The 111,841-nt window shown below is 38.2% G+C and overlaps 2 protein-coding genes across 2 annotated transcripts; one reads left to right on the top strand and one right to left on the bottom strand.

Moving 5' to 3' along the window:
- The first annotated feature begins 12,578 nt into the window (after window positions 1–12,578).
- On the top strand, window positions 12,579–41,736 carry ABCD3 (ATP binding cassette subfamily D member 3). Its single transcript, XM_014250887.2, has 23 exons — window positions 12,579–12,768; window positions 22,618–22,654; window positions 24,677–24,778; window positions 26,250–26,338; window positions 27,200–27,269; window positions 27,998–28,095; window positions 28,630–28,753; window positions 29,696–29,752; window positions 30,913–31,055; window positions 31,365–31,434; window positions 31,863–31,932; window positions 32,815–32,912; window positions 32,989–33,080; window positions 33,536–33,624; window positions 33,701–33,773; window positions 34,778–34,841; window positions 35,202–35,279; window positions 35,372–35,437; window positions 35,537–35,626; window positions 35,841–35,960; window positions 36,382–36,486; window positions 37,845–37,901; window positions 38,664–41,736. The coding sequence occupies exons 1-23, from the start codon at window positions 12,656–12,658 to the stop codon at window positions 38,739–38,741; spliced, it is 1,983 nt and encodes a 660-aa protein (XP_014106362.1). The 5' UTR covers window positions 12,579–12,655; the 3' UTR covers window positions 38,742–41,736.
- An 8,017-nt stretch (window positions 41,737–49,753) lies between these two features.
- Window positions 49,754–56,991, bottom strand: F3 (coagulation factor III, tissue factor). The gene is made up of 6 exons (XM_014250944.2): window positions 56,912–56,991; window positions 55,874–55,997; window positions 53,624–53,808; window positions 53,061–53,242; window positions 52,795–52,954; window positions 49,754–51,718 (listed from the first exon to the last, which is right to left on the bottom strand). The coding sequence occupies exons 1-6, from the start codon at window positions 56,976–56,978 to the stop codon at window positions 51,570–51,572; spliced, it is 867 nt and encodes a 288-aa protein (XP_014106419.2). The 5' UTR covers window positions 56,979–56,991; the 3' UTR covers window positions 49,754–51,569.
- Between the last annotated feature and the right edge of the window lie 54,850 nt (window positions 56,992–111,841).

Below are 111,841 nucleotides of genomic sequence, written 5' to 3'. Positions count from 1 at the left end.
CAAGACCAGAAGGGCTCTAAGACTTGAAAATCATGGTAAACAAATCAAATAAAAATGTGCGATACCACAACCAGGATGATAAGCAACAGTTATTAACAATCCTATTTTCACCTGAGTGACACAGGTATCTTAATCATATACAGAGCTCCTACTAGAGTGAAGTTAATCACATAATTTTATTCTTAAGCTCAAAAGATAAATTTCTGTGATAAACAATAAAAAGCCCCTGACAATGTTGATTCACTTCGATTTTATCTCACGCTTCACTCTCCAGATACATCAACTACTTAGCAATATAGGCATTCTTAGGAACTTCCTTTTTCTTCATTTAAAAAACCTTATCATATCACAGGAAAGGAATGGAATATATGTTTCTCAGGTGTCTTGTATAAATATGCTTTTGCACTCTCCCGTAACTACTGAAACATTACCCAAAGTAGACCAACAGTGACTTAGACTGGTTTAACCACTATGACCTACCTAACAGAAAGAATATTCTCATTTAATACACCTTTGGTAAGTCAAATGAAAAGAGATCTGTAAATTAATAGCTCAATAGCTGGGCTACTAAAATTATTTCTGCACAATGTGTTTTACAGATAATCCATGAAATTGAAGTTAGGAAGGCAAAGAGAGCTCTGCTGTTTCACCAGCAAAACGCCTGTACTTTGTGCACAGTCTCAAATACAAACATGAGATTTGGGGTTGAAGATCAGATGTATACAAATAAAGAAAATACCCCACCTGCAGAATTTAAATTATCTGTCCAGAGCACAGCAATGCAGGCATTGCTGTCCATAAAGTGCGTATCACAATTTCCTTTAGCATTTGGGTTCTCACAGCGCTGTGAGCGGCAGCTGAGTCCCGGACAAAGTTAACGCTGTGGCACCATCCTGTGGCACCCCTGGCACTTGCAGGGCTCCAGCTGCTCCTCCTGCGGCTGTCACCTGCCTGTGACTGCTCCAGTAGAACGCTTTGGGGCTTTGGTTCCATCTCCTTCTGTGCCTAAGTATCACATTGGCTACTCCAGCAAAGTTCCACCTTGTTCCTGGGAAAATAGTTTGAAGGGAAGGAAGTTTTTCCTACTATTGCAAAATTGATCCAAATATACTCCTCAGCCTATGGCTGGTATGATATAAACAAATAAAATGTAGATTCGGGAGACAGGTATTTGAAGAAGAAATAATGAGATATTCTGAAAATCTTAATTCCAAAATTCTGAAATGAACTAGAATAAGACTGTGGGAACAGTTTGGTGGGAAATATTTCCAAAAAAGTCAGGGTGGTAAATAACTTGAGAACAGGCAATACAGTATCTCACTGTAAAAAGGAGGCAAAGGACAGAATTTACTCATGTCTGAAAAGCCCCTGAATTTTAATTGAGTTCTCTGCAATAATTTAAAGCAAATAGTGAAGTGTTGAATAATCAGAATAGGCAAGATTATATTTGATTAGCTGGGCTTTCCTCAAAAATAACTTGATTTTCTAGGCAAACACAATGCTGTCACACAATGTGACTGAAGTGAACATTAATAAAATACAATATATGGTCTACTCGGAAATTTATTAATTAATTTGTCAAAGTTAATCTTTTTTTTATAAGGATTATAATACAGGGAAAGAACTGGATAAAAGTGGTCAGGTACTGAATGATTTTTAGTGGTGAATCCAATGTAGTCATTAATGACCTGACACAGATGTTACCAGTGCTCTATTGACAAAAAAAATTTGAAGATATCCTTTATAAAATGCAGAAAAAATGGTTGATTCCAAGAAATTGAGGCATGAAATGGAATGAAATTCAACAAGACACACTATAACACTATACTTCTGAAGAATAAAAATTATGTAGCTTTAAAGCAAACCTTAGAGCAATTTAATCCTTATTCTCATATTTGCTCCACTTTTTGAATAGCTTACTTGGGACTTTTTATTTTACTGAAATGCAGCAAATTCAAAGAGCACAAGTGAAAATATACTCAAAGTATTGGCTCAATATGATTGGTTCACTGTGAAATTGCATTTTGTGGTCAAAAGGCAGATGATGAATCTAGAATTTTTGGAGAATCTTAAAGGTAGTTTGGATTATTGTGCAACAAGTTTGGAAGATGAGTTGAATTATTTTGAACCAATGAGGTACTGTTTATGTGACTACAACTGAATCAAACTTGCAGTCTAAGACCTGCTACTGTGAATGGGAGGTTCCAATATCCACCTCTAGAACTTCCAAGGAAAAACTATTATGACTTTAAATTACATTTGTAGACCTCTCTCCTTTTCTCTTTCATCCTTTTCCAGACTTTTGTTGCTCATTTTAACCTTCTTGTCTGAGATTTCAATTACTACTTTGCTTCCCTCCTTCACACAGTGCAGGAGTCAGCGATTTGCTTTCTCTAAAGCCCTGCATAATTCAGGTATGAGATTTTTTTCTTACAGATATCCTCTTCTCAGAGCAGAGACAGCACCAGCTATGGTTGTGCTAGACAAGTCTTATTCCCATTATGAACAAAAGCTTCATTTTTTCTTACTGAGAAGACCCTGAAAAAAACAGAGACATATGTTTCTGAAAATGTGAAGGTCTCCCTGCAGCTGGAACAATTTCTTTAAGCTGTGAGATGGCACAGAAGATGAGCTGTTGAGCACCCACCTGAGAAACAACAATTTCAGTAGTACATGAAGTAAACTCTGCAAAAGCCTGTAAGAGCTACTTGGTGCTTGCATGCCTTGATCTCTTGCCTGCTTTTAGCAGTTTTATTCACCCTCCTTTCCTGCTAGACTGCAGGCTGCCTTGGGCTGGAAGGTATTTCAACAATACAGTCCAGACAACACAATTGCTCTGCTTCTCCTTTACCCAGGTAGTCATGTGAGTCAAGCACTATGATTTACAATTCCAGATTACAAAAGGAAATACATAGCAATCTTAAAAATCAGGATACAGGTGTTTCTGAATGTCAAATATTTGGCCCAACTAAGTTTAGGAAAATAATTAGGAGGATTAAGTTTATATATCTTTTTGCTTAGTTAGACACAACTATTAGAGGTTTGGTCCATAGAGTATTTGGTTATTTCTGCAGCCTGTTTATGCTACTCCCTCCAAGTCAGTGTGAAATAAACTAGCATGCGAACATTCAGTATGTTAAGTAAGCTGTGATAATAACAAGGAAACATGTCTTTACTAGTGGTAAAAAGTCACTCTCATTTCAGATAACAGGGCAATTGGCAGCTGAGTTTTGACTTGTAATGATGTAATTTGGACAATGGTTTACTTAATATTTAAACTGTGTATCTTCTATTTATATGTTCAGCATTAAGATGGATGGTCTGGGTTCAGTCTTGTTGAGCTGGAGCAAAGAATCCTGCTCTACCCTGTAAACTGTGCCTTAGCTGGCAGGCAGAGAGGATGAGCTTTCAGCTGTGGCTTAGGGTGTAGCTCTCTGTAGGAAGGAACAGAGAATTTTCTCACGTTGTTTAGAGACATTCAACTTTATCCCTTAAGGCTGAAGAGTAATATTTTTCTTCCTTCTGCTAGAATGAAATAAAACTTCACCATTTGTTTTCCTATGAGAGTAAAAAACAAATTATTTTCTGTACCATAAAAGGAAAAAGTGTGCCTGTGAATCTCTGTATTTTATATGTACACAAATAGATATACACATGCACATATATATACATATATATATACATATACCTACAGAAACTTCCACCATTTTTTTCTAAAACTTGTATAACTCTGGCCTGTATAGCATTAAAACAACTATCCTGATGGGTATCACATTTATATAGTTATATCCATCAGATCCCCCAATAAATTCAGTTTAAAATTTTAAATTCCAGAGGACATGGGTTAGACTAAAAAGTCCTGTTAGCAGTAAGATGTAATATTAATACATCAGTAACAAAAATTATTATTAGCGTATCTGAGTAGCAATATGTAATATTAGTAATAATATGTAGTAAAAACATCCTTTAAGAAAAAAATAACTTTCTTTCTTTAAAAAAAAAAAAGTAGAACACTGTGTAGTGGTTTAGGTTTGTTGATTTGATTTTTTGGCTAATGTATTAAATAATGTGATGGGTTTAGTGCTGGCTAGAATTACTACTGTACTTATTTTTTGTTGGAGATATGGATTAGGAGGAGGGCAAAATAGGCTTAAAACTTAAAAGGTATGAAGAAAACTTTATTAATAGAACTAAAAGAAAAAAAAAATAATTAGAATAAAACTTTTAGAACACCTTTCCTCCCCCCATCTAACTTTTTTTTTTTTAACTGACAACATAGAGATGAAACTTGGGATTTTAAATCAGTTACTAACTTTATAATAGGCTTTTATCAGTTCTTGTAGGGAGAGGTGTTTTTCCTTGCCATGCCATGAAGGCTCACATGTAGGCCAACTTTGAATGTGTTAGATAACTTACACTGGGGCAGCATCCTACAATGATTCTGTGACATAAAGTAGTAGTTCAGATCATATTATTAGTGTTTATCTGCCTCAGCTGTAGAACTGTCATTCTTTCCATCATCTCCTGCCTCATACGTAGTAAGTGATGGAGCTGCCTATCCCAGCAGAACCCAGCACAGGTTCATGCAAGAAGGCAACTGGGGTTGTTCAGTCTGGAGAAAAGAAGGCTGAGAAGAGACCTTATTACTCTCTGAAGCTGCCTGGAAGAAGGTTGTAGCAAGGTGCCTGTTGATCTCTTCTCCCAAACAACAAGTGATAGGATGAGAGCAAATGGTCTCACATTTCACCAGGTGAGGTTTAGATTGGATATTATAAAAACTTCTTAACTGAAAAAGCTGTCAAGCTGTAGAGCAGGCTGCCCAGGGAAGTGGTTAAGTTATCATTTTGGCAGGTATATAAAAGATTACAAAATAAATATAGATATATATCCTCTATGTATAAAAGATTATAAAATATAGATGTGGCACTTAGGGACATGGTTTAGTGGTGGACTTAGCTGGGTTAATGCTGGACTTGATCTTAAAGGTCTTTTCCAATCTAAATGGTTCTATGATTCTAAGATTTGAACTTGAACTCCCTGTAAAATAATTCTCCTACCATGTTTCACCCATCTCCTCTACCAAAAATTGGTAGCTTAAGTACCACAGGCTTCTGGTCCAGCTCATTCCACACCTCATTAAGTTGCCTTCTTTCAGCCTTTTTCTTCTCCAGGCAATTAGCTCTAAATCCCTCCTTTGCTCAGTAGTTCTAAATGTCACCCTCCTGTTTTGCAACACATATCTAACTCTGCTTTCCTTGTCTAATAATTTAATTCCGTCCCAAGGCCAGAATCACTGTCCAACCCATGTAATCTCCTTGTCCAGCTGGTCTCTAGGTCCTCCTTTCACTGCCTTCCTAACCCAACATGGCTCAGATTCCTTTCCTAAATACCATCTTGTTAAGCCACTCCAGTTTCTTATACCCCTTCTTCACTGATTTTTTGTCAAGCCATTTCTTTCTCTTCCACTCAGTCTTGTCTCATCCTAATGCATTCCTTTCATTCCTAATGTGGTTTTATCTGCTTGCAATCAGATCAGGATTGATTGCAAGATAATTCTGAAAGTTAAAAACTGTTACCTATACTCAGTCACTGTTTAAAGCTGCATTTTGGCCCCAAACACCCACTGCAGGAAAAGCCTTGGAGCCTGCACACTGCTTGATCAACAACAGACTGCTCAGTCTGTATGGAGAAATGTTGCAGAGCCTTGGATAATAGGACCTATAAGGTTGGCCAGTATGACCTGGGAGGAAACAGATGCTGTGTGGTTGCTTTAGAGAGTGGTGTAGGTTGCTTAGCTGTGGGAGCTGTGAGGGACATGAACGCAATGAATGCTGGAATCTCCAGCACTGCTGGTATCCTAAAACCAAGAACTGTTACAGAAGGCATACAAATCTATTTCTGAAAAGCCAGAAATTTGTCAGTATGAAGGAGCAAATGAAAAACAAACTCAATAATGCTACATGAATATCATGTGTGACCTGTTATTAGTGTATACAAACAGACCATTAGGGTCCTAGAATGTTCAGTGTCTCTGACATGGTTAATCAGAAGGGCTGCTATAATAATTGCCTACTTGTGAAATAATAGGTTCAGTTTTAGAAATTCATTTCAAGTTACAACACTGCTCCTTCTTCATCTACCTTTCTTCAGCTGGTGTGTAGCAAAAAGGTAATTGACTCTGAGTGTTATTACATGCAAGTATTGCATACAGAGGAGGAATTCTAATTTTACTTCAATTCTGAAGAAAAGATCTGAACTATACTGACACAAAACAACGATTACTGTGTTTACCAAGGACAGAACTTTACTGGGGACCATGCACTTAATACTAAATATTTGAAAGTTCCTGTAATGAGAGGAAGTAGGAAACGAGTTTCCAGGAATACACTAATAGGGAGAAGAGTTCTGTGGAGTGTAAAACTGTATCCCACTACTGATACTAAGCAAATAGGTCTGCACATAGAATGTATTAAAATCCTCGTTCTATTCGCATTCTTTCTACGTTACCAATGTTAAAATAACAAATTATACTTGTTCAAAGAACATGTCATCATGATATATACTTGTGGTCATAGCTCCTGGAAAATAGGAAGATGGGTCTGCTGAACCTATTATGGTTTAAACCTAATGTCTGATACCTTATGACCAAATACAAGAGAGAGATATGATTCCTTTTTTGAACAATTTTACCAATTTAAGCTCCATCACCTGAAATAAGAAGGAACCATGGCATAAATAGTGATGATGACATAGCTTTCCAAAAGTCATGTCTTTCATATAAATTAGTCTCTGCCAAATTCAATTCTGTTGCAAACTATGGTGATAAAATACAATGATCTAAAAGCTTGTTACATTCTCTTAATATACTAAAAAAAAATATTTTCCCATTGCTTCATTCTGGGAAATAATTGGACCACATTAGCATGACATCTTGTATTAAATAAATTGATATCTAAGCTGAGACAGCAAATTTATGCAAACTTTCAGTTTGAATTATTATAAATCAGTAAATACATTAATGAACAAAGATATAATCAGCTGAGAAGCACTATTTATAAGGGAATTATGAGGCAATCTCAATAAAAGAATTAGAGCTCTACCTGTGAAACAGATACTAGTTGTAAACATATTTTAAATGCTTTTCTTTAAATTACTGAATTCAGATATCAAACTTGACAGCTTGACTTTGCAAAGATCTATTATACTGTTCATGAACGCCTTTTCCATAAAATGTTCCTTAAGAATTTCTTTCGATTTTCTCACTTTTGGGTGAAAAGTGGAACACTTCATCAAGCATTATTCGAGGTATGATAAGGAAGTTAACAACAATGACTTTTGGTCTTCTATTTTTATGTATCTAATAAAACATAAAACAATACAATATTTGAGATAAGCTAGAAATAAATATTGAGCAGTGAAATACCTTGGCTTCCAGATCACCAAAAGATATCAAGATTAAACTGAACTATGATCCACTTCAGAACAAGCTAAACAGGAACATCTAGTTTCAGTTACCATTTTTCTACCCACTCATCTAGTCCTAACAAGGTAGGCAAGTGAAGCTCAAAATCATACCTGAAACAGAATGTTCATAAATGCAGAATACAGTATTTTGGAGGAAAATCTAATTCTCTACTTTACACAGATTGTCCAATTAAACTGACTTTCAAAAGGAGTATCAGCATTCTAAGCATCAATGTGAACAACTCAGTTGAGACATCTTTCTGTAAATGTCGAAGTCAGAAGCCAATTAACAACAAAAGCAAAGAAAAACAGTAAAGAAAGTAAAACCAAGTTCTTAGTACAATTCAGGTGTTTTCTCCCTCTGCAATACCATTGTGTTTCCTGGACCAGCAGAATATGAGTGATTATACTTACTGACATGAAAAATTAGAATGGGTGTCAAATACCATACTTTGGAACAAAATAATTGTGTAAGTATTTGAAATCAGAGCAAAATCCACTAAAAAAGCAGATATGTGGAGTCTATATGGTCTCTAAGAGTATCTGGTACTACCACATACAGAAGGAAGACCAGATAATTTCTGAGTCTGGTATAATAGTAATGTCTGTATATTTTCACATTTTCACCCAGACTTATAAATGATGAGCTCTGCTTATAAAAGGCAACCTGCTGTCCTGTATATTGGAAAGGCATAAGGTATTAAGTAGAGGCAGGAGTTGCTTGTACAGAGGCTAGATCACAGTCACATCATAAAACCCAAGTATATAAAGCAAAATTACAGACAGAAATCAAGGAATTGCACAAAGTAGACTTGTGTGTAGCAATTAAGCACTTGTGGGTTACGATGTCAGTTAATAAAGATTAGGAAAAGTACCCTATCAGTGGGAAGGTGAAGCAGTAATGGAACAGAAGGTCTGAGAGCATCAATTTAAAAGCCAATGCTCTGTACATGTAAGCATTTTTTTTCTATACACCCCTTATCTTCTGCCCATGCTATTCCCAGATTTTACTCACTGCTCAGAAAAACCACCTTCTCCCATCTAAAGTTCCTGTAACACCCCAATAATCATCTAAGGGGCATGCAGGGGGTGGATAAGAAAAGGGCAAGAACAAGAAGAGAAAATAGGAGGTACAAGGAAATGGAAGCTTGTCTTCTCTCTGTGTTCTGTAGATCAAAGAAAGCTTATGTCCATTTCAATTTCACCCTGTAGCCCCTGAAGATCAAACCTGTGTTGTAATCAGCGTATGGAGGTGGAGGCTTATGGGTGGTTGATACCAGATCTACACTACTTCACCTGCACTGGAGTTTGAAGTTCTGTGAAGTGACTAAACATGTAATGATACCAGTAGGCAGACATAAGTTGTATTAATAAGACTTAATAAGATTATTGAGCATAATCTGTATCATTATTCATATACACACATTTGTACATCTATGAATTGATACATGACAATGTAGCTCAACTTCAGATGTAGAACCTCCTTCTGTGAAACATCAAGCAGCAAACTTAATACCCTGTTGTAGCACTTCAGCAGAACTACAAAACCTTATCACTTAATGCTGATGACTGCATTAACAGAACAGTTTATTAATTTCCCTGCAAACCATGCCAGATTCTACTACTAAGAGCTATATCTAGGAGATAGCACAGATTTCACAAAAGAGACCACATCAATCCATGAAACTTTCCTTCTTGCTCCATTAGTTATTAAATTTTCAATACCGCAGGCCTTAACTTAAAATTTAAAAAGTGAACAATCCTAAAGTGAATTTATACAGACTTAAAAATTAAGCAAAAATTAAGCAAATGTAATTCTGCAGAATGGAGTCCAGCACTACACAAATCACCTTCAAACTTAATGAACATACACGATACAGTTTGCATCTTACAGCTTACCTCAGCTTACATAAATTAATCTCATTTTTCTGCCACCTTTCACAACATTTGTAAAGTGCATTCCATGGTATTTATATGTTACATTGGACCTACAATAAACAACATGATTTTTCATTTAATTATTAGATGACATGCTGTTCTCAGAATATAGCTGGGTGTTGTATGCCAAGTGCCAACAGCAAATAATACAGGTTCTTCCTGTTCTGGGAGAAACCAAATAGGAGTATCTTCTTATATGTTAACCTAGACTCCATTAAATACAATGCATTAACATAACTATTAGTGGAACAAATATTCACTCCGTCATAATTTCTTATATTTCTGACTTTGACTCCTTAAAACTCAAGCATCTAAAATCAAGAGTAGTTGAGGAGATGAATTAAAAATCTGAACAGTTTAGAAATGTTATTACTGCTTATTACTATTAGACTTTGCTTTTTAAATTGGGAAAGGGAAGAACTGCTTAGGCAGATACCATTGCTTAACACTTCAGATACAGGAGCCCAGCCTAACACTTCTTGTTATGAGGTTTCCTGATGTCCATTATAGAGATTTAAGACTTTAAGAGTAAACGAACATTTTTCTTCCTACAGGCTGCAGTCTTCCAGAGTGCACTTTCTCATATAAATAGCTTGCTTGCTATGGATGTTCCTACTCTCCTAGTAAGAAGTTTAAACCATACCATGGACAGTAATAAAAAGATGGATGTTAATTTGACCTTCCTTTATCAAAGGAACTACACACAGTACTATTAATACAGGTAGCAGAACTGCTACTCTTTGTTTCTTCCAAGATACATTTCCACGTCTAGCTTTTACATTTGTGATACATTTGAATTAACGTTGCTCTTCTTTGTTACCTTGGAAAATCCTCACAGTTGACTTGTACCAAGAATAGCAAGAAAGCAATACAGCTGCAAAGTTTAAAGTATTGAAATGCAGCAGATCTCAAATTGAAGGGGAAAAAAAGGAGCTTTTGTCACAAAAACATTTGATCAGTTTGGTGATTTTATCAAGGATATGCTTAGCCATGAGTGCTGTTGGAAACTGATGAAATAATGGATCAATAAAAATCTCATGTTTTGAACCAAGTGCCCATTTGTCAATCATGCTCACAAAGTTATTCTGAAAAAAAATGCAACTTTCAAGAGTCGAGGCAGCAGAAGACAAAGTGGAGGTCTGGATGCATGAGAGAAGTTTATCAGAAAATGATAGGAATGTGAGAAACTATTCAAGGAAAAGTTAGAAGAGAAATAAAATATGTACTAGCTCATGCTATTGGCTAGTGTCAGAAAGTGGGATAAGGACACTGAGCAGACAAACAGCAGAACACAAGTCACACGGACATGCAAACAACAAAGGTCAGCATGGCCCAAACTGATGGACAGTTCATGGAAACAAAGTTAGGCTGTACTGTATAGCAACTTCTGTGGAAGGCTACAACCAACCTAAGCTTAAAGAGAGAAGAAGACTTGTAAAGAAAAGCAGACAGTATCATAATATTCTTGATCTCTGTGCTGATATTGAGATTAAAAGTATCAGCAAAACTGTACTACAAAGGTTTGTAAACATGAAAATTTGCAGAAATTTTCCTTTTTACAATGATTTTAATATAAGAAGTTTATTTTGATACCTCTTTTTTAGGTTCTCATACTCATCTATTCTCAAAGTATCTAAGATTTTAAAAACCAAGGTATTTCACAAACATTCATCTTATAAAACACAAATTAATTGATGCTGTGTGATTCTGCTATATATTTTCCTGAGGATCTGAAACACTTCAAATAGTTTACAATTCCTCCCACCCACATCAAAAACCACCAATGTACAGTACATATTTTAAAGCAGGGAGATAGATCGTTGATGGGTCTAAGGTCTCGGAACAAGTGGCAGAGAACTAGGTTCAAGAGTTGTGACTCTAATGCTGTAAAAAATGCTAACAATTTGAGAGTTTGAGACCCCAGTTTTTACACCAAAACATAAACTTGCTTTAAAATGCCTAATGATACCAAGGATGGGAAAAGGGAGCAAGAAAGAAGAGTATATGTGGTGATTCAGAATGAAGAATCAGCAATTACCTCTCTACCTTACCTTACCTGCAGCTTCAGACATGCTATTCCAGGCAGAAATACTTGGAAGAAATAGGAATACCCGATAAATGGACTGACCTACGTGCACACTCTTGTACTACAGTAAAAAAAACCCACAACATTCACAGGTATTCAAATGTTTTTAAAAGCCTGTATGAGAACATTTTCAAAACCATAAATAGATACATTGATTCCACCTGCATTTTGATCTGCGTTTAAGTTTAATCAGAGAAATCATTTTGTCAATTTCAGTGTTTACCACAGCACCAATATAGGCTTTCAATATATGACCGACCAGTTCCCACAGAACGTAGGGACAGTTCATATACATTATCAGACATCTTTCTGAGGGACATGACCACAGGGGAAGATCCAGTGTAAATACAGTTATGCTGGCATAGGTGTTTTTGCTGGTATAGCTCGACATGCCAATCTGTTATTAACTCTGCTGGAAAAAGCACCTGTGCGCGTAGAACTGGTTTTTTGGGACAAGGCTAGATGGTATCTCCTGCTGTACCTGGCGTAGCTCTACCCTTTTTAGGGATTATTTTCCTGTACTTACAGGGGTGACAACTCATTCCACCCTCTGCCTGACAGCCAATCTTGGCAGCTCGTCTCATGGCACTAACAAAAAACCCCAAAAATCAACAAGAAAACAAAACAAAAAGAAACAATGTGGGGCAAAACCTACACCAAAGTTTCTCTGAAATATCAAAAAGTTTTTAAACCTATTAATTTTTTAAAATTTTATCTTTATTCCGTCTGGTTACCACATTTACAAGCTATTCCTAGCACACACTCGGCAATCACACTGTACCCCTATACAAAGGGCCGCGGAGGGTGGATGGCCGCAGCCCGAGCGGCAGGAGGAGGTGCCTGGGAAAATCAACCCGCGGGCCGCGGGGGAGGCCCGGCCTCAGCCGCTCGGCCCGACCTCCGGGCGAGGGCGGCCGGGACAGGCCCGGCCCCGCCGGCGCGGGAGGAAACGTCCCCTCCTCTCCTCCCCTCCGGCGCGGCGGGTCCGCCCGCTGGCAGGGACTGCCAGGGAGCGGTAATTACCGACCGGGCGTTGCACAACCCCGCTACCGGCGCGGCCCGTCCTGCCCGCGGCGCGGGGCCGGACGGCGCCGCCCCCTCCCGGCATCCCTCGCTCGGCTGCTCGGCTCGGCTGCGCGCGGTCGGCGGCTCCGCGCTGCTCTCGCCATGGCCGCCTACAGCAAGTTCCTCACCGCGCGGCACTCCGCCATCGCCGGGGCCGCCGCCGCCTGCGCGCTGCTCTGCCTGCTCAGCAAGTGGCGGGCGGCCGCGCAGCACGGGTGAGCGCGGGGCCCGGCCGGGCTGCGGGGCGGGAGGGGCCGGGCTAGCCGCGGGGCCGGCGCCGGGAGGCCGAAGCAGCGGGAGCTGTGCTCGCCCTCACGGCCCTGGGGCCGGCGGAGGGGCAGCCGCGTCCCTGTGCCATGCACGGGGCAGCCGCGTCCTTGTGCCACGCACAGGGCGCTGCCACCGCCGCCCTCTGCCTGGGAGGCGGCTCCTGGGCGCGGGGGTCAGCCTGCTTTCCCTCATGCCTTCCCCGGCCTGGGGTCGGTGCCACTCTTGCGAGCATCCAACCACCGCCGCCTTGTTACCCAAATTATACCGGCTTCTTCTGTTTTCCGGACTAGGAACGAGTATTAACACTTGACTTCTAGGAATGACCGTGTCTGCATAGGCAGTTTATGGACTCAGATGTTGTTGGAAGCTGCTGTGTGACAGTAAGATTCTTGGGCAACGATTTCGAAGGGGCCAGATCTGGTGATGTTCCCTTGCAGGTATAGGGTGTGTATTCATTAATGCCTTACAAAGAACTGCTGCTGCAAAGCGTGGCAGATGAAGACTATATCACAGACTCAGTCCTTTCAAGGTTTTACTGTGTTTGTGATTGTAGGTTGTTGACCGTATGCTTAAGACCTGGTATGTTGCGATATTACTGTTGAGTATCTTGTAGGTACTACAAAATTATACTGAAATGGACTTACTCAACAGACTTAAGTAATAACATACCTGAGATTAAGCAACGATCCAGTTTTATTTTACCTAATTCCGTACATGCACAATATCTGTAAGAGTTTCATGAAGTTAGGTAATTGTCACACAACATGGCAGACATTGATACGCTGCTGACAGGTCATGCATTTGCTACCTTACATTGTTTTTTGCATGAGAGTTAAAACAAGATCCTGAGCTATGGCTGCAAGTTACTCTTCTATCGAACTCATAGGGAGGGGTGATTTTTTTCAAATATCTTTGCCTAAGGTAGTGAAATACCACTTTAAAAAAACCAGAAAACCTGTGTGGAAGGGCACAAAAATAGTGAGCTCAGATTTTCACACCTAATATAGTGGTATCTGTAAGAAATATTGGGCCATGCAGATGTTCTAGGAGTAGTTATGTGTTAAGTCAGACCAAGAATATTCTTTTAAAGTGAATCTCAATTGTCCACACTTAGCTTGCTCTGCCTTCATTGAGGAATGGTCTTGGAGCACACAAACCAGGCTGCATTCAGATTGGAGTGCATCTTCAAACATAGATGCAGGTCCAGTGTAGTTTTGAAGTGCATTTAATATATTCCCATTGTTACTAGCATTCATTTGATTGAAGCAGGCTAGAACTTGTCTAGAGTAATCTCCCTGTACCTGAAATAGATATTATGTGGGTTCTGGGTTGTCCCCATTAGGCTGTTTTGCTTTCATGTTTTCTGATGTAGATATGCAGGACTTGACAATGGCAGTGCATACATTAGCTTGAGGGTCAGTGTAAGGAAAGTAAGTGTTAGCCTAAATGCTGAAGACTATTTGGAATGTGTCTTTCCTGCGTGGATCTTCAATTTTGCTAGGCATAGTGTTAAAAATCTGAGGTGTTCATATATATCAGGTGGACCAAACATTATTACAGGATTAGTGGGAATTGAGAAGGGGAGATAACTTATGAATTACATTCTAGCTAATTCAGCAGATGCATGGGCTTGTGAGAGCCTGACCTGATCTGTCCCTTTTCCTCTCTCTGCATGCACTGCAGTCTTTCTGACACCTTGTCCTTTTCTTCTTTAATCTCTTTAGTCATTTTGCATTCTTGAATTTATTAGAAATGCAGTTGCAAAAGTAAGTACCATGCTTGCAAACTTGATTTTTTGCTTGTGTGTATGTGTTGTTTTACACTTTTGAGTCCCTCCACAGCTCAGGTCTTATTTACTGCTGGTACTGTATTGTGGCCATGGATTCCAAACTCTAACATCCAACGTTCGGTTGTTTCAATAATAGCTGTGCTGCTGCTTGAATGCTATATTGAGGATGGTTTTTGCCCACTGGTCTTCGTTCTTTTCTCCATGTTTCCCTGTGAGGCAAACCTTGCCAGGAGCCTTACAGAATGCTACCTATCAAGACTAGGCAGTAGGTAAGCTACATTGCCTATATCACCAGCCTAGACAAAAGCATCTGGTTATTACCATTGCCTCATCCTCCTTTTGTCTCATTAGTTCATGTATCATTCATTTCTTCATGCTTTGTTGCTAATGTAAATTATGGCATACTTTTGAAAAGGATTGTCATCGTGCCAAATCTTTACATTTTCAGCATTCTTGTGCTGGTATATGATGCTGACATATAGTAACAAGTACATCTTTGAAATCTGCAGGGCCCAGTGTATCCTTTAACATCTGTGTTGTATATCTCTGACTCTTTGGGAAGAGGAAGAAGATGGGAGGGCATGGCTGTCCTAAATTTTTGTACTTATTCCTAGGGAGAAGAATTTCACTTGGCAATCTAGATAGTCTGGAAGAGGACTGGTAGCATATCTGCTGCTTGAGGTTAACTGACTGAGATACGTGAGGTGATTTAGTTTTGTGTGTGTGAATTCCTTTGTTAACCTTGGTGTATAATGCCTGAAAATGTTGTGTCATGTTAGTGTGAGGTGAATTTCAACTTCTTGAATTATAGAAGGTGAAATTCTAGTTTTGAGCTTTGTAAGGGCAAAGGTAAATGTTGCAGACCTGAATATAGCCAGTGAAACGCTGGGCTTAACATTCAGGTGAATCATTGAAGCGTTCTAGTGCAACTATCAACTTTACCTGCAAAACTTCTTCCTTCCTCACATAGTTTCAGAATACATGCTTAAACATACTTTGTGTTCAAAATAACATTTCATGTCTTCCTGTTATTTCATGTGTTTCTGAAGTAACTGCCATTTTTCTGATTGATTTTGTGTGCTTTTTTATGTTTTGCTGGAATGTCAACAATAGGTCTGCTGCTGGTTGAATTTGGAAAGTAAAATAGCATACAAATTGAGAAAAAGAAAATCTTTTAGCAAATCAGATGTGTTTGAATGTGTAACAAGAAAGCTAGCTATGTGACAGACTCTTCATGTTGTATGTGTTCATTTTTATATAGAATAACCCATTATAGGCATGATAGCAGGAAGGAGAGGTAGCAACTTTTACCTGCTTTTCTGCTGTCAAGCAATAGGGGCAAGGTTCAGTACAACTCCTATGAAGTAGTAATGTATGAATAATTAAGCTGTATGTGTTATGCCAACCTGCCTTACTAGGTCAAAGATCACTTAATTAATACTGCCTGGATTAGTCACAGATGTTGTTCTGTAAGAGGTATTACACTGCTCATTGATTTTACAGAACTGAGAAGTGGTGTCAATTGCAATTTACAATGCATTTTTACCACAATTTTCTGAAATCTTCCAAAGTAGAGTGATGTAGAACTGTATGCTTATAGTAACTTGTTAGATTTCCATCTTACTTCCTTGGAGTAAAGCACAGAGAAAAATACATTGGCTCTTTTTCCGAGTTGCTCTCAAGAAGTCTGTTTCCTTATAAAAGCTTTGTGTCCTCTTGGGAGGGGGGAGATGTTATATCTAAATGCAATTATGACTTCAGTTGTAGTATTTGGGGTTTTTAGACTCATGAGAAGTTCTTTCAGAAACGACATTATCCTGGGTTTATAGTGCAGAAAAAAAGTCTGTTTATTCTCTTTCCCTAGTCCTGCCTCAAACAAGAAGCAACAGAGTATTTGCTTAAGATTTGATTGCTTCAGAATTAAAACCTTAAGGGGTGTTACATAAAGGAGCTGGATATTTTTCATTATCACTCTAATAAGAATTTTTCCCAAGGATCCATGTAATTTAAAATAAAATACTTAACACAAGTAGACGATGAGTTTGGCTTACTTTCAGAAAGAAGGTATTTAACTCCTACAACTTTCTGCTAGAAGGAAAGTCTGAAAGAAGTTATAGCAGGTAGTTAGGCTAAAAAGCTTGAAACTGCAAGATTAGGGAAAGTGAATAAATAGTTTAGGGTAACAGGAAGGCATTTGTAATGTGTGGAAAGGTGACAAAATATTTCAGAATCTGCTTGTAGACACACTGGCCTTTCCTATCACCTAGCTGCATTCATTAGAATCCAAGATGCTAGGATGTGGACACGATTTAATATAAACTGAACTTCTGAAACCCATGTGATGGCATCCCACCTGTGAGGAGAAAAATGAATAAAGCAAGAATAGTGTGTGCTTGGGACCTTAGAGGTTAGGCAAGCCTAAAGTGAGGGGGAAAGCTCATTGAGTAGAGGGAGGCTGAGTTGCAGACAGTGTATATCAAACAGGGTTTTGCACAGTTCATCCTGGGTGACACATAACTTACGCTCCTGCCTGTCACTGTGCTCCCCAGCCATTGTCTGCTGAGAGTGGCAGCATGTGTCACTCACTCAGTAGATGTCACTGCTTATGTCCTTGGCTGCACAGCCTGTGAACATGCAGTTTGACAGTGATAGAAGTGCAATCAGTGACAGACACCTGTCCAAATGTTTGGAGGTGCTTTCAGACATAAAATGGGAGTTTAAACATAGCACGTGGTAGTTGTAGCTTGAAACAGATGGTGAATTTTTATTTTGTTTATGAATATCTAGAATGTTTTTCTCTCTTACTAGGTTGAGTCATTTCTCTAGACTCTGAATATGTTTGGGTGGGCTTTCCCAGTGGGATTCAAATGGAGGGACCTGTTCTAGTTGAGTCACAGCTGTTTGACAGGAAGAGTGAAATTATATTGCTGCAGATTAATAGACTGCTTTTGCGTATGTAAAAGCCTTAAATGGAACCTGTGTTACCTGGAGGAAAGGTGGCAGGTACCAAAAACAACTTTATACTAACTACATTGGAGTAAATTTATTCAGGATGTGAATGTGACTGTCCAGTCTACTGCTTGCGGTAAAGGCACCTGCCTTGAGAAAAAAAACAAACAACAAAACTAAATATACAGATACAATTACTAGAAAATACATTGAAAATGCAGTCTTGTAGAAAAACCTGCCTGGGGCTCAGGAAACCTGTCTTCAGCTGGAGGGTATGGAGACAGGAGAAACCAGATGACTCAGCCCTAATCCTAGCATTTAGCATCCCAGCATCCTGCCTTTGTTTGGGGCCTGGCTAACTAATTAGTGGTTTCTCTCTCAATTAAGTTGCATAAAATGCTTGCTGTCTAAGGCAAGATCTAGTGTAAGTGTGTGTAACAGTGTAAAACTTCTTTTAATTTTATAGGAAACTAGCTAGAAATCTGTTACCACTATTATTTCTGAGGCAGATCTGCAGCTACAGCTCTGGCCCAAGCACAGCTTAAGACAAAATTAATAGTGGTGAAGTTTTTTCTTATATATAAGATATGTTATTGAGATGCATTCTTTTACTGAAACTTTGAATTTCCTCTCCAGCAGTTCTGCTTTGTTACCTTCTTCTCAAAGGTTTGTAGAAACTTTTTGAGCTTTAGCAATGCAGAGCTCCTGCTTGCGGTAACATAGCTCTCTGTGACCTTCTGAGTCCCCTTCTTGCTTGCCTGAATACATTCCCCTCGCATTATTTTTGGTTATCCTGCAACTAGCCACCACTCTAGAGCAACGAAAGTTGTGTTCCTGGTTTCTGTATGTGCTCAGAGTGTACTGTGTAAATGGGCATGCTTTTGGACTGTGCCCAGGCTTCTGAGTAAGGTTGCTGTCCTTGACCCAAAATAAATGTACTGTTGCTCGCTACTGTTCTGTGTGAGATGTGCACTATGAGACTCTGCCTGCCAGTGAGCTACATCAGACCTCTCTCACTGTAGCTGTTATTTCTTCACACTGTTGCATTGCATCTTTAGTAATTTGAATTTTATTCTGTCTTTACAATGTCTCAGTAGTATCTTGACTACAAGACTAACGTGAAAACTGCACAAATAATAATGAACTATTGCAAGATTGTTTATTTTGTGTGATTTTTGGAAGCTGTGAAAACTGCACAGTGCCATTCCAACGTGTAAGGTCTGCAGGTTGCCTAGAGGTAACAACTATTTGAAATGCTGCACTTAATTCTAAATCAGATATTCTTTCTTTGCAGTGTGTGGAGCAGGAGTAAGTCATCTTAACTCTACGGAAGGAAGGTAGCATGATCTGAAATTTGTAGGGCTTTTTTCAGTTAAGGGCAATGTAACATTTTAAAGCCCTTACTTCCTCGTCCCATGTAATTAAACAGCAAGTCTTGCTTATCACTCTCTTCATCTGCAATTCCCTGTTATGCTTAGCTTAGTGTAGATGGCTTCCTCTGAACTTTGTTCTGGATGGAGGCAGGTATTTCTAAAGACAGTAATCCTTTAACTTTTTCCTGTTTGCTATTAAATACCACAGAATTGGTATGCCTAAGACCTTTCAGTAAGAAGACTGAGGCCTCTTGAAGGCTTTTCACAGTTTCTCAAATCACTTTCTTCTTCAGTAGTGTGGAGAATTATTCTGTTCGAGTAACCAGTATTGTTTCAAGTTTCTTCAGAGAGAATAGCCTCACTGGTATGTAAACAGAGTCAAAAGAGTGAGTGCTCTGACCGGTACTTACTTGGAGACTGGAATCACATGATTTCCCCCTTCCCCCTGTGCTACGATACTGCCCTTGAAGTTGGATCAGCTGTCAAATGCCTGTACAGAGTCCTGAAACTCTATTGGTTTCTTTAAAATGTCTTGCTGGTTTGGGCTGATCGTGTTTCTCAGTGTAGGAGAAAGATGTTTTGTTGTATTGCCTCCTGTCTACTGGGTAATTACTTGCCTATTTACTTCTCTTTAAGAGAGTTGTCATTCATACCTGCATGGTAACTGAATACCAAGTTTGGTGTAGTTGTGTTATCCAAGGCACTGCTGATACCTTTCTCTGCTTTTTATATCTATGTTTGCTGTAAAAGCCCTGTGCATTTAAATAATGGGTAGCAGGCTACATCTGAAATGCTGCTTTTCCTGAAACTTCCTCAGGTGTTGGTTGTGTGTTCTGTCGACTCTTTATGTTCTTAAAAAAAATTTGCACATTGAATTCAGACTGCTTTTTTGAGGGCTTTGTGCAGTTAGATCTTGAAAATATATGGTGACAAGTTCCACTGTTTTAGATTCACTATTACAGATGTTTTACTACTGTATTGTTTCTTATTTTTTTTCCTATATGTTGTCTGGATAACCCTTTTCAAAAACCTTTTCATTGCCATCCCCCTTTGTCTGTGAGGGCACAAAGCAACAATGGCTCTGTACCAGGGGAGTTATTTGCAGTGGAGAACTTGGCCAGTATGTAGCACCTACCTGCCTCCACCACTGAGACTCGTGATGCTCCAGCATTAAGTAAATGAGAGGTCTGGAATAATGGAGAGCTTGAATCTGTTCCAAGTATTAGAGCTCTTTGCTGTAACCAGATAGTCTTGCTGTATTCTTGCTGACTAATTGAGGATGTTATTTAGTCTTTAAATTCATTGAGAATACAACCACCATTCTCACAAATAAGTTCTACAGTAGTACAATGGAGTCTGGAGTAGTGCCAATAGATACTGGACTGCAAAGGTTTTATTGCAGGCAGAACTATGGCACAGTGTTTGGAAATGAAATGAGAGCTATGTAGGCACATTTAATTTTTTTTTCTTCTAGACTTCATATTTTAAGATTGTTTCCATTCTTTCTGAAGTATTAATCTTGTTTTGAGCTTTTACAAATTTTTTTAGAAAAAAGAGAACAAAACACTGTTGAGGCTCTTTTTTTCATTAGATTTTCAATTTACAAATCTTAATTTTTATCTTAAACCTTATAAATATAAATGCTAATTAAGTGTGAGTTCATAATTATATGTAAGATCGTGATTTCTGTACAATCCTTCTTTCTCTTTAAGGGATAATCAGTTTCAGCTCAGTAATTTCAGCTGCTCAATTTCTCTCAACAGCTAGCTAGGAAAAATGTATCAATAAATACATCAAAGATATTCAACTAACTACAGAATAATTCTGGGCCTTATCTTCCTAATAGATTATTAATATATTCACTTCTGGTCCTTTTCAAGCTGAAATTGTTGTGTATTATGAGTGTTGTGACTTCAAACATTGGAAGAACTTGAAGCAGTAAAGCTTACAGGAATTATTACAGCATGCCTGGAAGAGCAGCATGCTTTCATCTTACATTTTGACAAGTCATGAATCATCTAGAGAAATAACCACATAATTTGATAACTACTTATTTATGCTTAAGAATACTACTTTCCTCCTACTGCCAAACCAAACATGATTGGACTGATCCATATTCAAGTTTTAAAAATATAGGCCAGCTTTTTCTATTCTGAAAAATTACAAGATGTATTGAGAAGTTTCTTGTACCAGAAATATATTGCTCTTGCATCACCAGGATGTAGTCTTCAGCTAGATTATCTCTTAGACTTTACATCTGTTACCATTTCCACAGAGATGTATTTCCATCACAGCCTGATTAAATGTTATATACCTTCTGAACTTTTATTATTTCTCCCCCAACCTGGCCCCAGCTGCCCTTTGTATTCTTTGTTTTGTCTTTTGCACAAGTAGTTTTACAAGATTATTATCTTGTCTCAGACTTCCGTCTCTTCTACCTTTAATTAAGTTCTTGCTAAACTGGCAGATCTCCCTTCTTGCTTTCATGGTCTCCTTCTTCCCTTCTTTTCTCATATTCCTCTGCTACCTTGCCTCTTCCTTTCATAGTAATTAAGTTATTTCTTTTCATTGGTCAGTGACAGTCATAGATCTTTCTAGTCAGCATAAATTAAAATAGGTACAGTTCCATTCTAGATATTTTCTTGTCAGCTTTAAAACACAAGTGGAAGATGGTGCTGTTGATGAAGTTATGGGATAGCTGATTGTGTGGCAGTCTGCAGCTGTTTTGGTGTTGTAGATCAAAGGAGCAGTGCCTTTCACAGTTTCTGCTTTCTTGTAGTGCCCTAGGTTCTGCCTTGAAAGTGTATGAATGTTGTAGTTTTAATCCCAGGGTTTTAATATCATGGTTAAGAAAGTTGCAATTTAATATGTTTGGTGGCTACTTTTAAACTTCATAAATTCTTCAAGCAGCTTCATGTGCTTGTCTGATGCTTGAGTGCTCCAAAAGGAAGACAAACTGTGTCTTGTCAGCTTTTGTTTCTTAAAAGTAGAGGCAAAAGAATAGCATTGTGCTTTTGAATGTTTGTTTAGCACCAGTTGATAGATGTTTTTCTGCTAACTGTTCTGTTAAATGCAGGGGAAAGAAAATAGACTGAAAACTAACTCCCCTTTTGATGGACATCTTTGTGGGAACTTGTTTTCACAGGAGCTGGCTTTTTTCCCCTGCAGCATATGTTTATGAACAAACAATCTCTCTGTGTAGTAAATGTGTTATTTTGAAGTCAAATACAATGCAAAACAAATCTGGTTGGTTTACTTAGATAGTGTGAAACATCAAAGTTGGGTTGCTTGGATTGCTGAATCTGCATTTGTATAGTTTTCATTTGTGGTCAGTGGAACCATGTAGCCATACTTGTAAAGTACATGTGAGAAATAGAAAATCCCTTGGAGTTCATGATACAGAGCCAAGGTAAAGCAGAACTAGGAGATGAAAGGGTGAAACTTGGTTTTCCTACATGAAACTGGCTGCTGGAATGAGTAGAGTTCACTGGAATTACATGTGCTGTATAAAAGCAGCACATAGGTTTGACATAGAAGGTAGCCCTGCTGAAGACACTGTATTGCTTTGAAAGAAGTAGATAGGAATATAACCACAAGATTTTCTCTCTGTCTTTTGTGTGTAGAGATCAAGACAAAGAAGTACATTAATAACAAATAAATACCTTTTTTTCTTTTCTTTGCAGTAAAAGAAGTGGAAAACAAGCATTGCAGAATAATGAGGTAATTCTTCATGTCAAATATTCTTTAATAATTTTACATAAATGTGATTTTTAAAAACTTTTAAGTCCCATTGCTGTAGTTTAATCTTGGCTATGGTGCAAATATGATTTGAATGATGCTTTCAGACTTGCATTGGTGAAAGTAGAAGAATCAGGTTAATCACAAGAGGCTGAAGTTTGACTCCATAATGATGGATGCTTGATGTGCACAGTGTTGTTTTTTATCTGTTATTGCCCTATGAATTTGAAAGGACTAGTGTTGTAAGTTTTTCTGTATGGATAGAAACAAACAGCTGTGTGTAGATTTGGTAAAACTTGTATTTATTTTTTATGTAAAAGAAATGGGTATGGAACAAGATGTTGTCTGACAGTTGCTAAATTAGAAACTACTTCAAACATCTGGTAGGAGGTTTGGCATTTCCCTGATCTTTTGTTGTTAATTCATTTATTTGAAAGGGATATACTAAATCCCTTTACGCTAAGATTTTTGTTTCATGTTCAAATAAAATATGACAGACCAAAAGGCAGAGTTTGTGATTCTGGTATTACAATGGTATGAACAGATTCCATGTACTTTCATCTTTGCTGGAAACTTAAAAAAAAAGGCTTGCATTGGATAAATAGAAAGGTGTATGCAAGCATCATGTTAGCTTCTAACACATCTTGACTGTGTTACCTACCATAAGCACTTACCTTTTGGATAGCTATACCTATTTGTAAAAACCTTAAATATCTTTCCCTTATTCCTATCCATCTTGGATGCGGTTTTGCTGAATGGTATTAACTTTCTAAGGGAAAAAAAAACTTCTAGGCAAGAAGATACTGGAATGAATATAAGTGCAACACAGAAGTATATAGAAATGGGGAAGGGCTGAATAAAGGGGAAGAACAGGTTAAACTCACATATGTTCAGTCATTTGGAAATGTAGGCATCAGACATTGTGTTAGTAATTTCTATTACAGGAAAACAATAATGTGTGTAGGATCATGCTTTATTAGGACTGGACAGTAGTATTAGTTGTTTGCATTGCTTGGATATTTGTGTAAATAACTTAATTAAAGTGTTGGAATCATCTACTACATAGCATTCTATTTGGCTAGAATTTTATTCATAGCTTGTGTTTACATAGGTTTTTGGAAAGGATGCGACTATTGCTGACTTCATGCTATGAAAAACAGGTGTAGTCTTCTTCACAGAGCATTCAGAGTGGATCTTTTTCAGGTTTCCTGTCTATCTGGTAATATTGATTTAGGCATTTTAGCATGGTTCACATGAGCCTTGGGTAGCAAAGGTAGCAGGATTATGTTGATTAGACAGGACTTGTTCAAAATACACATGTGCCCTTTTTGTCTGTTTTCAGGAGTGAATTCTTCTGTCCTTATGTGAAAGAAAAGAAACCTGCACCATTGGCTTTTAAAGAGTGTTCAGGTTAATCAGGACAGAAGATAGGGTTATATGGAGTGAACAAATGAAACTGACTGAAATAAAAGTTGTTTGGGTACAGAAGGGTTTTTAAGTCTGGTAGATATATCTAAGTAGGAGTGTGTTGCACCATTTTGTAGAAGTAAAGCAATAAAAAATTCTGGTTTCACTTGAAGCAACTTTGGGTTGTATAGTCAAAAGACTTTAAACCATTGATTGTCTAGACAAATAATGGAAGGCATCTTTAAAAATACTGGCTGATGGTGTCTTTTAGAAACAAGCAATGTTAAGAGATGTTTGCATTACAGCTTGCACTTGGATGTACTTGAGTGTTGTGGACTGCATCGTTTGTATATCATCTTTAACACAAAATTGAAAAAAAAAAGTATTTTATATTACAGCAGCTACTTCCTATTGTAGTTTGTTTTGATAGCTCTCAATTCTTTATATAACTTGCCTGAACAGGTCTTAGGTTGTCAGGAAATACTGTAAATTCTGCAGAAGGAAGGTAGCTGTATATTTCTTGGGTAGGGAAAATATCACATCAACAATTCAATAATACAAAAAATTCTCACTTTTCTTGTTTTGTTCTGTGTGCAGCAGAAAGAGGGAAAGAAGGAACGGGCAATGGTGGACAGAGTGTTTATTGCACGAATATGTCGAATCCTGAAAATAATGGTCCCTAGAACACTTTGCAAAGAGGTAAGCATTGCCTGCAGTAATACAGAAGTAAAGCTGGAGTCAAGTCTCTTTCAAAATTACATCAGAATTTAAACAACTGCATATACATTACTTAAATAGGACTAAATTGTGCTATGTATTTTAAAATAGCTATATAATAATATGAAAGTCTACATTATGCTTGGTTGTTATATCACTAAAGGTTCTGGTTTCAATTACAAGATAAGCCATTTACTGTTAACTGGTAACTACTGTTGTAGCATAACTTATAAAAGGGCATCTGGGTTTGTCTTGTACGACGCAGTACACTTCTGTGTGCAAATGCTTCCTATCTTTAAATAGGATGCAGTTAATTCATTATTTTGATTTAGTAACTTATATCTAGGCCAGCCTGTATTAGAAAATGAATTTGTCAAAAAGTCTCTCAGCATCATTTCAGGAAAGCTATGCAGTGTAGAAATCAGAGCTTCCATCTATCTTTCCAGGACACTTATAAAAAAAAAAAAATCCAAAGCATTAGTTGAGCTTGGAACTTAAGCAATGAACTCTAAGAATTTATGCATCAGGCACAAGAGCAGTGAATTGCAATATCTAGAGCAAGCATGACAGCCAGCTTAGCCTGCATGAACAGTGAACTTCAGCAGCCTAACTACAAAAAGGAGGTGCATGAATGAAAATGCCTGTGAGAGTGCTCACAGAGCTGGCCTTCATCAGCTTCAAAAGGTCACAGCCATTAGAAGAGGTTACAGATAATCCCAAAAAGCCCCAAACTTTGCTCCCATATTTGAAAACAACTTTACTGGAAGCTACAGGCTGGTCAGCCTCACCATATTCGTGGCAAGACTGTGAGCAAAACTTCCTGTAAGCTAACTCTGGCCACACAAGGGGAAAAAAAAAGTGATTGCAAGCAGCCTGGATTTACCAATTACAGATCATGCCATACTAACCTGATTGCTTTCAGCGATGAGAGAACTGGCCGTGCAGATAAAGGAAGAACAGAGGATGTAGAGTACTTTGATTGTCAGGTTGCCCTTAACACCCTGATAGCCAAACTGAATTGGCTGGATGAGTGGACAGTGAAGTGGATGGAAAACTCTGCACTGTTGGTCTGACTGGTGACTGGTTACTAGTGGCCCTGTTTTGAGTAGGGAGTTGAAGCAGATGATGTTCAGAGGTCTCTTGCAACCTTATGGCAGAAAGGTGTTTTAGAATAGCAGTAACTTCTTTATTCCTGCAGTCCTCGATCTTATAATGTGTGTCCAGTATATGTATCAACCCAATACAGCTTTTAAAAAGGCGAACTTTCACCATAAAAATGTAGTCACTACTTTATTAAAAGTATTATATGCTAATGCGTTTCAGGCAAAGTAAGCAAATATTACATTAGCTAGGGCAGCAGGGTAATACTTTTCTGTTAGATACAGTTGGATGACTGACTGGAAAAAATGGTTTTAGCCTTTATTTAACTGTTGCATTTCTGTGGTTGTACTAGACAGGTTATTTGCTGCTTATTGCTGTGATGCTGGTAGTCCGCACTTACTGTGATATTTGGATGATTCAAAATGGAACAGTCATTGAAAGGTACCTATACATTTGTTTTTAAACATTCTCTCATGTGTTTCACAGGGAAAGCTATCTATCAGAATACATATTCAGACATTTCATAGCTTGCTTGTTTAAACTGTTGAAAACTGATGTAGTTGCAATCTGGGGAGGGACCACTATATTTTTTGTAAATAAAAATAAAATTTCATTTATTAAATTATTTTTGCTCATCAATAAAATGATTTTATTAAATTAGTACTTTTAAACTATTGATCAAATAATCATTTGGTAACATTTTGTACACTGAAGACTCTAAATATTGTTGATCTGAATGTCCAAAAAGGTACATCAGAATAATGGTTTTATGTCTTAGACATGTTGTGTGGATATTAGGACTTCTGTTTCTTTCCACTGAGCTGTTTTGCTCTTTAGATTGATAAAAACAATGCTTTCAGTCTTAATATGTTAGAAAGTGGTTTTTAGACCTCCTATTGTTCTTGCTGGTCTTGTTGCTAATTGAAGCAAGTCAGAGTGTGTCTTGAACTGTGAATTCAAAATGATACTGTGTTTGAGGAGTGACATTTGGTGCTTTGTAGAATGGAAAGACAACTTTGTTTCTCTTGTGAGAATCTGTGGAAGCAGAGAAGGGAAAGAACTTGTATTCTGTGACCATGAATTTCTGAGTCTGTAATGAGGGCTGTTACAGAGGAGCAGACAAGGAGGTAACTGCTCAGTCTGCCACTTGGCATACTCAAGGGTGTCAGACTGGATCCTACAGCTGATGCTACAGGTTTCCATGATGATTTTTCTTCTCTGTGAGTTTATCTTCTTAAGATGTGCAAGTTTATGCTTTGTTGTTTCTCTTGTAACTGACTCTTAGCTGGTGGTCATTTACAGTGCTATCATTGGCCGCAGCAGAAAAGATTTCAAGAAATACCTGTTCAACTTCATTGCTGCAATGCCTGCTGTAAGTGCTCTTCTTGTGCTGACCTATTAGTAGAACATATTTTAAATGTAAATTAAGATTTTGAGGAAAAGATTTCAAAGGAGTGTCTTAAAACCTATGAAAATTAGTTGTTTTACATACAGGTCTGTATGAAAACACATTTCATTTTCTGGCTCCAGTGTGTGGGAGACTTTACCAGCATATTTCCTTATTGGTAGCAACTGTTTTTTAGACATGTTCAAGTTAGTTTTGGTAATGTCAGTTTTGACTATAGATTTGGGATTCTTTTGGCGCCATTGAAGATGAGGATTTTTTTTTAGACTTTAATTTTTATTTTTCTTACATTTTTCATGGATTTATTATGATTTCTTCCACACTTTAACTTCCCTTCAGCTTGTTGACATCTCTGATCTGCACCAGATAGAAATAAGTCTTGCTGCCTGGTTTGCAATAAATTTTTAAACTAGTTGACAGATGTAAAGCAGTCAAATGGTGGCCCTTTTCTAGACTTTATCAGAAGAGCTGAAAATATGTAACGTAATGTATTTTATCTTAAGTGGTGTCCCCTTCCTGGGACCTGGGGAGAGAAACCTAAGCAATGGTCCTGTAGACACTGTCTGACTGGTCTTAGGTGTGTTTATGACATTATTGACTTTAAGGGGAGAATTGATTTGTTTCATAGTGTTTACACAATTTATGCTGCAAATTGATCTATGATTTGGTTAGTTAAATATTGTCTTTTTTTTTAGATCTCTTTAGTGAATAACTTCCTGAAATATGGTCTAAATGAACTGAAACTCTGCTTCCGAGTAAGACTTACCAGATACCTCTATGAAGAATATCTTAAGTAAGTAATACCTTGTCTGCTGTTTTTAAAAGTTGATTCAAGTCATTTTAAGTACATAGTAAGAAGAACTTGCAGTTGAGAGTGAGTGGCTTATCCAGGTTGTATATGCCATAGATACAAGGACAGTAAAGTTGGCTTAACTGGGGGGACAAATGCACTGTACTGCTTCTATGATTGGGTCAGATTCCAGAGTTCTTCAGGTGCCTTCATATTGTGAAGGCTGAATTGGATGCATAAGCTTGAGTAGCTCCTGTCCTTCTGCGCTAACTTTTGGTTGTTGTGCTGTGTGTGTAAGAGTTTTCTAAGTGCAGTAGCAGCATGAGCCTAAGCTTCAGCTCAGACGTCCTAGAAGATGTCTAAATGCCTAAACAATCAGGTAGAAGCACAGGCTATGTGGATTCCATACAGTAATTTAATGTTTGCACTACTTAGCGTGTCAGTTGTATAAAGCAAGGGCGTTCAGTTATTTCAGGTCCCAAGTAATAATTTCTTTTTCTTAGTACAATTGTACTTAGCAATTTTTTTTTGTTTCAGAGCTTATACATACTACAAAATGGGAAATCTGGACAACAGAATAGCTAATCCAGATCAACTCCTTACACAGGATGTAGAAAAATTCTGTAATAGTGTAGTGGACCTGTACTCAAACCTTAGCAAGGTAAGTCTTTAAAGAGGGAACTTTGAGTAGTTGCTGTAAACATTTAGAATGGGGGTGTCAGCTCACAACAATTATGTGTGTTTGTATGTGGATTGATTGGAGTATGGTACTAAAAAAAATTGTTTATGATGCTATATTGTTTCACAGTCTTTCTGGTTTTCATGATCAAAGCACTATTTTGCATGTAGTTATAATCTGTATTACATTTTCTTTAAAAGAATATATGGCATTCGTTTGCAGGTGAACAGTGATGACTTTGCTCTCTCAGGTGGATAGTTTTCAGAAGAAAAGCAATGGCTAGCTCTCAGTTACACACAAATATTATTTTGTCTAGGGAAGTGTGGTTGAATAAGCTTTTCCCTGTTTCTGGTGTGAATTTTAAGGTGATTGAGAATAGTGTTGACATTCTTAGACTAAATTTTTTTAATGCTATGTGTTTCATACAAGCTGAGTATAAGTAAATTACAAGTTACTTTGTTCAAAAATTTCTGACTACAAAACCTGTTGTTCAGCTGAGTAGCTTAGCGAGGAGGTTATAGAAGTTCAGAATGTTCCTCCTATCAGGTACATGCCCAAGTATATGGCATTATCTTTTCATTCAGTATTATAATTGCTTCAGTTAAACTATTATGGGTTCTAGTCCACCTTTAATAAGTGAGCAGAATGTCATTACAGACCTAAAGTAGCAAAGTACTCTTTTTAGATGGTATGTATTTATTTGAAGATAATGATGTTTCTTTGTTCAATTCTTGAGCCAGTGTTTTCAGGAAAAGGTCATGTGCCTGAGATTCCTTTTGTCTTTGCTTTTAGATGGTATAATAGTGTAGCCAGTATTTTAGTACATAGCTGTAACTGTTCTTGGGGTGGTACATGGCTTCTGGACTGTTTTATATTAGTTTTGTGTTTGTGTTCTAAGGCTTTTTTTGTATGCTTCTCTTACAGCCCTTCTTGGATATAGTTTTGTACATCTTCAAGCTAACAAGTGCAATAGGAGCGCAGGTAAATTGAGTGGGTTTTTTAAAACTATAAACACATTTTCACATCTTTGGTTATAGCCTTGTACCTGTTTGGAATCTGAAGAAAACTCTAGGTGGTAGTTGTGGATTCCTACATTTTAAGTATAATGTAGGAATATATAATATATATATATATAGAATACATACATACATACACATATATATGTATAACACATAATAGATATTCATTTGCACATAATGTTTTACATGCTTTAGCGCCCTCTATTTTGATCCAGGCAAAATAAAAACCAGTATTTGCAGGCATTTAATCAAGAATTTGAATGACCAAGAAAGTTTTTTATTTTCTTCTAGTACTTATTTGGAAATCCTATTTACTACAACACCCTTTTGACTGCTTATGTCTTGCATGAATTCCACTTAAGGGTGAAAATAAGTTTTCTGTTTCTGTGCAGCCTCTGTGAAGGGGAACCATTTCTTGCATTGAGCTGTAAGACTCAATAAGCTGAATAATTGCAGAATTAATTCTTCAAATTAGTGAAATGATGCATTATCAAAAATGTGCAGGAGTTGAGAAGGAGTAGCTGTGGGTCACATCGTGTAAATTTTGTTAGACAGACTTGCAGTAAGGCTTAACTAAACCTTGGTACTTTCATCTCAGATGTTTTTGTTCTGCTCTCTGTAGTAATTATGTGCAGTTTATGCCATTCCACACTTCATGGTATTTTATCATCTGTCCTTCATCTATGGAAACTTAGGATTCAGGACTGCTTGAGAGACCCAGGAAATAGGTATAGATAAAAGTGGACAATGGGATTGAGACATTGACTGCTGTGTGACAGTTTAGCAAATGTAAAGAAAATGAAGTAGGCAGAAAGGAGGGAGAAGAAATGAGAGGATACAAGTAAATCATTAATGAAATAAGCTAGGACAGTAGGGGACAGGTCACACTGGGTGTTGATAAACACCTGAATAGAAAGCTGGGGTGGGAAGGGCATCTGGGGACAGAGAATTAGTAAAATTAGTAAAGCAGTATCTACAACACCAAACAAGGTGATGTGATGGGAATTGCCAAGATAATTGAGTTGGCAACATAGGCACATAGGAGGCGAGAACTAAGGGATTTTGGATACAGATACTGTCATTTGAGACCACCTAAGCTTTATTCTTTTTTGATATTCACAGGGTCCAGCTAGCATGATGGCATACTTGATTATTTCAGGGTTTTTCCTTACACGTTTAAGGAGACCAATTGGCAAGATGACTATTATAGAGCAAAAGTATGAAGGGGAGTACAGATATGTCAACTCACGGCTCATTACAAACAGGTATACACTTGCTTGGATGCTAAGATATAAGTGACAATACTGTGGGATAAATGGACATTGTGTGTTAAACTTGGGAAGTGTGATGCTATCAGGTCTGAGCCAAGAGTTTGCATCTTTTATATGCTGTAATTTGTATGTGCATTATATTCCACAGTCAAGGCTAAATGGGGTCTATGTTCTACTGTTGCGAAAAAGGACAAACCCTTACTTCATATAGTAACTGTAAATGCTGTATTCCAATATTTTATGGCTGCTTTTTTTCAAAGACTCTTTAACAAAATCAAGTTGGGGTTTCTTTTTTCTTTTTAGTGAGGAAATTGCTTTTTATAATGGAAACTTGAGAGAAAAACAGACTATTCACAAGACTTTCCGTAAGCTGGTAAGCCTCTTTTATCTTTTAAAACATTTTAAGTGAAAATTAATTCTATTGTGATGATTCTTGATGTGTTCATATAAACTGACTCATAGTGGCTTGGTGTTTTTGCTGCTACGTTCATTAAATTAAAATATTAGTTGGTAGGCTATAAGAAGAGCAGAAATTTCTGTTAGAATGGCCTTTCTCTTGCCTCTCTTCCTCCTTGTCACCCACCCCAATTATTGTTCTCACTGTTTAGCTTCATGCGTAGTTGTTTTAATCACAAGTGCAAATCTTTGCCACCAGAAACTCTTGTGCCGTGCTTACCACACTTAGAGGCATTTAATGTATCTGAGGTACTGAAAAATAACTGTTTGGAAACAAATGTCTAATAAAAGATAGTAAAACAGTTACTGGTGGAGTTTGAACTTTTTTCTTCTGTAACTTACCAGGTGGAACACTTGCATAATTTCATCCTGTTCCGGTTCTCTATGGGTTTCATTGATACTATCATTGCCAAATGTAAGTGTATGTCAAGTGCTTATGGATTTCTATAAATAACTGTCTTGGTTCTAGAAGACAGGTGTCTGTTAGGGAGAGCAGGAGCCTCCCTTGGGATGAAAGAATGTAGACCCCCTCCCTCCGAATTATTATAAATTTGAAATCAAGGGGCTTTCAGGCAGAGATCTGGGGATAGGAATAACAGTTCTTTACTAGTATAACCAGGCAAACAAACAAACAATAACTACAGAAATAACAAGAAAACAGAACCAGGGACCCCGGGACAGCCTTCTCGGCTGAGACGGGATGGAGGAGAGGCTTTGTTTTCACAAACCCCCTCGGGCAGTCAGTCCCGGTGCTCCTGCAGGGCTCCGAGGTACAGTCGGCTGGAACAGCAGGAATGAGCTGAGATCCTGGGCTGGTGGATGAAGTGTATCAGCAGCTCCGCGGCGGTGCCTGGCACTGCCACACGTCCCGGCAGGACAGGGGGTGCGAGGCCGCCAACAAAGAGGGGAGAAGGAGAAGAAGCAGCAGCTCCGTCTGGGTGATGGCGAAATTCCCTTCTCTCCACCGCAGCAGCTCCGCGACCCAGCACACGAACGTCCTTCCCCGAAGCCGAAGAAAAGCCAGCTAAAAAACTGTTCCCACCCTCCTTTTCTGCCCCCTTCTCCCCACCCTGGGCCCGGCTACTCTTTGTCCGTTGTGAGCACCCCTAAGTACCGGTAGTTAGGTTGTCCCAGCACATAATGGGTAAAAATTCCCCGGGCAGACCAGAAGGACAAAACAAAAAAAAAAAGGACACTTAACCCTCAACAATAACAAAACAAACTTTTTACATAAGAAATGTCTTTTTTCTTACTGTTTCAATTAATGTGTAGCTTAATATTTATTCTTAAACTTCAGACCTTGCCACTGTGGTTGGCTACCTGGTTGTTAGTCGTCCATTTTTGAACCTGTCTGATCCTCGTCATCAGAATAGCACTCACGCAGAACTTTTGGAGGTAAATAGACCAGAATTAAAACAACCTCTAGATTTAAAATTTTGTTAGTCCGCATCAAGAAACTCTTCTATTTTAGGATTACTACCAAAGTGGAAGAATGCTACTGAGAATGTCTCAAGCTTTGGGCAGAATAGTCCTAGCAGGCCGTGAAATGACAAGATTGGCTGGGTAAGCTTAATAGTAAGAATCTTTCTTATCTCAATTTCAGAAACTGATTGTAAAATTAAAATAAGCTTCTGTGCTTTGTTCCCTGGAGTGTGCTAAAAATGCAGAAATTAGAAACACTTTATGCTGAAAACACATCTGAAGATGTGCTAATTGTGTCCACTAGGAATTTCACATCTAGATAGTACTTGCATGCAGTTTGAATGTTTAGTTGAAACCTTGTTAAATGCTCTTAAATCAATTATGTATTGATTATTTGCCAAACTTATTTTTATATTGTAAGAAGTAATATTTGTCTATTACAGAAAAAGGAAAAGAAGCTTGTAAATATGGTGCACATTAGACAACCTGGTGCAACTCTAAATATGCTTCTGTGCCAGGTTGAATAACTTTGTCATGTTAACAGTTTGACAGAGTGCTCATTAGACCTTCTATGGATTTTTTTTTCTTTTTTTAAGTTTCACAGCTCGAATTACGGAGCTAATGCAGGTTCTGAAGGACTTGAACAGTGGCAAATATCAACGTACTATGATATCACAAGAAAAAGGTAGATGTGATATAATATGCAATATGTTCATCTCTGCATAGCATTCCTGTCACTAATACCTTTTTCTTTATTTAAGATGGAGATAAAAAGCAACCTTTGTCTTTGATTCCTGGATCTGGAGAAATTATCAACAGTGATAACCTTATCAAGTATGTTCGCAAGGTTTCCACAAGTTCAGTACTTAAAAATATTTTCAATGTAGACTTTTTTAAGTCTTTCTCTCTATGACCATTAATAGAGGTCTGAATACCCGTTACTACAATTTGCAATTCCTGTTGTACTTTATTTACTGATAACTCCACCTCACACCCACTCAGCATTTCATCTGTAAGTCAGTCCTTATCCTCTCATGTTAGCAGAAGACATAATCTGCTCTCTGGACTTGGGCTTTTTGGTAACATTCCTACTGTCCTTTAGAATATGACTTCTCAGACTATCTTGTTTCCTCTTAGAAATATGTTAGTTAAGGATTGTTTTCCATAATATAATACAGCTGTAAAATCAGGGGCAAATCCATATTAATTTTCAAAGTACTTGCTTGTAATTCTGCATGCTTAGAGATTTTGTTGATGTACTTGTGATCAATTCCTTCATTCTTTGCAGTCTGAGGAATGTAGCACTGACATAATATTACTACTTAAAGGCATAAAATACAGCCAGTTAAAAGATCAGATAATCTAAATTTGGACAGTGTGGAAAGCAGATAGGGAAGTGGAGGGGAAAGCAAGGAAGGAAGGGGGAAAAGAGATGATATAGCTATTTTTTTCATTTAAAAAAAAGGCAAGGGGGAGGTGAGCAGAGAAGTCATTCATTGCGTGTTGTGGAGTTAGTGAGATACTCTTCACTACTAGGTTTAAAATGCCATGCATCCTTAAATGTAGGTTTATATTCACAAGATGTTTTGGAGACCAAAGGCTTAGAAGTATTCAAAAAACAAATACAGGGGATAAAACCAAACCTGTAGGTGTAGATGTTTAAAATTTAGGGTACCTTTTTGGTTCAAGAACTTCCTTAGCTGTTCATAGTTGGAAACTGGAAGTATTTCTACTGCTGAAGTATTTCCCAGTGCCTTAAATTTCTCAAGTAAACATGCTGTATTAGCTTCTTTTAGGCAACTGTTGTTTTTTCTTTTTTAACTTTGCAACGCATGTAGGTTTGATCATGTTCCATTGGTGACACCTAATGGAGATGTTTTGATTCAAGACCTTAACTTTGAGGTAAGTTTTTTAGTATCATAGGAAACAATATTAATATAAAATTTTCAAGGGAAGATGGTAGCTTCAAAGGTCATCCTGTTTGTAAGAAAAGGGAAAACAAATCATCATGTTAGTTTAAAAAAAAGGGCAATAAGCTGTTTTACTCAAAAAAGTTTTTATTGGTATAAGTGCATTTTCTTCCAGCTGCACTTGGTGCTAAACCAGTTGGGGAAAAAAACCTAAATTTTGCTGGAAATTGCTCATTGTGATGTTAGAAAATTGTGTACAAGCACGTGATGATACCAGATTGTCTTTTTGGTTGTAGAAGCTTTCAGCAATGCATCCTCACTACCAATTTTTGTGTTGGCTTTGCGATTTTAGGTTCGATCTGGTGCAAATGTGCTGATTTGTGGACCAAATGGGTGTGGGAAGAGCTCCCTGTTCCGTGTTCTTGGTGAGGTAAGGGAACTTTATAAAACAAACAGGGGAGAATGCAAAGCATGGTTGTAATTGGACATTTTAGTCAAGTTTTAATCTTTTTCCTTTTGCAGTTGTGGCCTTTGTTTGGTGGGCGTTTAACAAAACCTGTAAGAGGAAAGTTGTTCTATGTTCCTCAGGTGAGACCAAGTACTTTACTCAACAGTAAAGTTCTCTTTCTTTGTTTCTTATGTTTAGAAATATCTGACATATATTTTTTTGCTCTAATTGTATCTCAGAGACCGTACATGACTCTTGGAACGCTCAGAGATCAAGTTATATATCCAGATACTTTGGAAGATCAGAAGAAGAAAGGGATTTCTGACCAGGTAATGATAATTAGTTCATTAACCCTTTGTCTTGCTCAGGATGAGTAATGCTGCCAGTTCAGAAATACTGCAATTGCTAAGAAAAGCACTGCATTTAATAGGATTTTAATACTTATCAGGGTTGATAGTGTTATAGTATAATCCTTTATAGCTTTTTTTCAGCCACTTGTCTTCTAAGTTCATGTAAGCTTTGTCATTCCTGTTTCCATAACAGGTCCTGAAGGAGTACTTGGATAATGTCCAACTGGGTCAAATCTTGGAACGTGAAGGAGGCTGGGATAGTGTTCAGGACTGGATGGATGTACTCAGCGGGGGAGAAAAGCAGAGAATGGCAGTATGTCTCAAAAACATAAATGCTTAACAAATGCAGAACATAAATAAAAAATAAAATCTTAACTGTAAGCTATTTCTATTTATTAAATTAAATATTTGTATTTGACATGGAAGAAACCCCCAAATGTGAAATACCTGAATACTGAGAAAACAACTGAAAATAGTGGGGTTTGTGCTCAAAATTTAAAAGGAAATACTGGCTTTTAAACATTCTTTCACCATGTAAACAGAACTTCTAAAATTGTCTTGAATAAAAGGTATAATGTGCAACTTTTGGATTTTCAGGTTTCAGTGGGTGCCAACTTAATTCCCTTTCCATAGTAGATTTTTGGACACTAATTCTTAATTTTTCTAACACTGCACCATTTCTGGTAGTTCTGTATCCACAGTATGTTTTGTTTTTTTTTTGGCTTGCATTCCAGATGGCAAGGCTGTTCTATCATAAGCCCCAGTTTGCAATTCTGGATGAGTGCACCAGTGCTGTTAGTGTGGATGTAGAAGGCTACATTTACAGCCACTGCCGAAAGGTGAGCTCTTTGTTTCTGTAATTATCTCTCTGTACATTAACAAGAAACCTAAAATGGTATAAGGTTCATTCTTCCTTATCCTTACTGCAGAAAAATTTTAAAAAAATTGAAAAAAAGCTTAGGGAAGCATACAACTTTATGCACACTAGAATTCAGTAATCATTTTGTAGTCCTAGGATAATTTAGATGTACATGTAGTCTCTGTGATATACAGAGACCTCTTAACTAACTGCTAAGTAACCTTACTTTTCCAGCTAGAGTTAGAATGTCAGGTTAGGACCAAATAATCTATAATTATAGAATGTTTTCTTATTTAAAAGGCTTCTTTTGGCCAGGCTGGAAGTTAAGATTTCCATCTGTTTTGAGATACAAAAAGCCAAGCACTCTAGGAAAATAAGATGATGCTAAATACAGCTTTGTGTTTCCTAGTCCTCTTAAACTCACCATTTCAGAATCTCTGTAGTGCCATGTGAAAGCAATTTTGAATTTAGGATGTGAATTTACTTTCACACCCTAGTCTGGGAGAGGAAGGGCTTGAAATGACGTTAGTTATTGAGTAGCAGTATTCCAGAATGATAATGGAGTAGAGCTGTGCATCCACTGAAATATGTGTTTGAAATTAGAGGAGCCCTCTGTAGTAGTGAATGGACATTAGGTGAGGACTCTGCAGGAGAAGGATCATTATTTCATGAACTGATTTTACCACAGTGGTATCAATACCTAGGTTTTAAAGTCTATTTTCCATGTACTTCTTATTCTATTAATTTGAATATTCATTTGTGCTTGCCAAATGACTGATGCATGTTACTGAAAAATAGAATTCCTGGCTAGGCTGTCCTTGCAGAAAGAAAAAATGTTACCTCGCTTTATCATCAGTCATTTTGTCCTTGCTGCTACTGTTGGGATGAATAGTTGACCAAGTTGAAAGGAAACAAAGGAATTCACTAATTCACTTCAAATTGTCACTCTAAGTTTGTCATTCATTCCATCCTTTGTGGGTTTGGGTTTTTTTTTTGTTGTTAAAATTCCTTTATTCACCAGCTTTATTGTTTCACCAGCCTCCTGCCTTGCCTTTTTTACTCAGTTAATTCTATGTTTGACAAATCTTTAGGAGCAAAAGAATGGTGAAATCAGTTAAAAACGATAAATCCCTCCTGATTGTTTTCCCCCACCCCTGCAAAATCTTGTAATAAAAGCTATATATATATGTATATATATGTGTATATATATAGTGTTAACAGTAGTCTGGAAGTTTGTGGTTATGAATTTAAGATCTTCATCTGATACAATATTGAAAAATAAATAATACCTAACCCATGAGAAGAATTAACTGTTTTGTGGGTATTTGTGTCATATAGGTTGGCATCACTCTCTTCACTGTTTCCCACAGGAAGTCACTCTGGAAACATCATGATGTATGTAATCTTTGCTTTATTAAGAATATTTGTGGGTTTTGTTGACTGACTCTATGAAATTGACTTGGTGATTCAACGTGTTATCATTTTATATCCTAATAGGTCATGTTCTGTTTGGGTTTCTATAAGGTTTTACTCTTCATTAGTCCATTTTACTCTTTGAAATATTCCTATGCTTTTAGTTATGAAAGAGTGCTATCCAAAAATTTTATATGTATCTATAAAATATGAGAGGCTTGTTAGATGCTCAAGTCTTCCTTCTTAGACTCAAAAAAATCCTTGAACTAGAATTCAGTAAACGGTATGGATTTTTTTGATTTCATTATATTGAATACATTTATGCTTTAAAAGAAAAGGTCTCTAAGATTACTTTTTATTGCAAACTAAGATTTTACTTTTACTACTTTTAATTTTTATGCAGACAGACTGTACATGTGCATAAAAATACTGAGTTAATACACAAGGATGAATCTGTGCCCTAAGTATATTGTCACAAAACCCAAGAGAACAGTGTTAAGTCTAGATATGGCTGTTAGCAGACTAATGTATGATGTGCAAAAACATAGTTTAGCATTTTTACAGAGGCAGGTGAATTTAATGACGTGTGAGGTGGGAGCAGCTTACCCTCTGAGTTTAAGATTTTGCTAAAACTTTTAAAATGTTTTTTAAAGATTTTTAAAAGTACTTCAAAATATAATTTATTTAGGTCTTTATAGAGCTGGTTATTTTTAGGGGTTAATAACATATGCTGTTTTTTTTCAGTTCTACTTGCATATGGATGGCCGAGGAAACTATGAGTTCAAGAAAATAACCGAAGACACAGTTGAATTTGGATCTTAAAGTCATGAACTGAACTACTAGAGACTGATGATTACAGGAAGTGTGTAGAATGTCTGACAATGTACCATAAAATTACTCAGCTTGTTAAGCATTTACTATTATGTAGGATATTGCTAATTGTGTATATGTTGGTTTAATTATTGATATGTACTAAGAATGTCCTTATTCTTGTGGTTTAAAAACCTGCCTAAATTAAATTGGGCTTAAATTAGTGTAACCTGATTCATCCTGGGATGCAAACCATTTGAAATCGGCTGATTTGACTTTTGTAGACCTTCTTTCCCTTCAGTGAAAAGCCCTGTTAAAATTAGGGTTGCTACCTCTCTTGTTCCTGCAAAGCAGTCTTGGATTTTTGCTCTGTTCTATGCATGTTTCAGAGAGATCTCGCATGATGCAGGACATTGTCCCGTCTTCAGATCTGTGCCCTGTTAAATGAAAGAGCCTTTTCCTTGTCCAAGCCTTGTCATGTAGCCAATGTGCCCTTGCTGAAAAAGGATGAACTGAAACTAAAAGACAAAACTAATTCCTTCTGGTGTTTAAAAAAAAACCAAGATTGTTCTTTGCTGGGATTTGGATTAGTCTTTAACATCTGTATGTCCATGCAGTCCTTTCTGCAGTTCAGCTCCCATTCTCTCCCAATTTAGCAAAAGCTTTGTGCATCCTCCAGCCCAACCGTCCTTTTGCTATCAGAGAAATATTGTGGTAATGAGTTGAGAGGAGGTTGAGGGAGGAAAGGACTGGCCCACTAGAAAAAGCAGGAGGGAAAGTGATGATCCTTGTATCAAGCAAGCTTGTGAATATTTTTAGCTCTGAAGAAATGAATGACTCCCACAAGGAGAAACAGAGAAAAGAATGTGGGTCCAGTCATTCCTCAAATCAGTAGAGGTTATAATGGGCCCAGAAATGTTAATCTGTGAAATAGCAGACAGTTGTCCTGTGTTCAGTCCTGTAATACAGCAGTTACTTTTTCCAAGTTCCTCCTTTTCTCCGTCTTCAAAAAAAATCTGATGATTTTATGGTTTTAGCTATCCTTCAGCTCTGAACTTGAAAGCAAGTAATAATGGTACTCTCAGTTTGGCCTTCTAGGCTGTGAAGTCTGGAACAATGCTTTCATTCTTCATGTTTATTCTCTTATTGTCATAATGTTTCTTTATTTCTGATACAAATTATTTACCAGTGATTCTCTGTGTTTTGTAAGGATCTCCAGTCCTTGCTGGTGTTTTTGTTCCAGCTTCCAAATCCCCTCAAAGGAACCAAACTCTTACAATAGTTTACTGTAATTGTTTTATCCATATAAGTGATTACTGTAGTTGTTGTTTGACTTTGACAAACATAAATCCAGCAAGGTATTTTTTGTGATCAGGGAATAGGAAGGTATAATTCAAACTGAATTGCTGTTTAGGCTTTAAAACAAAAAAATTACACTACCTGTTGTACAGTGAAGGTCTAGTAGCTTTTTATTGTTCCATATAAGATATAATAGAGGAATGCACTACATGAAGGCATGCATAAAATATGCAATACATCTGTACTTTGTGCATCTTTTATCGAGGGTTTAGATTTTAAAAAGCCCCTACTTTTTATAAAATGAATATGTACTTGGATGCACTGCTGTTTGTTAATTTTTACCCAGTTTAATTAGTAATTTTCTTTCATGTTGAAATTGCTACCTGTTAATATTTTTCCTTTTATCATCATTCTTGCCCCTATCTGTCAGTATTCTTTCAAAATACTCGAATGCAAACAGCTTTTGTGGTACAAGAATCTAGTGATCACAGTAGAATCAGAGTATATTGCATCAATGAAGATCATAAAAGCTTCTCTCTGAAGTACAACACATTCAAGAGAATAAGGTACCAGAATAATTTTTGTACTTGTTTTACAGGAAGGCAGATAGGTGTCTGATTTCACTAATCTCTTGTTTCTGTCCATTCAGATTCTCACATCAGCCATAGCATAGCAGGTAGCAGCATGCTGTGTGTGAGGTTGTAGTCTTTTTCAAAGTGTAACCATGGAAATAGGGATGCCAGATAGGTTGTTGTGTGGGAAGGTTTTTGGTTTGGGGTTTTATTTTTGTGGAAGTTCTCAGCACAAATGCAACTTCTTCTCTTGGAAGGTTTATTTTAGGAGCCTTTTAGAGAAACGAAGATAAAATGAATCTCTAAACTGAGAAAGTTGCTGTGATCTTTGTGATTAGGGCAGTCTTTTGCAGTGGAGTAGTGAACTTGAGATACTTTAATGTATTTTTAATGCTAACAAGCAAAACCATACACAGCACACTTCCTTTGCCCCCAGCAGCCAATCCCAATTGTACTTTACAATTTTACTGGTTGTAACAGAATTTTGTGTAATCCTGTATTTATTTTTAAAACTAACAACAAGCAAACAAAAAAATCCATCTCCAAAACCAAGGAGGAATCGGTTTGACTTTAGGTGCCATGAAGTTTGTTGAAACTGAGGATGCTGGTATCTCCTTAGGGCCAGGACTTGTTTCTAAATATACTGGAAGGAAAGAAAAATATTCTTCTGGGCTTGATTGTAAGGGAAGCTTATAAAGAAAATATAAAAAAGAATGATATTTTAGAATTATATTATTAAAAGGCCTTACATCAAAGTGTTTGAGATAGACTCGATCTAATGATGAGAGATTGTAAAAAAATCTAATGAAAATGATCGAAGTCTCAGTTCTGTTGCAGAATTGCTCTGTGATACTGTATTTAAGTTGTGTTTCTTTAATAGCAGAAGTTGGAAATTCATGAAATGGAATTCTGAACTATCATAGTAGACAACATACTGATTAATACTTTCAGTCTCAAATTGTTGGTGCTTTGAAGATGGTACTGGAAATAGTCAGATGGCTGCATTTCAACGGTGGGAAACATTCCTGTGTGTAAATACTGTAAAGTGTTTTGGAGGGGGGAAATGGCGCTATGTAAATGTAAGACATTAAGTGCCTCTGAAATAATAATAATAAAAAATCTAAAGATAAAATATATCTAGGCTTTTCATGTTTCTTAATGATGTGATCAGAAATTCTGTAATATAGTGAACACATATCTACAAATATCAAGTTATTCAATGAGGCGAATGTCTTCTGTTCAGCTTTGAAATCTGTGGTGCAGTCTGAAATTTGCCCTGGAATCAGCCAGGTGATGCCATCTGGTTTAGGCTTAACCAAGTATATGAGCTCAGTTCTTGAAGACATGTACTAAGAGCAATGGGATTATCGATGCATTAATCTGCTTTAAATCTATGCTGAGATAGGCTCAATTGGCTGTATTAGCCTGGTGCTAATAACACACGAGCCATTGACCTAAGAACTGGACTCGATGATCTTTGTGGGTCCCTTCCGACTCAGAATATTCTGTGATCCTGGCCTCTCTCTTCTTTGACTCCTGGCCGCTTCTTTTCCCTTTGTTGATTTTAGAAGTGCCTGAATAAGATTAACATAATAGCAGTATGTAATTATTTTGAGTGCTCCTTCATCTTTGTACTTTGAGGATAATAAGTTAATCTTTTTTCACCTTTTTTTTATTTTTAATTGTTTTCCTTTGTTGTGGTAGACATACCAGCTATTATGATACTTGAAACACTGTAGTGTAAAAGTGCAGCCAAGATATGCTTGAATGAACTGATTTTTAAGTGATCAGCGTTTTCTATTGCTAACTAGTACAGATTTTTCCTTTTCTTAACTGAAATTAGCTGTGCAAAAAACGTATTGTAAAGCACTCTTAAAGGGTAGAGCTCCCTTTGAAGGAAAATGTCTCAACCAAGAATGCAGTCTTCCAAATCAAAGTATTGTTTAATTAGAGACGAGGAAAGAAAGGAATTTCTGTGTTGTGGAAGGGATGTTTAATATATTAATTTATTTTTTAGATACATTAAATCAAGGTCGAAGTTAAAAATCCATTATTAAAATTTGAATTTAACTGTTGTTGGTACTGTGAGATGTCCATAGAAACATCCATGGTAATGATCATCTGAAATCCCACTGCAAAAAATAGTGGGGTGAAAAGGCTGCCTAGGTTTTATAGAGAAAATAAACCACAACTTTTATCTGTCAAGAAAATCAACAGTGCGCAAATTCAAATTTTTGTGTATAAAGCTGCTTTTCAAAGCAGTTATTTCTATGTACAATCTATTTACTTCTTTATTAGTGGACATAAGCAGATGGTTTGTGCCAGTCCCTTTCCTGAGCATGGAAAGAGGTTTCTTAGTTTTACGAATCGGGGATATACAGATGTGTCAGGGAGAGGTGGGTTGGTTGGTTTTCACTTCACATGTTGTGGTTCAAGGCTCTTGCCAGGGCTCTGGACACAGTCAGGTATTTTTTATGATGCCTGAAATTTCACTGGGAAGTTTAGAGGCTGTGCACACTACAGATTGATTGCTATGTTTGTTTACATGTTCTGATGAAACCCATCCTGTCACATGTACTCAAAGAGAGGATGAAACTAGTTTTACTCAACCCAAACCATTCTATTCATCTTGAAATGGAAATATAGCCAAATTAGATTATTATGAAAGCAGCTTGTCTTTCATGTTAAAAACCTTAGAAAAATGTTATCTTCAAAGCCTTGGTTGAACTTCTGCATCATTTTCTTTCCTTGTATTAAAAAGCAGAGTCAGGTGACAAGCAGCCTGGAACTTCACAGACAGAAGCTGTTGTAAGGGAGTAATTTGGAAAATACAGTAAATTCAGGGATTAAATCAGAATAATATGCCTAAGCAAATTCCATGGGGATTGACTTGGGAAACTGAAGACATTTTGCCAGTAATCCTGCAATGAATTGCTACAATGCAAGAATAATCATCCAGTTAGCATTTTAAATGGGAGAGAAGGGAAACTTGGACTCTCCACATATGTGGATTATATCTTTCACAAACCAGGCTTAATCACAATCTCTTACACTGCTTAGAAACCTCTCTCTTAGTGACCTTTGGCAAGTCTGAACCATAAAGATTGAACACAATTGCTTTTTACTGGTGAAAGGAACACATTTGTTGTAATGTCCAGCCCTGTTCCCTGCTCTGCTTGTCCACAAACCAACCTTTATTTCCCTCTATTTCCCTTTATTTCCATCCCTCATTTTGGGAAACAAGTGGCATCCACACATGATGCTGAACCAAAATAGAACAGAACTGGAAAAATGAGGTCAATTCTGTCTAGACAAAAAAAAATAAACGCTGAGGCTGGTTTACTTGGGTAGAAATAGGGAACTCCACCTACATGACTAAGCAAATTTTCTCCATTAAAATGACTTAAGAGTTTGGCACGAATCAAAGTTGATTTTTTAAGCTTGATATTGAAAGTTTGGGGGATGCTGCTCTGATCCCTCAGCTCTAATCGTGCTGTCAGGGACACACTCCATGTGTGCAATTGAAGAGGTTTTGTATGTAACCAAATATACTCTTAATCTCTTTATCCTGAGTAGTGTAGTGCAAGTAGGTTCTGAAAAACAATTGGCTTCTTTTAATCAGTGTGAATCACGACAAGTGTAAAAGTGCTCCCCAAAATAAGCTAACCTTAATTTTTTTACTTAATTGTAGTATTTTACTGCAGGAATGTGTTGACACAAAAGCAACAGAAGCAACTGATGGGACAGATGTGGTAACACACTGAAAGATGAAGTATCTATAGAGAGGTTAATGTGTTGGGAAAAATAATGGTTAAAAAGCAAAGCATGTGTGCCGGAGGCTTCTTAAAACTTGGATGCAATATTATGCAACAAGACTTCCCTGAAAAGCCAGGGACCATTTGCAAATACTTTCTGGAGCATAGTAGGGAATTAAGGGCCAAGGTCAAATCTACTCAGCCCACCTAATGCTAACTAGATTAAGAAAAAAACCTTTCCATTTTTTTCTATTATGAAGATAGTTGTATTTACAATAGTTCTATGCAGAGAGTTTTAGAAAGTCTACTTGAGGTTAGATGTGCATGTTCTCTTCGTGCTTCATGCGTTAACCTCTAAACTGTCCCTTGGGCCCTGGGGCATCATGCTGCTGGTACAGAAGATACTGGAGCAGGAGTGTGTGTGACAGACAGTAGTGATTCCTGCATGCACTATGCATTTTATTGTCTCTGAGTTTGTTGTGTAAGGACCTGCTTGAGAGACAGGTACAGAGCAACCTCTCAGCTGTTTTGACTTCTTGTGCCTGTCACTTGCTGTGGAGTAGAAAGTCTTTTTTCAAAAGATGTTTTTGGGGTTGCTTTTTCAAGACAGACTCAGTAGAACTCAAAGCACATATGGCCCAAAATAACCCCAATTTTAAACACAGCTGCCTTCCAGCTATTCCTACCCGTGCCTTTCTTTTCCTTGCCACTGGATAGCATGTTATCAGAATTCCAAACATAGCTTGTACTTCAACATAATTCACAGGGCTAGGACTTCTACAGCTCTATTTATGATGTGTGTAGCAGTAGCAAAACATTTTCCAGTACTTCTAGAAGACTTCAGTTCTTTCTGTGAGGTACTTAGTCCATTCCTCTGAGAGCTAAAAGGGCAGGCAATAAGAGGATTCTGTTTTCTGTTTGAAGGATACTGAGGCACAGAAGTCTGGTGAGAAGCTTAACAGTCAGCCTGAAAATGTAAATCTGAGCTATTCCTGAGTTTCTGAGACTAAAGAAGTTTGTCAGAAGGGAATATGGTTTTGTGCAGGCTTCAACACCAACATGCAAACAATAGGTAAGTACTGATTGATTGTAAACTGGGGCCTTGTTTCAGCAGTGTTTGAATATTGGACAGCACAGGGTATGTTATAGCCCAAGATTCCTGGAGAAGCTGTCAGAGGGAAGCACTGAATAGGACATGGGAGGTGTTTGGGAGAAGAGAGCTGTTCCTACCCTTAGTATCGGATCTTTCTGAGCTGTTCAGACTATGTTCCTTTTCATTCTTAGAAAAGAGAGGATCTAATAAATTTCTTGTGCCCTTTTCCTCCAAATTTTGGTGAAATCTGGATCTGACTTGATCTCAGTGTGTTAGTCGTTAAGAAACATTTGGATTGTTAATGTGCTGATTATGCCCTTTTTTACCACTTGGTGTCACCTTTTCTAGGCACATGAGGCGCAGAAAGCAGACCCAGAATTCCTGTTGAGGAGATGGCTTACGGTAGAAGCTGTACGTGCAGGGCCCTGCTCCGATAGATCGCTGTGAGGGGAGGGAGGAACGGGTCCAGGGTCCCACCGGAGTGACTCCTGCAGCACTGACACACAGGGTGTGGTGCACCCTTGGTGCTTTCTGGAAGCAAGTGATCATGTTAAGAGTCAAGTGGAAAGCTGGGAAATCAGACTGAGTATCATCTCTGTGGAGATGTACATGTTTAGGGTGAATGGATGGTAAAGTATGAAGGCAACAGAGAGAAACTTTTTGTGTTAATCAAGGATGCACTCTTTAAAGTAAAAAAACCCTCAACTAACAAACCCACATTCTCCCCTGGAATAATGAGTGCTTCCTATTGGAGTAAGTTTTAAAATCTCACTTGTCACACTAGCTCTTCTAGTACACTAGCTGTTTAATTGAGTTGTGTAATTACTGAATAAGTAATTAAAAAATTGCCATGTGATCTCATTGGGAATATATTTCTCTGTTGAAAGGAAGGTGAGTTTTAATTAAACCTCTTTTAATGAAACCTTTTTTTTAATTTAACAATGTCAGTACTTTGCTGCTTAAATACTTCTTGAAGTAATAAGGTAGAAAACTTGAAAATAAAAGTAGAAGAAAATGCATCAGGGAGTATAAATGAGATCTGGAACTGTGAGGATTCTTTAAATTCATGATAATGACTTCATTACTATTTTAAACAAGGCACTAAAAAATTACACTTAAATGTAATTCGGTGCAGTAAGTTACTTGGAGCAGTGCTAGTGAATGTTCTGGAAGTTACTATCTCAATAATAATGACCAAGGGGAGCTGTACAAGGTAAAAATAATGCTTCCATGTTATTAATATGTTTTCAATTGTGATTAATGGATGTGGATTAATTCAGGTTCCATATTTTGATTAAAATAAGATTCTGCCTAGCTGTCTGAGGAAATAAGGCAGTGGGTTCGTCTCTCATGAAGAATAAGTAATGGGAATGAGTAGGGAATGGAGGAGAGGAGGGAAACATCAACAAAAGAGCCAGAGGAAGTCAGGGGCAGAAGCATTTTAGGCTTCTTACAGGACCCAGTCACTAAAATATGTCACTAATAGGGTGCAGATTTTGACAAGATGAGAAACAGGCATAACCTCTGCAATCAGACATCTGAGACAGGACCTGTCTGTGAAACCCTGGAGACAGTCAATGTGGCTGCATGTTTATAACCAGGCACCGGCAGGTTTTATGGAACAAACCACCCCTGAGGGGAATCTTGCTATGAACGTAGCTAATTCAGCTAGAGGCTGAGGAGTTACAGGGAAAGATGTTCTTTCTGGGTCCTTTGGGGGGATGCTGCAAGAGGCTCCATGGGTTGAGTGAAAGCCTGTGCCAAAAGCAGAAGGATCTCAGTGGTGGTAAGATTTCTCATTATATGTTGTAAGGAAGACCTCTGCAGCACATCTTTATGCTCTGAGCTTTGCTAAAAGTTCTGCTGTAGAGCACTGGAGGACACACACCATCAAATAAGGGAGAGGCAGCTCTCTGTGGCAGTTTGTCTGTGTAAGGGACTGACTGGGCGTAGTCTGTGAGGGAACATATGCCATGGTGAGTAGCACCACACCTAAGGGTTGTGGAAAGATTTTCAGCTGACCAGTTCCTGCTTCTGTCCTGTCCAGCAGGTTGCTCTTTTCCTGTCATTCTTGAACATGATCACCAGGACAAACACAGACTATAGAAAGCATGGTTAGTTATATGTGGGTAAATTCTGTGTAATTAGAAGATTATTCAATTGACACTTGGGTCTGATAATGTGTATTACAAAGTTCTGAAACTGTGGCAGTCACTACTAACATGAAAAATAATCAGCATTACAAAACTGAACTGAGAGGGTAATCTATCACAGCTACTTATTCTTACTTCATGCAGAAACTCTTTGTCCTGAGTTGCCACATAACTAGTGATCCAAGTTAAGCTCATAATCACATTCTTATCATTACATGCCTCTCAGCAGCAGCCTTCTCACACTGGAAAGCTGAGTCTGCTAGAAATAGCTAAACTGTTTGCTGCCATATCCATCATACACTTATGAAGTCCTCTACAGTTGTTAATTTTAAGTAATGGCAATAATTTATTATCTGCTTTGCTGTTAGGGCTGACAGAAAAGTAGCAGAACAGTATCAGCCTTTATTTTCTTATGTGAAGAAGAATGTGGTTTTATTGCAGGCTTGTTACAGTGTGCAGTGTTACACATGCACTTGTACAGGGAGAGGACACAAACACTGCGTGAAGGAACTATGCAAATGTATTTATCCACTTGAAATAGTTAGATACCTTTTTCAAATGACAGGGAGTGAAGTGAAACAGGGGAATAGGGAGCATCAGTAGGAACATGCCTGCTTACAGAAACCTGCTTAGAAGAGGAGCCAGGGAACTTAGGTGCATAGGAAAAGCCTTCCCTTTCTCATTTCCATTCCCTGTGTGTCTGGCTCCACCTTAAAATCCATACAGTGCTGAAGTGGCCATATATGTGGGCCTAGTCTTTCTTCCTAGTGACAACACCTTTGTAGGTATGGTAACTTCTGCCCAGCCCAATACTCTGAGAAAGTCTCTGCATAAAACATTTTGTGTAGGTTCAGCCCAAGGGATAGAACTTACAGAAGTTTTCAATTAAAAAGCCCCTTTCTCAACTGTCTCCACAAACAAAAAAAAAACCTCTTCGAAATAGGATCTGTGAGCCGCGTGACTTGGGTTACTCAGCATTGTTGGATGATAACAAACTGCAGCTAGGAAACAGAAGTGCTTCAGGCTTCCAGAACTTGTGTAGTCAGGGGTCTCTTGCCATTTAAGGCACTTGTTTGCGTTTCTGTGGGTGTCTCTTCTCCCCTTCTTCCCTTCCCCCATATTCAGAACAAACCAAGAATCTCTTGAAATAATGAAATATAATTTATAGCTTCACTCTGTGTAGTTTATGACAAGCAACTGCATGGTCTAATTTAATAAATGATATGCTGTAATTACAGGCTTTCCTTTTCCTATTAGCTCTTCCCTTTTGTGAGTCTGGCACTGAATGAAGCTGAGGAAGCAGAGCGCCTCGGGGAAGGGAAGTAATGATGACAACTTTGGAATGTTTTTAAATTGACTCCCACCAGCTCTCATGGTTTTGATTGCTGTTGTAAGATTCCTTCTCCATACAAGGCTTATGCATCAGCAGAAAATGCATTAAGGATTTATTGCTCAACATGAAGTAAACAGGGTTTGAAGGGTTGAATTCTGGTGTTTTTCTTCCCTCTGTAAAAAGAGGAATTAAAGACCCAAGAAAACACCCCATAAACCACACTCACACATTCCCAGGAGTCTTAACCCATACACAGATGGTAGCTATAGCACAGCAGGGAGGAAAAATATAAAATACAATTCTGTACAAATTGTTAGATTGGGATATTAACTTTGTAAGGTATTCCTTCTCATGAATACAATGGGTATCTTCTTTTGAGGCATGTATAAAATGTTGAGATCCACAGCCAATTAGTTCCAACTACACAATGATTTTTTTTCTGTTCTCTTGAGGTTTTTTTGTGTTTTGTGTATGCTGACCACTATCATTAGCAGTTCTCATCTCTGGGGCAGGCCCCATAATGCCTTGAATGAGCATCAGTACCACAAGTACAGGCCGCACTGTGGGAATGGAAGGAGATGCTGTGAATGCAAACCCTAATTGTTCATGTAAGTGGACAGCAGAAATGTTACTCAGGACTCTTCAAAAACTCCACTTTGTGAACTGTGGCTTCTCCTAGTTTTGACCTGCCCTGGTAGTCTGCTTTACACATTTTTTAGATTGTGGCAGCTTGCCTACACTGCTGTCCCAAAATAAGCTTCCTGAGTGTATATTTAATTTAGTTCTGGAATGAATATGTCACTTTGGAAAGGAAAAGACTTATGTTTCCAGTCACCTTTATTTCACTAGAAAAGTATAAATTACCATCATAAATACAGATAACACCAGTATAAAAATTAGATTCTCATCTATAAAATAAATACTAAAAGTCAAAGCAACAGGTATCTCCAAATCCCATCACCAAGATGATTTGAACCTATACCACAGAAACCATTCATCAACTGCTTAATTAAAAATTATGTTCAAAGTGCAGTAAACACTGCTACCTATTCAGTGCTTGCTGAAGTGAGTTACTACTGACTCAAAGCCTGCAAAGTATTTGTTCTGGCACTTACTTGGAAATATCAGACTCCCCTGTCTGTATAACTCTAGGTGTAGTGTAATTGGATATACTTTCCAGATAATAGCAAGTACTGCTTCAATAGTGTTTCTTACAAGTTGCCAGTGCAGTAGTTTCAGTTTGTTTACCTTTGTCTACATCCAAAGATAAACAGACCAAGTTAATTTTATCCAAGAAGTGCAGAAATAATAGTAGCAATTTTGTCACATCTGAACTAACAGATCATTTCACCAGTTAATATTGTTAAAACGCAGATAAATACAGAGTTTGTTTCATAGAAACAGAAAAATGTTCCTTTTAGTTAGGTAAAGGACACCTATTTTTCAAAAGTAGTGTTTTTTCCCCTCACAAGTACCGTAAATCTTCTGGCTCAATAAGGCCATATTGATCAAGTTAAAAATACCTCTAGTTCAGAATCCTGTTTGACAGGATAATAGAAGGGGCTTGGGAACAGTCTAGGAGAAATCTCCCTGCAAAGGGACCTTGACAATTTAGAGACGGGCAATCACCAACCGTAGGAAGTTCCACAAGGGAAAGTGCAGGGTTCGGCACCTGGGATGGGCCAACCCTGGATGTACAGACAGATTGGGGAATGAGAGGCTGGAGAGCAGTGCCACAGAAAGGGACCTGGGGTCCTGGTCAGGGGAAAGTTGAAGGTGAGACAGCCCTGGCAGCCAGGAGGAACATCCCTGTCCTGGGGGCACCAGGCCCAGCATCGCCAGCCGGGCAAGGGAGGGGATGGTCCCGCTCTGCTCTGCACCGGGGCAGCCTCACCTCCAGGGCTGGGGCAGTTTTTGGGTGCCACAATGTAAAACTGACACTGAGCTGTTGGGGAGGGTCCAAAGGAGGGGAAAAAGGATGGTGAAGGGTCTGGAAGGGAAGCTGTGTGAGGAGTGCCTGAGGTCACTTGGTCTGTTCAGCCTGGAGAAAAGGAGACTGAGGGGAGACATTTTGGTCTTCAATATCACCAAAGGGAGCAGAGGGGCAGGTGCCAACCTCTTCACTTGTGACCAGTGACAGGACTCAAAAAACAACACAAAGCTGAATCAGGGAAGGTTTCGGTTGGTATCAGGGAAAAGGTTCTTCCCCCAGAGGGTGTTAGGGCACTGGAACAGGCTCCCCAGGGCAGTGGTCACTTCACCAGCCTGGCAGAGGTCAAGAAGCTGTTAGATAACACTCTCAGGCACATGGTGTCACTCTTGGGGATGGTGCTGTGCTGGGCCAGGAGTTGGACTCAATCTTGTGCATCCCTTCCAACTCAGCAGGTTCTATAATTCTATGATTGTAACAGATCGCCAGGATGCTCTTGCAGCCTCTGGCCACTAATGACACAGGGCTTCCTGATACCTGGTTTCATCTGTACTGTCTAGTGGATTTTTTAATCCACATAAAGTTTGGGCTTCAGAATTCCTGTTTCAGAGAGCCTGAAAGGCTCTACCCAATTACCCATTTTAGGTTTTTTGTTGAGTTTTTTTCTGCTTTGGTACTGCCACTAGTGTCTGTAGTACTTTTTCCTTAGGCACCATTAAGCAGCTCCTTTTCTCTCATAGCTCTTGCTTTCTTTGCTTTCTTGCGTTTACACAGAACCACTGGAAGGACAATGGCAAGAGTGATGACTGCAACTGCTATCACTGCTAGGATGATAAAGACTTCTGTTCCATATTCTGTAGGGGAAAAAAAATCCAAGACTCAGTTATCAGAACCCACAGTGCTACAAACTCTTAGCACTCATTTCACTGAATGAAAAAATGCTTTCTATGTTTTACAGTCTGACAGAAGTGGAGTCATCACTTCAGTGTGAACTAAATACATTTTTACATGAATTTGTTGAACTGAAGTAAAGCTTTATTTTACCTGGTTCACATTAGGATTTAATCTAGTTTAGTTAGTTCACAAGTACCATGCTAACACCATAAGAATAAGTCTAACCATTCCCTCTGCCTGTACATTGTTTCTCTCCAACTGAAAATCTATTCTAGGTTATAATTAGAAAATACCAAGAGAAGATGTTTCTATTAAATTGTAATGAAGTTGCAATTTATCACTTTTGTGGTAAATTTTCTGGATTTGAGTTCATTTGCCATTTTAGAAGAGCTTTTCTAGAGTGCAAATATTCTTACCCAGGGAGAAGAAAGATACAGTACAGCAATGTGATATTATTTAAGTCATACTGATGCCTTTTTATTGAAAAAAGTGATATCCAAATGTCTAGTCTAAAATGGCTGGTTGATTCACCTACACTTGCTAACTTATCTTCCAGTAAAGAAGTCAATCTGCCAACCTCTGATCTTGGAACATAAAAGAAAGTCTTATTCTCATCATCTGCTTTTGGCATAACTAAAGGTCAGCTCATACTACAAGTAAATGGATATGTGGTTTTCCAGCATTTCTATATTTTAGAGCTAATCCTTCAAGCACTTACTATGGCATCTGCTATTGGAAGGATCTGAGGAAAACAGAGAGAAAAATGAAGCTGAAGGCTAGTGATGAGATCTGGAACCTCAGACACCAGTCATCAACTTGGACAATTTAACCATAACAGTTGGGCAAAACCCTAAAACCAGCTCCAACCAGCTAAAGATGGTGGACTCTTACTTAAAGTGAGTTCTTCTCATGAGTTTTCATGTTCCGACTGTGTATTCTAATTTACACAGTAAATAGTTTATAGCAGGCATCACAATTTAAAGAAGTTTTTATTAGAATATTAAAGACTGAGTGACAAACATCACACAATACTCACCATCTAAGATATTCTTTCCTCCACTGGTACAGAGCACCATGCTTTCTTGGCCATTATGGTTTTCTCTGCGGGAGGGAACGATTCCCTGGACATAGAAGCAATAGTTCTTTCCACTGTCAATGTTTACTTCAAAATTATGGCTTTTTGTTGTTACATCTTTCTGTAAAGGAAAAAAATATTTCAAGTGTCAGCTCTTAAGGTAGCACAGAAATTGTGTAACAGAATATAACAATTATTACAGAACAAAAACTAGAGTTAGACCTTACCTTTCCAGAACTTCCATCTTTCCAGTAATAGAGTTTGTATTCCAGGTCATGCTGGAAAATATCTTGAATACTTTGAAAGCTTCCATTAGGAAATATGTATGGTGTAAGTGGATCTTTGAACACAACATTCAGTTTGGAACCTTTTTGTGAATAATCCTTTATCTCTGGTTTTCCAATCACAGCTAAACAAAGATTTTTAGAATTAAAAAACTTACATCATCTTTTATATAGGACATGTTATTTTTCCTTCCTCCCTCCATTATCTTCCTTCCTTAAATCTATTACAAGTTTACAAAGCCAGTGAATTTACCTGCCTATATTTACCTGGTGCATAATATTAACTATATGGTCTACTCAGTGCAGTGAGAAACAAATGGTAACTAAATCTTACACCCTCCCCTACAACAGGAAAAGCACTATGACTGAATATCTTCTCCAATATCAGCAGGGCTACTGTAAGAATCTATAGAAAAAACACTTAAGCTCAATCTAAACCTTGTTTAAATAATCAAAGTTTCTTGAAAATAAATTTATAGTAAGATTTAATTGGTAATCCTACTTACTCTGACTATAAGGTGTAAATTTTTCAGAGACTGCAAAAGGTGGTTCTTCAAAGTTGTCTATCACTGCAGGATTTACAGACAGTATGTGTGCTGTATAGGTCTCCTTTACATTCCCGAGCATATCAGTAACATCACACTCTGTTTCTGATGTCAGCATGCATTTTCTCTTTACGTCAGATGTCCGTCTGAAAAAAGCAAGAAAGAAGTGTCAATACTTTCAAACCATACACACACACACATATATATAATATATTTAGATATGTTGAGAAACATTTTTCCCCTCAAACTGTATAGATGTCTCTCATCTAGTAGAACAGTTTTGCAGGTATTAGGCTAAAAGGAGAACAGAAAACCTCAAAAGCCAGTATCCTGTACAGCTGTATTTCACAATTCAAAGCAGAATCAAGTAAATCAAATATGATTGATGTTAATTACAGAAATATGCTATAAGACTCATATATTAATTAATTCAATCTTTTACCTTAATTGAATAGCAACCATAACTAGTGCTGATTTTGCATTTTTCTGCACTTGCAGAATGTATTTTAAAAAATATAAGATGCATAAATCAGGTGTTATCCTTGATGCATTTGAAAACTATTACCTTAAGAAACATCAGTTGTTATAGGAAGCTTTATTGACACTGATTGTTTAATGTGACAACAATGTCTCCGTGTAGGTGTAATTCGGTTTTTTATCTATGCAAATGCCACTAAGAACCACACAGTAGTAGCAAATTTTAGTGCAGAATTGCAATTTAAAAACATTGACAAAAAGCATGACCCATGATGCACTTCTCTGGATTTTAAAATTATAGAAGGCAAGTCCATTTACTTGTGAAATAGCAACGAGACTATGAAAAAAGTGTTACTTTCTCATTTTACTTCCTCACAAGGAACGAAGAAACAGATTAGATATTACTCCTTCAAGTCTTTTCCCTCTTTTTGCTGGTGAATTAAGAAGAACAAAAATTGTGTGATCTCAGCCGGAAGAGTGAGTGCTGACTGTTTGAATATTAACAAATAGGTCTTCCTCAAAGTAGATCAAGTTTCATTTTTTAGAGTCACCCAAACTCCCTTCTCACTTCATCAGATTTCTTTTGTCACATATCAGTTAGAGACAGTGCCACAAGAGGTGCACTGAAAAGGGACAGAGGTTTGATCTTTGTGATGAAACAAATGTACTCTGTAAATACACATAAACAAGAAAGCAAACATTTAATCCCATTTCCTCCAGAGGAGCAGCTTCAGTCAAAAGAGGTGCCTCGGCTGCAGAACTACACCTGATTCTATACTGAATCTTGGGCAAATTTATCTCAATTTTTTGCAAGCAAAATGTCTGGAAAGAAACACCAGATTAAAAAATTCAATAAAACTTGTTCTTCTAAGCATGTGCTTTTAAGTACTTTAATCTAATCACTCTCTTAAAGAATGGAAAAGCACATTAAGCCATTACACTGGTATTTTACCTGTTAGTCATGAGAGAACACTCATTTTTATGCCACTTTTAGAGACAGTAGAGACTACAGTACCAGTTTTTCATTAATACATAGGAATTTGATGATGTGTTTTCCCTTCAGGGCATGTTTAATAATGCTCTATGTATTAAAATGGGAGCTAAAACCAGCACAGATTTATTACTGGACTTCATTGAAGGTTTTGTGCAATTCTGAAAGAGGCATTGGGCACTTCACATAAGCTGGCTACGTTTTATATTCACAGTATCTTACAGTTTATATAAAACATATCAGAGCAAGTCTTGACAGAGGTAGACGAACAAAGGTAATTTTTAGTACTACCCAGCAAGACAAAATTATTAATTACTGTGATTCACCAATTAGAAATAAAATGCAGACTCATTTATTAGACGCCTCCCAAGACTGAAGACACAAGTCCAGACACCTTGAAAGACATAAAAAGGTGAAGTTCTGTCTAATACATGGTATGCCAGATTGAGTATCGGCTCCTTCAAAGTATCCTGTCTGGGTCTCTTGAGCAGCACTGAAATCCAGAACTGAAATACTGATCTAAAGCTCATCTCTTCATTTCTGAAGTGGGCAAAAACAAGACTAAGCCTGATATTTTTATAGTTGGACACTGAGAAGGATTAACAACTGGGTTGGTAATTTTCCTAATTCCTAACATTTGGGCACTTTTCCTGTTACATTCACTTTCAGAAATATACAAACACGCTCTCTTTTCGTTTTCTTCAGTTGCCATTAATGAACATATCATGGTGTTATCTACTTACCCGTGTATTTCTACAGTATAGGAGTAGCCTGATGGTTTTGGTTGCCACTGTAGTATAGTTTTAAAATTGATTGAAGACCAAGTTATATTGACTGCTGTTGGTGGTGGTGGTGGTTTTTCATAGTCTTTAAATACAAAACAGAAAAGAGTGCCATCAGTCATATTTTATATAATTCCTGTTTCCCTGCAGTGATTATTCAGTTAAATGAAGCAGTTGCCGTTAATTGCAACTTGGAAACGTTTTCTTGGGGGAAAAAGGCTCAGTCCTGCCCTTACAAAAGGACTGCTCATCTTACTAAAGGAATGTGTCCTGGCAGAAGTGAAAAATGAGAAGAAAATTCTTTTCTGTCTTGTAACTCCAAAATAGATAAATTAATTTGGAACTCTGTTTAATGCTTCCTTTTTGATTTACCTTTGCAGAAGGTACAAAAGCTTGAACATGCACTAGAATGTTCGAGCACTGAACAAACGAGGCACAGTCCAAAATCATCCTTAGTTTTACCTGCTGCAGAAAGCGTTAGCTCCTGGATTCCCATTTACATATTTTAGAAAGATAAAGTCTTTTTAAAAATCAGTGGTTACCCTACACACCTACAATATCTGAGAGGGACCACTCCGGGACGAGCTCGTGTCCCCCTCAAGCAGATGGGAGGCCAGCCACAGCTGCTTCGGGGAAATGCCTGGGAAGAAGCCGGGCGGGAAAATCCCTCTCACCCCTGTAACCTCTGGAAACCCTTCACTGTTTACTTCTCCACCTCTTCCACAAGCTCGGAGCTGGGAACGAGGGGAGGAAATCTTGCGACTTCACTGCAACTGCCGACCCCCGAGGCCGTCCCCGCTCCCCAGCACGGCCGCGGCCGGTGAGGAGCCCGCAGTAGCGATCAGCCTCGGTGGCCCGAGCCAATGTCGCTGTCCCCTTCCCGCCAGCGCGGGGCGGCTCTCCTCGGGCTCCCTGAGGGACACGCCGTCCTGCGGCTCCGAGGGACCGATCCCGGCCCCGATCCCTCCCGTCCCGCCCGTCCCGCGGGCCGTCACTCACCGGCGGCGGCCAGGCGCCAGAGCAGCGCGCTGAGCAGCAGCGCCTGGCGCGGGGCGCTGAGCAGCATCCTGGCGCGGAGAGCGAGCTGCGGAGGGCGGCCGCCGCCGGTATATATGGAGCAGGGCAGGGCAGAGGCGGGACTGCGGCCTCGCCCCGGGGCCGCCCAGCGGGGGCGAGGGGACCGGAGCGCGGCGGAAGCGCTCGGGCACCGCCGGGTTGAGCAAGCACAGCGGGGCATCTTCGAGGAAAGGGAGGGGAGGGGCGCTGAGGGACGGAACTGTCCCGCGGGCTCCGGCCCCGCCACCGCCGCCCCCGGCGCAGGCCGAGCGGGACGTGAGGGCACACCTGGACATGCCTGCGGTCCGTGTCCCCCTGCCTGTTTGGTGTCACAGGGCACTTGTACCACCCCCCCCTTCTCCTCTTGGAATACCGGTGAAACGACACCGCTGGCTAGCCAGCTACATCCGCTGCAAACCTTTAGCTGGCTGCCGAAGGACGCCTCAGCTCGGAAGTGGCTGCTCTGTGGGGCAGCTGGTCATGCAGAATTGATGTTGGGTTAATTAACTTTGATCCCGTACATTCTGGAGGGCCAAATATGTCAGCCCTTGCTTCAGCACGCGGGACACTGGACACAAGTGCTCAGCTAGATCACGTCCTCTGTCCCCTCACACCGCGCCTAGGGAACCCTGTCAAGGCTCATCGGTCACGCTAGACAGAAAGTAAGTTTCTGGTTTTCAGGGCTTAGTACCTCACCTCTCCTTTAAACCAGGGGCTGTTAGCCCTTTTCCTAGGTCACACTGGGAAGATATGCCATATTCAGAGGAACAGGGTATTTGTTTCTGACAGAAGGCTTTCCGAATCTCAGCCTTTGCGCCAGGCTCCTGGGCTGTGCGTGGCGACCCCGGTGTCCCCTAAAGCCTTTACCCGGGCGGGGGCCGTGGCCCTGTGCAATGCTCAAGCTCTAGAGGGAGCTGTGCTCGCAGGAGCTCAGGACTCTGCCGCTGGAAGGTGGGAAGCAGATCGTGCAGTAGAACCTGTGTCATAATTCAGGGGGACATACTCATGTACAGTCTTAGACTGACTCTTCTGTTAATTTTGATGCTGACTTGGTACAATGTACATGGAACATGTAGGTAAAGAGAAGAAGGGTAATGGGGAAGTTTATATTAATTTACCTTTAATTTTCATGATTGACACATACTTGTCTGCAAGCAATCAGTTCTCTCTCATAATGCAAAATAAATGCATGTGGAACAAACTACATTATCCGTTCAACCAGATCTGTATCAGGATTCTTATAGTATATTCTAAGGCGCACCTAAACCCTTGATTTTTAAGTTGTTGACATACCTTCATTAAATTCCAGCCATACACGTTCTCATTTTCCTGCTTTGTTTTTGATCAAGTTTCAGCACTGTCTGTATGTAGCTGTATGCCAACATTACATCAGCCAAAAATACTGCATGCTTTTAACTTGGTGTAGAATACAGATCTTGTGTGTCTAGCTTTTCAAGATGGTGACTTTACAAAATCACAGTTGATTTTCAAAGGACTTTGAGAAACAGTATTCATACATTTAAAGAAGGAGATGCTTATATAAAACATTAAAATAACCTTTAGGCTTTAATTCCACTTAATTTCATGTAGCTCTCAGTCACAAAAGATGGAAAGTTAGTCAGTGGTTGTTTCCAGTTTTTATGCAGGTAATCTCAAGATCCCCTTCCCCTGCCCATTCCTTCTTACTCACACCTTTTCTGTCAAGAGCTCAAACACTTGAGACAGGTGAGGAACCATCCAAACCTTGTCCAGACTCACCAGTGTGACCACTGCAACCTTATTCCAGTTTCCAGAAAGGTATTTTAATGTGCACTGACACTAGGCTCTTAGATGTCCTTCTCCTTGCTGCAGCACAAGAGAAGAAGGATGTCAGTTTGCCAGAGTACATTGTTTAAACCAGCTTAACTACCAGCTGAGGGGAACTGTGTGGTTAGAAGAAACAGGATCATTTTACCGAGGTAGATATTCTGAGGGAAGGAGGTTGAGGGGAAAATTTGAAAGATGGAGGGAAAAGAGAGAATGCAAAGGGGCAAGTGTAGCCAGATCAGGTTGGCAGGGCAAGGATTTGATGGGAAAGGGAGAAGCACTAAGGCGAGGAGCTGCTGCTGCCACCTCTGCTCTTCTTTCTTTGGCCAAGAGCAGATTTGACCACAGAATGAGAACTGCTCAGCACTGCCTGGCTCCAGGCACCAACCGTCGTGGGAGAGGAGGGGAACCTCACACAGCCTGACACAGGCTGATGCCTCTGAAGTCTGCTCAGCAGCCAGTGACTTAACTGTGACATTCTGGTCACATTTCCTGACCACTTTATGGCATTTCAACAGTTCATTTGACACAGAAAAATTGTGCCTTATTTCTAACATATGTTGCTACATGCAGGCGAGCCTTCTGCTGACGAAAAACTCTGGCAATTTGTCTAGAAACTTAGTATTTGGCTCCCAGAGTGGAATGCCAAAGTGTAGGCATCGTCTCTGTACGTGTCTCTAAGCCATTTAGTCATCCTGTGCTCATTTTACAATCAACAGAAAAAAATTCATTCCTAAGGTGAAGTACAAATTTTCCTAGTATAGGCATTTAAAGCAAGTCAAATAATTTTTTTTCAGTGTTGAAATAGATGGAACATTTCTATTGATGGATATTAGGATCTTGCTGTGACCTCTTAGAATACGTGGGAGACATGCAAGAGCACAAGCCTGGCTGCACAATTTAGTTTAGATGACCTCTTCCACTCTTTGACATCTTCAGTCTGGTGACCTGGGTGGAATCATGGTTGCTCCCCTCTCAGAAGGTTTGCCAGAATGCAAGCGGATTCTACAGATTTTCTTTCCTTGACATGTATGCTATGGAGCCAATTGATTATGGGAAAAGTGAGGAGAAATGCAAAACTAAATCTGTGAAACCCCATTTTTTAAAAAGAGATGCATGTATTTATTTTTACCGTATGACCTGCCAAGTCTCTAAACTGGTTTGCTTAGAGAGAGCTACAAATAATTCTTTGCTTAGCAAAGCAATTGCCACATCATATTTTCTGTACTGTCATATATAGTTATTGAAGTGGAATGCCTCAGGTGACATGAGTGACAGATTGGTTTCTTTACGTTGATGATTTTGCAAGACTGTAGGTGAAGTTTTGTAATAGTTATTAATGTTTTGAAATTTTATAGTGTTAAAAAATGTTAATCACTCCATGCTAACATACAAGTCAGCAATATCATCATACCCAATAACGTAAAATTTACTTGTGTGAGCAGGATTTGAAATCACTGGGAACTTTTTTCACAATGAAATTGCTCCTGATATTTATCTGGGATGTAAGTCTTTGTTTAATTTGTCTTAGTGATCCATATGATTGGGTAAATAATGTAATTATACAACTAATGATATTTCATTAGAAACCCCAAAAGTTTAGGTAAAAACCTGTGACCTTGTACCTGCTTCCATAAATATCTTAGCATTTCTCTTGCAGAGCTGCTTTATCAAATACTGTGTTATAAATGCATACACAAACTCACAAATAAATACCACTGAGAAACAGTATTTGTAATTAAGAAGACTTGTATAATATTGTAAAATTAATTACTAAGGTCTCTCTTTGATGCACAGAAATTTAATTAGTATAGTCTCCCTTTGTTGAGAAAAGTCATTAAACCAGTTTCATGGAGTGAAGAATCAATATTATACCTAAAAGTTGCTGTGTTTATTCCTGAATTCCCCATACCAATGAAAGTTCCAGTATGGTAAATTCCTTGTGAATCCCTGATTTTCTTACTATCTAAACTATCATAAATTTTTCTGTAATTCTAAAGCTACCTTGTGATTTTATGAAGTCATGTGTAGCTTAACAGAAAATAATAAAGTTTCACTGGGATGGAACTAGTTAAAAATTTAAATAAAATTTTGACATTAATGGATCTTACTTTCACTTGTTGAAAAAAAGAAATGAATAAGCAAAATTTGATAGAAAAATTGAAATTAGCAAAATTACAGGGTAATCACAAATACAATATGTTTGATTTCTACTATCAACAATATTATTGTTGATAGAAATCCTGATGCAAATATTTGTATGTTTTTCTGATATTCTGCTTTCAGAATTTGTGTTGTTACCACATCGGTCATGTACATTTCTCCTCATTTATCATATGCATATGTTAAAAAGAAACACTAGCAGAGGAGCAAATCTTGTGGGAGTCTTTGGGTCTGGATGGGCTCTGGGATCCTGTGTGGAAATGATGTCTGCTTGGGAGGCAGGACAGGCATCCCAGGGAGGGAGGCTTTGAGCCTTTTCCACTCTGAAAATCCTTGTCAACATTGCTTTGGTGTTACTTCCAAGTTCCTGTTTCTCACTCACAGAATGATGTGTGATGCATTTGTTACCCTTTTCAAAATCTTTTTTCGCAGCACTATTACATGAAAAAGAATTTGGCCAACAAATTTGGTGCATTATATTTCTGTGATCTTCAGTGATGCTTTGGGGTAAATAAGATTGTGTAAATGAAAATTTAAACCATGCTTTGGTTGATCTGGTGCATAGAAGACTTCTGAAAGCGAGTGGCTACAGCAATAGCACAGCTGTGCTGTGAGGAGTGCCAGGGTGCTACTGCAGTGCTGTGAACAGCTGGGTTTGTTTACTAGTGATGTTCTCCTGCTAGAGGACAAGCAGTTACAAAAGCAGTAATAAATGTCACTGCAGCACAACAGAAACTATGGAGATAGAGACATTATATTGTGTCAGTTCCTTCTGTGCCCAGAGCCTTTAGTTTAGCCAAGCCAAAGTGTTACAAGATTGAATCTGTTGTTTGACACCGTGATGCAGTCTATCTTCCCTTTATTCCAGGTGTTCTGTCCTAAATGTGAAGTATTCTCTTGGGGTATTTAGCTTACCCTGCTATATCTTAATGACATAAATTAATCTTGTGGTTCCTATGCATCTCTCTCTTAAGGTTTATTTTCCCCAAGTGTTGTTAGACACAACTGCAACTACCAGATCTTATTTATTTAGGTTTTCTTCTCATGCCTGAGTTTGTGAGGAAGAGACCAAACTGAAAAACCCCAAGAAGTAACATAAATATTAAATAAAAATAAATAAGACTTATTTAATAAGAGGCAAGTACATTAAGAGTAGCCTCTTTTTTATTCATATTGAATCCAGTCTCAGCTTATGACTCTTTAAATTTCAGGACCGAAATAAATCCATTTTACTAGACAGTTATTTGTAACTGCTAGTAAAATTTATTCCCCTTTCTCACAGATTGTCAAAATATATGGACTTATTAATATTAGATGTGGCATATATAACTTCCCAGTGAAGGTAGTGCTAGTCAAATTCAGTGTTCTTTAAAAATAATTGGTATGAGCATGCCTTGAAGGTTAGGCAATTACATGAGAAAAGTAAACAAAGCTTCAGTTTGAACAAATGTGGTCCCTGGACTGCCATTAAACCTATTCTTAGGAACTGTGAGAGAGGAAAAGTCAAACAGTACTCCATTTGACTTTGCTATTGTAATGTTTAATCTTCATAAAAAATGGCTTTCTCTTCTGGAGAAATTTGATATAACAAAAACCCTGTTCTGTACTAACCAGAGAAATTAAGTAGAGTTTCTTTAATATCCTGCATCTCTATTCTTTGACATTACATTACTTTGTTGATGCTGCCTTTTTTGTTGAGGTGGGAGTCAGTAGATTAAAGATAATTGAAAAATGGGTCAGATTAGCTGTTGGAGAATAATTCTGGATTTGAATTCACAGACTTGAAATTTTATTTTCAAGGAACAAAGCAAATATTAAAAGGCTAATGCAGCACGATTTTAGCTGAGTTCATCATCACGACAAGAAAGAGTGAATTTTACTTCACTGTAAAATGTGAGATTAAGAGGGATTTGATTCTTACTGTCCTTTGGTGCGAGTTAGTGTTAACAAAATACTGGCAGAGATCGTATCACTTACTAGATATTTTCTGCTGATTTGGGCTGCTTGTCAACTCAAATTGTAGAAGTCAGTGTAAACGACTTAAAATTTTAGCCCTGACAAAAAAATATGCGTGGAAAGGGAGGGGTATTACTGCTGCTTCCTATCAGTTTCCTATCTGTTCAGTATAAAGGGAAAGAAACATCTTAGATCTGATTTAAGGACAAGTTCTGAAGCAGTTTTCTTGGGTATCTCTACACTGTTTTTTACAGATGTTCTCTGTCTTTGAATGCAAGAACAACTTTAACTCAGCCAGTTTAAGGGCAAGATGAATACAGCACAAACTGGTGCTAACTAAGGCACTACATTCCGGTGTGTGGAGCAATCCTCCCGTAGCAGCCAGCACCCAAATACACTCTTTCACCAAAGCAGGGTCACAGAGTCCACTTCTAGTGGCTTCGTGAATTGATCGAGGAGTTAGGAAAGAAGGGCTGAGGAGAAACATCCAGTAACCAGCACATAGCAAGGAAAGCTGTGTGGTTTGTAGCAAAGGGCTGAATGTTGAACCCTGAAAATCTCAAGGATTTTAAAACAACTGTGTCATTGTATTTTGTATTTTGATGTGTTAGGAGTCAAGTTAGGGTCTCTTGTAAAGCTTGAATGCTGGCATTCCAAACTGTTGCCTTTGAACTTGTAGCTGTTTGATCAGCGGCGCTTAGAGCTTTGTGAGCGTAACTGAAAAGAATGCAAAGTACATAGAGGAAAAATGTTCTTACGCTGAGTGTTTTCCTTAGAACAAAGAAAAACTACAAATTCATAACACTGATAAGTTATTATCAGAATGTGTACTTTCAGCTTATTTTATTAGCAGCTATATAGTGTAGGATTTTAAGTTTGAAAAACTGATTTTATTTTAGTCCAGTTATCTTGTTCTTTCCGAGTGATATTTAACTTCAAAATAGCATCAGACCCGTTTTTGTTTCCTGGTATCTGTCTCCATTATCTAAACCACACTTACTCCTGCTGATACCACAGGAACATCTTGGACTATGTATCTCTTCCCCCCACCTCCTAATTTGGTTGCTTCAGATTTGGTTCCAAACAGTGTGGTTGGAAAGGAAAAGTGCCTTTCAAATGAGGAGTAAATACTCCTTGGCAATCTAGATATCTAGAAAGTCAAAGCCATCCTCCTGTAAGATTCCAGTTACAAACGTGAGCTCCTTGTTGCTTTGATGAGGCAGTAGTAAGGAGAATGTCTGCTGGTGGCAGGTGCCCAGGTTAGTGAAAACAGTGAAGTACTATTGATTTTCCAAATGCTGCATATTTTAGAACTTTAAGGGGTTTATAATCTCAAAGATAACTTGCATTTAGGCAAAAATCAGAACTATACACTTTTAAAATAAGATAATGTAGCTTAAGACATAAGAAAAACAAAAATTCTTATTAGATTAAAGTTCTCTACTCATTCTTTCCTACAAGACACAGTCCTGTTCTCTAGGTTCACACTTTTCACCATGATCTTTCATGGATTGCAGTAAACTTGAAGGGTTCATTTAGGCCCTTAGAAAAAAAAATCTTTTTAAAATCAATTGGAGAATTAGCTTTGTATTAGTTTCCTGATCTTCTCAGCAGTCTTCTATTCTCTGATTTTACTGCAGGCTCCTCCTTGCCTCTCATTCATTCTTTTTCCTCTTTTATATTTAGCAGAAAATTATGTACAAGACACAAATAGGACTGCTAGACTTGTTTGTCTCCTTTCCTAACTTCTCAAGAAAGCAGTAATGATAATGTTCAAAAAGTGTGCAAAGCAGGGATTGTCTTCCCCTGTTAATCGGTGCAATTGTTTTCACTTTGTCTTTTGGCAGAGGGAAACAAGAAGGGAAAAGTAAATGGAACAAGGTTGAGTCTGATAATGCAGAAACATTGACATTCACTCAGGTAGATACAGCGCAGTGTAACTCCTGTTGAATCCCATACCTGCATGTGCAGAAGTTAATCTTGTTGGAGGTAGTTCCCATTTTCTAGTGCAAGTCCTAGATGCAGGGGAAAAAACTGACTGTACAACTTGCATAGTTTCTGCATAGAAGGTGCCTTTGTGCTGATAAGGATTAGGGTGTGCACTGGGTCTCAACTCAATCACAAGTCCCTGTGCTAGCAGCACATTAGTTTTTGAAAGACAGAGAAAGATTCAGAAAGATTTATCTAGATATAGGTAGCTTTGCCCTTGTTTGTAAATAATCTGTAGCATCTGTGCTGATCTTTTCCTTTATCAAATGCAATATTGTGCAATATTGCAAAACACTGAAGGCAGATAACAGTATTAATTAGATTAACAGATTAATTAGTGGTCCCAAGAATAGTAAAAAATCTTTGGACCTGCTGGTGCAGTACTTGATAGTGTTTCTATTTTCCTGCTTTTTTGTTTCATCTGAGAAATTTTTCTGAAATGCTGTAGAAAGAAGAAGCCTTCATTATCATCTAGATTACCCAATTTCAATCTTAAATATTAATATTAATAGTAAATATTTTATTTTGCTAATAACTTAGTTGGAGCTTTAAGATCTTCAAAGTTTTTCAATTAAATGTGAAATCTGGCTAGGCAAACAAAATCTTGAACTGCATTTTTCAGATGTTTCACAGGATGCTTTCCTCCCTCTCTCCTCTTATTCTGAGAAGCAGGCTTGACTTAGGCACCTCTTGACAAAGAGCAGAGGCTTGAGCTGAGATTGTATCACCTTGGAATTTTAAAATCTCAGGAGGAATTTGAACTCGAGGTGTTACCTTTTCAAACATGTAGCATGGCCAGGCAGAGACAGACATTCAGTGGGGGAGGTGGAATTCTAGTGCGAGAGGCCAGAATTGGCTGAATTTCAGCTTCCAAACTCTTTTAATATAATATTTAAACCCTTACTGCACAATTCTGCTTTAAATCCAGACTTTCCTATCTCGTCTTGAGTCCAAAGCTACGTCCCCAGAATCTGAAAGATTGTATCCAATTCTTCTGTTCTTCTGGCTTCAATATTTCTGAATACTTTATAGATTCTCGTCCAAATCCCAAACTTGTTCAAAGTTCAGTGTTCATTCTTTGTTACTTGTTTGAAAAGACCGAATAAATTAATTGGGAAGTCATGTGTAGTGGTGTGCAAAATACATAACTAACAGTTTTGATTCTTAGCAAGATTTCTGAATTCAGCATGCACTGAGAATTTTCTTTCATTGATTGCGCTAATTCCTAAACCTTTTTATGATAAAGGTTATGCTACTTCCATTTTCTGGGAAAGAAAGGAGGGAGCACTAAGAACTGGAACTCAGGCACTTTCAGAATATAAATATGGCCTGCTTTGCCAATGAGTTGACTAATGCATTGCTTGGTGATTCACTTGAACCAGGAATCTGAGAAACAAAAAACCCTAGACTCACAAAGGCCTTTATATACTACAAGAAAGGAAGAATGGGGTCAGACACTTTTTTTGACTAAGCCTTGGTGACACAGGAGAAATTTAAAGTCAAAAGAAACTAACAGAAGTATGCAGGGGAACAGGAATATTTTCTTGCTGCCAGGAAAGAAACAAGCAAGTTTTGTTCTGCCTCTTTGGATATTTTGCCAGCAATCAGACGGGTAGACTCCCATTTGAGAGAGGCGGGCAGGGGAACAGCCTTCAATAATCTCTTTTGCAATCTCCCCCTTCACTGTGTCCTGTAACTTCCATTCATAGCTTGATGTTATTTAATTCTGAAGGAAAACTCTGTTTTTAAGAAGGAAAATTGCAGCTAAAAATGCTCTTAAGTTAAACTGTCACTCCAGTTAGTGTTCATAACAGCTCTATATTTTGCCTTGATCACTTGGCAAATACAGCATGTTTTCCACATGTTTTCGTAGCTGTTGCCCAGCTACTAATTCCCCAATTAGTTGTGGGGTTTAATTGCCTTCACACAGCTAGGTTCTCCATCTCCTTTTAGGTTTGTTCCACCAACCCTACCAATTCTCTCTCTGTCAGTAGCAAAGGGGCAAGTAACAGAGACTGTTAAGTGCAATGGAGATATTGTTAACATTAGGTTGTTTTTGTATCTTTAACTTCATTTATCCTTCAGAAGAGTAGTCCCAGGTGAAATGTTTTATAAGCACTTGCTTTCAGAGACAGTGATAATTATTACAGGAAAAAATATGCCAAATATCTATTTATTACATATGTTTTTAAGCTGGTTTTTTCCTTTATAGCTTACTTGTGCCAGATAAATGAACTGACCTATAACAGCAATATGGCTGAAGTATGCAGAGAACTATACAGAAATCCTTTGACCAAGAAAATTACACAGGTTTAATTGAATTACAAAAATTTTCATCATAAATCCAGCTTTATAGTCAAAATATTTGTTTGTTCAGAGGCTTCATTTTCCCTTAATGACATACTGTAATTGAAAAAATATATTTGATCTGGATATACCCAGAGACCCAACTCCAACTTTTTAAGTATTTTTGTCTTTAGTCTTGGAAGTATTCTGCAATGTATAATGGTCCTTTTTTTGTTTTCTTTCAAGTGTCTTTGATTTGAAGATGAGTGACCCAACCCTTTATTAATTTTGCTTCAACCATGCTTCCAGAAGAAAAACAGCAAATAAAAGTCAGTTGCTTGTGTCTACCTTCAGGTTCAGAGGTTTTCCTTTACACAGCTGGCTGAATGCTGAAGTGTTTACTACTGAAGAAGATCAAAAACTGCCTTCTGTTACTAAAGAAGCATTAATTCTCTCTAGATCTGAAAGAAATTGTCAGAAGATTTTTCAATTGCAACCTAGATTTATAATTTGATGGTATGTAGTTCATAACAAGTCTGAACCTGTAGAGCCTGGAATATTTAGATCATTTAGTTCTCATTAATTTGCACTTATTTGTAATCTTCATGTAGTTGTGCAACTCTATTAAAAGGACACATTCTAATCTTGTTTACACTGTCTGTATAGTAGTTTAAGCTTTATGGATTTAATTTGATGATAGAAAGGAGAGGAAAATCAGGTTCAAAGTGTATGAGATTTAGACGTGTAAGACCTGCATGTGTGAGCATGCCTTGTTAGCAGGCTTAAAGCAGACATACAGAGGTTTTGTTTCCTTCTCAAGACAAATACCTCTGTGTCAAGGGATCATCAGTTAATGTTACCTTCTGAGCCAGCTCAGTGGATGTCGCATCAATCCTGCTTTAAATTTGCCAACAAAACTTCTCTGCTTATATCCACAGTTAAAATATTAGAGTGTGATCATTTCCAGGCAGGAAATAGCTGCACTCCCAACTGCTAACCCTTGTGGGGTGGCAGGGTATGACCACACAGCACAGCATGTGTCTTGCAGGCTTTCCAAGCCTCATGCTGTCATGTGTGTCTCTGTGACAGCATAAAAATACACAAACCTGCCTGTACGTTTTCATGTTTGCTACTACCAGTAAGGATGCACTGCTACAAGTGAAATGGGAGGAAACTGTCATTCTCAGTTAATATGGGCTTTATTATGAGACTGAATTTACTTTGGGATAGACCCAAGGACCAGCTCTTTTTTGTTTCCCAAGTGGGTACCTATACTAACATAGATTGCACTGAGATATTGCTAAGTATCACTTTCAGCTCGACAGAGGAGCTTTGTGCAGAATATCCATTTCAAATATTTTGATATTGATACTCTGAAATTCTACAGCACATATTTTTATATATTTGAAGAACAAAATGAACTTGCTTTACTCTTCTCAGACTGTAGCCAACACCAGTAATCAGTACCAGAACTGTGTAAGAGGGTTTTGTTTCAAAATTCAGATTTTTTCTGCTTTTCATTTGGTCTCTATTTGAGGCCAAGTGAACTTTTCCTTTTTGTGCCTTTTTTGGAGCTGCTTGATATACTTCCTCAAGTGCAGCAGAAGGTGAAAAGTCCATGAGAGACAGAAAGGATTTCTGAAGAAGAGGATGTGACATCAGAAAAAGGGAAGTTTGGAAATTGTAGCTTTTCTGCACATTAAGACACTCTTTGTTGTACCTTAATGCAATACTGGATCCTAATTTAATCTGATTTATACTATGCTTGCTACCATTCCCTCTTGTAATCAGCACACTCTTAGAAACAGTTAGTGCATATGCAAACTGCCTATTACTAAGTTTTGATTATGAAATTTACAATTTTGATTCTGTGGCGTCATCACCTGCTTTTTAATGTATAAATGGCTCTACAAGCAGTGAGACATAAAAGAAATGGGCCTCGTTTTAGTAATGCCTGTGAAAATTAGTCAAAAAATGTATCTAGCTGATTCAGCTTGAACTATTTTATTTTTTGCTTTTCTATGAAGAGGAATAGAAGCAAGACATGAAGTCGTAGGAATTTTTTCATATGTGTTGTATTGGTGACAGTAATTTTTTTTTGCAGCATGATTTTATTCCTTCCTTAGTTTTACTTCTATTTACTATTAGTAGTCCTTGTTTTCTTTTCTTAAAAAGGCAGTTTTTAAAGGACAAAAGAGTACCTTCCCATTAATAACATCTTGATTTATATGGTTATTTCCAAATATAAAAATAAACTGATAAAATTCAAAGGCATGAATTCCCAGAAATACATCCAAAAGTGACATTGTACACACGTGTGATCAATATTATTTAGCTGAAGACTGCCAAGACCAAACTAGTCATTCTAATTTCAGTAGCACTGTGAATACACAGCTAAGAACTTCCCTCACCTTGCTTGAATTCTGATTTGATAAAAAGAAAATGCTTTTAGTGATACGGTTCATGTCATTGTATTTATCCCACTGCTTTTGGTCTTGCACTCTTCTCCAGACTTTCAGACTTATGCTCAATTAACAGTGTTATTAGCACAGGGCCTCCAAAACCTGGAAGCTGAGCTTATGACTCAGGGGTACTGAGCTTAGGTCAGGGGTACAAGGACAGGTCAGTACAAGCAATACAGAGAAACCAGAAGTTCTTATTCAGAAGTTCTTTTGCTAAGAATTCTTGATCTTGAGACAAATTTTGTTTTTAAATCACTGAACTAAGTCTATTAATGTATAAGAGCTTGAAAATCTTTATGTAATATGACTTGTAAAACTCAACCCTAAAATAATAATGCTATTATTTTAGCATACAGTTTTGAATAACAAACTTCAAAAAAGAGACCAAAAAAACCCCAAAGAAGATCAGCTAATAACATCACTGGGAACTTTAACTAAGGAATGTGACCCCCTTATTTAAAAAAATAAACTGAGAAATGTTCAATTTCAGAATACAATCTGCTCAAATAATTAATTCTGACATGTTTTTAATATTATATGAAAATGGCAGGGACACTTTTTGCAATTATAACAAGCCTTTAGAGGAAGTAAGACTTGTGTTAAAATGTGCATCATGCTATCCCTTGTTGAGCACTTGATCTCGTAGATTTTCTAGGAATCTTAAGGCATGACATACAAACTGCAGAAGCTGTGAAGGGAGCATCGTGTGCAAATGGAATGATGGATCTGACCTAGCTGTTGCTGACTGCTCTTTCTCAGGATTCCTATTGCTGTTGCGTTCTGTAGGACTGCATATCACTGGTAAATTTTCTTAGCTCCAATTCTGCACTGCACTTAATGGTCTGTTTGCTTTTTTTTGTTTGTTTGGTTGGTTGGGTTTTTATTTTTATAAAGAATGCCTATCCTATAATATCCACTAGCAGTCTCCTCACCCTCAATATACAGTTAAAAAGTTAGGGCTCAGTCATGTCAGCACAAGTTTTCTTTCTTCACTGAGTAAAATGACACAAACTTAAATCCAATGGTGACTTCAAAAATTTCACAATATTAGGAAATAGCTTCAGCTAATACTGCAGTTATAAGGCTTTTGATTACTTCTGATAAATCTAAATGTTATCTAGGGTAATTTGCTTCCTGAGTGACATTTGTAGTTCCAGTCTTGGCATGCTGATAAAATTGAAAACAAAAATTTTCATCACTCTAACAGAAATTGTTTATCTGTAGTAAGACACAGACAATTGACCCATGAGACCAAAGCAGGCTGAAGCCCAAGGAATTCCTGATCACCTGGGATAAAATACTAAAGCAGTATGACAAAACAGTGAGATTGTGTCTCACTAGTGCAGCAAGACAAATAGACCAATAGGAAATGTTTCATCTTAGTAAAACAGAGAAATTGTATTTACTTAATGTAATACTGATTTGGATTCATAACTCCAGTGAGACACTTCTGGGTGTGTACTGCTGTAATAAAACACACATTCCCCTGAAGAGATTAAAGCTCTTGGCACTAATAAAGAAAGTGATCAAGGTAGCATTTATTGCTTAATGACATGTGTCTGCTGCATCTTCTCAGAGGTACTACCTTGCCCTTCAGTAAAACTTGCAACAGACACTCCAGAGATAAGTATGGGTGGGTACACAGAGCCAGTCTCTCTCTGCTTTGGCTTCATGACTGCACAAGGATGTGTCACAAAGCGAAGCACGGAACTGAAGAACATTTTTTTTCCAGTGAACAAACAATAAAGTACTCCAGGACAGACTAAGGCTTGTCAAACCCAAGTACCCCAGCTTCCCTCACCTTGGGGGACAGGATGAGAAGTAAGGGCTTCAGAGTTTAGTTTCAGTCAGTTTCAGAGCCTCAAAAAGACTATGCAGCTGATGGTGTGGTAACAGGTACTTGATAAAGTGCACCTAAGTCACACCCTCAACACAGGCCTCTATGTAAATTGTACAGTCTAGCCTAAAATGCCTGGCTGCAGTTTGTTAACTTAGGTTCCTTCTAGATTTTATTTCCTGGTGGTTTGTTTGTCATGCAGCTCTCAGCATGTCTTTGCATCTCTTTCTTCAGAATTATGTGTTTTGTTGCTTGCTTTGGCACTGATCTCCATCAGTGGTATGATTTTCTCTGTATTGTTATTTATTTTTTTCTTGTACATATTGCTATTGCTGTAGTTGGTTATGTGTGTGCCCTTCCTCAGAAGGATTTTTCCACTGGGATGAGGGTGGGAGCAGGAGATACAGCCATATTGTGACTTAAAAAGTCTATCTTTTAATTGGTTTTCTTATACATTGTCTATAACTATTACTGTCTGGTAACTCAGATTAACAACAGTAGATACTATCAATTAGCTTCATCCTGGTATGTAAACATAAGCAGTCACACCTGCTTACGTACCAAATAATCAAGTAGCAAGTAAAAAAATGGAATATCTAAGTATCTCACCTCTCTTTGGAGTACCTGAGAGAGCCTGATAAAGATAGATTAAGAGAAAACCAGTGAATCCAATGACTGCTGAAACACTGGAATTACAACTAAGGCTGGTAAAAATGAATTAAGTGAAACTTGTCCTGAAACAGGCTTTCTGGCAGCAATTCAGAACTTGACTAATTTTAACAATAAGGTACTTCATGTAATTCTGCTGTTGCTTTCATTCCTAATGTTGCCTTTGTGTGCAGTACTTCATGAGTTACCTTCCAGCTTCAAGTATCTTCCCTATTCTTCAGCACAGCCTAATTGTGATCACAGCCACTTAAGTTTACTAATGGTAACACTTTAAAGGCACATATTGGAAGTCTAACAAATGGGATTTTTTCATAACACCACTTTCCCCTTGATTTGTAATATCATTTTAATCCTATGTATACTTTCCCTAAAAGCTCTGACAAAAGGTAGCAGTAAGTATGCTTGCTATGACTATAAGCTCATGATGAATATGCAGTTATACAATGTTAGTATGCTGGGATGTATAGCAAAGAAAAGTTGGAATACAAAGCTGTGGGAATTTGAGACTATTGCAGATACCAAATCATATAAACTTTCATAAAATGCTTAATTACTTGAGGAACATTTTGTTTGGATTTGGGTGGGTTTTTTGTTTGTTTGGGCTCTTCTATAGGACCCTTCTAAAGTGTGACTAATAGTTACTTAATTCCTTTGAGAATCAGCCTAAGAGTACTGGTACTCACCTTGTACTCATAGGTTCTTGTACTCGAACTTGGTTTAAACCTGAATTACTTTTTTTAAGCTTGTCTTTGTTTTGTCTCTGTGCACGTGGCACAGAGACCATAGTTGGGGAGTTTCCATGTGTTACTTTTAAACAAGGTAAGCTCTCTTAGGTTTTTCTGTCAGCTGGGATCTCTGATCCCCTGGTCAAATTATGAGCCCCTTTTAGCACTTGTGGAACCTTCAGCTCTCCTGTCATTAATGTGGATGATGACTTCCAGAAAGCCACTAATAATTCTCAGTAGGAAATAACTCTTCTCATACATCACACCGTCCCATATATCTCATCCAGACTGGAACAGTCTGAGGGCTTTAGAGTCTGCTTGTCATTCTGGGATTAGTGAGCATCCCAAGGCTTTTTCATCCTACAGCTTGTTTCCAATAAGGCCCTCTTTTATGCCAAAAGACTGGGCATTTTGTGGGGCAGGATTAATTAAATGTCTGTTGGTGATTTTGTTTGTTTATTTTTACAGGTGGGGTTTTTTACATTTTTTCCACCTACTGTAAGACCTTACAAAAGATTAAAGAAGGACTTAATTACCAGTACTTGTCACTTTACTATTTTATGTTGACATAGTGAAGCCCAATAGGTTTGCTAAAACTGTTAAAAAGAAGTGAGGTATATTAGATTGCTTTGTCATAACATTTTTTTTACCTTGTTTGCTATACATTAACTGAATCTAGAACAACATTTCTGGAGTTAAAAGCCAGTGTTTCTGACAAAGTAACTACAAGATACTGAACATATAAAACTCTGTGACCCTTTTCAATCTGATTTGGGTATCTTAATTGCTGTTGAAATACAGTGGCTACTGTGAATGAAAAATGGAGAATGAATTTGTGTTTAAAATGAAGTAGATCAGGACGGAGATGAGTAACAATACTGAATGTACCACAGCCATGAGGATAAGAAAATATTCATGTGGTTTGTCTTTATACTTTTAACTTTATGTATTGAGATTAGGACTTCCTGTTTTCAGTCAGTGGAGATAGAACACACCTGTGCTTTGGATGGCCCCTCTAGAGTAACACAGCTTAATTTTAATGGTTTTACAGGAAGATGAAAGAGAGAATCCCCATAATTTAGGCTAAAATTGAATGCTAATTAATCTAAATACACACATCTGTTTAATTCACTGGCTGGTACTGTAATATTGACTTTGTAATGTAAGGCAGGGCAGACCAGGAGTGAGTTATGATTGCTATTCTTTGTGTGCAAATCCACAAACTTGGCTAGACGTGTAAGGCATGTAGAAAAGAGTGTAATAAGAATTCAGAAGTTTGGTCTGAAGTTTTCAGTGTCAGAATTCAAATACATGTATCTCTATGAAATAGCTGAATTGTGTCTACAGCCAAGAAGGGACTTATTCAGGTAAAATACAAAAAGATACTATATTTCTAGAGTTGCATTTGTCTTAGAGAAGTATTTATTGTTACTCTCTTGGCTGTTCTGGGGAGTGTCCATAGAAAATACCTGGAGAGTAGACAGAACATGACATGAAAGCATTTGAAACTAAAACGGACTAACTCTTCAGTCTTAGAATATGCAGTTTGCAATCTGCCATCATTGTAAATATTACATCACTCCAGAAATGAGGGAAAGAGAGCAACTGCAAGAAGTTTCAGGAAGTTTGCACGGAAAACAGTTCTTGCTTTGCTTGTGATGACGTGACACTGTGAATGTGGTCCTTTTGCAGGGAAATTGGTTTAACTCTGAAGTTCTTCATTTCAGGCAGTGAGGTACCCAGGCTAGAATATTTCTTTACTAATGCTGTCAAATGATTCTAGTTAGTGCTATGAAAAGCACTGTGGAAATACTTACTGAAATTGTTTTTCAAGCATCTTATGCATACTTGCTGCAAGATGCAGTCTGCTATAAGGGCACTTGTTATAGACAGAATACTGTAAGTGGTGAATACCGTACTGTAACTGGTATGTTTCATTGTCTAATGATAAGGAGAGACATAGAAGACAAACTTTCATTGACTCCTCAGTCTTGGAAAATACTAAGAAAGAGGGATAGTACTAAAAAGAGAAGTGAAATAGAAATGGGGCTGTGGATATGACTACAAATGCTAAGTGGACTGGGGTTCAGCATGGCAGGTCACATGCAGCTACTGTCTAATGAGCACAGTGGGCTCAGAGCAGAGGAAACAAAACCAGGGGATTTAGCAACTGCACAAAAAACTCCTCAGCTACTGAACCTGTGACCCTGCAGCTTACACTGGACAACGTTATTTCAGTGAATTAATGTGGCAAAGAGACAAAGCTCTTCAAATATTTAAATTAAAAATGTCAAGATATCTTTTTTGAAATTTTACTGGGATATTGGGAGGAGGAGGCTTGTTGAGAGAGGTTAGTATCCCTGTAATACTGATCAATTTTTCCTCTAATTAAAAATTCTGAGCCCTTAAAATAGATATACCAACTTTATGATTTTTCCATTTGAAAATAGTAATATTGCTGAAGGAATATGCTGATCCTCATATTCTTTTGTTTAGAATTAGAAAACAGAGTCTTACATGAAGTTTAAAGGGTGTGACTGCATGCATTATACAAAGGCAATGATGATACTGCCTGTGAGCTCTGAGTGCTTCCTCTGGGGTTAGCTTTCCAAGACCAAACTGAAGAGAATAATTTGCTTTCCTGTAGTGGTCACTCCTGAAAATGATGTCATAGGGATGGTCAGATCAGTGAAGTTACATCTCCAAACAGAAGAACTGTCAGTTTGACATATGGCCTTCTAAATGGTGAAGATTGCACAATTTCTTCAGAAATACGCAAACACGTCTTCATTTAAATAAGGACCTTTTAGTTTCTTGCAGTATTCTGTAACATACAAGCAGAGTATGCAAAGATATTTCAAGATTTTGAAATTTCAAATTAAAAAAAAAACTTCCCCAATTTCAAAACATCACCAGAATAAAAGAGTTACATAAAATCTAAATTCATAGATGGTTATTTCCCCATATCATTATCATCTTGATCCTTAGATGAAATAAATTCATTGTAGTTCCATTGTATTCTGCAGTTATAAAACTTCACATGAGCTGAAAATTAAATTCAATATTTTAAATTTAAAATGTCTCCAGGTTTTTAAAATGGGTCTGTAGTTGTGTAGTCCTTTGAAGTTCTTGTTAATAAAACATAGGCCATTATTTCTCTTCCATTACTTCTCTTCCAACTGTCTCAAACACTTGTAATTACTGCTGCTAATACATAAGGTATTACGCATAATGCATAATATAAACATATAAGGAAATATGCTAAAAAATGTTTGAATCAAAACACTGAGAATTTTAGTAAAAGAGATAGGTCTATTTACCTATGAGTGAACAGATGGATATTAAGTGGGGCAGTTAAAAACTAATTGCTTTAAGCACTTGTAGTGCTCCACTACTTTGATCTGTTCTATAAATGTCCTAGATTAAGGGATGTGGGATGTCCAAACGCTGTGTAGCAAGTATTTTGTTTAGTTTGGGTCAAAGCCCAGTCTGACATGACATAAAAATCCTGTGCAGAAAGATTTTATGATATTTTCTTTACTGGATATTTTGGGCAGAAATCAAACTGGGTCAGTAAAAAGCCAATGCCAGTCAAGCTTGTTTTTGGGTTTCCCTATTTTTCTGTTATTTGTGTTGGGGCTATCCTCTCTCTGTGAAGCTTAGAAAGGCTCTTTTGGGCTGCAAGAATTCCTCTGGCTCGGGCATTCAGAGCTTTTAGAAACTAGAACAGAATGCTGTAAACAAAAGGGCACTAAACCCAACTGCCCCGGTTCTGTTTTCTGTCCCTGGGTCTTTCACCGGGCTGAGCAGCTGTTGACATGTGGTGCATGGGGACAGGAGGCTCTGACAGGGAGCAGGAGAGCCCAGTGAGGGCTTTTGAGGAGGTGCAAGAGGGACCCAGGGCCTGCACTGTGCCTCCTGCTCTCCTGCTGGAGTTGTATGACCCTTCCCTGAGCTGGTTGCACTGTAGGCTGCATGCAGAGCCATTTTTAATAGAATCCCAAGCTTTAATGCTGCTGGAAGAGTTCCTTGCTTCTCTTGGTGTCTCACACGCTGTTAGTGGTGGAAGGAGCCAGAGTAGGAAAGACAGCAGAGCTGAGCTAGGCGTGGGGCACCAAGGAGTGAAGTTCTAGAGGGGCCAGATGGTGGGGGAGAATAAGACACCAGGCTGGGCAGGGGGATGGTCCTGTAATGAGGTCTGGAGAGGAGGAAGAGGATGAGGAAAATGCTGGAAGTCAGCAAGGTAGCGGGGGAAATTCCTATTCAGTCACAAGACCACAGCCACCTCCAGTTACACAGCTCATTGTGAGTCTAAGGCAACATCTGAACCTCCTGCTCCTGGAGAAACTCTGTCAACTGTTGTCACCCCGGTGACAACCCCTAGCATGCCCCAAAAACCCCATTTACTGAACCAAGACTTTTCAGGCTTTGCTAGCCCCTCACCAATTCATTCTTGGAATCTTCTGTTCATTCTTGGAATCTTCTGTTCTGCCACTGCAAAGCTGAATGTTGCTTTTCACCCCTGAGGCCATCAGAGTAATTTTGACCTAGCTTTACTCTAAAGTTTTGAATTTTCCCAATATGCTGTGTTTCTTTAGTTTCTATATCACTGCCACAAGTACACCAAGAAGCAAAGTTAGAGTTAACTCACACATCTCTAGCTGTTTTCTGGCTCTGTCTTGCTTGGAAAGGACCTAGACCATAAATCATTGTTATCTGCAATGGCATTCTTGTTGCACAGAGTAAATAGATTCATAAGAGATGCTTTCATTTGCAGATGTTAGAATCAGATCACTCCTACAGTGAAACTCCAGACTGTATGAAACTCCAGAATGACTTCAGCCAAGTTAATTTACTTTTGCCACAGCCCTATTTACTTAAGTGTTTTGACATAAACATTTGGTGTAACAATTCCGACAGATAAACTGCCAGAAGACTGATAATATAAAATAGTAATTTTCTACTAGCTTAGCTCCTAGAGTTGACTCACCATAGATCAGAGGATGGTATCACCATATATTTAAAACATTTCACTACTGCACTAGATGTACAATTAATGCTAGTTATTACAAGAGAAATAATTGTAGTCCTTCCTTCCAGCCAAAAAGTAAAAGGAAAAAGAACAAAGCATTATGTTTTGTAATACCTTCAGTCTCTTTCCTGGCTAGACAGATGAACTGATCTGAGTCACAGAATCAGAAAAAATATGATCTCTTCCAATTGTTTTACTTTCTTTAAGTACTCAATTATCCCAATTGTTTTTAGTCACTATCCGGTGTCACTTTTAGAAACAATGAGCAATAAATGGAGAGTTTAGCTGTTTCTTTTTAGTGTAATAACAAAAATAATTAGTATAATAACAGAAAGATTTTTGAATAGAAAGCTATACCTTCCTTTGATAATAACTTTAACTGATAATAACTTAGTTCTACCTGTTTACTTGTTGATGCAAAGAACAAGAAACAGCTGCTGCTAACCTAAAAGAAACCTCCTGCAGAAGAGGTGGCTCTTTTTAGTCACAGATACACTTATGATGCCAGATAATGCTTGAAAATTAAAACTAGACAATCTAGAGATCAGTAATAAGATGCAATTTTTAGCAGCCACTGCAAAGCAGAACATTAAATATTACTATGGGATTTGTAATGCTTGAGATTATTCACAATGGCAAAATATCTATGAGCAGATGCTATTACTCAGACACTTCCTTAGGCTGCAAGTTTAAAACCTCTAGGACTGGTCCAGGCTGCTTCCTTCACAGAAACGACTTTAGCAACACCTCTCATGTAAGTTAATCTCAGATAAATGAAAAAAAGAATTCTGATCGTGCATTTTTGCATGTTCTCTGTGCACATAATGAAACCTGTGTCATTTGGGCAAAGCTGCCATATACAAATAACAAGGCTTCAAAGTTTATTGGCATATCAGTCAAAATCTCAATCTTTACAAGATTGTAAAAATAACTTGTGTGGTTGAAAGCTTCATGACAAATATTGAGATCTTGGAAATGTGATTTAGTAGTTAGTCTATTTTAATCAGGAAGACTAAGTGTGAAAGGCTTAGTCCTGAGCTAATATGGCTCAACAACTTAGTGGATTAGAGTTGTAATGCCCTAGAGCATCCCAGCTGTCTCCTGTGGTAAAGCCCATAAAGCATAGGCTTTATTAGTACCTCTTTTTCCTCACAGTTTCACTCTTCTCTAAATGGGGGTCATTTGTTCAGTCTTGGGCAGCCTGAATCGCACCAACCAAGAGGAAGGACAAGTCATTGGAAATCTTTTCTTTGCACCATCCTTAGGAGAGAGCTTAAGGCCTGATTATGCTTTGCTGCCTTCTTTCTGCTCATTTTCCCCCTACACTTTGGGAAATGTCCCAGTGCGTGTTTCTGTGCCTGCTCATAAGGTGGGTACAGTTTGTTCCTTTTGCATAACTGCTTCTGTGGAATGCTCCTTGACCTTTGATGGTTTTGGTTTACCCATACAGATGAGCTGTTCATTTTTCAAGGAATTATACAGTCCAGCTGCATTTGTTTGCTGTATCAGGTTCTTGTACTGATGACTGATGTATGTATTGACATAGTAAATGCTGTTCCTCTTGGCATGATCAAGTTTCTTGTCCTTGGCCACATTAAATCTTTGTGTAGCTCCACTGTTGAAAATCTCTGGAGTGAATGTATCACAACATGTTCTGTTCACAAGGAACTCTTCCAATGACTTAATTTCTGCTGAAATTACTTACTGTGGTTATTTGTGCTAGTATATCTCTCCTAAGGTCAAGTGTGCTTTATTAGAGTAAGCAGAAATAGATGGAATTATTTTTTTCTTCCTATAGTCTGTTCAATGACAAGGTGGAAAAAAAGAGAAAAGAACCAACTATAACAAAACCCCCAGACTATCAATTTTTGTATTCCTGTGATCAAGTTGGCTGTGCAAGGGCAATAAGGCTTAGAGCTGACACAGTGTTAGAAGACCAAATCTGGGTGTTAGATTGAAGCCTTCTATTGAAGTCTTCTATTACTGCTGAAGTCTTCTACTACTGATGACAAAGGCTTTTAAACTGAAATACAGTTTGCTTCTCTTTTCTTCAACAGTGATCAAGATCTAAAAGATGGCCATAGTAAAGGAGCCAGAGTTGCTTCACTGTAAAAATGAAATCAGATAAACACATGATGATTTAAAAATTTTTACAAAATGTTTTTGCAGTTTTGTGATTAAATAAATTGGTTCACATCTTGTGCTATTATAAAAAATATAAGCGGAAAACTCCTTTATCCTCAGATATGAATTCATGGAGTAGATTTTTGACACTGCTTTCCTATAATACGCCCCTTCAATGATCAGTGTATAGAGATGCTTCCTTTTCATTCTGCTGTGAACTTGTCTTTCAGTGCCAGAATTTCCATTTCTCATTTCCTTCTTTTATCATTGCATTACAGAATGAATGGTGAGAGGCTGACTGCACAAAAAAAGGTCTGGAATTTATTATTAATTCTAAGAACAATTTCTTCATGTTTGTGAGTTTAGTAATGCAATGGAATTATCTTGAGTATTGTTACATACGCAGCAGCTCAGAATTCCTGGGGTACTGGTTCATTAAGGGAAGGACAAGATGGGTCTTCTTCTGGTGATTGACAAATCCACTTTGACTCTTACAGTCTTATCTTTTCAGTAAGCCACAGAACATCTTCATGGATATAGAAAATAAGAAAACACAATATTGAACTGTGCCAGTCAGAAATGGGAGGAGGACCTGAGGTCCTTCCATGCCACATCTGCCTTTTATTTTAAGATAGGTTGTACATCATTAGAACTGTATATTGTTAGCTATATAAATAACAAACCAGAAAAATGTAAATCTGCAATAATAGAAAACAGTGCTCTGCTGTGTTTTGCTCCTGGACACTCTGTATCTGCCCAACTATAGTTGGGTTTTCTAGTCACAGGATTACTCTAGAACTTGTCTGTAAGACCACTGTAGTTACCTGGTTTGCAGGACCCACTGAACATGTCCTCTCCTACCTCGCATTTTTAAAGCTGCCCTCTACCCATCACAGGTCATTCTGGCACTGGAGCTGCTCCCTGCAGCAGGTGAATCCCCTTCTCACAGGAATCTTCTGGTCTACACGGTTTCTCACTGACTGTCTCCCCCTTGCTGCCCCAGGCCATGCCCCAGCAGCTTTTCCACTTTGAGTGTGCCCAGTTGCTGTCAGGATGAAGTGCTCTCCTTTCCCAGGCAAACAGGCAGCTGTTCTTCACCTGGCCACAGGACTTGTTTAACAGGATGCTCGATATGCCTCTCCTGAAGCAAACCCAGAATTCAGATGTTACTGCCCTGGAAGCATTGGTGGCTCTTTGGCATTGAATGTAGTCCACAAGCATGGCCAGCAGATACCCCAGTGTAAAGAAATCAGAAAAATCTGATTTTGCATGCACCTGTTTCTAGGCATGGCTGGAATGGGAATAATGGAGTCTTCTTTACAAAAATATTATGGGATGAAGAGAGGTTTGGGACCTTTACAACTGTCTTCCAAAATATGGCATTGCTATAAACTAGCTCGGCAACACCCCTGAACAGAACAGTGGGGAGCAATAACAAACACCCCTGCCTATAAAGAAAGGGACTGGAAATTAGTCAGCTTGGAAGGTTAGAAGCTGCTGGCTTTTCTTGTACAAGCTTCCATAAAATAACATTATATCAGAGGACTTATTGGGCAACTTGGACATTTCATTATATCTGGGGAAATGAGTGAGCAGCTGAGAAGAAAAGCACATCTGCACAAACAGAGGATTGCACAGTTGGATCCTTTAACACAAGGATCCAAACTGTAGCTTCAAGTTACATGCCTCTTCTGTGAAGTTCAGCTTTGATGCTGGTGGGAAGTGACTGATCAAAAATAGAACTGGTTTAGGGGATATAATTTGGATCAACAGCAAGGAAATAAATAAAGTCAGGAGATGTTGAGACTGACCCCACTGGGTCATTTAGGCCCACTGGTATCCTCATCCTCAGTGACTTTCTGTCTCAGATGCTATAACATTCCCATTATCTTGTTTACTGAAACAAATTGAATTGTTGATGAAGATACAGTTTACCTTTCTAATTTAGTGTTTAAAATTTCAGGATTAAAATGCTTTAAAGCCAACAGTAGAGGACAAGAAGTGTCCTGGCAACATAAAAAACATGCTGTCAATGGGAAAGTGCTGAATTTTTAAAACTGTCACAGATATGTTTGGGTTTTTTTTCACATTAAGGTGCTGTCACTTGAAGGGCAATTTCCTGCTTTTTAAAATCCTAGTCAAGACTGTCTCATTTACCAGAGAATATGTCTGCTAGCTCTTTTCTGGAAATGATAGTTGTGTGCAACTGCTTTGAAAACTGATCCTGAAAACAGCGTGGTCCACAGACATTTAACGTTCCCCAGTGTCTGGCTGCCAGTACCTCTGAAGAACTTCAGTGAACATTATAAGAAGTGTATCAGCTTTTGATGACTGTGGAACCAGCGTAGAAAAATATATTGGTGCTCCTTTTTTTCATAAAAGTTTGCTCTGCTTGTTCTTAACAGAAGTATTGAAGGTATCTGGAAAACAGGTATGAGGTCTTTGGACTGCAGCACTAAATCTGAAAGTATTTGAAGTACAAGTTTTCCTGGTAGTTACATTCAGGCCATTCTGGAAGCAGCTTTGTATAGGTTCCTATTAAGAAAGAAAAGAAGCAGGTTAAAAAAGAGTGGAAGAAATCAAGGACTATTGGGGGAAGAGAAAGGTGGCTCATGAATGCTTAGGAGTAGGGATAAAAATCTATTAAGAGGGGAAATACTCAAAAGGAGAGACAGTAAAGGAGAAAAAGCACCACTGAATGGAACAGACAAAAGAGACTGGATGGCAGAGGGAATGATCCTAGAACCCAGAGACTAGAGAGGAGAATATGAACAGGGGTCCAGATGAACAATCCTAATCAGCAAAAGGACAAGACTATTCAGAGTGTAAATGTGAAAAAATGTTAAACATTGAAGGGGATTTGTGAACTCTGGCATATTTCTGTGTTCCACATAAGCTATACCCAAGTCCAAAAAACAAGGCCACCATTGTCCTGCATCTCATGTTTCTATATATTGCTGTGGAGATCATGCCTTCTTCCAACACACTGTCTCATCTATACAGCTTTTTACAGCTGAGGCATCTTTTTACAGCTGGTATGAAGGCACCATGCTGAGGTCTTGGTGTTCACTAGGATAATCAGATGTTTTAAAAAAATATGTAGAAATTATATAGGGAGGGATAGTGTACGATCAGATGAACCCAGGTATGTATATGGTATAGATAAAGATATTTTTAGCTATCCACCAGTTATTTACAATGGGATATTACCATGATCTTTCAATATGTCACACCATAAACTGGATGAAGCAGCTGTTCAGAAGAACTGAAAAATATACTTATATAGGAGTATAATTAAAGTATCCTTAAGAAACACAACTGGTATAGAACACATTAGGAGGTACAGGCTTCGTGAAAGTAGTTCTTTTTACCTTCTGCATTTTATCCATAGTTACTATTATATACAGCTAAAATCTATAAGCCATGTATTTGTGCTTCTTCAAATGGGGCCATTCCACAGCTTGAAGGGTATTTTCACTTGGATTATGCAGACTCTGACTATAATATGAAGCAGAAAGGTTCCATAGAATCCCAGAATATGCTGAGTTGGAAAGGACCTATTACAACCATTGAGTCCAACTCCTGGCCCCATGCAGGACTCCCCAAGAGTCACGCCATTATGCCTGAAAGCTTTTTCCAAGTGCTTCTTGACCTCTGTCAGGCTGGAGCTGTGATCACTGCCCTGGGGAGCCTGTTCCAGTGCCCAAACACCCTCTGGATGAAGAACGTTTTCCTGATACCAACCGAAACCTCCCCTGACACCATTTCAGGCCATTGCCTTGGATTCTGTCACAGGTCAAGAGAGTGAAGAGATCAGTGCCTGCCCCTCTGCTTCCCTTCACAAGGATGGATGCAATGCTGTCTCCCATCAGCCTCCTCTTCTCTGGGCTGAAACCATAATTCTGTTTATTCTCTAAAATCTTTATTATTCTCATTAAGTGAAAAGATAAAGACTCAAGAATGTCTGAGAATAAACCAAATTAAGCCATGTCACTGGAGACTACTGATAGCCGGTTTTTTAGTTCATATGTTTAAAACTCTGCAACATTTAATCCCTGCGAGCCTTTTTCTCATTGTACATCTGCAGATTTTGGATTACTTAACTTTTTTATTGCATACAAATCCTGCAAAATCATCTCAGAAAAATATGTCACAGACCAAGCCAGGGCAATGCCTTATAAGGCATTTCACAGCAGTTCCAACATGTGTCACAGAACACAGCTGTGAGCAAAGTGCTTTCCACTCATCATCATACTGTATGAGTCAAATCTGCAATGCCTTGGGAGAGGACCTACTTCTCAACATGTGTATGGAATTAAAAGGGATTTGGGAGAAGTTGTCCTCTAAAAATGGAGTTATTTGTCACTATGAAGATCATTTAACTCATTTCATTTGTAACAAAACCAAAAACCATATAGAAAATTCAAACTGTTATTTAAACATTAGCAAAATATATTCATGCATTTTGTTATTCTACCTGTCTAGGAAAATCTTTCTTCTTACTTAAAAAGAGATTAAAAAAAATATTTAAAAAGGAATAAAGAAATGTCTGAATTTGTCTAAATCTGAGGGTTTCGTTTAAACAAATTGAAACCAAATAATGTATAGTTCCATAACAACAAATTTTGGGTTAGTCAACTAAAATTGAAATGTTACTGACTTCCATTTACTGCTTTTAATTGCAGGCAAGCCATTGATTAAACATTTTAGTTTACAGGTGACCTTTCCCCTCCCCCCTGCCTCCAGTGCATTATATGTATGGCAATCAAATAGGTTAAGTTTTTAAAAGGCACTAATAACCTATGCCCTTAAGGTGCCTGTAACTGCAGTGCTTGATTCAGCCATTAGTGTGGGGTCAGCTGCACAGTTCAGACCTCAGTTAGTACATCCCCAAAATATGTGAAGAATTTGGGACTGGAATTTTAGTTTCAGTCCCTTTCAAATTCACCATTTTTCAGAAGAGTGAGGAAGGAATCATGCACTACAGGGTAAAAAGAATCATTTGGAAATGGAAACCTCTGAAGTTAATGTTAGTCTTTTTCCAATTATTTCTTCAATGAGCTTTAGACCTGACCATTTCATAGTCTTGACTTTCTTTGTGGTTTTCTGGTAAAAGTGCAATGTAACAGAAATGTGATATCATTGGTGACATGCTGAGGACAATGCAGTAAACACTGGGTTAGGAGAGGCTCCTTTCTGCTGTTTTTAGAGCCATTCCCAGCAGAAACCATGGGAATCTGATACGGAAACCAGGGTGCTTTCTGCAGAACAATAATTATTCACAGATTTTTGCAACAAAAAATACATGTGGTGAGTTATAAAAGAAGACAGACTAGGAAAAGGGCTGAAAACTTTGACTAGAAATTGTTACCATCTCCTTCCTACCATTGCCTCCCACACCAACCACTAAAAGCTTTGTGGGAGCTCAGACCAGAAAATCTAAGGCTTTTTTTTTTCTGGAAAGTACTTGATATACTTTTATTAAGTTTTAACAAGTGCTATTTGAACCAGCCAGGTGTTCAAATTATTGCTAATTCTTTGAGGAAGATCTCCCTCTGAAAGTGGCTGATAAATTTTGCTAGTTAAAAAAAAAAAAAAAGAAAAAAAAGAATATGAATTAGACTATTTATAGCTCTAATGACTAAGCATATAGACTGCAGTACTCATATGTGAGAGGAATCTCGTGATGTGAGACCATCTGGTGCTCTATGAGGGAGGCCAAAGGCAGTTTTCAGTACACATCTGTAAGCCATCAGGTCATGCATATCCCTTCCAAAAAGAAGAGCTGCTTTCCTAAAAATTGCATGAGACTTCATTTCAGAGATGAACATTATGTTACTAGGTTGCTGTTCACATAGAATTTTTTGTCTATCTGGCAGCACAGAGTTTAAGGAGAAGGCTAACTTCTTTTTTAAAAGGTTTAGAATCGAATTAATTTGTATATGCTCTTAAAATAGAGCACAAATTAATATTAGAGGTATATTCCGTGCATTTCTACCATAAAGTCAATAGATGTTACAGCTCTTGATGTGTGTCTGTTAGAGATAGTCTATTAGAGATTAACAGAATCTAAAAAATTGATGATTTTGGTTTCATAACACTGGAGGAAGACATAGAATGTGAGATTTCCATTCCTTTCCATTCATCTAAGTTTGCATTGCTTTAGCTTTTTAGTTTCAGTTAGATCTGCTACAACTTATTTTGAAAGGCCAGCTGGAACAAATTGCATGAGAAATGATGTTTCCGCCAACTGTGAATGGAGGCTTCATAAAAAAGCAATAGTAGGAATGGTCATCAATTTTCTATCAGATAAGTTTTCACCAGTAAACTGTGATTCATTTAAATGTGTAATTGGAAAAGAATATATATATATATATATATATTTATATATATATATATAAGAATATATTTTAAAGGGCTTGTGATACCATGCAGTACCTTGTTAAAGAGCCTTGTCTGCTTCCTTTCTAACTCATTCATCTTGCTGCTAGGGAGCCTTGGCTTTCAGAACTTCACATCTGGGGAATATCTGCAATCTGTTTCAGGACTGGGGATTGCAAAACTGCCAGGAATGTCTTATTGGTTTTGATTCCCAAGCATGAACTTCCTTCTTCAGGTGTGGTTCTAAGGATGTCCTGGTCCCTGGGACCCAACTTCTCAGCTGATCATGCTTCCATAAGGGTGAAAAACCATAGCTAACCCTGCACTCTAGTTTGCTTCATCATAAAAGCAGCATGCACTCACCATTATTTCTTCTGGGTATTCTGTTTTTCTTTGGTTCTTTTAGGTGTGCAAGAGAAATGGCAGGAACATTCATCAAGTCACAATGCTTAGCCCTCGAAATTAGGAGGGAAAGAAAGTTATCGTTAAAATTAATTTCTTTTTCTTGCTTTTGAATTCTAGATGGTGTAGATGGAGTTCAAATTCTACTTAGACAAAACAGTAAAGCTTGTGGGCAAAAGATGCACTTTTATTTTACTTCTTTTAAACAGCTCAGTTTAAATGGCTAGACAGGTTTTATGGCAAAAGTCCTGTATTTTTGTATTGTGAAACCAATTAGAACAATAAGCTGGAGTTTGTGTTTTAGCATGGGTAGAATTCTGTGTCTCAAAGAGGAAGAAAAAAGGGGCAGAAATTAATTTGCATTCAGGTTCTTTCTTTGAAGGGTTGAAATGTATTACTTTATGGAATAGGTTTTGCAATGAAAATGTTACGATCTTGTGCCCTAAGCCCTCTGGAAACTCTATGCAGCTCTATTAGATGGGCAGCCATCTTAGATGTAGTTAACATCTCCTGTATGTGCATTTCTTTTGCACAGATATTTTATACAAACCTGTATTTCTTTCCTTCTTATCCCATAAAATGGTGAAAATTTTATTACTCTAATCATCATCATCTGCAAGCAATACACTGAAGGAAAAGGTTGCCAGGGTTGCATTCCATTGCTGTTTCTGTCCCGTGAGCTCTATTCCAACCAAAATACTGTCAGAGAACCCAGTTCTATTATGTATGTATTTGTTGGAATAAGAAATAGGTTCACATTGTGCCACTGAACTCCACAGTCTATTCAAAACTGTTTAGTAATGAATTAAAAGCAATAGAATGCTAAGAAATACCAAAAATTAAGTAAATTTTACCTGTGGCAAAGAAAGTACAAGCATCTCTTGAAAGCATTATGTACAAGTTTTTCTCAGTGAGCTTATACTAACTGCATTACACACATACAGTAAAGGAGGAATTCATTATGTCAGCCTCCAAGCAGCAACCAAAATCACACAGAATAAGAACACCATTTAGAAGCACCCACTTACAGTGTAAACTCCAGAAAGCTCCATATTTGGCTTTGTATCTTGCAAGTGCATCTATACAGGTCTTCTTTACACTGCAGTGTTACTGTCTGCTTTCACATTGTGGGCAAATCATGTAATGGTTTCATGTTCATTGAAACCATCCCAAAAATTTCCTTTGTTGCTTAATAGAACAGGAGATTCCAGTGAAAATCTTACCCAACCTAAAGAAGGCTTAGCTTAATTCTTGATGAAATGCAGTTTAATTCTTCAGGCTTTACTTCATGTGTTTTCTCTAATCATGCCTGACTCCACATTTAGCCAAGTTGACGTGGAGACCCCTGGGCAGTTTGCACATTCTGCAGAAGCTCTGCTCTGCCCATGAAATTGTTGTTAGAGACTGTCAAGGTGTATCACCTACCTGGAAATCAGTTGCTAAAATATTAGTGGGACTCTCTCTAAAGAGGAAAAGAGCTTGTCAGGGTCTAGAAACTCTGAATTCTGGCATCCATGCTGTTTGCCTTTGTCACTGTGGTTATATAATACCATGCCTTCCTGAACCCCTCTAGTGTTTCATCCATCCAGGATGTTGAGTAAACATTAGATCTGGATGCTGCATTTACTACCAAAGACAAAAGAACAAACAGACCCTCTGATCATATTCCCAGAAGGACTCCAGTGTTTTGCTGGGCTGCCTTCCACACAGTCATTCAAATGGTGAAAAGCCCAAAGAACATATTGTTTCTTTTTGGCTACTTCCAATTCCCTGTCCACTGTGTAGGGGATTTTCATCCCCAGGGAACCTCAGAATGAAGGAAGCCAATCAACCATCTGTTGAACAACATGTGCAAACACAAGATTTTCTGACCTTGGACAAAACCTGTCTTGATTCCAGAGAATCTCACACAGTCACAGAGGGTTTGCAGGAGTGGTCTGTTTCCCAGGATATTCCCCCAGTGCTTTGGGGGACTGCACTCCAAGGCTTTTTATTCCCCCCATCAGGTTCATTTGGGCTACAGGCATCTCCCTGTTGTCTCAGTACTGTTTTCAGCAGGATACTGGCTAGTGATCGACAAGTGAGGGTCAGAAGGACAGTATTTTTCCATTGAATATTCCAAGACTCTTTTCAGGAGCCAGGCCCATGCAGCCCAGAATTAGGTCTGTATTAGTGGGTACCACAGTTGCTTAGTCACAGTTAATACCTTACTTGTCTTCCTATGCATAGGTTAGTGATGTATATCATCACAGAGGCAGCCAACATACATCACAAGTATGACAAGCAGTATTATCTATCTGGTGGATCTTCCCTGTTCTGAAATACAGAATGAGATGCCACACAAAGAAGCAGACTCTGATTTTGTCATCTCCTGATAACAAGACAAAAAAAGACGTCTCTTCATCCATGTTCCTCTTGAAATTGTTGTCTTCATGTTGTCTGACAACACTTAGGATAACTTAAGCCAAACTGTGCCAAAAAGCATTAACATTTGGGTTTGCACCCTGCAAGATGCTTTGCTCTCCCAAATCTCAGTTGGTAGCCCAGTGCCATTTTCAAGTAATTTTTCATCGGATATTTTGCCTTTTGTAGCTGAAATACAAACCTCTAGTGGGTCCTAGTTCTGTCTCAAAGATACATTGCTGTTCCTTCCCCTTTACCACCTCTTCAGGATCCATGTGTTCCCACAGCCATGTAATTCATGTTTTCCGCTGCAGTCAGGTAACCCAGCCCAAGAAATGCTTGTCACAGCTCCAACAGAAAACCTTTCTGCCCTTATTGCTAGTCAGACCAGAAAGAATGAAGTGATTCAGCTGACTGCATGAAAAAAAATAATCTTCTTAGGCCAGTCTGGGGTCTAATAAGAAGGGAATAAGCTGCAGTGTCTGCCCCTATAAGCAACACTGCTTGCACTGCTACTGCTGTAGGTGACAGTGGCCATCCCTGAGCACTGGGACCTTTAGCCAGCACCTGGCAGTGTCTCTGTGCAGCTCCTGCCCCATCAGCCTCTCCACTCTATCACATTTGGAGAGGTCCCATGTACCCTGCTGAAATTCTCACATTACAATGCCCTGGTTACTTAACTTTTCATGTGTGGAGGAAAATATTTTGAAATCTCAGGTATTAACACATTTAATATTGGACATCACTGTATAAACTTTTGCTTGTTAAAGACAGGACTCCTAAATATAGAATAAAGGCAAATAAGCAGTAAAAACTATCTAGAAATGAAAAAAACGATGATGGCTCAAGTCACATGCATAACTGCAGTCTACTGTAACAGTTCCAAATATTAAAAGTGTTTGGAAAATTTGTTTTCCAAAACAGAGTTATCTTTGAGTACAAATGTTAAATTAAACAACTGATTTAATCATTTTGAGCATAAACATGTATTTTTAGTCAAAAGAAATTTTTTATTTTATTTATGTAATTATCAGTCATTAATATCTACATATATGCGCATAATTTAATATGAATATATCAAAAAACTGGCCTTAGTAAGTGTGCATTTATTTTAATTGGTTTTATTAATCCAGTTGTTACTTGTGTTGGTTTCTCTCACATTAATTTTAAATGTGTGTAGGTGAATACATGCTTAGAGCAGTACCAAATTCAGAGATTCACACAGAACCATTGAACACAGTTGGCATTTCTTGTTTCCAACAAATAGTTTTCAATTTTCCCAGGACATTCTACCTCCTTCTTGCAGAATGGTTTGGCCACAGCTTCAAATTGTGTGAGTCAGATGTTCTTCCTTTTCCACAGCCTCCCACTTTTGTATCAATCTTTTCCGGATTCAGGGAGAAGAGAAATAAAAAGCATTTGAGAACTGAGTGATGTAAGGAAACATTCTGAATTTTAAAAAATAGTGATCTTCTAATCTCTGAAAATATACTGGCTAGTTTGCAAGTTGAAAGCGTGCAACTACCAAAAAGCAAACACTAGATATTTTTTGATACAAAGATATTTTCTTTCTGTAAATATTAATTTTAATTTCATAATTTCACAGTCACTTTCTTGGCATAGATTTTAAGCCACAGATGAGACATTTAGTTATTTTTTTTTATTCTCTAGCACACAAAATTCCAGCTAAAATAAAAAGTAACTCAAATTATTCCCATGCATCGAATAGTCAGACTTCAGGGGCCAGCACTGAAGCCAGATGAAAGTTTCTTTTCCCACACTGCTGAAATCAAAAGCTTAATTACAGATAAATTATTATGGCAGAATGTGTTTCCCCTAATATTCCCTTAATACAGTAAGTGTTTGGATAAAAGAAAGTGGGACAAAGCAATTTGATCCCTTCTTCTGCTGGCTATAGGGCCAGCCACTTCAGCTTGTTAGTTTCTTAGAAAGCCAGCTAGTCCAACCACAATTAGGTTGACCAAATCAGTGCCAGGAATGTACTGATTTATTGCAGCTTTATTGCAAAAAGAAACCAGATAAGTAATGAGGAGAAAGTTCACTAGCAGAAACTTTTGAAGAAGGAGGGGTTTGGCATCCAGTGATATTTTTATTGATTTCTTAATATCTATCATCCAAATAGAGACTTGGAAATAGGTAAGTGGGCTGATAAACTCCACTGCAGAAAAAAAATAATCTGGCTTCTGACCTATTATACCTGTGTCTGTTCTAATGAGGAACTCTGAAAGCTCTTTGTTCAGAAACTCAGAAAGCAGCAGCGAGCAGTGGAGAGCATGAGGCTGCCCCAGGGAGCCAAGCCCCACCAATGGGCTAATGACAGACATCTGCTTCAAATTAAATAAACATGATGGAAATGAATGAAGACAGATGTTTTTTAAAGTCAATGGTATGGCTGAAAATCTTTCCAAACTCATAGGAACTTTGCTCTTAATGTGTGATTCCTGTGTACTCAGAACTCTGCCAGAGGCCTCCCACTCCAACAGTCTGTTCCAAGACCCTACAGGAAGACATTAAATACTGAATTTCTGGTTCTTCCGGAGTATTTGGAAATAACAAATTTCAAAACAAATTCTATTGGAAAAGTTGCGAAGTATTTATACAGAAAGATCTTTATTTATTTGGGAACATGTATGAACCAACTCCCTAACCCTGCTCTGTTATATAGCTCCCTTTTATTCTGCCAAAGGAAATACAAGTCCCAGTCCAGGTGATCTGGGAGCCTGATGTGCTCTAGGTACCTGCATTGCTTAAGACAAGTTTGGTAATGTTTCCTTCTGATAAGGCACCTGTGTGAAAGATTAAACTGTGGGACAGCATGGCACCCTAGCTGGCAGCTGGCACTGCTGCAAGGTGTGAGGGGGTGTGCAGTGGGAGGGACGGGCTGAGCAGGCACAGCTGTGCTTGTGTTCAGGGAGTCTGGATGCACAGTTTAACTATAGAGACACATAAACTCACGTTTAAACCACTATATAAGCAAAGCTGTCAAAGTGTAGTCTGAATATGTGGGTAACTGTTTATACCTAACAGATGCCGCTCCAGGAGAAGTCAACATAATTCCCACCAACAAACCCTGTGCAAAAAGCCCACAAAAACAGATTCATGCCTTCAAAGTCAACAAGACGAGACCTCCTCAAAACAAATCTCTGAGCTGGGAGTTCTCTGTATCTATGACATTTTCATTGGCAAAAATGTGCTGGATGATTCTGGTTATCACAATATTGCATAAAGACAGAGGTCCTGTAATAGTCAGGCTTCAGAATGTCTAGCATGTAGATAGTCTCAAGCACTACCTGAAATAATACTCAGAAATGAACAAAGAGAATAAACACCATGCATTCTTTATGGTTTGCATCATCAGGCAAACAGACACATATCTTACACCATCATTACTAAACCACATTGTTTAAAAGTTTAGTAGCTTAGGAAAGAGTGCTTGAAATATTGCAATCTCAATTTTTGGCCATGGCTGTGCAAAACTAAACCATATTAGTATCGTATTAGTTGTGCTATCTCATACCATATTTGCATGTGTTGCAAAAAGGATTCAACAGCCTAAACCAGAGACTTAAGACTTCTGACCAGCATCAAAACCAAAGGCATTGAAATTCTTTGAGAAATACCGTGATTATGTTATTTCTACCTCAAGTAAAAGCAAATATGACTTTCAGAAATGCTTTGGGGACAATAATCACTTTTTACAAAGTGATCATCAGGATTTCAAAATCTTGGTAGGTTCCAAGAGTTTAAAGATACAGTTAAATACCTACTCTGCATTTAAAACTATCCCCAAGTTTAAAATTTTTAGCTGACCCTGCCTCTGAACCCAAACTAATTATCTTCAAGTAGTTCAGCGCCGTAGTGATTGCTGATAATATTCCATAAAGGACTTCCTCCCTGTAGTAGTGTACAGTAAGAAATGATGAGATGTTATTGTATTAAGTATTCTTTCCCTACTACCAGACCACTGATAAGGAGTATGTGTTTATATTTGTTCTTAGATTTCAAGGTATTTTGAGGAAAGCAAACCAAAGCAATTGTACTAGCAGCACTATCTTGTTTTCAATTGAAAATCACTGTAAAGGGAAGGTGGAGGTCTAGGTGGTACTGTCTTTCATTCTCAGATAAGGAAACTGGGTCATGGGGAGCTAAGTGCCTTGGTCAAAGACACCTGCAAGCCAGTTCTGCTGGCAGCTGTGATGCTTTTGTTTATATGTACAAACACATATATATCTTTATATTGCTGTAAGGATAAGTCATATCCATTTCCATATTAGCTCAGCTCAAAAGTAGCTGAAAAAAAAAACAAGAGCCATGATGTTTTCTCACAGTTGTGTAAAATGTCCCATGAAATAGAAATACTATTGGATTGACTGTAGGGACACATCAAAGCAAGTGGCATAAAGTCATGTGCATAATCAGCAAAACTTCTGGGTCAGTGGAGAAAAGCCTTTGGCAAAGGGATTGAAATCAACAAATATATGTTGATGGGGAGATTAGAGAAAGTTTCTCTTGTATAAGAGACAATGGCTAAACATTACATGACTTCAAAAGTTCCTCTATTAAAATACAAAACTGTGTTCTCTTATTATCACAGCCAAATACATCCCAGATTTAGCTGCTGTTTCATATTCTAATACTTGAGATTTCACTGCATTTTTTGATAAATGTTAGGAAGTTAGACTCATATTTTTATAAACCCATTCCGATGTGTTTAGAGGTTCTGTACTAGACAGTATGTGATCCGTAGCTTCCACACCTTACTGTGTTTCTGGACATCTTTAGTCATGAAACTGTTTAACCTACAAAAGAAATATGATCTGGAAGATCACTGATTGTACAAATTTTTTTGTTAGAGTAAGATCTGATTTTGAGGTGAACATGCTATCATCTCTCTGTTCTAGTGTCCTAAAAAAATTGCTAAGGTCATGTCAATATTCATTCACAAATTTGTATGAAGAGATTTTTAAAATCCCAACTTTCACTTTACTGTGCTTTATCAAGTTTGATAGGAATTTAAGGTTCACAAGGAATGCAGAACTAAGATGTGGTACATTTTTAGTAAGGTAGATAGCAACTTCTCCCTTTTGATTTCACTGTTATTTTTCTGCATGAAGTTTTATTTTATAATAATTTATGATTTATATTTTATAATTATTTATTTCATAATTTTATTACACAAAATTAACTCTTTTGGTGTTTATTTCTGTCTTCTTACCAGTAGGCATTAAACTCTAAAATGTGTCTCTAATGTAGTTTGGTTGTACAATCCTTTATGTGTAAGATATAATATGGTTATAGGACATATGAGCTGTAACGTTCAGATATACCATATTTTGGGTCATGTATATATATGTGTATATGTGTTGAGATGTATCTATGTCTGTCTATATCTAGATCTGTATTTTTATCTATGTCTATATTGATATAGTCTATATTTTTATCTATGTATACATATACTTGCCACATACATACGTGTATGTGTAAATATGCATGCACCGCACAAGGGAAAAAGCTCAATTAAGAATTACACCTCTTCTTTCTAAAGAAGGATTACTGCTCAGAGCTCAGGAATGTAATATTCCTACTCATAGCAATTTCTGACAGAGCATTTAGTTTAACCTTACACAGACATAACAAGCAAAAGAACTGGAAAATATTTGTGTACCTATTAAGTGCTAATAAAGCTGATAACGACCACAACTGCCACAGACATTATGCAACATGGAGTAGTAAGGTCTGTTTATAAAGGATGTGGTTTGCAAGAGTCGGAGTAGAATTTTTTTAAGGCATAGCATTACTCAGCAAGTTTCATATGTTTGAGTCAACTCTTTCATTTCTCTGGGGATTTTAGATGCTAAATTTTGGCTTGTCATAGGGAGTGTATAATTCATATTCATTTTTAAATTAGGGAAAAGGCATATTTTGGAGAAAGAAAAGGCATAATAGTAATAAAAGCAACAATAATGATGCCATGAACTATTTCAGTTCTGTAGTTTAAAACAATTTAGAAATGTAATTTGTCCCATGGCAGATGAGATATTAAAAGCAACCCTTCAGCTAAGTAGATGGAAAACGGGAAAAGGAAAGAATGACAAGTTGTTCAATCAACTTTGCCACAAAGAAAAATACGTTATCAGGCTGCAGTCTTCTGCCTTGCTCCATGGTATGCTAAAGATAGTTTTTGGCCCCTCAGACATGTTGTTGCCACTTGACACAAATCACTGTAGACAACAACCCCTGTTTTGCCAAGTGTTTCCAGGGGGGATCATGGGACAGAGCATGTTACCGCTTGCTCTCTGTGAGTTCTTGCTTTCTCCTTCCTCTTTATCATTGTGTGGGCACAGAACCAAGGTCTGGGTGTTTCGACATTCCATAGCTGCTCTGTTCCATGTTCTCCCCACGCCCCGGCCGCCACGCCTCGCCTGTCCTGTCCCTGGCCATCAGCACTGCTGGGCCTGGCAGCCGTCCCTCGAGCCCCAGAGCTCAGCCAGTGCCTGTGCTGGGCAATGGCTTCTCTGCAGACCCGTCAGGGACTCGCTGGAATTCTGGCCCATCCTGGTGGCTCTGCTCTGCCCCAAACCCCACACCTCCATGCCTGCCCCACATCTGAAGTAGTGCCATGAGCTGCACCTCCTCATTATGCTCAAGGTTCGTTCCCGTGTTCCTCCCTTGCCCCAAGTCTCACTCCTTCATCCCTGCCTTGCCCATGGAACCCTGCCCTGCCGTCTGCCTTCTTACCACACCTGGTTCAAATCATCCTCCCAGCCCCTAAGATTTACCCCACCATATTCACTCTGCTTCCAAAACAGCATGAGCTCACAGCTCCTCAGAGCTGCCCTGCCTGTCCTACCACCTCTCCCAGCCTGGGCCCCCGAAGCTCGGTGCTGCACCCACTCTTGTACCACACCTCCTACCAATCCTTCAGATTCCACTTCTCCTGCCTGCCTTTCCACAAACTGAGCTCAGTCCCTCTGTCCTATTTCATGACTGCTTGGTGGCACATAAAAAACTCAACACAGAAACTGTCAAAACCTCACTAATTAGTGGTTTATTATTTTAAGATGAACACTGAGTTTATACTTTACTGAGTATAGAAATCTATTTGTTAATCTGTCAGATAGGCATGAATTGAAATGCAGGACAAAATTTCAAGTATCACAATGCTCAGATGGTTCCTAGGATGGCAGGTCTCTGCACTGACATGTTGTGACTCACTCTCTATATCTTCTGTAGCTAACTTCACATGATTAAGTCTTTTCCAAATTTTACTTTTTATGGTCTGATCTTAGACTGAGTTCTCTGAGAATCGCAGTTATCATTATTCCTAAGCAAGAAACTCTTAAGCTACAAGAGATTTATCTTTCTGAAGTTATTCTTATCATTATGGCATTAAGAAAATTTGACACTTTTTTTTTCATTTTCTTTCTTTTTTTTTTCCTGTCTGCTTAAGTAAGTGAAAGTGTGAAGAATGAAGTCCTTTCTAATTTTGGATTTGACATTGTAACCGAGAGAGTTCTCATACACTATCTAAGCACATACATTTTTGATCATACCTTGTCTTCTTGTCTTGTTCTGACATGTCTGCATGTTACTTTAAATTACTTATTTAAAATGAGGATTGTCAAATCAATTATTAGGGTCTGAAGTGTAGTTCCAGTGGTGTCTGGATCCTTCCTAATAAATAGCTACAGTTAGAGTCCTAAAACTCAAATGCAAATCCACATCTCCTTCAAACTCTGAGACTCTGTTGGCAGAGGAAAGTTTCAGTTAAATTTCAGACTATACAAACTTTGAGAGAGAGTAAATAATATATTTTTATTTTACAAGAGCATGCCTGGAGCTAAAATTTCAATTTTACTTACAGTGTTTCATTAGTGCATTAAGAACATTTTCGTATTAACAGAAATATTTAATGAATGTTTAGCTCTCAAAATACTTTGGCTGCAGACTTATTCAAACAATGTAGATCCATGTCAACTCACCCAGTAATGCAAGAATCAGAATGGAGAACATCATCACTGAAATGTATTTTCATCACAGTGAAATATAGACATTTTCATAGTTCTGTAAAAAAATAAGAACCAGAATGCCAAAATACTGCATTTTGACATCATCAGAAAAAATCCCCCACATTGAAATATTCAATATCCTATAACATTAACATCCATTTGCTTACGTTTCAAATTGATTCAGTATGATCAGCACTTCCTTCAATGTCTTCAGGGAGATGGAATTTGAGGAGTTTTCGTGTCCCCATATTCTGCATTGTCTAGTAAAACATTTCAGTAAAAAATTCATTAAAATGCAACACACGAAGATTTCAAAGGGCATCATCCTTTGCAAGTTTCATCAATAGCATCCTGAAAAAAACAACACTGGCTCTGATACCAGGGATGAATCTGCAGCATCTGCAGTGAACTGAGTGCCATCAGCACTGTTCATAAGCATGTTATTAGTTTGGAACGACATTTTTGTCATGGTAGGGTAAGTACAACCTCTCAGAAACCAGCATTACTTACGTATGGTTCCTCAAGCCTTGCTTCTCACAGTGTTCAGATAGTAGTATCCTGCACATGGCAGAGCAGATAACAGCTGTGATCATGGTTAGTGTGTGTCTGAAAAGAGGGCACATCTTGTGTTTGCACCACCTCCCCCATGTGAGACATCCTCTATGTCTGGTTGTTAGTCAAGTCAATGATTCACTATTGCCACGGCTTTGTCAGGGCTCCATACATAACGTGATCTAAACATTTTGTATTTACTGCTACTAATCATTCATCAAGTCGTTATTTTTGGCAGTCATGATCTCCCCAGAGGAATGAACTCTTTCATTAAACTGAAAAGGGCTGGACTCTGTATAGTATAGTATAAATGAAGGAGTACTAATGCTGTCTGTTGTTTCCACTTTTATGGGTTTACTTTATGTTAATTTCAAGCCATCATCAGGGAAGACTGGAGCAGCTGCTTCCTAAAGGATACACTTTAGAGATGATTGTTAAGTAAATATTTTGTAACGCAAAAATACTGCAATGCTCCTTCCTGCATTGTTTACAGACTTTCAGCCCCATTGACTTCAGACATTTTTACACTGTTTTCTATATCAGTCAACAGCTAATTGACAGAGAGAGTAAGATTAATGACAATTCTGGGGGAATAGCACTGTAACAGCAAATAGTAGAAGGGGAAAGAAGGTTAGTAAGCTAATGCTAAGAACCATAAATAATCCACAGTATAATGACAGAATAACATTTTTAATACCAAAGAGATATCATAAGAAAGCGCCAAAACCTTGACAAGATTGCCTTGGTCAACACTGATCCACATTCAGCTGTTCATGTCTGGCATCCTCTTAAAGCCTTAGAGCAGACCAATTAGCACAGCAAACGTATTTTGTACAGTTGGAGAAATGTATGCTCAGTTAGATTACCCAAAGTTACTAGATTTTGGACCAGATGCTACACTTTCAAAGCACAATGGCTTGGAGGAGACGGAGCACGATGAATCTTTCTGTTCCCTTCCAGAGAGGCAAAGTCAGGTCCTGGAATATATCCTGGGGCCCTTTTCGTCTCATAGGGATGTTTGCAGCAGGGCAAACATTGGTCTTATGCCGTGCCCCATCCCTGCAGAGATGAACACACTATTTAGTCTAGATTGGTGTTGGCTGCCTTTTCTGGTAAGGTGTCTGCCTGACTGCAATGGGGAAAAGCCATTATGTAACCCTATTTGGTATTTCAAGGGAAGATAAATAAGCTCTAATTGTTTGGGTAAGCACACTGTTATTTATTGCTTCAAAGTATTACAGCTTAGCTGTTCTACGCGTATTAATGAAAAATACAAGGAATATAGACAGAATGTGACTTTTGAGCCTGTAGCAGCCTGTGGGCAGTGTGTGTCTGCTAGGAATCACTGACACCACTCTGCTAACTGCACATACTGCTGTGTATGTGTGAGATGGACAGAGGAAAAATATTTCTGCAGTTATTTTGCATTCTGTTGTCTTGCTGATCTGCAGTGGTGCCTCCCAGTAACAAGCTGATTACTGCCTGCCTAGGGTTCAACTGGAAGTATAGGCATACACACAAGTTTTGTTTTTAATAATTTACTATGTATATTTGTCCACTTCTTCTTTTATTACAGCTGGCTTCAGTCAATTGTAATTCTTGTAGAAATTCCAGCCTGGTAGTTCCAGAGACATTTTCTGTCTGTCCAATATGCTGTAACTACAGGGCGATTCCAATTTAGACCACCTGGACCCTGCAAGCCTCATTTCATGGGGCTGTGAATCAGAGTGAGTCAGTCTTTAACACTCATTTTTCCTTTATCTACTTTTCATTTGTTTTCTCTTTTTCAACATTGGTGTAATGGGCTAAAAAAAGATAAAATAAACCACAAAAGGAGTATATTAGAGACAAAAAAAGAGAAGGTGTTGCATATTCTATTTTCTGTCTTCCTTACATTGCTTCCTTTCAGAATGAAACCAAATAATGACTCTGCCCATCTTTCATTGTTCCTGGGCCACTCATTTCAATGAATCAAAGCACAGATGGATAGTTTTGCACTGTCTGCTCATCTGTCCATTATCTGCCCATATACCCACCCCTCCTTACTGCTCTTTCAGCTGTTCACATTCATGCTGAAAGTTCACAATATTGTGACCTAACAATTCACATTTCAGTTTAGAGAGTTGTACATGTGGCCATGTAGCCAGCAGGTAACCAACTGGTTTGTCATGTTTGCTTTTAGGAATGCCCTGTAACTCTAAATATCTGGTCACCTGTATCCTCACAGAGTCATTACTTTCAGGTTAAAGGTATGGTCCCAGCATACTCATAAACAGGTCTATATGTCCCAGGAAAAAATGCTGGACAGTGGGTAGGCCTGAGTCAAAATAAATTTAGGCACCAGTTATTAGGCTTAATATAGTTTTTATCTATCAGTTATTCAACTGTAGTTTTTAGCTATTAATATAGTTTTATTTGACAAGCCCTGATATTATTTTGTCATCACTTTTTAAACACAGACAATACAGGAAATTGTCTCCTCACTGTTGCTAGCTATATGCAGTATATTGACAATTACAGCTGATTTGTGCTGCTAGCCATACACCAATCAGATTTACAAAAGCACAGATCAAGAAATGTCTGTGCTTTTTATTAGCAGCAAGTTGATTATAGAAATTTATTTATTTATTGTACCCATTTTATGTGTAAGAACACTTGAGCATTTCTATTTATCAGTGTGGAATGTCTGTTATGAAACTGTCCATTCAGTATTTGTTTTCAGACTCTTATCATTGGAAAATAACAGTAACACTTCGTCTTTTGATCTGCTGTGTTACAGCTGAACAGACAAGCTGGGCTTAGACCTGGCCATCAGTGAAGGGGAAAAAAAGTTTAGAAAAATGTATTAGTTGATGCACAAAAGAAATTAGACAGTGTCATTTCATAAGCAGAAAAAACAGCTGAATCAGTCATAGAGATCATTATTCTATTAGTTTCATTTTAGGAGGAAAATGTGTACTGTAACAGGGGGTGAGTGTCTCAGCAGCTGTTACCATGTGGTCTGTGCTCTGAGAACATCAAAGCCTGGATGGCATCAGTAACTAACAGTATGGCTGATTCAAAGTCCCTGAATAAAAAGGCACAAACCACAGAAAACAAGGACACTCTGAGTCTCTACTTCCGTCCCTGGAGAGGTCCAGGCATGAGGTATGACAGCTACAGATTTAATTTGTTGAGACATCAGGAAGGGCAGAAAATATTAGCAGCCAGTGTATGTTCTTCTACACCTTCCTTTCTCTTTTATCAATAAGAAATGACAGAGGAGAATCATATTGAATGCCTGCTTTTGGTTTTGTTCCAAGACCTTACTGTTCTGATGTTTAATATTTCCTAATCCCGCTGATTGTTTCTTAATAGACAGAAGGGATTTAGTCCATTTCTATATTTTGCCACTGGAATAATGACTAGGAGTGAGACTCAGGAGATTTCTGAATTCATTCTGTCTATAATATTCATTCTTTACTTGTAAGAAAGGACAAAGAAAAAATCACAAGAGATGTCTGAGAAACTTTGCTGTCTACACTTCTGAATTCTGTTTTCTCCCTGATGACTCAAGAACTTAATATCATTGTCCTGAGGCACATCTCTCCTCTGTCTCCCTCCTTAACTTTTCTATTGAGGAACTTTTGCTTCTGATCATGGAACTTTTGAGACATCAGTGGTTCTGTTTTCTCTGTCTCACCAGATTTTCTGTACTACACCTAGCACTCATTATCACATTATATATAGAGAAGGAATCTAAAAAATGAAAAATAAAACATACATGAAGAATAAAACTCTTTAGCCACTATTAAAAAGCTACTTCAACTAATCACTAGTAGGCAGGAAGTGAGATTTACACATGGGGATTTCTAAATTAGAAAAGCTTGCAACAAACTTGAGTATGAGCAAGGAGGAACTTCCTTCCAGTTACCAAAATTACAGATACTTCCGAAAATCTGAAATGTTGTAGAATAAAATACCAGCATTGGGTGCTCATGGAAAAGCCTGAAAAGCAAATTGCAACATGAAAGATATGACTAGTGGCTTGATTTACAAACATCTCACAGAAGAGTTTTTAAAATAAGGTTTTTAAAATAAGAGTTTTTAAAAAAAGGAACACAACCCCATGTTTGGAAATTAAGTATCTTTGCACTTTCAGTTTTAATAAAAGGTTTTATGGAATTCCACAGCAACACAAACTGAAACACAGAATACAGCTTGTTAATATGGATAAGAAAACTTACAGCTACTTCCAACAGATCTGTTCAGATGCCATTTAACAGCATACATCCATGCCACGTGTTGTTATACAACAGCTGAAATATTATTTACTTTGGCCCCCAATATTTGTTTCATAACCCTCTTAGAAGAAGAGTGATAAGTAATGCAGACCACACATGCTAAAATTCTGTGGGTTATGCCTTTATCTCTTTTTAAAATGTCAGATACACATTGATAATATATACTTTTCTGGGACTAGTGAGAATGGAAATTGCATTATTCTATGGAAAGATGGCATACAAAGCTATTGTGTTTATTGCTGATTTTCAAAATAATTCAAGGAAATCTGGCTCCAACTGTGACTCCTGGTGATGTGGATGTTGAAACTGCCTTGCAGATAGCTGGTTCCTGAGGGAAACATATCGCAGTTGAATGTTTTTATTAAGATTACATTATCAAAAATAAAAATACTTTGGTTTTGGTGACTACTACCCCAGTAAAAATGTAATGTTTGATTTTTTTTTGAATGAATCAGGTGGAAATATACACAGCCACTAATTTTAAAATTTCAATAGTCTTATTACATGAGTACTATCAAAGTTGTAACTTATATGCAATATATGTATTTTTCTCCTTACACTGAGTATGGTGCACAGCAGACCACAATCAGATTAATACAATAAACAAAGCCATTTGTGGCAAAGCCAGCACACTTTTGTACATAGATTGGAGGGTGATTTAGGAGAGTAGATGAACACAGCTGCTGCCAGTTTACCAAGCCAGAGGCAGGACTGAGGCAGAGAGGGCTGAAAATACTTGCTGAAAGTCAGGCACAGAAGAAAGGGGAAACTATCTAAAGGACCTATCCCTACATTTAACCCAAATCTTATGCAAATTCTGCCTGAAAGAATGAGCGAATTAATTACTACAAATGAGTAATCGTATGGGGCCTAGTGTGAGTGCAGGGTTCTGGTGTGTCCTGGTGAGCTTCCAAGTAGTCCATTTTGAGCCATGCCAGCCAGATCACTGCAACCCATAGGTTTCTGTGGGTTCAAAGAGAAGCCAAAAAAAGACCAGAATAATGTTTTGCTTCTAGCTCTCCTGGAACAGTTACATACCCAAAGCAATCCATTTCTAAATAGCATTTTTATGACATTTTTTTCTGAGCCAAGTGCTGACAGAAAGCTGGGTTACTTTTAATTGACTCTTAACAGGGAAATTGAAGCGTAAAGTTCACAGGTCAACAAGGTGAAGAGTAGCAAACTCTGTGAATAAGAGTTTGCATGATTAGCTCATAGATGTTTGTTTTGTCTTATTCCCTTACTGGTACACAGGAAGGACCATGGGAATTCCCAGATACATCCACATCCTTTGGGTTATACACTTTCCTAGTTAGTGTTATCAGCAACATTATATTGTGCAAATATGTTACGTGGACAGGAAGTTGTTATACTGCCATTGCTCATGTCAGCTTGACAACTTCAAATTTTAGTCACTAGCAAAAGGGTCAACATCCTTTTTTCAAAATATATTTCCATTATTAAACACGCAACGATTGCTGAAGAATGTTGCTTCCTCAAATAGCTGCTCAAAGAAGGTATTTTTACCTTCCATGGCGTGTTTTTGTATCATACATTGCCTAATAGTTCTCTCTGCTGTAATGATACAAAGTTACTAGGAGAAATGTTTGGAACAGCTAGTAGAATGCTAACTCTTTTTTACTGCATGAATGGTATCAAAGCACAGTAGCTATCCGATGGCTTTACCCATAATGTGACAGACTAAGAACGGTGTTGTTCTCTGGTTTAATCACAACAGATGAGTAACAGCCTTTGGTTTACATGCAAAGATTAAAAAAAATCAAAGCTGCAACAACATCTAGGCATTTAGTTACATTTTGCTTTACATAGGTCTCAGTGTAAGATTATCTCATTTTACACAGGAAGATTGCTTATAACAAACATTATGAACAGAGTGATTTGTTATTGCAGAGGCAGAATTGTTACTTGAAAAGAAGTATCATAAGAATGCAGTTCTTTAATCTTAGAAATGGAAAAATGTTAACTTTACTGACAATGAAACAAAATTAGTTAATATTGATCTTCCTGCTATTATAGGAAAACTGTTTCTTCTTTCACTTTAAATGATTGATGGAAACACTGACACAAAGTGATTGCATATTATATTAAACTATATGTTGATACTGGAAGAACCAGCAGGCAAATGGATGAAAGCAGAGTAGGGCTGGCCAGTGACATGGAGCTCCAGGCTTTTGATTTTAGAGTCCAGCTGCTTTGCCTAGCTGAACTCCATGCACATGTGCAGGATAAAAATTTGTAGGAAAGATTGATATATCACATGTAACAATATTCTGTATATTTTCAGATAATGGGAAAAATATAAATATAATGGAAACAACTTTATATTTCTGGATTCCTCTCTCTGAAAAAGTTGTTTATAATATTAGATTCCTGGAATTCTTAATAGAGTAGGAATTATTTCTCTAGCTATTTCACATTTAATTAAATTTTGCAGAACTGGACCACAGTTATTTTAGCTATTCAGAGATATTTGAGCTATTGCACTCTTACCCTATAAATAGGTGTGCTTATAAGAATGACTGCAGAATGTCTATGAGTTAGAGCTAATCATCTGAGACAGTGCTGATTCAATGTAACTTTACTGAAGACAAATAAACTGTTTACGTAAGTCACCCCATCTCATATTCTGTAATACCACCAGTGACTGCTGGTTCCATGACTGCATTCCACTCTCTGTTGATTTTTCTTCTCATGACTAATTAAGATGAAACATAAATTGAGCAGGTAATTTATGAGAAGTCTCTGTGAAAAAAAATGAAGGTAAACCAGAGGTAGTGTAAAGAGTTGGTCAGATAAATAACAGACATGTGTGGGCCATTACCTGACCCAACATGTCTGGCCACATAGTGGTTTTATAGATGTGCACTTTGGAGAGCGGATTGATGATTCTTTGACAAGGGAGCCTATTGGCACTAAATAAATAGATTATCACCTTTCCTCCTGCTCTTAACAGGCTGTGCAAAGCAGGCTCTTCAGTATTACCTTTTCAAGCAATAAAGATGCCGTATCTTTAAATCTTTTTAACGTGCGTTGCAGTGGAACTTTGGATCCTGTCTAGTTGTAGAAAATTTATACAGAAACACATTATTGCCCATGATGACCCTTTTCCTGGAACTCCTGACTAAAATAATGATTGTTCTCATGTAAAGTAATTGCAGTCATTGGCCACCCTGTGCAGTGAATAAGATGAAATGTACAAAGGGACTACTAACTTGAGCAGATTCTGTGCTGGCTGCCTGTGCTGTTGTTCGGAGCATTACATTTGAATAAACTAGATGGTCTAATGCCTTCTCTATATAAAACCTTTGTTGTTTTAAAGAAGAAAAAGAAGAATAATATATGCCGCTACCAAGCCTCACTAGACATTGGCAGGCTTTGTTTTCAAAAAACAATTAATTAATACAGAGTGGATTATACATGTTGTTAAACCTCTGTACAATAAACATCCAGACATAGTAAATGCATTAAATTAGGCTGACGTTTCCACTAGAGGAACCAGTGAAAAGCAGTGCTCGGAAAGCCCAAAACTAAAAGCACCAACAAAGTTGCATTTAAGCCTCTCAGCAGCCGCTGTAGCAAAGCGATGCTCTCTCTGTGCCTGGGTTTGCAAGGCGCTGCTGTGGCACAGCGCGGGTGACAGAGCTGTGCGACAGTGACATCCAGTGGGAAATGACAGCCGCCGCTCCTGCTGCACTCGCTCCTCTAAGGGCCTACAGTCCAAGCTGTCTCTCTGGATTCAACACGATTACTTTTCGCTGGCAAACACACAGTAGCTGATTCCATTAATGTAATTGTCCTTGCAAGAACTAAACTCTCAGTGACGCACCTTGTGCTTTCAGAAAAGACTTCCTTCTAGTCCTTGTAATGATTCTGCTGCTTATTTTAGCGTTGATAAAAAACACATTTCCCTGGTCTCCACCCAACTAGTGAAAACATCTCATTGTTTTCATTCAGAACTAGACCTGACTCTGCAGGTCACAGATATTTCTGCAGATTCCGTGTGGTCCAGCATGATGCCTTTTGCGACCCTGTGTGATTCAGGTTTCTCCTAGGTTATTCCATTCTCTTTGCTGCTCTCAAGAATGCCTTCCATCCTTCCTTCTATGTGAGTTATTTAAAGAATTAATTACAGAATAATTAATTAATAATTACAGAATTTAGCCATTCTTCCCCAACTTTACAAATCCACAGCTTTCACATCTCAATTCCTCTGAAACTCAAGCAATTACCTAGCCTGGCTGTTTGAGGGGATGTTTAGAAGAGCAGTGTTACTTGTCTGTTCTCTGTATTGAGACACTCAGGTGTACTGGCATGTCTGCTCTTTGGACCAGAGAGGGACACTAACGGTCCTGAAGTAAATAAGTTGTTCCAGTTCAAGCTCTTTCATCTTACTACCAGTTAGAACCCTGGGTACATCATAATTCTGATTTCCCACAAAGGTACTGCTCTAGCCTTGTCTGGCTTGGCAGGTAATGTACCATGTGATCCTGCAACATTGACTCTCTTGCTCTGTACTAAAACCTTGAAATGAGTCACCTCTAAAGTTTATTATCAAATTCAACTCAGCAAACACTTTCCTAGGGTCAGCCTGTGCTCTAGCTTGTGTATTGACTGGAATGAAAGGGCTCTTTGTGCAGACCTCTGCATGCTTGTGTGGCAAGTGGAACAAATTAACTTTGTGGTATTATACTCATTCCTTGAATGATTCATGTTTGGTAAATCACAGGAGGGATGGTGGTTTGCAGCAGTAATCTAAACCTATAGAGGCGGTTGAGATGTGCACTCTCCATTCTTCTAGACTGCTGGCTAATCTAGTCAATAATCATTATCCTGAAATAAAAATAGAGCTTCTCAATGCATTGGAAATATCCAGAAGAATTTAGTTAATTTATTTGGTTATTAATTTGTTACATTCAAGTGAGAAGGATGGGAAGTGAAACATCTCAAAAATCATCAAATTACTAGAAAAAATACTGCTTTTTTTATGTTTTGTGCATTTTCATCATTATATTTATAACAGGGTATTTTAAAAGTCCAGCTGTAAATATATGACCAGGTGAGGTTTTCTAGATGAGCAAACAGAAAAGCTAACATGGAGCATCATAAAGGAATTAATTCAAGTCATGAGAAGGATTGGATTCTTTAGATGCACAGGACAGAAGTCTGCCCGTGGATCCAGTGGAGCAGTGACAGTACTGGCAGGCTGATCAGAGATCTGGCTGGGTGCTTGGGGTTGTTAGCCAGGCCTGAGTCTGTCAGGGCACTCTCAGCTCAACACTGAGGATATTTGCTGACAGGAGAAGAAAGGTGATACTCTTCTTGAGAAAGAGAAAGGTGGCAGACCCAGTTCCCTTTCATCCCACAATCTTAATCTTTTATGTACCTTCAGGACTTGCTCTATGGATTGTTTATGCCCACACAGCTTTCACAATCCACCCTCTTCTTCCCTGGCCAGGTTTATGCCTCCCTATACCAGTTCTAGCCTCCCTTAGCTCTCAGGTTCCTACTTTTTTCAGTCTTGGTATCCTTTTTTCAGCCATTTCATCCTATCTCTCAGTCTCATCCACATCCAGCCCCACCCTTCCCTCGAATCCTGCATGCTGTCCCTTGCATGCCAATCCTCCCTCCACCTCCTCTCTCTGGCTGCCCTAGACTTCCATTCCCCTACTGCCCTAGACTTCCATTTTTCTTCTGTTTCTGCTGTCTTTGCTGAGCCAAAGTAAGAGCTTTCAGTCTGTTACTGTGGCTCAACAGAGGCATGATGGTCCACTGTCTACAGCATTAGGTTAAACGCTTTCATGATACTAACCTTTTTTAATCCCTCATCCTTCTCAGACAGCTGCTAGGTCCTGCTTTCCTTATCAACCAAGATATTCCTTATCAACTCCAGGAACCTATTTAGCAGCATTATCCATTTCTCCTTTTTCTTTACATTCATCTCAGGACCAGTCTTTGTCCATTGTGCTTGCTCTCCATCAGGACAATCACTGATGTGAAGGCAAAACAGTGAAAATACGTGGCAGGTCAGAAGCACATTTCAGGGTTGCCCAGACTCTTAGCCAGGCTCTGGGTACACTGTGCAGGTACAGTCTACAAATCCTTTAGGTATGAAGCTCATCAAGTTCATTGATACACTGTGATTTATCAAAGTGGTTTGGGTAAATATGGATGAATTTTCTCAAATATGAGAAAAAGCTAGAAGCGTTTCTTTCTCCTTGTCCATTAAAAATCTCTTATCTAAATAATGTGTAAGACTTTCTTTACTACTACCCAAGAAAGGGTCTGGTTCTTTAATTTCATTCTTAAGAGCGACTAAGTAATATGTGCTGATGTTTTCCAAAAATCTTCAGCAGCTGCCATGAGAAACTTCAGACTGAATGGTTCAAGTGAGGTGAGGTGAGGTCATAAACACCAGGTCTTAGAATGCAAACCTGACCAGCAGCTTGAACATAATAGGAGGCATTATGTTCAGTTTCTGGGTGTTACAGTTCAGGATATTCCAAGAAGCATAGCTACATAAAGAGAACAGTACCTGCCTGCTGAGCTATTGTATGTTAGCAAGATCATTTGAGAGCAATGGAAATTATGCTCAGCTGCACCTTCTCTAATTAGGCAGAAAATGTTTGCTTTTAAGTTGAGTTTCTCAGTTGCTGTGTCCTGTTATTAAAATAATTGGTCTCTGTTCCTTGTCTGATCCAGAAGGGGATACAGATAGGGATAGTCATCTCACTTAACCAGTCTAGCAAGGAACTGTCATGTTTTCATTTAGCACCTTCCTCTCCCAGTCCACATTCCTGCTCCAGTTTTAGCCAGGTAAGTTTCTTGGTAAGAAAGTTGAGCCCTAAGTGCAGGCAGCAGCAAGATTCATTCTTAGTGAATAAACACTACACTCATAAGAAATAATAGGAACTTTGTTATTAAAGCTTGGAGTCAGGAAGCTTGAATTCATGTCGTGTATATTCTATGTGACTTCATGAAAAACAAAGAGCTGAAAAATGCCCATGAGTTTACACTGCTGCTCACCTCTTGCTGATGCTGATAAATATGTCTGAAGATGGTTAACATGTAAAACATCCTTTAAAAATGACAAGTAGTCTCAGAAGTGTAAATGTTAATCTCCCTTGTTGTGGTTCCCCCACTGTTACACACCAAGCAGGTTGAATGGTTAATGTTTTAAAACACAAATAAATCACTGTGAGTTCCTGGGTACTCCAAGATTGTAAATATTTTCTTTTCCTTTACAAGAAATATCACATACTTGAAATGTTCAGTGAATGCTTGAAAGTTCAGTGAAAATTTAAGAGTGCACATGGATCCTCACCATACAACTCTCCCATGGAAGTGGCTGTAGTTAGGTCCAAGACTGAAATTAAGATGTTTATATTATAAAGTCAGCATGTTGTCCATGTAGACCAGGGGACTGAGACCAAAGGCTCCAACATGGGCTTCTCACCAGGGAGAGAGCACAAGCCAGTGGACACATCTCTGGCCAAGTCATTAGCGCTCACACAAAAGGACCAGATCTCTAATCTGATACTTTCTTTACAGAATTCATTTTCATCTCATTTCTATTTCAACACTACAAAATATCACTTCTAAAACTCCCTGCTCCTCGCTGAGTGCTCGAATTACTCAGCTGCAGAACCAGACTCTATCCTGTAAAAGTGGTAAGACAGAAAACGCAAAATCGATCTTTTGGGTAATTTTTGTCAGGACTGGAAAAATAACAAGTGAGAGTTTTTGGTATTACACTTCGGATGTGGGTGTTTAAATCTGTTATCCAATCTGAGCCTTGTTTCCTGGCATTTTCTTCAATACAAATGAGGATCCTCATTTGTGAATACTGGCTCACCATGGTGTGAGGCTCTGTGCACCCATCCCAAATGCTGAGCTGGAGCTCGAAAATGGGAGCCGAGCCCCACCTAGTGACACACGATAAAAGTACTCAGCTGCTACTAAGCAGGATAAATGTTTTATTTGATCATGTTTGAAATTCAGGAAAAAAAATTTAGTACAATTGAAGTATTTCATTTACAATTCTTTTTAAAAAATCCTATTCTAATTGTGAGTTATTTTCTAGTGTTTCTAAGATAATTGCTCCTTGGCTAGCTGAAGAAATACAAGAATTTTTATTGATATTGCTCAGTAAAATCAAGCCTCTACTGCTGATTCCAATGTTTTTACATGAACTTCAGTTACCTGGATCCTGGAGTTCATTAAAAAATATTTGTTCCACTTGCTGTTTTCCTCTATTCAAAATAAGAATGGAATACAAACCTAAGGAGGATCCTTCAAAAAGTGTCAGATCAACAGCAAAATATTAGCATGTGATGACAGCAAGTCATCAAATTCTAATATGGGCCTTCATCACTGACATTGTTCTTCAAGATGATTTTTCTTAATCAGATAATGATTCTGTCTCAGAATACTCTTTTTTTCTAGGTTAAAGGTTGTTAATAATTTTGGTTAGTTTTCTTAATAGAATAAAAAAATTGAACTTCTCTGATCAAAAAGGGCTAAGTTTCATGTGGAATCTCACATTCCTATTCCAAGGGAAAATCACTTTCCCCACATATTTTTAAACTGCATATTTGTAAAGCACAAAGTGAAGGAAAATCTATTTTCTCTATTTAGGTTTTATAAGCACAAAGCTACCGTTTCAGATTTATAATTTTATTTTAATTTTCAACCAAATTCTGAAAACCCTCCAAAATCAATGGATAATGAGCATTAAAAGACAGAATGCTAATAAAGACAAGAACTGTGAGCTGGGTGGAAGCTAAATGGTTTAATAAACCCTTTGCAAGACAGTTTTTAGAAATCTTTCCTGCAGTGTTTCTTCAGAGCCATTCTTGGGAGGGGGTGGGGGTGTATGTAAATTTAAATCAGAATTGTGGCAAGTTCTGTTAAAACAGTTAAAATGTCGATTTTAGAAACATTGTATGACTTAGCCTTTTGGAAAAATGTAGTTATTTCCAGTCAGCTTAGAAGGACTCTGAAGTGCTCTGGGGCAGAGATTCATTCCTTTTTACAAAAGCCCAGTTTCTGATATTACCTATTTACTTCCAGCTATGCTAGTTTGTCACCAAGGTTTCAAGTCTGCATTTTCTGCAGAGAACTGGAATACATTGGCTTTGTTTTGCTTTCTATTTCTAGACAACACTAGCCTAGTGCTCTGTCTCCCACATAAAATGGGCCGATTCTTAAACAGTTTTGCAAAACAGCTTCCATTTAATTCAATTTTATTGCAGTTGCAGATATTGCGTTACTTCTTAAAGAGGACATTTATTTGTTCCACTGACTGTCAGAAAGAGGAAAAACCATGCTTTTAACATCCTTTCTATTTGTAAAATACCCTAGACTATTGAGCTGAATTTAGTGAGCATAAAAATAAATAGGCAACAGGAACAGCACAAACATGTTATTAGAAGTGGCTAATAATTCCCGCATTCCTTGGTCATCTGAGTTACAAAGATTGACCTAATTCGGTGTTATTCCTGTTGTTGCGAGTTATTGCTGAGAATTCAAAATGCATATGGACGTAGATGAGAGGTACATATAGCATAATACAGCACGTCAGCGTGATGTAACTGTATGTACAACAATCAAACAGGAGCTGAAAAGGATCCATGGCTGACCGTGTATTGATAATGCGGCCGGAACAGCCAAACGCGTATCGGTGTCAGTGGGCTTTACAGCGCGGAACAACCCCCATTTTGTGCAGCAGTAACAAATCTTCAGCTATTCCCAGA

The sequence above is a fragment of the Pseudopodoces humilis genome, chromosome 10 (genome assembly GCF_049639895.1).
Source record: "Pseudopodoces humilis isolate 2021_Gansu_Grassland_sample_001 chromosome 10, ASM4963989v1, whole genome shotgun sequence".
Taxonomy (NCBI): domain Eukaryota; kingdom Metazoa; phylum Chordata; class Aves; order Passeriformes; family Paridae; genus Pseudopodoces; species Pseudopodoces humilis.
This window is presented reverse-complemented; position numbering and strand designations above follow the sequence as displayed.

What these genes read in the sequence shown, in the direction of transcription:
- ABCD3 (XM_014250887.2), top strand. Translation starts at nt 12,656, where the DNA reads ATGGCCGCCTACAGCAAGTTCCTCACCGCGCGGCACTCCGCCATCGCC. An exon ending in TCATTGCTGCAATGCCTGCT is followed by an intron (nt 27,270 to 27,997) that starts GTAAGTGCTCTT and finishes CTTTTTTTTTAG; the next exon opens with ATCTCTTTAGTGAATAACTT. An exon ending in CTCACGCAGAACTTTTGGAG is followed by an intron (nt 32,913 to 32,988) that starts GTAAATAGACCA and finishes CTTCTATTTTAG; the next exon opens with GATTACTACCAAAGTGGAAG.
- F3 (XM_014250944.2), bottom strand. Translation starts at nt 56,978, where the DNA reads ATGCTGCTCAGCGCCCCGCGCCAGGCGCTGCTGCTCAGCGCGCTGCTC. An exon ending in CTGGCGCCTGGCCGCCGCCG is followed by an intron (nt 55,998 to 56,911) that starts GTGAGTGACGGC and finishes TTGTATTTAAAG; the next exon opens with ACTATGAAAAACCACCACCA. An exon ending in ATTTACACCTTATAGTCAGA is followed by an intron (nt 53,243 to 53,623) that starts GTAAGTAGGATT and finishes ATCTTTGTTTAG; the next exon opens with CTGTGATTGGAAAACCAGAG.